Here is a 142,077-nt window from a genome sequence, read left to right as displayed (position 1 = left end):
TCCCCCGAATAGCTCACGGCTGGTCATCTCACCTCCTCCGGTCTTTGCCCAAATCCTGTCTTTTTACAGGCCTGCCCACCCACCCCAGAGAGATCGCAGCCTCCTCTGACCCCACCTGGCTCTTTTCCCCGAGGGTCTCACCGCCTTCTCGTACAACACCGTCCTCCCTTGTCAAGCTCCCCGCCGCCTCCTCCGCTCTAACAAGAGACCCAGGGGCAGGGATGTTTCTTCCAACACAAGGAGCAGACTCTGACGGGAGGCAGGAGCTCAGTCAGTATGAGTGAGCAGGGCTTCCCTGGGCGTCCAGTGGTTACGAATTGCCTGCCATTGCAGGGGGCCGGGCTGATCCCTGGTCGGGAAGGTTCCGCCCACCGAAGGCAGCTAAGCCCGCACACGACTCCAGACGCCTGCAGGCCCTGGAGCCCGGGGCTCATAGCAGAGAAGCCAGAGCACCGCAGCCAGGGGAAGCCCACGCGCAGCAACAGAGACCCCGCCCAGCCCGCAATAAGAAACGAAGGCCATTTCAAAGTATGGAATGAACAAGTCAGTAGAGCTGAGGCTCAGTCTGGGCCATGTGAGTTCTTGGTGCCTGCATGGCCCCTCTGATGCTAACCTAGACTAAACGTGGATCTCCAGTAGCTAACATCGCTGGGTACCACCATCACCCATCCTATGGCTGTCTCTGCTCAGGCACATCACAGCTGACTGCTTACCTGCCCGGGATTGTATGGCTCCTATTAAGACAGTTCTAGGTAGAGAAGATGAGCAGGCAGACATGTGTTTGCTTCATGATAACACGAGCACAGTCAGAGGCTGGAGAGAAGGCAAGAGCCCAGACAGGGACAAGTCATGGGGCAAGCCAGCTGTCCAGAAGCCCCAGGAGATGGCACCTCAAGCGTGGCTTTGGCTTGATTCAGCCACTTCTTTGCTGTTGAAAACTCAGGGATCAGATCTGGGTTTTTTGTATTGGGGCTTCTTCTCTGGTCGCTCAGATGGTAAAGAATCCACCTGCCAATGCAGGAGACACAGGTTCAAGCCCTGCGGTGGGAAGATCTCCTGGAGGAGGGCAGGGCAACCCACTCCAGGATTCTTGGAGCCTGGTGGGCTACAGTCCACGGGGTCGCAGAGAGTCGGACGTGACTGAGAGACTAATATTTTGCGCGATCCAAGTCGTACGAGTGAACATCAGTAACCAGGAGGCCCACACTGAGGATGGAAATAGAAGCGGTAATTTAGAATTCAGGGTTTGCAAGGAGTGCGGAGACTTGCAGGGCGTCAGGGAGTCAGCATCTCCGGCTGCATCTCCAAACAGTGCCTTCAGTGGGCGCTGCAGTACTCAGGTGTGACTCAGGGTGGCGCTGCTGCTCTTCCCAAGAGAGCCAGGCCTTCTGCCGCAGGCCCCGAGGGACCGGCTTCTTAACTCAGCCTGCGGGACAACCGGATGACTCAGCATATAGGAAGCATTCAGTTGCCGTGTACACAAGCTTGCCATCACCACCAGCACAAAAAAATCACTTTTTGAATGTATCCATCCTTAGGTGTTCCATCTCTTTGGCAGGATTTAGAGGGCTCCAAGCAGATAACCAAGGCTCCCCGATTGCTCAGTGGTAAAGAATCTGCCTGCTCAGCAGGAGACACAGGTTCGATCCCTGGGTTTCAGCAAGATTCCAAGGGAATGGCAACCCACTCCAGTATTCCTGCCTGGAGAATCTCATGGACAGTGGAGCCTGGTGGGCTAGTACATGGGGCTGCAAAGAGTGACCTGGAGTCAGTCATGACTTAGGGACTCGGTTCAGTTCAGTTGCTCAGTCATGCCCGGCTCTTTGCGACCCCATGAACCGCAGCACACCAGGCTTCCCTGTTCATCACCAACTCCCGGAATTTACTCAAACTCAAGTCCATCGAGTCGGTGATGCCATCCAACAGTCTCATCCTCTGTCGTCCCCTTCTCCTCCTGCCTTCAATCTTTCCCAGCATCACGGTTTTTCCAAATGAAATCAGTTCTTCACATCAGGTGGCCAAAGTATTGAAGCTTCAGCTTCAGCATCAGTCCTTCCAATGAATACCCAGGACTGATCTCCTTAAGGATGGACTGTTTGGATCTCCTTGCTGTCCAAGGGACTCTCAAGAGTCTTCTCCAGCACCACAGTTCAAAAGCATCAATTCTTCGGCGCTCAGCTTTCTTTATAGTCCACCTGTCACATCCATACATGACTACTGGAAAAACCATAGCTTTGATAGACCTTTGTCAGCAAAGTAATGTCTCTTTTTTTTAATATGCTGTCTAGTTGGTCATACCTTTTCTTCCAAGGAGCAAGTGTCTTAATTTCATGACTGCATTCACCATCTGCAGTGATTTTGGAGCCCCCCAAAATAAAGTCTCTTACTGTCTCCATTGTTTCCCCATCTAGACTTCGGGACTAAACAACAATAAAGCAGATAACCACTTGAGCAGTCCCATTAACCCACCTAAACACAGGAACACCCCTCAGCTAGTAGAAGAGGAGGGGGCCATGCTGGTTGGAGGTTGGCCAACCATCGGGTCGTGCTTCTGCCTACAGCAGGAGAGAGGCCGCCTGCTCACTGTTCTGGTTTTCTTTCTTTTCCAGTCTTCGGGCTGTCTTTTGAGGAAGTCACTGGAGCCCGAGGGCCCAGCAGGCCGGCCTGCCTGATCCTGCACCCAGGGCGTGACTCACTCTGACCCAGGACGTCAGCAGCCTGCAGTTCTAGCCAAACGGACTCTGTCTGTGCCTGGCGGGCAGAGCCCTCAGTTAATCCTGCTGGTGGTCAAGACCATACCCTGTCATTAGCCCATGTAGTTGACCACAGAGCTCAAAACATTTTAACAGCATGGGCTTGTTTAATCCTTGTAATCTTTGGTAAGTCTGCGGTGATCTTACTTTTCAAATTTCTGCTTTGTGTACTGGGAAACAATCGGTTGGGTGGAGAGACCCTGCAGAGGTCATCCAAGGATCCAGAATTAGAGTCCTGGACCCTTGACCTTCAATCAGGGGTGCTGGCTTTTCTAAATCTCTGCCACAAATCCCTCCTTATCCCCCCAACCCGCAGCTCCCAATCATCCTTTCCTTGTGGATATAGTGTTCATTTTTTTCTCTGTTGTGGCTCTTGCTGGTCAGCCCTGTTGCATCCGACTCTCTGCAACCCCATGGACTGCAGCACGCCAGGCTCCTCCGTCCTCCTCTCTCTCCCAGAGTTTGCTCAAATTCATGCCCATTGAGTTGGTGATGCCATCCAACCATCTCATCTTCTGCCCTTCTTTCTACTTTGCCTTCAGTCTTTTCCAGCATCAGGGTCTTTTCTAGCTCTTCGCATCAGGAGGCCAAAGTATTGGAGTTTCAACAACAGTCCTTCCAATGAACATTCAAGGTTGATTTCCTTTAGGATGGACTGGTTGGATCTCCTTGCCATCCAAGGGACTCTCAGGAGTCTTCTCCAGCTCCACAGTTCAAAGGCATCAATTCTTCGGCGCTCAGCTTTCTTTATGATCCAACTCTCATGTCCGTACACGACTACTGGGAAAAACCGTAGCTTTGACTATATGAACTTTTGTTGGCAAAGTGATGTCTCTGCTTTTAATATGCTGTTCAGGTTTGTTGTAGCTTTTCTGCCAAGGAGCAAGCATCTTTTAATTTCAAGGCTGCAGTCACCATGCAGTTATTTTGGAGGCCAGAAAAATAAAATCTGTGGTTGTTTTTTTTTAAAGAGTATACACATTCACACGAGTATACAAATCCATATCTGTTTCTGCAGAGTTAAGCCATATACACACAAGTACACGAATTCATATCTGTTTCTGCAGAGTTAAGCCACATGCCAAAGATGCTCTGTTCCCGGTACAGCCCAAAAGTTACCACAACCATCACATACCTTTACATTGGAACCTGACTTCTGAAATATACACAGGGTCTCCTTTGTTGATATACACAATTCAGGATGACTGATGAGAAATCCTGTAAAAACACAATGGTTTTACTTGTTTAACCACATATTTTCCAAGCTTCCTTAAATACAGGTGACTTTCTCCCACAGTACCTCTCTGTTGACAACACCGTGATCAGGTTCCCTGGAATCCCCCTTTGGAAATGATGCATGAAATCATTATCTCTTTGGAGCCTAGGGTTGGGTGTGCAGGTGATGACCTCCACTCCTAGTCCACCTTGCTACACTGGGGAATTCCAAAGTTCACCCAGTTAGTCTGCTTAGAGACACTGGGATTTCTGCGGTCTCTCATGGCACACTGACGGTTGACGGAAGCCAGGCCCCGTGGCAGTTTCCCCAGCCTGAGATTATGGAGCAGAGCGCAGCTTAGGTGCAGTTCTCTCCTCCTTCAGGATCAGCCCTGGGTGTTCATGGGAAGGACTGAGGCAGAAGCTGAAGCTCCAATACTTTGGCCACCTGATACGAGGAGCCGACTCATTGGAAAAGCCCCTGATGCTGGGAGAGATTGAGGGCAGGAGGAGAAGGGGGCGGCAGAGGATGAGATGGTTGGAGGGCATCGCCGACTCAACAGCATGAGTTTGAGCTCCAGGAGATGGTGAAGGACAGGGAAGCCTGGCATGCCGCGGTCCACAGGGTCACAAAGAGTTGGACACTTCTGAGTGGCTGAACAACAGCAAGCCTCCTTCCAATGGGCCCATCCCACCCACCCTACCAGATCATCGGATGTCTCTGCCCAAGGCCCCTGAACCCCATCAGCTGTCCCACAGTTGGCGTCAGTGAGGACTTCCTATTCCCAGCCCTTTGGAGGCGAACCCATCAGTCCCTTGAAGGTTTGATCACCAGGATAGTTCTACAAACACCTCGGTTCTTCATCTCTCTCCAAACCAAAGTAATAACTCGGAGGCAGTACTTCTCTTTTTTCTACAATAAGAAAAATCTCAACTTGCTCCAGAAACATGTTTCATCCCTTTTATTTGTTCGGAAGAGCAGGTGGCTTTGCCCCAAAGCTGAAGTTCCTCCACCACCCTTGGTAGCCTTTCATAGCCAGAGGAGCTAAGAAGAAACATGGACTTGGCTTGAAGCCTTTGGGGAACAGTAACCTTCCAGCAATGACCCTGCGTGCTGCCATCTGTTACTGAACATAACTGCATGGGTCAGTCTTCCAGCGCCGTGGAAGTGTCCTGGGTCATCTCAGAAAAACGGACTGACTTAGAAGGAAGTAAAATGCTGGGCTAGGTGGTGGTCCCACCATGCTGGGCGCTTCTCTCTGGCCCCTTCCTGAGCTTTGGCACCAGCAACAGACATCTTCACATTGTGACCCCTGCAGACATTGGTCTGAGGATACCATCTTAGTTCTTCCTTAAACAATTACAAGCGCCAAGCCTAGAAGGGCAAGGGGACCTGAGAGAATCAGCCCCTTTTCTGTGGATCAGATATCTTCTTTAAAGAACCAACCAACCCCTCAAACTCACAATCACACACACACACACACGGCCATATTGCTTACAGGACTAGTAACTTCTCCATCTAGAGACATTCAGGAAAACTGCCTGAATGTGACGGCCTACATTAACCAGATCAATTCCCTCAGTATTGCATTGGTGGCTGGTGGGCTGTTCCCCTATGTATTTAGGTCAAACCTTGCAAAGGGTGCATTCTTGTTTTTACAACTATTTTTAAGCTGTGGTTATGTATCACCATCCAACCACACCAGGCACTGACCAGATTCTTTACTGTCTGAGGCACCTGTCCACCTATAGAGAAGGGAAGGGTTTTTAACTGAAATGAATTTGACTTCAGTCTTGAAACAGGTTAGTGATTTTTGTTTGTTTGCAAGAATGTAAGGTGGCCACATCTCCTACGCTGTAAGTCTGCCTTAGAAACCATCACGTAGGACTTCCCTGGTGGCGTAGTGGATAAGACGCTACCTGCCAAAGCAGTGGACACAGGTTCGATCCCTGGTCCGGGAAGACTCCACACGCCTCAGGGTAACTAAGCCCGTGCGCCGCAAGTCCTGAGCCTGTACTCTAGAGCCTGAGAACCACGACAGGGAGGCCACTGCAGTGAGAGGGCCCTGCACCGCGGGAAGAGTAGCCTCGGCTCATTGCAGCCAAAGTTAATTACATAAACAAATAAATTAAAACTCACAGTTCAGGCAGCTCAGCTGGCACACATTTATTGGTTATCAACCGTGGACCAACGACCAGGTGCAGAAATACTAAGTTCTAGTAAGACGTGGATGCTCTCCTTTGGGAACTTAGACTCAAGGACACCAGTGCTGCTGAGGGAGAAATAGACATTGTTCAATGTTCTTTGAGTCCTGTTAGAAGTCAAAGTTCTTAGCTTCGTGGTTAAAGATTACAGCTTCTAGGATCAGAGGGTCTTAACCAAGACCCAGTTCTACTCTCTACTAGCTGTGTCAACAAGAGCAAACTGTGTAATCTCTTTTGGTTTTGGTCTCCTGACCCACAAGGTGGCCGTCATCCTGGCCCCATCTAACTCGCTGCAGGATTAAGTGAGACGGTGCACTCAACACTTTGCGGAGCACCCAGCAGAGAGCTAGGTCTGCACAGAAAGCAGCGCTGGCCTCCGCCTCCCCGCCTCCCGGCGCCGGCGTCCATCTCCCGGCGCTGGCCTCTGCCTCCCCCACCTCCCGGCGCTGGCCTCGGTCTCCCCGCCTCCCGGCGCTGCCCTCCGCCTCCCGGCGCTGCCCTCCGTCTCCCCCACTTCCCGGCGCTGGCCTCTATCTCCCAGGGCTGGCCTCCGTCTCCCCGGCATCCCGGCGCTGGCCTCCGTCTCCTGCGCGCTGGCCTCTGCCTCCCCGCCTCCCGGCTCTGGCCTCCGCCTCCCAGCGCTGGCCTCCATCTCCCGGCGCTGGCCTCCATCTCCCGGCGCTGGCCTCCGCCTCCCCGCCTCCCACCCCAGGAGGGGAAACCGCACAGCTGCTTCCCCAGCTGCTGCTCCGTGTCCAGTCTCCAGCACGAAGCCATTTCCTGGTGCGAGACCTACAGGAGAACCAGGTCCCTTCCTGCTCTGCCGGCCTCCGCGGTCAGCATGACATCGACCCGAAGACAAAAGCCACAGGACTAGGGGCTTCCCAGGTGGTGCTAACGGTGAGGAGGGCATGGCAGCCCACTCCAGGGTTCTTGCCTGGAGCATCCCAGGGACAGAGGGGCCTGGCGGGCTACAGCCCGTGGGGTTGCCAAGACGTGGACACGACTGAAGCGACTTAGCCTGCACAGCACACACACAAAGGACTGACGCAAGGGTGAGATCGAGGTCTGACCCACCCCAGGCTCCTTTAAGAGGCCGGTGTCCACTGACACATCTTTGTATCTTGCACTTTGCTGTCCACGGGAGAGCCGAGCCTCTCCGGGAGGGGCTGGGGGCCTGGACAGCACGGTGTCCCTGCATCGTCAGGCACCCCGCAGCCCTTCTGCAAGGATGTTGCACAGACATCCTGGGAGCCACCGTCTCTGAAGTTCAAGGGCAGATTCTCAGTTATTCCAGGGATGCAGTGAGCGAGCTTTGTTTTCACTGGCTCTGGATGGTCATGCAGTATGCCTGGTGTTCTCACAGCGAGGAAACAGCAAACTGCTTCCTTTTGGGCAAAAGCAGAGAAGACTCTGTAACTCCTTCCTTTAGGGCGTGGGGCCCAGCACACCACCTGGAGAAGCAGAGCTACTTCTGCCAACAGCAGCAAACCCTGCACGGATCTCGTGCCAGGATTCCCAAGTTCATTGTTCATCTTCCTCATTCACCCTCAAGACACCAGCGCTGTCAGATGGTTAATTAGAACATGCTGCAGTGCAGAAGCGATCCTGGTTCAGTGTCTTAACCATGCTCTGTACTCAAGTGCCCTCAAAGTGAAGTAAAAAAAATTAGAAAATAAAATCAAGCCAATGGGACATTTCCAAGATGGTGAAGGGTCCAGGGTCAGAGCATCAGAACTAATTGGTAAAGTTTTCTTAAAAGGAAGCCTCCATAATCGTTCATCATTGAACAAGGCTTTCCTGTGCTCTAGGCGCTATACTCAGCGCCTTACATAGGTTTTTCTCAGCACATCCTCTCGAAAACTCTTTGAGAAGGTGAAATTATCTCCCCCACTTAAACCCGAGACAACACTAACGCTCTAGTCAGGTTTAGCAATTTACACAAGGGCATGCAGTAAGTTTTTGGACCCTCCTCATTTCTAGAGAAAGAAAAAACAAAATCTCAACATTTCTTGGATTGCCTCGGCAGTTGAAGGGCTGGTTGAATGAATCTGATCTCAATGCCTTTAGGTGTTTCTGGTTGAACCATCTTCTTCGAAATGAACTGTTCCTGAAGGCTGGATTGACATAATCAACCAATTCTGAACGTCAACACACAGTCTATGTGGTTTCACGACGGTTCCTCTTCCCGCCTCCTAGGCTGTCGCGATCGTCTGCTAGGAGAGAGGAAGACCAGGAGGTCTGAAGAGCAGAACAGAAAAGCTCGCCATGTTCCCTTCCTCCTAAATGGACTTAAGAAACCATCACGGTGTGATCCCGTTTCCTCGTTTGAAGTGTAGACACAGCTCCTTCTCAGTAACCAGAGCCCTCGAGGTCCTGCTGACTCCAAAACAGAGTCACAGCATCATCACAGGTTACGTTCACACAGGCTTCCCGTCAAGAAAACCCTCTACACTTGTCTTCCTCTGCTGACCATCACGTGCTGGCTTCAGAGTTAAGTCTCCCCAGGAGTGTGTACTGTGTGGGCAAATGAACATGGTGATGGATAACCAGGTTTCCCAGGTGGTGCAGTGGTAAAGAACCCGTCTGCAATGCAGGAGACACAAGAGACATGGGTTCGATCCCTGTGTGGGGAAGATCCCGTGGAGGAGGAAGCGGCAACCCACTCCAGTGTTCTTGCCTGGAAAGCCCATGGACAGAGGAACTTAAGGAGCTACAGTTCATAGGGTCGCAAAAGAGTCAGACACGACTAAAGCGACTGAACACAACACACACCCTTTCTCTTTCTTGGGTGATGCAAGTTTAGGGCTTCTCCGCCACGCAGGCCTGCAGACCTGCTGAAGAAGGCTCAGGTCTCACTGGGTGGCCGCCTCTTCTCCAGGCCTATGTCCTATGTCCATCTGCTCAACTTCACCCGTGAGCCCAACGCACCAAGACCCCGCAGTGTGGGTCTTGTTTGTACAGCCACGGGCACCACCAGGCCAGACGCCACGACTGAGACCTCCTAGGGGTCTAGGGCCACGCTGACGGGCCGCACAGAGGAGATGGCGGAGGGCAGATTGGCCTCCAGCCAGCTCCTTGAGTGTACTGCCACTGCTCACCTACAAGTCCACCCTAAAGGAAATCAGCCCGGATTGTTCATTGGAAGGGATGATGCTGAAACCGAAGCTCCAGGACTCTGGCCGCCTGATGTGAAGAGCCCACTCACTGGAACAGACCCCGATGCTGGGAAGGGTTGAGGGCAAGAGGAGAAGGGGACGACAGAGGATGAGATGGTAGGAGGGCATCATCCCCTCAATGGACATGAGTTTGAGCAGACTCTGGCAGACAGTGAAGGACAGAGGAGCCTGGTGGGATGCAGCCCATGGGGTTGCAAAGACTCGGACACAACTGAGCCACTGAACAACCACCTCGCTCTTGAACCTGCCTCCCACCTCCCACCCCATCTCACCATCTAGGTAACACAACCTCTAGTACCTGGAAATGAATTCCATGGTCTTGGGGACTGGGTAGGGAGATTCGATCTCACTCTCCGTGCCCTCACCCCCCCTCACTTCCAGAAGGGACCCTGATCTTCCAGCTCTTCTTCACCTGCGATCCGTCCCCACCTTAAGGTGTCTATCCCTGAGGCATCTGTTGCTAAGGCATTGACTTCTCTGCTTTGCATCTATAAGCCACCTAGCTTTGCACTTGCCTTGGGAGGACTCAGATCAGTTCAGTTCAGTCGCTCAGTCGTGTCTGACTCTTTGAGACCCCATGAATCGCAGCACGGCAGGCCTCCCTGTCCATCACAAACTCCTGGAGTTTACTCAAAATGGACTCAGATCGGAGTTACTCAATTCATTTTTCTGTAAGGATTAATGCTTTTGAGGAACTGGGGTTGAAAAAGCTCCCACATAGGAGACTGGACTCTTTTCTTTCTTAACAAGCATAGCTTGTTTTAAGCAATGCAGACTTTGGAAATTTTTCATTGTAGATCCAGAAAACTAAGACAATTGTGTTTTTGTTGTTTTCTTTGTGAAACTATTAATATCTCGGTTAGATATATCCTTAGATTTTGTTTAATGTTTTTGATGTCAGCAAAAAAGCACCATTTTTTAAAAGTTTATTATCTAATTGTCTTTTTGTACTACATTGGAAGTCTTCCCAGGTGGCTCAATGGTGAAGAATCCTCCTGCAACGCAGAAGATGCAGGTTCAATCCCTGGGTTGGGAAGATCCCCTGGAGGAGGAAATGGCAACCCACTCCAGTATTCTTGCCTGGGAAATCCCAGGGACAGAGAAGCCTGGCGGGCTACAGTCAGCGGGGTCACAAAGAGTCTGACAGGACTGAGTGATTAAACAACAATAACATTATGGGAATCCAGCTGATTTTCCAAACTGACCCTGTATCCAGCAAACTTGCTTTTTCTTTTCTTCCTAAAGGATGTTTTCCCTGGATGCAGAATTTACAGCTCTTTTCTTTCAGCACCTGAAAAATATTATGCCATTTCCTCCTGGCTCCCGTCGTTCCCAGGAAGAAACCATAGTTAAGGTGTTACATCTGTCCTGCTGTTTTCAAGGGTTTGTTTGTTTGTTTTTTCTCTGTCTTCAGGTTTCTGGAGTTTGGACGTTCTGGGTCTAGGAGTTCCAGTTCCCTGGGTCTTGGCAAAGATTCCTTTGGTGTGAATTTCTTAGGATGGTGCACTGGATTTGGCTCACAGAACAGAGTTTGGCAATTCCCACCTTGATCATATGTTCTAATTTTACAAGAAAAACTAGAAATAATGGAGTGCTTTTTAAATTTTAAATCCCCTGGTTTTTCAAAACTCTTAATAAATTCTAATTTGTTTACGCCAAAGTGCTGGATAAAAAAGAAAGAAAGAAAGAAAACAAAAAGGAAAACAATCTTCCCAGCGCCAGAGACCTCGGGAGCTATTCGTTAGCCCTGAAATGTGGTTCTCTTTAAAACAGCAAAATAGCTTCTTTGTTTCATTTAATGCTCTTCAATTACTTTAACTTTGACGCCGAGATGAAGATTCATACTGTGTTTTCACTTATTTTTTGCCTGCCCTGCCTTTCCCATTCTTTACATTCAACCCCTATGAGTCACTTGGTTTTCCGATGTCTCTTTTCTCCGCTTACAGTTGGGCTCAGCTTTGTGATCCCGTCGTGTTTTAGAAACGATGCCACTTAGCCCACTTACAGTTACTGACACGCTAGATATGATTAATCTTAATTTGCTTCCTCTGTGATGAGTGTCTGGGCTTCTGAAGGCATAGACGCAGCTACAGAACTACATTCCAGCAAAGATTTAGGAAAGCATGTGGTCGCCATGACTACACCGATAGGATTTCATATGTCTAATCCTCCGTGGGATGTCTAACCTCTGATAACTCAGTACTTAAAAGATCATCCTCACTTATTTACAGGGACAAAGATTCCCCTGAGAGAAAACCTTTGAAGAAAAAGGAATTTCCTCTCCCCTTTCTGCCTCCTTTCAGCAGCACGCAGAGGAATGTAACCCAGCGCGGGCGGGTGGGGTTTTCTGTTTCCCGCACACCGCGGGCGCCCCTCACTCCAGAGCCGCCAGCTGTCTGGCAGCTGGCCCTCATTCCAAGAAGCGGACGCTCAGGCATGTGACACGGGACTCACTCGGCTGCCCCCCGAAGCAACTGGAAAAATCTGCTGGCTCTGGCTCTTTTGCAGTCTTGCAACAACTCAAGCTTCCAGAGATCAGAAAGGCATCATGAGAAAATCCCCTCCCTACCGCAGGCCTTCTGCTTCTGCGTCATAAACAGGGATGACAGAAAAGGGAGGGGGTCCTACCTGGGTCCGAGCCCAACGCCTGTATCATGGACCCAGCATCCATCCTTCCTCCCCGCGCTTCCCAAGCCCCACGTTCAGACTGACGGGGGCACGAACAGAGGGCGCGGCGGTCGCCAGGAAACTTTGAGAAGGAAAGAAAAGCAGAGCATCTCTCTGGCAGGCTGGTCACGGGATAATGGACTCTCCAGCTGAACTTCCAGGCACCTGGGATGGAAAGTGCACGTCTCCTTGCATAGAAACTGAAGCGCTCAGAAGGATCAGATCACGCTGGTCCAGCCAACCTGATCTGGCCAGGACCGAGGCTGGGATTTCTCAGCCTTGAGGGCCAGCCGTGTCCCAGACAGCACAGCCCAGGGAGGCAGCCAGTCCAGTGACTTGCGTCTCCAGTGGACTCCTTGTCAGCTTCCGTTAGACTTCACAGACAGGAAGCCAGGGATTCAAGTTTAAGTTTGCCTAAAGCCCTCCCCTGGACCTTAAGCAGTGGCTTTTGCTGAGCAGAGTAAGAGACTTGAAGTCAGGCTTAGATTTGAATATTGTCTCTGCCACTGAGCATCCATGTGACCTTCAGTTACGCTCCTAAGAATGAGATGAGGGACTTCGCTGGTGGTCCAGCAGCTTAGACTGCGCTCTCAATGCAGGGGCCCAGGGTCGATCTCTGGTCCGGAAACTAGACCCCACAGGCCACAAAGAAGATCCCACATGTGGGAACTAAGGCCTGATGCAGCCAAACAATAAAAAGAAAAGGAGTTAGCCAAAAAAAAGAAAGAGAATGAAATGAGATGTGCATAGAATACCTACTGTGTGCGTGCTAAGTCGCTTCAGTCGTGTCCGACTCTTCATGACCCCCTGGATTGTAGCCCGCCAGGCTCCTCTGCCCATGGGGATTCCCCAGGCAAGAATACTGGAATACTGCCATGCCCTTCTCCAGGGGATCTTCCCAACCCAGGGATCAAACCCACGTCTCTTATGTCTCCTGCATTGGCCAGAGGATTCCTTACCACTGAGGCACTGGGAAGCCCCTTAGTTCCCCTACCAGGGATCAAACCCCTGCCCCCTGCATTGGAAACGCAGAGTCCTCACCACTGCACCACCAGGAAAATCCCTTATTGTGGATATTTTAATTCAGTTAATGTTTAGTAACAAATCCACGACATAAATACTCTTACTGTCCCCATTTTATAGATGAGGAAACTGAGGCACAGTGAACCCAGGTCTATGGCCAATAAGTGACAGAGCCGCTTTTTTAACCCAAACTAATTGGCTCCAGAGAAATAGCTGGCACTTAGAAATAATGTCTTCAAAGCCCTAAAAAATGGACATGTTTAATCACATTCGAGAACCCTTCCAGAACTAGTCTATGCATTTGGCGCACAGAAATAGACAAGGTAACGTGCCTGTTTGGATGGCTCAGATGTCTCTGCACTGTACACAGAATGAAGTCAGAACACCCCCGGGTCCTATCGAGAGCCGTCAGGACTCCTGCCAACTTTGCGTAGAACCTGCCAGCCACCTTTCCTTCCCGAACTGGACGACTCAGCGGCCCCTGCACACGTGCGTGGGCCGCCTCCCTCCATTTGCAGCTCTGCGCAGATCTGTTTGCTGCGGGGTGGCCCTGCACCCACAGTTCGCTGTCCTTTCCAGACCCTGCGGTGATCTACCCGCCCAAGCACTCTCTTTCCTCATCAGAATGCATTTCCCTCTCCCCATCCGAGGTGGATCTGTGGGGGCCCTCCCTGCCGGTCCAGCGGTTAAGAATCTGCCTTGCAATGCAGGGGACTTGGTCAGGGAACTAAGATCCCACGGAGCAACTAAGTCAGAGCACCGCAACTACCAAGCCCCCCGCGCCACGGCCAGAGAGTCTGTGCAGCAAAGATGCCACGTGCTGCAGCCAGAAAATAAACGAATCGATCAATGAAGATTTTTAAAACGTCTTAAAAAGAAAGACAGATCTGTGATTCTGTCACCAAGAATGACGTGCATTCAGAGAGGCTTTATCGGTGAGGAGGTCTCCGGGCGGGGGCTGGGAGGCTTCCCGGTGTCACACTGGCGGGAGCTGGGAGGCTGGCTGACACACAGCTTCCTTGGCTTCAGCTGGAATGAAGCGACCACTTCTTATAGGGGCCCTTGGGGGGCGGGCGGGGGGTGGGATGCGGCACATGCATCAGAAGGGAAAACAAAAGTTGAAAACGGCAGCATTTCACACTCACACATAATGCTAGAAAGATGATGAGGGGGGATTATAAAAATAACTCTGAATCCACTCAATTATTTTTAAAAAATAAGTCATCCTCATTTGATACTTTATTATTGGGAAGAAATTGCTGATGACACGTTTCAGGACTAGTGGTGCCCACCGGAGGGTGGAAGGCGGGGGCAAGGCAGGAGAGGCTGCTCCTGGGCCTCCTCTGACTTCAGAGGCTGTGGGCCCGGAGCGCAGCAGGAGCCCCGTCCCCGCGCCTGGCACTGGCCTGAGTGCCTGGATCAGGTGCGATTGAAGGCTTGGTCAGACCAGCTCCCCGGGTAGAGCTCCGGTAAATAAGCACTTCTGCAGCCCCTCCGAGCACGATGCCTCGTGAGCAGACGATTGAATAACAGTCACGCGAGAGGACGCCCATCCCCAGCCTTCACAGAGGGCGCCTGGGAGGCAAGAACCACAAACACGCAGTCAGCATAAACACGGAGAGGAAAGTACAGTCACCCCAGGAGCCTGCCGAGGGGAGAATGAATGGCCAAGGCGGAAGAGATGAACCACAGGGTCCCGGCAAGCAGACGCTGGCCGCGTGCTGATTCACCCGGGCATTTGTAGCCCGAGAAGAAAAGCCCAGACAGCACTCTGATTCGGGTGTCCAAGCGTGTTCTCCGTGGTGGGGAGAAGGGCTGAGACCCCCGGGCCCTCCTCTAGACTTCTCTTCCCAGAGCACATATGGGGGGGCTGTTAGGCTCACCCTGGTGACTCTGCAAGAGTGACCACCTCCCTGGGCACCCAGATTAGGGTCAAACAGGACCAGCGTGCAACATAAGGAGGATTCAAGCTTGAAGAGGTGGTGTGGGTGGTCCAAGAGAATCCAGCTTAACGCCGACTCTCAGAATGAGCCGACAGGCATAAAGCTCCCGGAACGGCACCTGGAACGCCCATAGCAGCTTCCCCACCATCTACCTGGAGTAAGGGGCTTCCCAAGGGGCGCCAGTGGCAAAGGACCCGCCTGCAGAGCAGGAGACATAAGAGACACGGGTTCCATCCTTGGGTCGGGAAGATCCCCTGGAGGAGGAAATGGCAACCCACTCCAGTATCCTTGCCTGGAGAACCCTGTGGACAGAGGAGCCTGGGGGCTACAACCCGTGGGGTCGCAAAGACTCGGACACAACTGAGCGACTTGAGATGCATGCACACACCTGGAGTGAGAGGCCAGTCACAGTCCACGTGATCCTCGGGCCCCACCTTCACCCCAGGGAACTCCGATCCCCTTCAAGGCCCTTCCAGAAAGGTCTGGGGGTCCCCAGGGAGTGTCCCCCCAGCACCCCTCTTAGCACCCACTCGCTGGGCCTCCAGCAAACAGACCCGCCTCGCAGGGCCCCAGCCCTCCCAGATGCCTTTAATACTAGAGCCGGCGTGGTATCACTTGCCGCACTAGGACTTGGCTGGGTTACGGTAGCTCCCCCACGGGAGAGAGCCCTGGCACTTACAGCCAAGCTTTCAGAGCAGCCTGACCCAGAATCGAAGCCAGGCAAAGCCACTCACTCGCTCTGTGACGCTCGGCTGGTTGACCTTTCGGAGCCAGGTGTTCTTTGTAAATAACAGGAGCTATTCAGAGCCCCAAAGGTTTTTCCTTTACCAAACACACAATTTACTAAGTGCTTATCAAGTACAAACCTGTCTAGTTCTCCGAACAAGCCTCTGACGTCGGTGCTGTGATTATCCTCATCTTATAGATGGCATCTTATAGAGAGGTCAGGTAACAGGCTGAAGGTCACACAGCTAGTGGGATGGAACTAGCGGAAGCGGGATTCGAGCTCTGGTGTACTGGCTACTGAATCCTTGTTCTTAAGCACCATCCTACCTAAGCGTTAACAGTTAAACAACTCTTTTTCATACTTCTGTTGAGATGAGAAATTTCAAACACACAAAAGCAATGAGAATCCCCTGTACTCAGCAGTCAACCTAAGCAATCAACAGCGCTGCACTGTTTCAAAGACATTGTTAATTTTCTTAAATTGCAATAATACCTTTTTTGCATTCTTTTTGACCTTGCTTAAATCAACGGTCACGTTTCAGTAATTTCCTTTCGTTTCCTCAAACAATCATAAAATGAAGACATCGGGCTCTTATGTTTATAAAGTACGCTTACAATACCATTATTGTATATCTCTGTGTATAGCTTATGGAGCACCTTTGCTTGATTACTTCACTGGATTTTTCAGCAACCTCTGAAGACGGGCAGTGAGATTGCTAGGATTCCACTTTTTAAAATGGTCAGATGAAGCCCAGAGACCTTAAAGAATTTGCTCAAGTTCACAGTTTGATTTTTTTAAAGTTTTCAGTTGACTAGTTCCCGGAACATCAATATATAGTGGAAAAAATAATGGCTCTGGAATTCAGCAGCATTCAATTAGTACAACATATGATGTAGAATCAAAATAGTAATGTGTGGATAATGTGTGTGATCAAACATAGATGGATGTGGTCCATATGGGGTGGGGTGTGTGTGTCTGTGTGTCTTGACTAACCCACTGAACATACATTCCCTTTCCCCCTTCTAGATGGGATCACTCAGAAAAAACTCCCCCGATTACTCTGGTCGCTTTCAAACCTTCCAAATCTTGTCAGCACCAGGATATTCTCCAGAGTCCTGGACGCTCCTGTTTTCCCCAAAAATCGCTGGCTTCTCTGGTTCTCAGGCGAGGTTGTCTCAATGTTATCAATGACATGCTTCCCCTTTTAGGAAGATCCAGGGAAAACCTCCATTATCTTACATGAACTCTGTTTTCCTTCTGAGGGTCGTGTTGGAGATTTTATGATACACTTTTTATAAGAAGAATCATTTGGGTGTGATCACTAAAAAAAATAGAATGTGCCACCAAGATTGCCCCCCCACTGCCACAAAGCCTTTTCTCAGTAAAATAAACACATCTGTGGCTCCATGTCCTGCTTCCGTGTTTACCAATAAAGTTTAAGAACATCGTAGATAATTCATTTTTAGTTCAAGTCTGTCAGACTTTTAGCCTTCCTGGTGGTTCAGATGGTAAGAATCTCCCTGAAATGCAGAAGACCCAGTTTCAATCCCTGGGTCAGGAACATCCCCAGAGAAGGAAATGGCAACCCACTCCAGTCCTCTTGCTGAGAAATCCCCAGGACAGAGGAGCCTGGCGGGCTATGGTCCATGGGGTCGCAGAGAGTCAGACACAACTGAGTGACCCACACACACACAAGGTCTACGGAGACCTAGTTTTGGAGCTGGCGCACTGGTGATTCCACACTAAGCTTAAACAGCGAAAGAAAGTTTGTCTTTGGCAACTGGGAAAATCATCTGAGCCATGTTTCTGTCCTCATGTGTTTGCATTTTAAGTTTCTATGGTTTCCGTGGAAACGACACAGTGACTTTTAAAGAAGAAATTCAAGAAAAGCAGTTCCTTTCACGTGTCCCATTACATGATGAAAGTCCCTGACTTCAGACCATAAGGCACAACGCCTGGAACAGGGCTGGAATGTGGTACGTTTTGTTGAATAATAAACGAATGAATGGAATCCTCTAAGCACCTGGTGAAGTATGAAGTGTTACATCCTCAAGACATTTGTTAGGACTCTTTTTCCACATGTGTGTGAAGTAATTTCAGTTAGAGATAACAGGTTTTTCAAATAGTAATACCTTGGGAACCTGTTTTAATGAATAAAGAGCAATAACATTGGATGAAATGATTGATCATCTAAGGTTTTTGCTCAGTTGATAAGTCGTGTCTGACTCTTTGTGACCCCATGAACTGCAGCACACCAGGCCTCCCTGTCCATCACCAACTCCCAGAGTTTGCTCAAACTCATGTCCATCGAGTTGGTGATGCCACGCAACCATCTCATCCTCTGTCGTCCCCTTCTCCTCCTGCCTCCAATCCCTCCCAGCATCAGGGTCTTTTCCAATGAGTCAGCTCTTCACATCAGGTGTCCAGAGTATTGGAGTTTCAGCTTCAGCATCAGTCCTCCCAATGAATATTCAGGGTTGATTTCCTTTAGGATGAACTGGTTTGATCTCCTCACAGTCCAAGAGACTGTCAAGAGTCTTCTCCAGCAACACAATTTAAAAGCATCAATTCTTTGGTGCTCAGCCTTTATACAAATAGGTATTTTTCAATAAAAGAAAAGATTTGCTGTTTTACTTTAAGTCTCCCTCTCATTCTCTTTTATCTTTTTTAAAACAGAAGATGAAGGTAACCTCAGCTTTTCTCCATCTACAAAACTGCAACTGCTTTACACAGCTCCTGGTTCTCAATAAGTGTTTATTCCGTAAAAGCATTGTTTCACTGCTTGAGCCTCCATGTATCAGAGGGACACACCCTGACTTTGCTCCTCTCGGAAATACTTGGGTTCCTGACGGGAGGTTTCCTTTCCTCTCCAGTGCTCTCTGCTTCTGACTCCACAGATAACCAGCATCAGCAATATAGCGTCCAAATAGGTTGAACCCTGAGCAATTTACAGCATTTGATTGGCTCACAGAAGCAGACATTTCAGAGAGATTAAAAGTCAATAGAATTATGATGTGGAATGTCTTAAAGTGTGATTTTAACATCCGTCTGTTACAAACTGATCAAGTGATCAAAAAATAACAACGATGTTGGATATTAGAACAGCGTGATTAAGACACTGTATGATATTCACACATTCAGAAATTTATCTCAACTCCTTTAATCTGGATTCTTAACCAGAATTTGAGAACCTCACTAGGCCATAAAGGACATCTCAATAGGTACCAAAGAATTGGTAAAAACATATATACTATATTCTCTGACCACAGTATGATAAAATAAGAACTCCATTTAAAAAATAGTCAAAGTACTCTTGTATATTTAGAAATTAAAAATGGTACCACATCTTGTGTGTTTGGGCCAAAGAGGAAATCATGCTCGAAATTAGAAATAATGCCATGCTCAGCCTGGATGGGAGGGGAGTTTGGGGGAGAAAGGAGCTTGGGGGGCTGCGTCCTTCACTGTCCACCTGAAACCATCACAACACTGTTTATCAACTGTACCCCAGGACAAAATAAAAAGCTCAAATTAAAAAAAGAAATAATGTCAAGTTGCTTTGTCATGGCCTGATTTTTCCCATTTTATTCAGGATGGTTTACCATCTGATGACACTAGGAAAACTAACAGAGCAGGCCTCAGGAACCAAAAAAAAAGCCTGGTTTTTAGCAGGGAAAACTATAAAGTCTTAATGAAATGGCTTATTTTTTAATAGCTTATTCTTTTCACCCATCTGTCCATAGGTTCTGTGTCTAGATTTTTATTCAGACGATAAAGAATCCGCCTGCAATGCAGGAGACACAGATTGAATCGCCGGGTCGGGAAGATCCCCTGAAGAAGGAAATGGCAACCCACTCCGGTATTCTTGCCTGGAGAATTTCATGGACAGAGGAGCCCAGCGGGCTACAATCCACGGGGGTCACAGAGAGTCGGACAGGACTGAGCGACCGAGGCTAACGCTGCCTGCACTTGACTCGCCAGGGCTCAAGTAAGAACAGCCGCTTCCAGCACATGGAAAAGTCAGTCCATTCCCGTGTGGCTCCAAGGCTGCCTCCATCCAAGGCTCTTCTGGAAGAACCTGCAAGCTGTGGACAGCGGAGGGACGCCCCTGGGAATGTGAGAAACAACCAGATGGCGTCTCAAGATACCAGGGCGCTCCATTTACAACAGGGCTCCCGACCACAGCATTGCATCTAGATGAACCTGCTGGGCAGTCCTATTGAAACAGGCATCTCCACTACACACGGATGGGCTTCCCGGGTGGCTCAGTGGTAAAGAAGCCACCTGCCAAGGCAGGAGACTCAGGTTCGATCCCTGGTCTGGGAAGATCCCCTGGAGAAGGGCATGGCCACTCACTCCAGGACTCTTGCCTGGAGAGTCCCATGGACAGAGGAGCCAGGCGGGAGAAAGTCCGTGGGGTTGCAAAGAGCTGTGTGTGACCTGAGCAGATCTGATCACATCTCTTTCCAGTTCCAAGTCAACAAAAACACAGGAATAAGTCATCGTTCAGAATAGCCAATGCGTCCCGGTCAGAGCTACGTGCACCAGAGCAGGGGATGTATTTTGCTTCTTGCTCTTCCCTCAGTCCAAGCAAAACGCTTCCCCACTGTCACATGCTTGAGTGCACAAAGGGGAAAAACCGTGCTGAGGTCAACAGAGCTAAAATCTCTTCTTCAGGACTCCAGTCCCAAACGGCTTAGGAATTCCATTGGCAACATCATAATGTCAACATTCCAAGGAAGTCCAGAGCCCTCGGAATCAAGGACTAGGATGCCAGAGAAAGGATGGAACGTGATCCCCGTGAATCCTAGGATTTGGTGTAAGGGCAAAGGCTAAGAAGCCGGAAGTGAAGAGAGAAATCCCGTCCACACTGCTGAATCTGAGCACCATCCGAAGAATGTTCAGTTTCAGTAACTGGAAGGCCTGCCAGGTCAGCAGACGCTTGATGCCACTTGACAACATCAGGTAATCATCCGTCCCTTTCTTCCTCTATGTCGCTGGAGACCCGCTCTGGGTGTCGGTAGCAGGGCTGTCCTTAAGCAGAGGGTTAAAAAAGCTCACAGCTGCAGCAGCAGTCCTTTCAGTTCAGTTCAGTTCAGTCACTCAGTCGTGTCCAACTCTTTGCCACCCCATGGACTGCAGCACGCCAGGCCTCCTTGTCCATCACCAAGTCCCGGAGTCCACCCACACTCATGTCCATTAAGTCAGTGATGCCATCCAACCTGCTCATCCTCTGTCGTCCCCTTCTCCTCCCGCCTTCAATCTTTCCCAGCATCAGGGTCTTTTCCAACGAGTCAGCTCTTCACATCAGGTGGCCAAAGTATTGGAGCTTCAGCTTCAGCGTCAGTCCTTCCAATGAATATTCAGGACTGATTTCCTTTAGGATGGACTGGTTGGATCTCCTTGCAGTCCAAGGGACTCTTAAGAGTCTTCTCCAACACCACAGTTCAAGCATCAATCCTTCGGCGCTCAGCTTTCTTTTTAGTCCAACCCTCACATCCATACATGAGTACTGGAAAAACCATAGCCTTGACTAGACCGACCTTTGTTGGCAAAGTAATGTCTCTGCGTTTTAATATGCTGTCTAGGTTGGTCATAACTTTGCTTCCAAGGAGTAAGTCTTTTTTAATTTCATGGCTGCAGTCACCATCTGCAGTGATTTTCAAGCCGCAAAAAATAAAGTCTGCCACTGTTTCCACTGTTTCCCCATCTATTTGCCATGAAGTGATGGGACCAGATGCCATGATCTTGGTTTTCTGAATGTTGAGCTTTAAGCCAACTTTTTCACTCTCCTCTTTCACTTTCATCAAGAGGCTCTTTAGTTCTTCTTTACTTTCTGCCATAAGGGTGGTGTCCTTTAACAACATAAATAAGAAAATCGTGTTGTTGTTTTTTTAATTGGATGTCTTTGCGGTACAGTAGAGGGAATGTGGACATTTTTCTTTCTGTATTAATTTCTTTAAAAGTTATTAGAGTAAAAATAACCAGGTAAAAGTCGTTGCAGTAGGTGAAATGCATTCATCACCATTTATCTGACTCAAGGTGGCTCCAAGGCCACAAGTGAAAAGTGAAAGTGAAGTCGCTCAGTCATGTCCAACTCTTTGCAACCCTGTGGACTGTAGCCCGCAGGCTCCTCCTTCCATGGGATTCTCCAGGCAAGAGTACTAGAGTGGGTTGCCATTTCCTTCTCCAGGGGATCTTCCCATCCCAGGGATCGAAACTGGGTCTCCTGCGCTGCAGGCAGACGCTTTACCCTCTGAGCCACCAAGGGTCCCAGGCCAAGGGTCCCGGGCCAAGGGTCCCTCCTAAAGAGTCCCTCTTGAGAGGAAGGCTCCGAGAGGGCTTCGGAACTTACCCAGAGCACAGTCGCGAGGAGAAAATGAAGTCGTTCGCCCCTAGTTTCTTCCTCTGGAGTTCCCGGTCCCCCTGATGACCAAGAAAAATCAAAACTGCCCATGAAGGGGAACCTACTCTGTTCTAGTTTGAAGCAGTTCACCTTGAGATGAGCTCAGCTTCCTTCGGGTGAATGAAGAGTCAACTCGAAGGCTGTTTCTTCCTCCGTCCAGGGGCCACTTCAGCCGCCCCTTCCCAACCAGGAGGCGCGCGCGGGGTGGGCACGCGGCCGGCAGGGGTCCTCCGCCGTGGGCCGCGGTCTCTGGGCGCCTGGGCGGGGGCTCGCTCGGGTGCAGCCGCTCTCCCGTCCTCGTGGCGCCCTGCTGGCCTCTGCCGAAGCCCGAGTCCCCCCGGCCCTCAGATCACCAGGTCCCCGTGCAGGGCGTGCCCCTGGCCACAGGGCTGGGCCGGGACTGAGCGCTCAACACCCCGGCGACCTCTCGGCAGGGCCAGAAGGGCCCCAGCACCCGGGGCTCTGCCTCCTGCAACTCCGGCAGACGCAGGGGGCCCGGGGTGGACCACTGTGTGTGTGCAGACTCTCCCGGGAGTCTGACGCCCCATCACCCCGCCCTGGTTTGGTTAAACCAGGTGGAGTCGGGGAGGAGACGCCTGGCGAGGAGGCGGTGTCTTCTCGGTGACCCAGCTGGTGTTAGCATCCCAGCTCTTCCCTCCCAGGCACGCCCCCCCGGGAGGTGGTCTCCACTTCCTCTTCTGATTGGAGTGGGCACTTCCCCGAAGCCGTTTCCTCCACCTGCTCTGCACTATGGCTTTCTTTAAACTTATTTTTCACTGGAATATAATTGCTTTACAATCCTACCTTTTTACCGTACAACACTGTGAATCAGCCATAAGTATACACACATCCCCTCCCTCTTGACGCTCCCTGATCTCCTCCGGCTCTTTATATGTTAAAGGAAACCCTTAAGCATTTAGAAAACCCCTTCTCTCTTCACAAAACCTGGTTTCTACCTTGCTGTGAATTCTTCGCCAACGGGAGATGAGGACTTTAAAATTGACTTCACTCTCTCTGCTCTCTGCTTCAGTAGCCCTAGTTGTCCCCAGTTCAGTAGAAGCTACATCTGCCGATGACTTACTGGATGTAGGATAAGTCAGAGCAGCTTTACAAAGTTATGGGAGCCCCACGGGGAGCAGGAAGGAACAACACACAGCCAAGGCTGGTGACCGTGTAAGGATCACCACCTGGAGATTTGAGACCCGATAGTCCGAAGCGGGGTTACCAAACCCAGACACAAAGTGTGGAAAGAGAGCAGCTGACCTTCAGTTCAGCTTCAGTTCAGGTGGGTCAGTGGTAAAGAACTCACCTGTCAATGCAGAGGACACAGGAGGTGCAATAAACGGGGGTTTGATCCCCGGGTCAGAAGGATCCCCTGGAGGAGGGCCCAGCAACCCACTCCAGTCTTCTTGCCTGGAGCATCCCACGGACAGAGCAGCCTGGCGGGCGATGGCCCACAGCGTTCCAGAGTCAGATGTGACTGAAGCGACTTCACGCACGCATGCAGCCTTCAGCTGAGATCTCAGTAGGCTCGAGACAGCCTCCCAGGGAGGAGCCAGCCCAAGGAGTAAGTACTGCCATCACTTTCCTCCCTTCTTCTCATCCCCCACTGAGCATCCCATCCGCCTAAACGAACTGGACGCCAGAGGCAAGGGCTCCCCTGATAGAATCCAACTGGCAGCTCCATGGTTGAAGGATGGACAGTGGACAGGCTTAATGAAATTCCGTCTAAAAGCTTTTCCTGAAACAGCATGGGGAAGGGATCAAGTACAAGTGGATGAAGGAGAGAATCCCATCTGTATTTTTCAGAGATATGATCTCCATATAACATATGCCTGTCATATCCATAGTTCCGTTTCTACCAGTGTCTAAGTGGCTGCTTCATCCATCTAAGTATGGATTTCAACCAGATGCCCACTGATCTGTGAAGTGTTCTGGTGGGATAACCGTAGCTGACCCCAAGGGCTTTCCGCATGCCAAGCACTGTGGGAAAACTTGTTAATTCCTCTTCGAAAGAAACTTCAGGGGTAAGACTTTTTATTAGTATCTCCTTTTTACAGATGGGGAAACCAAAACTAAAAGAATTAGAGAATTCATCCAAGGTCCTACGAGCTGGTCCACAGTTCATATGAGATAAAAGGCCAGGCTCTCCAAGATGAGTGGTTCCCAGGTGGCTCAGTGGTAAAGAATTCGCCTATAATGCAGGAGACACGGATTCTCTCCCTGGGCCAGGAAGATCCTCTGGAGAAGGAAATGGCAACCCACTCCAGTATTCTTGGCTGGAGAATCCCATGGACAGAGGAGCCTGGTGGGCTACCGTCCACAGGGTCGCAAAGAGTCGGACGTGACTGAGCAACTGAACAAGAACAACTCCAAGACAGGCAGGGACCTGGGCAGCACACATGGGACCTTGGCATCAGCTTCTAGATCATAGCGCTGGTCGCCAGCTGGAGCGTGGGGCCCCAGGCCACCAGACGGTTTTTCAAGAGAAGCTTGTAATCCACGTTGCATAGGAAAGTTCCCGTTTCTTGTGCAGTTTACATTTGTTGTTCAAAGCGACTTAAAGTATGCAATCAGGAGATCCAGTCTGCAAACCTCTGCTCAATTGTAACAGAGAAAATCCGCCCCAGGACCCCGCACCTCCCCCGCAACACGCACACAACTGCAGCGCTTGTCAACAGCCTTTCAAGAGCTGCAAGCCAGGAATGTTTGTTTCCTGTCCAGCAGACCACCGTTGCGTTTGTAAGTCTGATGATAAAACTGTGATAGTCTGTGGTGACCAGTATGAACTGTCTCATGCTAAGAACTACATGTGTCATTTCATTTTGTCTTCACGACTACTCTGCAGTTTACAGTTATCTCATTATTCACGTCTTCCAGACGTTTTCAGAAATACTGTATGATATCACTTATATGTGGAACCTAAAAAGTACAACAGACTAGTGAGCATAACAAAAAAAGAAAAGCAGACTTGCAGATGTAGAGAGCAAGCTAGGGGTTCCCAGTCGGTGGAGGCGGGGAGAGGTGAGACGGGGTGGGGAACTGAGGGGTACAAACCATTACAGATAAAATAAGCTACGAGGAAAAAAGTAATCAAAGAAGACACAAGGATATACTGCACAGCAAGGAAAATATAGCCAATATTTTGCAAAACTATAAATGGAGCATATCCCTTAAAACTGGGAAGGACTGCATAGTACTCTTGCAATTTGCACAATATTGAACAACACTTACGGGGCTTCCCAGGTGACTCAGAGGCAAAGAATCTGCCTGCCAATGCAGGAGACGTAAATTTGAACCATGGGTCAGGAAGATCCCCTGGAGAATGAAATGTCACTCTTACACTTGAAAACAAAAATGCTTATCACAGTCCTCAAGTCTTAAACTAGATGACCGTAGAGCTTAGGACTTGATTGAGGCTGACTCCCCAAATTAAGCTTTTTCTACCAGAAGTAGAAGACTTTCCCCTGGACGGCTCTGAGATTCTAGGCACACACTCCAGAAATCCGCTGGGACAAGTTTTTCTTCCAAGTGGGTCACCAGTGATAACCGCAAGTGAATGCATTTTGCAGTGCACGCTGCTCACCAATCGTTCAAACATCACACTCCCTAAAAGCACCACGGACACCTTTAGAACCAAACAGAAAGTGAGATAAGCAGAGTAGAGCGTGGAACAGCCTGTTCTCAGACGCCAGCAGGCTGGTGGAAAAACAAACAGAATCTGCTGAAAATTAATAGGAAGGCAGAGACCTATTGAAGAAATGTTAAGAGGAGCCTCTGTGCTTTTTTTCAATCCCTGATGTAGAGAGAAAATGTCATTTTTAGAGTAGCTTTAAAAAATGGGTTCCACTTGCTGGAACTGAAAGGATGACATTAAACAAGTAGCTTGGATCGTACCCACTGGGCTTTCCTGTGGCTCAGATGGTGAAGAATCCGCCTGCAACACAGGAGACCTGGATTCGATCCCTGCGTTGGGAAGGTCCCCTGGAGGAGGAAACGGCTCCCCACTCCAGTATTCTTGCCTGGGAAATCCCATGGACAGAGGAGTCTGGCGGGCTACAGTCCATAGAGTCGCAAAGAGTCAGACACGACTGAGCGACTAGTTTCTCTCTGAATGGCTTGTTCTTGGCCAATTTGTTTTTCAGGAGGCGCACTGCAGCACGCAGGATCGTAGCTCCCCAAGCAGGGATCGAACCTGAGCCCTCCAGAGTGCTAACCACTGGAGTGCCAGAGAAGGGCTTGAGTGTCTCACTCTTATCATGCAGGCCTCAGATCCAAATTCTCTTGCCCGAAGGAGTAGACCACTCAGTTCAGAAGGGTGCTGTTCAGTCGCTCGGTTGTGTCCTTTGCGAGCCCGTGGACGGCAGTACGCCAGGCCTCCCTGTCCCTCACCAGCTCCTGGAATTTGGCCAAGTTTGTGTCCATCGGGTCGGTGATGCCATCCAGTCATCTCATCCTCTGCTGCCCTCTTTTCCTTTGGCCTTTAGTTTCCCCAGCAATTCCAAAGGGGACCCTCACAATGACTTTCTCTCTCCCTCGTTTATTTCCCTTCCAGCACTTTTCACGAAGGACAGCTGCTCTCTCTAGATATTCACTCACCGACTCTCTTGTCCCCCAACAGCCTAGCACCCAACACAGCACCTATAACATCCCAGGGAACAGAAAGCAAGTGTTGGATAAGCAGCCCCAGGCCCCGTCCCGCAGCCTGGACAAAGCATACACCAGACTCACAGCAGAGGAAGCCGTGTCACCGCCGCCTGTGTGAAAGCAAACAGCCAGTTCCACTTATAAAAATATGCTTTCAGTTAGATCACAGGAGATAGTTTCTAACTGATTATGCTGAGCTGGGGAGTGAGATGCAAAGATAATAAACACATTTAATTGAAAACAGATGGAAAGCAGTCCATTCCCCCATGGGTGACTTTCCGGAGGGCCCCTTAAGACCACTCTCCTCGCCAGCATTTTATGAGCATAATTTTACATGCCAGAACACACGTTCTCACGAGGGGACATCTCTGCCCCCCCCACAGTCACTCGACGGTCAATCCTTCTTGACAAGGAGTCCTGAGGGTCCATGCTCATTTGCATTTCTGCCCAGGTCTGGTCACTGGTACTGCCCGGCTCCGACTTCATAAATAAGAATCCGTACAGAGGGACACGGCCTAAGATCCTTGAATAGGGCACCAGAGACACTATAATAGCACCTTTATTGAGTGTCGATTTCCTTCTTGTGCCAAAACACGCCTCCAGGTGATCGGTTCAAAGGATACAACTTGCTAGCAAACCTGGAGGTTTCTGGTGATCGGACACAGAGCAGATGTCCCCTGAGCACAAGAATGTTTTTCTAAACAACTGCCCGGCGACTCACAACGGTGCCGCACACACACCGCTGAAGCTGCCTCTCTGTGGAGGAGCAGTAGAGAAGCCCAAGAAGTCACAGAGGCTTCAGAAACCAAGCTCAAACTCATCAAAGAAAGGCCACACACTTTTTCACAGCACGGAGAAATTCCAGGTGCCCGTCCAACCTCAGGGAGGACCGTTGGATGCCTGGTGGTAACCCAGGGCTCCCAGAGGGACACAGTGTTGCTAAATCTTCACATTCTCTTCTAATTATCACCTCCAGGATGCTGGGCTTCAGATGCTACTTCTCTGGCTCTCAGGGAAGAGCTTAAGCTCGCCAGAGACGTTACCACTTAGTGCTTCTTCAGATGGGCTAGCCACAAAAAGGAAACGCAAAACCATGTCCTGTTTTCTGAGCCTTTAGTGAAGCTGGACACTCTGGATGAATCTCAGATGCAACTTTCATTGGTACAAGCAGCACCCAGACTCTCTGCTCCTGGCTGACTCTGGGTGTCACGGTGGCTCTGGGGCATATTAATCATGCCTCCAATTCTCTCTTCCACATAGTTCATATTTTTAACCTACTGTCTTTTATTCTCAACCATTACCCTATATTTTGCCCTGTGCCCATCCATCTATCCATCCATCCACCCACCCACTCACCCACCCATCCGTCCATCCGCCCATCCATTCACCCGTCCATCCATCCATCCATCCATCCATCCATCCATCCATCCATCCATCCATCCATCCACCCACCCACCCATCCGTCCGTCCATCCGTTCGCCCATCCGTCCATTCATATGAACTGAGCGTCTGTCTCTCACCAGGTACAGTGCTACTTGCTGGGGATGCACTGGTGAACAAGACAGAGTCTAAGGCCTCATGGAACATCATACCTAATAGTGGAGACAGGCGCGAAGATGGACCATTTATCGCACCTGTGGTCATTATTAGAATGGAGATGCTTGAAAGGGGCTGGGGACCAGAGGGAGGGCAGGTCTACACGGATGGGCGGGAGGCGGGAGGTGTCATGGACCCCTTCATGGAGGACGTGACAAGGAGGAGTCCCCAGGAGAATGGGAGCACAAACGAGAAAGGGGAAAAGTGTGACATTCGAGGCGGAGTGAGAAACACAACCCGCAGCCCCGGGATGCTCAGCGCCGGGGTGGGGAGGGGCGGGGAGGAAGTGGGCAGGGCTGAGTCGGGAAGCTCTTGGTGCGTCTTGCCAGGAGGGATGACTTGGAGGTTTGAGGGTGACCGAGAACGGTGTTTGGTACTCCCCCAAAATAACCTTCTTTTCAGTTGGTCTGCCTGCAAAGCAGGAAACGCAAGAGACACGGGTTGGATCCCTGGATCAGAAAGATCCACTAGAGAAGGAAATGGCACTCCGGTGTTCTTGCTGGGAAATCCCATGGACAGAAGAGCCTGGCGGGTACAGCCCATGGGGTCGCAAAGAGTCAGACACAACTGAATAACTAAATAACAGCAAATATTAAGTTTACCCCATAAAAATGAAATGCTAGCACTTAACCGAGTGTTCTGACTTATAAGAACTTTTCTTTCATTCATATACATGAATGTGTATAGTATGTATGTGTACACACGCACACGCACACACGCACGCACACACACACACACACACACACACACACACACGCACCTGCTCTCCGAGCGCCCTGCTCCTTGGGGACAGGACGCGCCCACTCATCTCTCCCTCTAGTATATGCAAGGATAAGGGAACACATCCATCCATTTTCTCTCCAGTTTACATTCTTTTTCCTGAAGTTAGGCTTTCCATTCATCACCTTCCTCTTAAGCCCACAGGCCGGGCCCCACGTTCAGGGGCAGTTGACGCCCTCAGGGCATCGGTGCTAACGGGGGTTTTGTGTTTAGAGCGCCCCATGAGAGGAGGAAGGAGAACAAGAAGGAAGCCCTGTTTGAAGAGCAGCCCCGGCCCCTCGGTCAGAGGCTGCCGAAGGGGGAAGGGGCCCAGATCGCGGGCGACAAGACCAGGGACGCGGGAGCCGACAAGGCTGCGGAGGACGGCGCTCCTCTCGGCAAGAGAGAGTCCCGGAAGGACGCCAGGGGTAAGGCCAGCCATCGGGGGCATCTGCGGGGGTAAGGCCAGCCGTCCTGGGTAACCTGCGGGGGTAAGGCCAGCCGTCCTGGGTAACCTGCGGGGGTAAGGCCAGCCATCCTGGGGCATCTGCAGGCTTTCTTCCATTTCAGGAACTGGGGCTCGGGGGCGAGGGCAGAGCTGATGTGTAGGGATCCAGGGAATGGAGGTGGGGGGATTGAGGTTATAAAGTGCAAGTCTGCAGAGCTACAGTGCTCAGGACATAACATCCGACCCCAAGGCTCTTACTTCTGCCTTTAGGTCAAACCGGGGTTGGGCAAAAGCGAACGGCTCCCAGGGACGCCGACGGCCAGGCAGGGGCTCAGTGGCCAGACCGCAGGTGCCCCACCCTCAGGGAGAGAGTCTGCTTCTGGCCAAGGACACGCGAGCCCTTCCCGACACCCTGCCTTCACGTCTGGGAGCTGGGCTCTTCCCGCAAAGCAGGGACCGAGCTGGGCACACCCCATTCAGGCAGGAAGAGCTCGGCTGCCAACGAAGCATCCTTCAAGACTGGAGGGCAGGGATGTCCCTGGTGGTCCAGCGGAGAGGCAGCCACGTTGCAACGTGAGGGACTCAGGTTCCACTCGCCGTGGGGCTGCCCAGCCCACCCACCGCAGGGAAGATGCCCCAGGACGCAACGGAGAGCCGACACAGCCAAACATTTAAAAACAGAAGAATGGGGATGCGTCCCCTCATGCCAGCAGCAGACACCAGGGTGGGGCGGCGACCGGGAGCTGGAGCTCAGAAGAGAGAGCAAGACAGGCAAGGCCTCTTCACGTTTCCGCCTCCTGCTGTAGCCAGAGAAGCCGCACCTTCTGCAGAATCGTGCACGGGATGGTTCTGCTTGGTGTGCCCCCAGGATGCAGGAGAGAAAAGCAGGGGGTGTTTTTAAGGTGAAATGTTATCTTCAAGCCTCACTTACTAACTGGATGGTGCAATCCTTTCTGATCATTAACTCAGAGCTCTCACTTATTCCGAGTTCCAAACAGAGTGACAAATTCCAGCTGCCAGAGCCAGGGTTACATAAATCCTCCTGACTGCCCCCTGATCCCGCTCACACAGAATCAGGACGGGGTCTTAGGGATGCAGACCCGGCTCACGTTTTGCAAATCGGTTTCTAGTCCCTAAATGTCTTCTTGGTTTCAGCCACGTGGAAGCCAGTGAAAGCTGTGAAGATGTGAACCAGGTAAAACTGAACTTAGAAAGCTTTTGCAAGCTTTGCCAAGTCTGGTCCTGCTCCCCAGCACTGAAACTAGTCCTTAAGAAGCTCCGTGGGGGGGCTTCCCTGTGGCCCAGTGGCTAAGACTCCATGCTCCCAATGCAGGGGGCCCAGGTTCAATCCCTGGTCAGGGAACTAAGATCCCACATGCCACAACTAGGACCTGGAGCCACCAAATAAATAAATAAAAACAAACATTTAAAAAAAAAAAAAAGGAAGACTTGTGGGAAAGGGAAAGAGGAGACAACTTATCTTAGGCTAACAACTTCAACTTTGAAACAAAGCAAGTGCAAACTCTTTGTCGCCAACGGAATTCAGAATGAGTGTCAACTTCAAAGGCACAGGAGACAGACATCTGGCTCCTCTTGTCTCCCAGCTCAGAGGCCTTCTGAGGGTCTGCACACGAGCCCACAGCGTTCCAGACCCCTGCACGCAGCCGTGTTGATTCTCCCCTAGGCTTCCGACCTTTTCATTCACATTCCCCTCCAGCTCTGCTTAGAGATCAAAGGCCTGGCGTCGTGCACCAACCACGCGCACAGTCAGCTAAGTGACAGGCACCGTGGGAGCGTGTAGGGTACAAGAGTGGGCTCATTCCGTCATTCACTATGTGGTGAGCACCCATTCTGCTCCAGTTTCAGATGCTGAAAACACCTCAGTGAATACAAACCAGAGGAGATCGTCCACAACACAAATGCAGAAATCACTCAGCTGAGAGACGAGGGTAGCATGGACCTGCATGGAAACAGTATTAGAAAGGTCCCCCTCTGAAACACGTGGTGCTCAGGGAAGGAGTTCAAATGGAAGCCCATACATGTTGGGCTTCCCGGGCGGCTCAGACGGTAAAGAATCTGTCTGCAGTGCGGGACACCCGGGTTCCATCCCTGGGTCAGGAAGATGCCCTGGAGAAGGGCATGGCAACCTACTCCAGTATTCCTGGCCTTCCCTCGTGGCTCAGACAGTAAAGAATCAGCCAGTAATGTAGGAGACCTGGGTTCGATCCCTGGGTCAGGAAGATCCCCTGGACAAGGGAATGGCAGCCCACTTTAGTATTCTTGCCTGGAGAATCCCGAGGACAGAGGAGCCTGGTGGGCTGCAATCCACTGGGTCACAAAGAGTTGGACATGACTGAATGACTAACACTTACACTTTCACACGTTAAATATTATTGTATGTGCCTAGATGCTCTGTTGATAGACTGACTTTATATGCACGATTAATGACATAAAATATTTAATTTACACTTTATCATTAAAAACAGCTTCCTAGGTGGTTCAGTGGTAAAGACTCCACCTGCCAATGCGGGAGATGCAGGAAACGAGAGTTCAGTCCCTGAGTCAGGAAGATCCCTGGAGGAGGAGATGGCAACCTATTCCAATATTCTTGCTGGGAAAATCTCACGGACAGGGGAGCCTGGGGGGCTACAGTCCATGAGGGCACAAAGAGTTGGACACGACTGGTCAACTGAGCATATCATTAAAATAACACACCAATGCAGAGAATGCAGTTATGGACCATATTCTATTCTCCAACTCATCTCCAGCCTCCCAGAGCAGTGTGGGCAGAGGGAGAATTTGAATGCCACTTTCATCTGCATATGGTCCCATCTGGGCCGAATCAATGATCCCAGGAGGTCAGGGCTTGATCCCTAAGGGGGCGGTGGAAGCTTTGGAAGCCGTCGTGGGAGCCTGCAGTTCAGACTCTGCCATGTGAGCCCGACTGTTTCTTACTGTCCTCCCACTTGAAAGTGATTAGGACTTTCTTCCATTTGGGGTTTTTTTACCCACTTCTGTCCCTGAAAGGCTCCGGAAATTACACAGCAAGTTTTCCGACAGATGCTCCTACAAGCAGCCGACAGTCCCTCGCAGCTGCCCGGCTGCCCTCCCCACATGTCACAGCCCTGACGTGGCACAGAGGAAGGGAGACTCAAGCCCACGGCCCTGCCGCCTCCAGAATGCCCAGCTCCAAAGCCAGGTTGCCTTTCACAGCCTGGGGAGGCGCCTCTAAACCACCAGGGGTTCTGCCAGGCAGGAGATCCCGGCAGGAAATACCCAGGCATGTAAGATGTCAAGTTGGATTGGTGGGGAGGGGGAGACGGAGAAATGTTCCAGAAGAAACAGGCTTGCTTGGAAAAGTGCGGTTGCCAAAGCGATTTTTGGAACCTTAGTGCAGAGAATAGCGGGAGCGACTGCATCTGGGGGACCGGCGGGCACTCCCCAGCCCCGGACTCACACGCGGCATGAAATCTGAACCATGGCCTTTGCGTTCGACCGCCTCTCCTCGGGGATATGTGAGGAGATCGGGAAGACTGCAGATCAAAGGAGCACTTGCTCCAGCGTGTCGGGGTCAGGGAGCACAACTCTCGGGCCAACTCTGCACTTTCCGCCCAAACGTGCTTGAGACTAGATGGCTGAGCAGAGCGTGGCTCGGATTTCTCAGAGAAGAGCAGATGGTTGGATGAGAAAGGAGCACAGAGAGCAAAGGCTCAGAAAGGGTGAAGGTCCACCCCTCGCACATGGCTTTGTTCATCTCAGCCCACATCCTGGTGCCCTGGTTCTACTTGGGCAAAACGGAGTTCATTGCACTCAGCTTTCGAAGTCACTTCAGTCGTGCCCAATTCTTTGCGACCCTATGGGCCTTAGCCCGCCAGGCTCCTCTGTCCATGGGATTCTCCAGGCAAGAATACTGGAGTGGGTTTCCATTCCCTTCTCCAGGGTATCTTCCCCACCCAGGGATCAAACTTGGGTCTCCTGCATTGCAGGCAGATTCTTTACCATCTGAGCCACCAGGATGGGACCAGAGTAGATGATGTAGACGAGAGTGGCGTTCAAATTCTCCCTCTGCCCACACTGCTCTAAGAGGCTGGAGACAAGTTGGAGGACAGAACGTGGTCCATAAATGCATTCTCTGTAGTGGTGGTTTTTTTTAACCAAACCTCACCCAAACCCACCTCCCTGCAGCTTCCTTTGTTGGTTCTAGTTTCGTCCACAGGGTCTGGTCAGACGAGCTTCACCGCTGTTCTTCATGGCAGCCTTCAGATATTTGAGAGTGACTGCATGTCCCCCGCCAGATTAATTCATCTTCCGTCTAACCATTCCCACTCCTTTCAGTCACGCCCCAAAGAACAAAGAGCGTTTTAGGGTTTCCACACCATCGTCACCACACTCCTCTGAAGGAGCCACAGTGGGTCCAGGTGCCCTTAAGAACTGAATTCAAGGATTCACCTGTGATGAGACCAAGAAGAGAAAACTGGGTCCATTCCCTTCTTGTTCCAGAGTGTATGTCTAGTGATGCAGGCAGTGGCCTTGCAGACAGGTTCTCAGTCACTCAGTCATGTCCGACTCTTTGCAACCCATGAACTGTAGCCTGCCAGGCTCCTCTGTCCATGGGACTTTCCAGGCAAGAATCCTGGAGTGGGTAGCCATTTCCTTCTTCAATTCACTCACACAGTTCAGTTCAGTTCAGTCACTCAGTCATGTCTGACTGTTTGCGGACCCATGAATCGCAGCACGCCAGGCCTCCCTGTCCATCACCAACTCCCAGAGCTTACTCAAACTCATGTCCATTGAGTCGGTGACGCCATCCAACCATCTCATCCTCTCTCATCCCTTCTCCTCCTGCCTTCAATCTTTCCCAGCATCAGGGCCTTTTCCAATGAGTCCGTTCTTTGCATCAGGTGGCCAAAGTATTGGAGTTTCAGCTTCAGCACCAGTCCTTCCAATGAATATTCAGGACTGATTTCCTTTAGGATGGACTGGTTGGATCTCCTTGCAGTCCAGAGGACTCTCAAGAGTCTTCTCCAACACCACAGTTCAAAAGCATCAATTCTTTGGCGCTCAACTTTCTTTATGGTCTGCCTCTCACATCCATATATGATTACTGGAAAAAACACAGCTTTGACTATATGGACCTTTGTCGGCAAAGTAATGTCTCTCCTTTTTAATATGCTGCCTAGGTTGGTCATAGCTCTTCTTCCAAGGAGTAAGCGTCTTTTAATTTCATGGCTGCAGTCACCGTCTGCAGTGGTTTTGGAGCCCAAGAAAATAGTCTCTCCCTGTCTCCATTGTTTCCGCATCTATTTGCCGTGAAGTGATGGGACCGGATGCCGCGATCTTAGTCTCCTGAACGTTGAGTTTTAAGGCTCACACAGCAGGCAGCAAATTTGTCCTGCCACCTATTCTCCTAAAGCTTGCAAACTAGGAAGTGTTTTCCTGTATTTAACTGGTTGACGAAGAAATCAAAAGAGGACTATTAGGTGACACAGAAGAACGAAATGAAAGTCAGAATGTAGTGCCCATGAATAAAGTTTCACTGCGACACAGTCAGCCCCACCCACTCATTCGCATATTTGCATACGGTCTGGGGCTGTGATAGATGCGATGGCCCACAAAGGCTGAGATGTCTACTATCAGGCCATCGGCGGAGAAAGTCCTCCGACCTCCACGCTCAAGTCAAAGCATGATCCTGCACAAAGGCAGAAAAATGAGAGGCGTACTTAAGTCATCCTTTAATAAACCAAATTAAATGACTATGTCAGAGCCCCTAAGAACCTTCTCTAACTCAGTGAAACCCCCAGAGCAAGAGTCAACTCAACCTGTGTGGCCTCAACTCACGAACAACGAACGTGGCCTGAGACACGTCCCTCGAGCTGGTCACATTCCAGAAAGGCGAATCGGAGCATCGTGACCAGGCTTCCGTGGGTCTCCCAACAACTGCATTCACTCTGGGCTCTGGGATGAGGGTCTGTTCTTTCTCAGCCGCACAAGCCTCTTCCTTGTCACGCTGGGGTCAAACGGACAGAGCAGCCCCGGTCACGGTGGGGAGGAAGGGGTGAGGTGCCGGGTCCTCCGCAGTGCCCTTTCTCTCCTCACCCCCCAGGAACAGACTGGAAGCTGCCGGTCCCCCTGGGACCTGTTCCACCTTTGGTCTCGAGTCTGAGCTCCGTGAAAGCCCTGGGACGAAGCTTGGAACTGTCTCCTCTGACGACAAACAGGTTCCGGATACACAGCGTGAGACTCCCGAGGGCCCCTTTCCTCCTTCGTCCTTTGCAGGCTGAACAGTGAGAACGGGCCCCGTCTGGGGTGAGCCGAGCGGAGTGCTGAGGCCAGTGCAAACCAGAGGAGCTCAGCAGCGGGTGGTGTCTGCCCTCCCACGTCCCCGTCCTGCCCGGACACCTGGTGAGACCAGGGCAGGGGAGAAAGGGAACCCCGAGTGCAGGTCCTCATGCAGCCAGCATGACCCTCATCGGGGACCCCTGCAGGCAGAAAAGAAAAACCCGCAAAACCGGGCCGTCTCCTGATGGTCCTAATGGTTTCTTCCACGTCAGGCCTGCTCTGTTCCTCCTCCCGCCGAAGCAAACTTGCAGCCACCAAAGCGAAAACCCTGGTTGTGGGGAGATAAATCAGGAGCTGGGAGGAGCACTCGCTGTACGTGAGACAGACGACCAGAGACCCGCTCTGCAGCCAGGGAACTCTGCTCAGTAGCCTGTGATAAACTCTAGGGGAAAGAATCTGAAAAATAAGAAGATGCATGTTTACATACAACTGAGGGCTTCCCCGGTAGCTCAGATGGTAAAGAATCTGCCTGCAATGCAGGAGACCTGGGTTCGATCCCTGGGTCGGGAAGATCCCTTGGAAGAGAATGGCAACCGACTCCGGTGTTCTTATCTGGAGAATCCCACGGACAGAGGAGCCTGGTGGGCTACAGCCCATGGGGTTCAAGAGTCGGACACGACTGAGCGACTGACACTTCCGTATAACTGAATCACCTTGCCGTACACCTGAATCTAAGACAACGTTGTAAATCAACTACGCCCCAAATAAAATTTAAAATAATAACAATCTGCCGCAGCGGCGGGTGGTGAGGGGCGGGGTCATCACTAGAGCTTGTGCCCTGACCCTCCAGCCACTGACCCAGTGACACATGAGGGGTTAGGGTTGGTGTTGGTGGGGAGGGCGGGCTGTGCATCCCTGTGAGCTGCATCTCAGGGATGCAGAAAATTAAGAGAGGTGCCCGGAAGCCCAACTCATGCACGAGAGGCGTGAATGAGAGCTGCCCCTTCTAAAAAGCCCCCGCCTGGTCTCGCCGTGGGCCCATGGCGCTCGGGGACCTTTGTTTCTTGGGCTCCTCGCCAGGTGCATGCGGCCCGCCTGCCCCAGCAGGGCCCCTTCCAGAACTTCATGGAGATGAAGGCGGAGAAGAGGCTGGCCGGCCGCAAGGAGCGTCGCAGCCGCTTTGGAGACATCAACACTCACAAGTGCTATCAGTTTGGACAGATTTTCTGCCCTTTCCAGGCCCTTGCCACCACGGTGAGCAAGCTTTTCTTTCATTTTCTTCCATAACGTCTTTTAGTGAGAACCGGGACAAAGCCCAGGGCTTCCTTTCTTTGGAGGGATACATTAGTCAGTTCTGGCCGCAAAACAAATTACCCTAAAATTCAGTGGCTTACGCTGGCAAGCATCTACGTTTCTCCCTCACTAGCTTAAAGAGAAGTATATTCATTCCACTTTTTCTCACTGCAAGTCCACAGGGTAGGAAGAGTAAGAATTGAGAATAATCCCAACTATCACAAAAGACTAAATCCGGTCTACCTACAGGTCTGCGACCCCAGATTTAGGGAAAGAGCTGAAGGCAGGTGGCCAAGGTTGTGTTCAGAAACACAGCCATTTCCAGAAGAGGAAGAGGTCTGGGGAGAGGGGGATCTTTTGTGATAAAGGATGATGGTTCTGGTTCCTTCTTCTTCACCTGTCACCTTCGGGACCCAGGTCAATTCAAGTCGGACTGTTCTGGGAGGCAGGTCTTTGAAATTCTTACTGTTACATCTTCATGGTACTTTGTAGAGTTGCAGTCACCATTCTAAAATTTGAGTGTGCCTGTGAATCACTTGCGGGACGTCCCTGGTGGTTCAGCGGTAAAGAATCTGCCTGCCAGTCCAGGAGACACAGAGATGTGGGTTCAGTCCCTGGGTCAGGAAGATTCCCTGGAGAAGGAAATGGCAATCCACTCCATTATTTTTGCTTGGATAACTCCATGGATAGAGGAGCGTGGCAGGCTACAGTCCATGGGGTTGCAGAGTCAGACCTGACTTAGGGACTAAAACAACAAGAAAATGAATCACTTGGGAAGCTTGATAAAAATGTAGATCCCCCAGGCTTGTAGCCATTACCATACAGGGGGTCTTGGGTGTCTTGGACGGGTCCTCAGAATTTCCCTTTTTGATGAGTTCTCTATGTCCCATGTTTATGTATCGTCACTCAGCAAGACTTCCCAAACTGGCTCACTCCATCAGTGCCCCTAGGGCTGATGGCCAGTGTGCCAGGCGGCCTGTAACCCGCTCCCAACTCCATCGTGTACACTGGAACCCGGGTCAGAAACTTCTACCCACCCGTAGTTCCCATGCTTCCCAAACTTCACCGTTGCCTGGGCAGTCACGCTCCTCCCAGTCTTCCCTCCGCCAGAGCAGAGGTCAGAAGCTGGGGGCGAGTCCCCAGGAGCAGCATGCTGTAAAGCCCTGCTGGTAGGGTGGCCAGTTCACCCCAGTTTCCCCAGGACTGACTTGCCTGGTTTTCCTGGGACTTTGCATCTTTTAACACTAAGAGTCCTGAGTCCCAGGACCCCGCGGTCCTGGTTTTAAAACTGAATATCTGAAGCCCCTGGAACTCATGCAAACTGCGTGGTCGGTCACCTGTCCACTCGTGATTCCAAGGTGCAGCCACACAGGGAGGTCTGCACTCCGACCTTCCTACGCACCAGCCCCAGCGCCTCCTCTCACAGGTCACTGCTGCCCATCTTCCCAGCCGCTGACCAGTATCCCCTGCGGAGGGGCCACGTGCCCAGAGCCAGGCATGCTGGAGCACCCAGACATGGAGTTTCAACCCCGCCCTCAGGGAGGGCGAGCAAACTGAGCCACGTGCTTCAAACACGAGCAAAATGGACCAGTAATAACAGCAGCGCCATAAACTGAGGGGCCCAGGAGGAGATGAGGGCTATCCAAACTGGAGATGCTTTCTGCTAAATCCAGTACCCGCCGCCCCACATCCCTGAGGCCTTGCTGAAGGACAACGCCTCTAGGTAGGGATGATGTGTCTCGGTAGGGACGGCCTCTCAGCACACAGCATCACCTGGGAAGAGTGGATCCCTGTGAACTGAGGGCAATAGGATCCTTGTGCGGAATCCTTAGTGTGGGGCAGGTATAGTGCCAGAGCCCTCGCAAGGCCTTGGGCTTCATGACCTCCATCATATGAACATCATCCTCGTTTTATCCACGAGGAGACAAAGGGCAAGACATTAAGGGATTGGCCCAAGACGGCTGCCAGTCAGAGCCGGAGCCGGGACGGGAGGCTGCTGGGCCGGAGCAGGTACCCCCGGCCCCCATGCTCTATTCTACCTTTTTTTTTAAATTGAAGTATGTATATACAGTGGAATATTAGTGAACCATAAAAAGAACCAAGTACTGTCAACTGAAGCAGTCTGGATGGACCTAGAGATTATTGTCCTAAGTCAGACGCAGACAAGTAACATATGATACCATTTATATGTGGAATCTAAAATCTGATGCAAACAAACTCATCTGCAAAACAGGAGCAGACTCACAGAGGCAGAGAACAGGCTTGTGGTTCCCAGGGGGCGGGGCTGGGGGCGGACTGGGGGGCGGGGGTCAGCGGGTGCAACCAGTGCGCAGGGGGTGGTAGAGAGCAAGGCCCTCCTGGGCAGCACGGGCAGCTGCTGCTCTCCCGTGTTTTCAGTTTAGACTTCTCATTCGGTGTTGGAGTATAACCGATGAATAATGTTGTCATCGTCTCCGGTGGGCAGCCAAGGGACTCCGCCATACACGTGCACGGATGCATTCTCCCCCAGGCTCCCCTCCCATCCAGGCTGCACGTGAGACTGAGCGGAGTTCCCTGTGTCCAGCAGCAGGTCCTCGTTGGTTCTCCACTTTAAATAGAGCTGGGTGTAGGTCACCGTTCCGAACTTCCTACCCTTCTCCCCATTCTTCCCCCCCCAGCCATGAGCAGGGAGCTCCAGTGTAGCCATTATTCTCTGCCCGACAGGAGATGCGAAGACTGGTTTTCCCTCGAGACCTGCCCATGAGCCCACACAGGCAGGGACTGGCCATCTCCTGCCCCACCGAAGACAGTCTTCAGGACTTACTCTTGTCTTCCGCAGAACTGGGCTTGGGGAAGGACGCCAACAACCACGAAAAGGAGAAACCGAGCCACGTGAAAACACCCCTATTCCCCCCAATAGTTAAGGCAACAAAATCTAATGACAGGAAATAATAAAGATTGCAAAACTGCATTTTGGCCTCTCACTGCAAGACTTTGGATTAAAACAGCTCCCCAGGACTTGAGAATTGCTCATTCTCTAACCCAACGTAAGGCATTCCATCAACATGCCTCTGTGAGCAGTCTGGGAAGGATGACCTACTTAGAAGCTGCAGTGCCCAAAGAGAACCGGATCCTACCCGAGTCCACTTGTCTCAGGTCTCTGAAAACACATGGGAGGAGGTGGGTACAGGTCAATGAACCGAGGGCCCCACTCTTTCCGTCCTTCTGGTCTACCAGCACCAGAGTGCTGTATGGTGACCTTGGGGTTAGCTCCGTGTGGTCACAAAAGACTTGGCACTGCACCAACACCACATCCTCACAGGAGCACATCTAACGCTGAAAGGCTGAAGTTTCTGCCCACGTTACACACACACACACACACACACACACACACACACACGCACACAGCCGGCCAGAAGGAGAACCTCCCCCAGCGACCGCTGAGCAGATTTCCCAGCAGCTCTCCTTGGCAAGGATGTGGCTCGCCCATGCTGTTACCACAAGGGAAGCTGGGAAGACAATACTGGATATTTGCTGGGGCAAGTTCTGCCATGAGGAAAACTGCTGATAAGCGATGAGAGTCTGCAACCTGGGACACTCCCCAGTTTGCAGCTCAGACCCTCAGACATTCCCACTTAGGCGGAGTGAAGACCTGGCTTCTTACGGTTTCTAAGCAGGCGTCCTAAGGTTTCTCCTCCATGTTAAATAGCTTTAATTTTTCATTTTAAAAGTAACATATGTTTATAATAAAAGTTACACAAAAATATAAATAAGAAAGGGCTTCCCTGGTGACTCAGTGGTAAAGAATCCTCCCACAATGCAGGAGACTCAAGCTCAATCCATGGGTCCGGAAGATCCCCTGGAGGAGGCAATGGCAACCTAGTCCAGTATTCTTGCCTGGAGAATCCCATGGACAGAGGAGCCTGGGGGGGCTACAGTCCACAGGGTCACAAAGAGTCGGAGATGACTCAGCCACTGAATGGCAACGATAAAAGAGAAAACAACTACCCAAGTCCCAACACTGAGCGACAACTAGCGTTTGCATCTGGAAACTTTTAGATGGCTTTTCAGTCTTCTGTTTTTATTGTTCTCTGGGCCTGCATCTGTTTTCCAGACTTATTTTCTGGCTGCGCCACAAGGCATGTGAGATGTGAGCTCCCCGACCAGGGATCCAACCCATGACCCTGCCCTAGAAGCCCAGAGTCCTAACCACTGGACAACCGGGCAAGGCCTGCCTCTTCTGCAGTCTCGACCGGGTGGATTTTTGCCACCACCGCCCAGCACCTCTCAGAGGGTTTGCATTGCAGCTTTGTCCCCAGGCACGGGGTCTACCCTTTCCTTCGAACTTTTGACTATACTAAACAACTTCCCCCCAAACTAAAAACAAAATCTATTCCTTCTTTATTTGTAAACTTTAGCCATTTTTGCTGATTCCCAGAGCTTAATTTTTTCACATCAGCAAGCTTATTTCTGAGCCACATGACATGCATGCATGGCTCCATCCCCTCCTCTCCGGCACACGCCTCCTTCAATCCCAGGCAGACAGCTCCCTTTGCAACTATGTTGATTAATTCAATTGTCTACTTGTTTTTCCTCTGACTGCTGTGAATCACGATGACGTAGGCAGAATTTTATATTTCAGCCTTTCCCATCTCTCTTAAGCCAGGGATCCACACACTATGGCTCTCAGGTCAAACCTGAGCTTCCTGGTTTTTTGTATAAAGTTTTACGGGAAAGGTAGACACATGCACTTGTTAGCACATCTTTTACTGTGGCTTTGGGGCCACAGTCGCAGAGCTGACCAGTTACAACTGTGACTGTACAGCTCAGAAAGTCAAAATATTCACTCTCTGGCCCCTTACAGAAAAAGCTGTCTGTTCTTTCTTAAACCAAATTCCCCTTTATGATTTCCAATGAAGGGATTCTACTTCACTTATCTCCATTTCGTAAAAATATTCTTGAAATCTGGAGTCCATGACTACGTCCATCAACCAGCAGAGGAAGTCAGGAAGGTATCCAGGTCTCCTTCTAGGAGGACGTGGGGTCGACAGCTCCCGGATGCTGCCCAGCGCACCCTGCCTGCACACAGGTGAGGCTGCTATCTGGCGAAGAGACCATCCTGTGTGTCTCATGCATGACCTTGCAGTGTGTGGAGAAGCTTCTGTCTTTCTCTCCTATTATTCTAACCATGAGCCACCACTTCACACCAGCTTCCACTCCAGACAGAGAATTCTATACAGAAAGACCGGCTTTGTATGGATGCCAGGGAGGGTTTAACGTCAGCTACCCCACCTGGGCACTCTGCTTTCTTTTATGCAAGGTGCAAACTTCCACCTGGACTCAAGCAAAGATACAGCTCTGGACAATCACAATGGAATGCAGGGAGAGCTTGAGACCCAAGGAGGAGACTGCCCACACTTAGACCACGTGCCCAGGCCTGAAGAGGAAGAACGATGAGTGAAATTCACAACTGACAATGAATCTGCTTTACATACATCTTTGCAGAAACCCATTAATGCACCGAGCAAGATCTACACAGACAGTCCTAGGTCTGGTCTAGGACTTGAGCGAGGCAGGACTCAGATGAAAATAATAAAAACCACACCACCAGCGTATCCTGAGTAATTACTTTGTTCTGCACACTGTATTCAATGATTTTGTGGGGCTTCCCTAAAAAATCAGCATTATTTATCTCCTGATGAATTGGGCTTCCCTAGTGGCTCAGAATCTGCCTGCAATGTGGCAGACCTGGGTTTGATCCCTGGGTCGGGAAGACCCCCTGGAGGAGGGCATGGCAACCCACTCCAGTATTCTTGCCTGGAGAATCCCATGGACAGAGGAGCCTGGCGGGCTACAGTCCACTCACTCAAAGCGTCAGACAGGACTGAGCGACGAAGCAGAGCGCACAGCATATCCCCCGGTAGCTCAGGGGTAAAGAACCTGCCTGCCAACGCAGGAGACACGGGGGTTGATCCCTGGTCTGAGTAGATCCCACAGGCAGCGAGGCAAGTAAGCCCGTGCACTGCAACTATTGAGCCTGCGCTCTGGATCCCGGGAGCTGCAACTCCTGAAGCCTGTCCGCCTCGAGTGTGTGCTCTGCGCAGGAGACGCCTCCGCAGCGAGAGACCCGAGGTGCCGCAACGAGAGAGGAGCCCCCACTCTCTGCAGCCAGAGCCAAACCAGCACAGCAGTGAGGACCCAGCACAGCCAAAAATCAATAATAAAATTACACATAACTTAATCCACACTATTATTCCCCTGAATTAATCCACCATCATTAAGGCTGAGAAAACTGACCTTTAAAGAGATTGTAACAGCATCAGGCAGGCGCTGAGCGGGCAGTCTCGACAGCCCAGCCGCGGCCCCCCCAGGCTTGCCCCGCGCAACAGCCCCATTAGCATGGTGTATCTCACACGCTTGTTTAGAAACCGCTGCACATGTCCCTACCCACTCCTGCCCTGTGGTTTATTTGTTCTCTGCTCTTTCCTGCACTCTCTTGATAAAATAACCCCTGCATACGCGACAAATGTTAATGGAGTCATCTGTCACAGCTGGTAGATAACATCTTGCAGTTTTCCCTGCTGCCTCCTAGAGCTGATGCCTCAACGTGAGTGCTTCCCCTCCTGGCCTTGGAGGGGGTGAGGACCCGGAAGGGAGATGTTGGGCTTTTAATATGCAGGGTCCCCAGGGACAGGGCCCAGGGTGAATGGGCGGAGAGGAGGGGAGCTCTGGGCACTGCCAGCAGCTTCGAGCTGGTTTGGGAGAGCTTGGCCACTCAGGACGGGACAGCCTTGGGCGTGACGCCTGTGCGATGTTGGGGAGTCCAGCTCCTGGTGAACAGCCTCAGTGTGACCGAGGCCTGACCGTCTGCAGTTGCAAGGCTTTCCCTGGCAGGTCCCAGGCCAGGCCTGCTGGCAGTCACGCACCGCTGACTCTGAAGGGTCCCCTGGCTTGCTGGCATTCCACACCCTCGTCTCTCAGTGAATGGGCGGAGGGGATCAGCTCCACGACCCCCTGCGGATGTTAAAATTATGGGATGCTCAAGCCCCTTACTCTCTGCTGTAACCTTCACACACCCTCCTGTACACTTTAATCATCTGCAGATTAATTACAGCACCTAATATACTGTTGACATTATGGGAAGAGTTGCCAGTGGGGGGAAGGTTGCAAATTCAAGTTTGGCTTTTTGGAATTTTCTGGAGCCTTTTCCCACCGTGAGTTGAATGCAAGGATGAGGGATCCGCAGCAACAGAGGGCCCACAGTGCTCGCAGGCCCAGCGCTGGCGCTTCCCTTCCTGGTGTCTCTCTCTGCAGCCTTGGGCAGGAACGGGCTTCTTCGGGGGCTAGGCTTCCTCTCGGGACAGAAGCGGGGAGGACCTTGAGACCCCGTCCCCACCCTGACCCAGGACACCCCGCTCACTCCCCGCCTTCCACCCCCTGGCCGTACCTGAGCCAGACTCAGGGTCCCCTCGCAGAGACACGACCCCTGGCCCGCTCTGATCCAAACTGCAGGGAGGAAGATGGGACGGGGTCAGCCTTTTCTGCGGCGTCTGACTGTTTCTGGGCCCGTCACAGTCGTGTTTGAAGGCTTCACTCCCTCATTCTCGGCTCCTGCCCTGGATCGGCGGCTCAGCGTCCGTGTCCAGCTCCCAGAGCTCCAGGCAGATGCGCCGCGGCCCTTTCTGAGTGAGAAGGAGGGGTGACGGGGAGTCTGGAAGGTATCCAGCGCGTAACGGGTTCAGGACAGTAGCTGCCATCGCTTTCTCCTCACCTTTTCCAAGGCTTGATTCTAAGCCTCACATCCAGACCTCTGTGCACATGTGTGTGCACGCACACATGTGTGTGTGCACGTGTGTGTGTGCGCGCACACGTATGTGAGTGTGTATGCACCATGAATTCAGGGAAAAGCTGACTACAGCCCTCAGTCTGCGACGCCCCCTGCTCCGCCCTCCAGAGAACCCCACCTTCTCTCTGATGCTCACATTTCTCCCCAAAGTGGAGAAACTCTGCTGCCCAAAGGGCGGAGCCCCCGTCTCACAGACAAGGCCGGCCTGGGGAACCATAACCACCGTCTCTCCATAACTGAGCCCCAAGGTCCAGACACAGATCTAGCAACAAACTGCTATCACAGAGCTCTATTTTTCCTACAAAATTAGCAAATGACAGAGATCTACCATATAGCAGAGGGAACTAAACTCAATAAATAACCTGCAGTGGAAAAGAATCTGAAGAAGAACATATATGGATATAATAAGAGTATGTACATACTTGTCTGTAACGGAATCGTTTCGCTATACACCTGAAACTAACACAACATTGTAAATTAACGTGCTGTGCTCTGCTTGCTCACTCAGTCGTGTCCGACTCTTTGGGGCCCCACGGACTGTAGCCCACCAGGCTCCTCTGTCCATGGAATTCTCCAGGCCAGAATACCGGAGTGGGTAGCCTTTTCCTCCTCCAGAGGATCTTCCCAACCCAGGAGTCGAACCCAGGTCTCCCGCATTGCAGGCAGATTCTTTACCAGCTGAGTCACCAGAGAAGCCCAAATTAACTATACTTCAATTTAAAAAGTGAACTGAAGAACAGAAACAGCAAATAGCCTGCCCCATTTCTTTATGATTTTGTTATATCAGGAATTTTCAAAAAAGTCTTGGTCCTCATAAGCAGGCCTGGGTCTCACATTATCCACATCCTTGTGAAGCCAAACAAAGCAGAAAAAATAAAAAAAAAAAAAACAAGATGTGCTCACAGTTTTGTTTTGTTCCTATTTCTTGCTGACTGGGACTAAATGCTGCCATATGCTGAGAAAATATCCAGCGTTTGCATGTTGGGTTTTTTCCCTTGTTTAGTTTTATCTGGTGGAGTCACGGAGCCGTTGGCTAAGGAAGCCTATAATCTGTACTTCGTGAATAACCATGTAATTGAGCGATTGCAGTCACGGCTGCGGCTGCTGTGTGGACAGTAGTCTTTGGGGTTTTTTTCCAATTTTTTTTCTGGAATGCCCAGAAAGGGAGCATGTGAGTTTGTTCTCGGGGCTCCTGTCCTGGAATCTGCAGCCTTCTTCCAGGAGTGATGAAGGTGAGGAAACAGGGCCGTGGAACCCCAGGGAATCCAGCTCGAGAGAGTTTCCCAGGGTGATTTTCTGGGTTGGTTTGTTTGTTTTGGTTGGAAAGTTGGGAAAAGCTAGATCTGTGCAGAACCCACTTCAGTGTTTGGAAGGGTCTTTTCAGAGCTCTGTGTCATGGGAGTAACTGTCTGCAGACAGGCTCCCCACCTCAGTGCATCAACACAAGCCTGCTGCTTGATATCTCAACACATAGATGGTGGATGGATGGATGGCTGGATGGATGGGTGGAGGGATGGGTGGGTGAGTGGATGGGTGGGTGGGTGGATGGGTGGAGGGATGGGTGGGTGGGTAGGTGGGTGAACAGGTGAATGGATGGATGGATGGATGGATAGATGGATGGATGGGTGGTTGGGTGGATGGATAGAGGGATGGAGGGATGGGTAGATGGATGGATGGATGGTTGGGTGGTTGGGTGGATGGATGGAGGCATGGGTAGATGGGTAGATGGATGGACGGATGGATGAATGGGTGGTTGGGTGGATGGATATGGATGGGTATGGATGGATAGGTAGATGGATGGATAGATGGATGGATGGGTGGTTGGTGGATGGATGGGTGGATGGATAGATGGATGGACCGCTGAATATTCTTAGGACCCAGAATTGCTTTAAGTTAATCAGATGAACGAGAAAATTATAATGCTTCAAGATGCCAATCTTTCAACACTCCAAGTAACACAATGATTCAGCCCAAATCCTCAATATTACTTTAAGGAATGGCACTCAGGAGTGAGACGTGAGAGTTTTGAGAAGGTTGCAGGCATTGACATTTTTTGGTCCCAAATGACACCAACTCTGCCTGCATAAAGTACTAGTCCTGGCAGGAAGCACCAGCGGCTCCTCACCACTTAGGAATGAAAATAAGCGGCAAACAGGAAACCGCATTTATTTTTTACTACAAGTCAGCCAAACTCCCACACCTGTGCTGTGCGTTCCCTCTGTTGGGCGTCACAAAGGGCAGCAGGAAAGTGACACTTTCCTCCTCCCTTTCTCCCAAGAAGCTGTCTCCCTGCTGGGTAGCGTCTGTGAGGGGAAGCAGGGGAGCGCAGCCGAGACAGTTCAGGGAAAGTCTCCGTCCCCCAGCCCCGATCCCTCAAGAGAGTCACTCAGCAGCTGGCCCTCCCAGGGATGCTGGGGGCTCCTGGCAGCAGCTCTGGGGACGAGGTAGCATTTGATGAAACACCCCACCCAGGACGCAACTGAGTCCCAAGGCAGAACAAGTTGCTGCTGGAAATTATCCTGTGATGTGATGACTTGGAAGGAAGCAATCTGCCCTGAGAGCCACTGGCCACGTTCCCTGCTTCTCACTCACTGGGATGGATAAGTTCAGTTCAGTTGCTCAGTCGTATCTGACTCTGCAACCCCATGAACCACAGCACGCCAGGCCTCCCTGTCCTTCACTAACTCCCGGAGTCCACCCAAACACATGTCCATTGAGTCGGTGATGCCATCCAACCATCTCATACTCTGTCGTCCCCTTCTCCTGCCCCCAATCCCTCCCAGCATCAGGGTCTTTTCCAATGAGTCAGCTCTTCATATCAGGTGGCCAAAGTATTGGAGTTTCAGCTTCAGCATCAGTCCTTCCAATGAACACCCAGGACTGATTTCCTTTAGGATGGACTGGTTGGATCTCCTTGCAGTCCAAGGGACTCTCAAGAGTCTTCTCCAACACCACAGTCCAAAAGCATCAATTTTTCTGCGCTCAGCTTTCTTTATAGTCCAACTCTCACATCCATACAAGACCACTGGAAAAATCATACGGTTTGCCTTCAAAAGATGAGTTTGCCCACAATTCCTTCAGCGAAGTTTCTTTATCCCGGTGAGCCTCTTCTTGAGAATGGCTGAACTGTGAATACCTGTTCTAAGTTAGACTGCTCTTTCAGCTCCATTTAAATTACTATCATTATGCTCGGCTTCTTTAATGATGCACCTTGGGAGGCCAGAACGTCTCTGAGGTGCAGGTCCTTAATGAGGAGCTTCGTCCGAGAGATATAATTTGAGCCGTCTGCCGTGAAGCGGTCCCGACTGAGCCGGGCCCTGTCCTTCTGGTGCTGAACTTCCCCTGCCCCTGAGAAGCACTCGGCTTGGTTCTCTCCCTTTTCCTCACGGCCCAGGCACTGACGTGTCTTTCTGCTTGGATCTGCCCGTCTGGTCTTCATGTAAGAATAGCATCATAGTTGAACACGAATCGGCAAATTGGAGACACGTCCTTCTTCGTATTCACAGGAGTGAAACTACGACCATCAAGCTTGTCTAGTTGAGGACGAAGTTGCTTTATATTTTAGTCTTTTCATTGTATTGGAGTAGAGTGGATTCACTCTGCTGTGTTCGCACGTGGTGACGGCAAAGTGACTCAGTCAGACACATGCATGTCTATATACTCTTTTTCATTAGGGTTTATCACCGGACAGTGAGTTCCCTGTGCCTTACATCAGGCCCTTGTTTATCTGCTTTGCAGGAAGCGGTGTGAACCGGCGAATCCCAGATTCCAGTTTTATCCTTGCCCTCCCCACGCTTCCCCGTTGCTAACCATGTTTGTTCTGTGTCTGTGAGTCGTTTCTGTTTCATCAGTGAGTTCATTCGCATCATTTTTTAGATTCCACACGTAAGCGGCATCATATGATGCTTGTCTTTCTCTATCTCACTGACTCCCCTTAGCCTGACAGCTTCCAGGTCGATCTATGTGGCCGCCAGTGGCATTATTTCACGCCTTTTACGGCTGAGGGATATTCCATTGTATACATGGGCCGCATCTTCCCTGTCCATTCCTCTGCTGGTGGGCATTTAGGTGGTTGCCACGTCTCAGCTACCGTAAATAGTGCTGCGTGAACATTGGGGTGCACGCATCTTTTCAAATTATAGTTTTCTCCAGATACCTGCTGAGGAACGAGATCGCTGGATCATATGGCAACTCTCCCTTTAGCTTTTTAAGGAACTGCCATGCTGTTCTCCACAGTGGCTGCACCAATTTACATTCCCACCAGCAGTGTAGAAGGATTCCCTTTTCCCAACACCACGCCCAGCGTTTGTTACTTCTGGACTTTTTACTGATGGCCATCCTGACCAGTGTCAGGTGGTAGCTCATTGGACTCGCAGCTGTAGCAAAGCTCAACCCTCTCGTTCCCACCCCACGTCCCCGCCTCCTTCACAAGTGAGCCCCTAAAAGCACACACCAGGGGACCTGGTCACACGCGTCTCCATCTCGGAGACAACCCGGGTGTCACGGCAATCCATCAGCCTTCTAATGCATTCCCCTCCAACCTGGATCCACTCTCAGGTCTGACTTTTCTGAACGTCTCTTTGAAACAGAGAATTTAGCCTTTGGAAAGTGAACAGCCAGGCCTTCAGGAAAGCCTGCCCGCCATTCTTTGCAGTTCGTCAAAATCACATCACCTCCACCCTTCCCCCTGGCCAGTCTTTCTTTACGTCTTCCTGTCCCCACTGAAGCTGCAAACGCCCTGTCTTCACAGTTAAAGGTTTGTTTAGTCAGGACGATGTTCACCCAAAACAAAATCTCTCATGACTGGTTTTCTGCTCGCCTGTCGCTTCCCTGCCTGCTGACCTTGAATCTCAGACCAAAGGAAACGAGGGACAGCAGGTCCCGGGCGAAGCCGCGCGTGGACCTAAGAGGCCGGTCCCTGGGCTGGATGGGTCTGTCTGCACTCCCGCTGTCCTGCTAATTGGTAGGTCTCTGCTCTTGTGGACTCGCTGGCATGTGGGCCTGGCCTGGCCTTGATTTAAGAGGAGGAAATAAGTCACAAATCTTTATGGGCAAAGATAATTGCCATGGGCCACGTTTTTCCTAACCCAAGTCTGCTCCTCATCAGCGCTGGACTCACGCGGACTTCACCCCCCAGAGCGGGGGCCCAGGGCCTGGGCCTCGAGGCTTTCAACGCAGCCGTCAGCTAGACTTTGATTTCCTCCTCCTCCACCCCCTGCTACAGAGATCCCGGGGCTCAAAGAAGCTTCCCTTAACCCCGCTGGGTGTTGTGTGGCAGCCTGCGTGGGACGGGAGTCTGCGGAGGACGGGTGCGTGTGTGGTAGGGCTGAGGAGCTCTGCCGCGCACCTGAAACCATGGCCATGTGAAAGTGGAAGGGTCAGTCGCCCCGTCCTCAACTCCACGGACTGCAGCCTCTGTCCACGGGATTCTCCAGGCAAGGATACTGGAGTGGGTTGTCCTGTCCTTCTCCAGGGGATCCTCCCGACCAGGGGTTGAACCCCCATTGCAGGTGGATCCTTTACCTTCTGAGACACGAGGGAAGCGCAGTTGGCTAGACTCCAATATAAAATAAAAAGTTTGAAAAATAAAGAAATAAAAAACAAAAGAAGTTTCCCTTTAGAGAAACACCTCCCAACTGCCCAGAGAAAGGATTTTGTACTTGTCCACTGTCCATGGACAGAGGAGCCTGGCAGGCTGCAGTCCATATGGTCCCAAAGAGTCAGACACAACTGAGCAACTTAGCCCATGTGCGCTGTCTAATGTTTCAATTCATAAATTGATGCATAAATTGGTCTGTTATTTCTACATCTACTTATGCTGTGAACTGGCCTAGGGCTCATGCAAAACTTGGAAGTTGTTTAGGGAGACCACGACAGCTGCTGAAGAAGTTGAGGATGGGGAAGGTCTAGCTACTCTCTCATAAGCTCCCTGTCAGGGTGTAAGGAAAAAGAACCTCAGACCAAATTCTTCCCATCACGTGGACGTTTATTCGACAAACGTTTCTTGGCAAGCAGACACAAAATAGTTCATGCAATCAGTTCTGTAGACACAAATGAAGCCCCAGCTCCATGTCTCTTGGGCGTGATGAACAGTTCATTTATTAGAAAGGTTTGGTCAAGACAGACACAACTCTAGAAGCAGGATTCAGCTTTCTCTGTTGGACTCAGGCCACTGAAAATGTTCCAGTGTCAGAGGCTGAACACGAAATTACTCACTCTGAGAAGACGGGTGATAGCCTTGCAAGACTTTCATAGCCTGGTCTTGGAAGATAGGGGCATCTTCAAAGCACTTTGTTGTTATTTAGTTGCTCAGTCGTGTCCAGTTCTTTGCGACCACAAGGACTGCAGCTCACCAGGCTCCTCTGTCCATGGGATTTTTCCAGGCAAGAATACTAGAGTGGGTTGCCATTTCCTTCTCCTTGGGATCTCCCTGACTTCAGGGGTCAAACCTTCATCTCCTGTATCTCCTGCATTGCAGGTAGATTCTTTAAGCTGAGCCATCCCGACAAGGGCGCTTATATGCATATACACTGGCATTAAGAAATGGATTCCTTTACATAAAGGAACTAGCTGGTTGCATCTGGATTTGAGTTGTCTGAAGTAAAAGTTCTAAGAAGTCTCTCCTCTTCTCTTGACAAACATGAGCACTTATTTGTCTTTTTTTAGCAAGACTCAAGTAGGCTTGATGTAGGGCTGGGAGGTTGAAACATTATGATTCCATCCATCATGTTCATAATTCATGCATTTGCATCTCTAAGGAACCAGATCAGAATAAACAAACTCCTGGCACTTTCTCAAATTTTGGTCTCTGTCATCTATCTCTTAATAACTTCCAGAAGAGGCAGTGGAAAAAGCAGCGGTGGTTCAGCCGGGGTCAGCTTCCAAGCGACTGACTGATGCTAGCGTCAGAATCTTCAGAAGGGAGAGGCGTGTGGGCGTGTGACGAGCAATCCCCTTATCCCGAAAGGATGCGAGACACTCCACAGGGACGCTTACAATCCAGCGCTTTGGATTTTCCTTTCTCTCTTTATTGGCTTTGCTGTTTACTCTTGTTAGGAAGGTACCCCAGCTTGTTCCACTGAAGTGAATGTCAGCATGGCCTATGGAACAACAGGACTCAGAAGTATATCTGTAGCATCTCTTGTTGGGAAACCAGAAAGAGCATCCTGGAGAATCACTTGCTGCCCCAGATGTTTTCTTCTCACAGGTCTGGTCGCCCAGTTGTTTTACTTACAAATGAGAGATGAGCCAGTAGGAAGAGCAAAGTGAACATGAAAGTGAAAGTCGCTCAGTCGTGTCTGAGTGTTTACGACTCCATGGACTGTAGAGTCCATGTTATCTTCAGGCAAGAATACTGGAGTGGGGAGCCTTCTCCAGCATGGAGTGAAGGTCCTTCTCCAGCGGATCTTCCCAACCCAGGAATCGAACTGGGGTCTCCTGCATTGCAGGCTGATTCTTTACCAGTTGAGCCGCCAGGGAAGTCCAGGAAGAGCGAAACCCTAGCTTTTCAAAGGTGGAGATTCTAGTGCAAAATGGCAAACCAGTCAAGTGCAGGGGTAGAACTAGGAATCTGAATGCAATTCTGGTAATCTAGGACTCCTCCTCACTCCTAAGAGTCCAGGATGTTGTGGTTTCTCCTGGAAGCAAATAAGGTCAAAAGAATAATCCAGAGGCAAAGTCTGCTGAAAGTGGCTAAATGCAGAGCTCCCTAAAAAAAAACCACACAGTGTCAGGGAATATGCAAGAGAAAAAGCTACCAGGACTTCCCAAGTGGTCCAGTGATTAAGACTTTGAAATACCAGTGCGGGGGATTCAGGTTCCATTCCTGGTGGGGAACTAAGATCCCATGTGCTGTGTAGCGAGGCCAAAAAAAAAAAACCTACCAGCCTTGCTACCATTTATTGGGGAAATCAAGTCTGTTCACATGGTGAAATGTTACAGAAAGAACGCAGAGTAACATGGCAACGGGAGAAAGAAAACCAGCCATAAATGCCGAAGTTACAAGTGGTGACAGAGTCCTCAGAACTGAAAGGGGACTGTTTCTTGCCAAAAAAATAAAGTTTGTTTTTATATCAAGGAACCCCCACATCTTCATTAGCAATATTGATTTGGTGACAGTTACATATTAAAAAAAATTACGGCTTCCCCAACAGTTCAGTGGTAAAGAACCCACCTGCCAATGCAAGAGATGCATGCAGGAGATGGGGGTTCCATCCCTGGGTTGGGAAGATCCCCCGGAGAGGGAAATGGCAGCCCACTCCAGTCTTCTTGCCTGGACAATCCCATGGACAGAGGAGTCTGGCAGGCTACAGTCCATGGGTTTGCAAACATACATATATTAAAATTAATTAGTTTCAGCCCAGAAACATAAGCATGAATGTGTGGGCATATAGAATAGGATGTAGCATTGTCAAAGTGAAGGGGAAAGACACAGTATTTAACAATTGTGTTGAGATTTTCCATTTTGTGAAAGGAGTTAGATCTCTCCCACATATACAAAAATGAATCCCAGCTGGAATAAATAATCAGAGACAAACCACAAGCTACAAAAGAATTAGAAAAACTAGACAAAATATTTTTGTAGCTTTAAGGATAAGGAAGACTTCACAAAGAAGACATAAAACTGAGAAGGTCAAAATGAGAGACCCTGACTGAGCTGACAGCACCGCCCTGGGACACCCCGACACGGGCAGCGTCCCAGAGTCAAAGACGCCGTCAGAGTCAGACCCCGACCCGGGACACCCCCGCACGGAGGGTGTCCCAGAAAGACACCATCAGACTCAGACCCCAGCACGGGAAGCCCACACACGGAAGGTGTCCCAGAAAGACACCATCAGACTCAGACCACAACAAACCGATGACAGCCTGAAAAGAAATGTCTCCAGCAAAGAGAAAGAAGCAGCATCCGGAATGCGGTGTTCATTACAAATCGACAAGAAATGGGCGAACATGGCGCAGAAAACCAGCAGACAGCGAGACGGGGGGAGGGCGAGACCCGACGGCAGGAAAGGAGCCCAGATCACGAGCACACGTGAAAATATGCTCAGCTTCGTCTAGGCTCTAGAAGGACGAAAATGGTCACAGCAAGCATTTTTATAACACTGATAATATCCACTGCTAGCAAGAAGGCAAGATCAAAGACACTGCCACACACTGTTGATGTGATTGCAACCCCGTTAATATTAACTCGTTAATGCCCACACCCCTGGAATCAGAATTTCCATTTCTTAGAGTCTGCTGCTGCTGCTAAGTCACTTCAGCCGTGTCCCACTCTGCGCGACCCCATAGACGGCAGCCCACCAGGCTCCGCCGTCCCTGGGATTCTCCAGGCAAGAGCACTGGAGTGAAACATCATACATTTGCCAGCTGCCAAGATATAGAAGCAACCTAAGTGTCCATCAACAGATGAACAAACAAAGAAGATAAGGTATATATACATACATGGGCTCCCCAGGGGGCACTCGTGGTAAAGAACCTGTCTGCCAATGCAGGGATGTAAGAGATGAGGGTTCGAGAGTTGGGCTGGGAAGATCCCATGCAGGAGGACGTGGGCACCCACTCTGATATTCTTGCCTGGAGAATCCCATGGACAGAGGAGCCCGATGGGCTCCAGTTCATGGGGTCACAAAGAGTCAGACACAACTGAAGTGACTTAGTGCACACACATGCATACACACATACGCCGACAATAGAATACTACTCAGCTATAAAAAAGAATTTTTTTTTCCATTTGCAGCAACACGCATGGACGTAAAGGGCATTATGCTAAGTGAAATAAGTCAGGCAGAGAAAGACAAACACTGTATGATATCACTTACATGTGGAATCTAATAAATACAACAAAGTAGTGAAAATAACAAAACAGAAGCAGATTCGCAGATATAGAAAGCAAATTAGTAGTTACCAGTGGATTAGGGGAGGGGCAATGGAGGGATGGGGAGAGGGTACAGACAATCAGGTACGAGATGGGCTCAAGGCTGCATTGTTCAACGTGGGGAATACAATCAATCTTGTGAAATAACTAAATGAAGTATAATCTTTAAAAACTGTATAAAAATTAAAGTTAAAAAAAATTTTTTTTAATTAGAAACATCCAAATTTAGAATTCTTGGTCAAAGTGTAGGAAGATTTTTAAGCCATCTATTTTAAACTGGCTTATTTCAAAAAATACTCTGTACATGTTCTACACAGGACTCAGGATAAAAATAATTAAACTACTGTGTAATCATTCATTCAGTGACATTAGAGTTCCACTCTGTTCGGTAAGCCATGCCCAGCCTGGGCCTGACGGTCATTATGAAATAAATGAAACTTTCCCAGCCTTGATCAAACATCGAACTCTAATGAAAGAAATAGCTTCAGCTATTTATGAGAGTATGAGACTTAACCCTGAGGGAAATCAACTCTGAATATTCACTGGAAGGACTGATGTCAAAGCTGAAACTCCAGTACTTTGGCCACCTGATGGGAAGAGCCAACTCACTGGAAAAGACCCTGATGCTGGGAGAGATTGAGGGCAGGAGGAGAAGGGGCGACAGAGCGTGAGATGATTGGATGGCATCGCTGATTCAATGGACATGCGTTTGAGCAAACTCCGGGAGATAGGAGGACAGGGAAGTCTGGGTGCTGCAGTCCGTGGGGCGGCAAAGAGTCAGATGCAACTTAGCAATGGAACAACAACATGAGACTCCAAGAAAGGCCAAGCTTCGTCTAAAGATGAAATTAAACTAGGAATGGGAGAATTGGATGATTTGAGTCAAGTCCCCTTGTTGTTCTTTAGTCGCTAAGTCATATCCGACTCTTCTGTGACTCCATGGACTGCAGTCCTCCAAGCTGCCCTACACATAGCATTTCCCAGGCAAGAACACTGGAGCGAGCGGGTTGCCATCTCCTCCTCCATTTCCAAGTCACCTTAAGCAAGCTATTTCACCTCCCTGACCTCCAATGAACACGTTTGCAGAATGAGGATAATAACACCTGTCCTTCTGAAGGATTCCTGTGATGATTCATGACACGAACTAGGAGATCAAGCTCTGTGGAGACCTGGAGTATTATTAGGACTGAGTGTCTCGTGCAATAAAGTGAAAACTGAAAGATACGCATGACAGCTAACTGCTTCCTTTCAGGAAACGGTTTCTCCTAATTCTTAGAAACACTGAGGGTTTACCCCGTCCCTGGCATCCGTGTGTCAGCAGCGCCAAGAGCGAGCGGAAAGGACAACCCGCCCTGAGCTCTCAGGAACCAGGATGAAGCGTCAGGAAAAATAGACGACCGCTTGTTGCTTTGTTTAAGTCTCAAGCTGGGGTTCTGACATACATCTAATCTTTGCATCACCTCCTGAGTTTGTGTGGTGGGTACATGAGCAGGGTGGGTCCGGAAACCCAGGACATGTCCCTGTGTCCCTCTGCAAAGCCATGGACGCCTGGGACCCATTCTGGGCATGGTGACCTCAGCCTCTGGTCACAGGCTGAGAAAGGGGAGGCTGCCCAGGCCGGTCCAATCAGAGCATCTCTTCTAGACTCTTGCAAAAGGTCAGCCTCTCTGTTGACCGAGGTTGTTAACTTTAACCCTGAAACGGTACAGCCACCTGGCCCTGCCTCACCTCAGAGGATTTACGGCAGCGGTGAAGCCGGACTCACAACCTGTCCTGCGGCTCTGGCCCTGGCTTTCATCTCTCTGTGTCTCGCCCTGTCCCTCCCTCTCTTCCCCTCTGTCTCTCTGATCAATCTCTTGATAAACACGCACATAAAAGGGGGGCAGAGAAAATCACAAAACGTTCGTACTTGTTATGAACAGCTTTCCCCCACCACTGTGCAAGTTGAAAAAGCGATAACAACAGTAAGCTTTCTCACGCATACCTCCCGCTCTCCACCAGCGGTTGATATTTTATGAGCCAACAAAACAAGCTTGTGGCTGGACAAAACCAGCACACCGAAAACAGACAGACTGCTTCCCAGGTCAGAGTTCACCTGGAAGCAGCAGAGAACGCTGGCTTCTCCCGGGCTCCAGTGCAAATTTTTGCGGCAGCGAACACAAGAGCAGAAGCACATGACCTGGGGCTCATCAGTCAATATGACAAACGACTTCGCAGAAGACCTGTGTCACCAGTATGGAAAGTCCCCAAACAAGTGTTGTAAAATAATGACTTGCAAGTCATACAAGTTCATACAGATATCCTCCCAAAATCCCCTTCCCCACAAAAGCAGCTGAGAAGTGAGTCTGATGGGTGGGGTGAGAGCATGAAAAATTCAACTAGGGAAAAGTAGAAAAGAAAGAAGTTCTTATTCCTGGCTTGCCACTGGTTTTCCTGCTTCTGGTTCTTTTTTTCTCTTAAATTACATGAGATAAACCTGGGGCAGGGGTGTAACCATGAAATTAAAAGACGCTTGCTCCTTGGAAGGAAAGGCATGATGAACCTAGACAGCTTATTTAAAAAGTAGAGACATCACTTTGCTGACAAAGGTCCCTAGAGTCAAAGCTATGGTTTTTCCAGTGGTCATGTACGGATATGAGAGTTGGACCATAAAGAAGGCTGAGCACCAAAAAATGGATGCTTTTGAACTGTGGTGTTGGAAAAGACTCTTGAGAGTCCCTTGGACTGCAAGGAGATCCAACCAGTCCATCCTAAAGGGATCAGTCCTGAGTGCTCATTGGAAGGATTGATCTTGAAGCTGAAACTCCAATACTTTGGCCGCCTGATGCGAACAGCTGACTCGTTTGAAAAGACCCTGATGGTGGAAAAGATTGAGGGCAGGAGAAGGGGATGACAGAGGATGAGATGGTTGGAGGGCATCACCAACTCAATGGACATGAGTTTGAGCAGACTCCAGAAGACAGTGAAGGACAGAGAAGCGTGACGTGCTGCAATCCCTGGGGTCACAAAGAGTCAGACATGGCTCACGGACGGAACAACAGCATGAGACACAGATGCAGACTTAAGATAGATTGCTGAGGTTGTCTCGAGTGAGGTTCCAACGTTTATAACATAGGAAGTCTAAATACTTCCGATAGATGTTACGAGCCCCCTTTCTTAATGAGGAAACAGAGGGTTAATGAGGAGAAGGGACTTGGTCAAGGTCAAATGGTTCCCCACCTCTCCCCCCACCACCAGGCGTATCTAACGCCAAGCCTGTGGCCTTTCCAGGGAGCTGAGGAGCACGGGATGTGTCCAGGCCCTTAGGGTCTGAACTATCTGGGTCTGTGGTCTCATTGATTTCCTTCTTGGCTCCAGGCAACAAGTTATCCAATGAGAGAATCTCATTCCTTCCTTGCTCCTCTGCTTCCCATTCTCCTGGTCAGGACTGGAATTCCATTCCCAGCCGCAGCCCTTGAAATCTCTAGGTCACAGCAGCTCAGGGAGAGAGGAACCTGGGAAAGGAAGCTTTGTGTATCTCTCCTCTCGGACTCCAGGCTGGAAGCTGTTTACCCCTGTAGGATTTGACTGTGCTCTTAAGGACTAAACAGCAAGAGAGAAACTTAAGTCCTTCCAAAGGTCAGCTCACTCAGTGTCACCTCCCACCTTGCCTCACTGAGAGGCATTTCTGAAATCAAGGATGTGGGCCCTGCTGTTGAACAGAATTAATGAATTATCCTTATCTGAACTATCTTTATTTCAGCAAAAATTAGAGGAGGGCTTCCCTGCGGGCTCAGTAGTAAAGAGTCTGCCTGCCAACGCAGCAGACACGGGTTCGACTCCTGCTCCGGGGAGATCCCACATGCTTTGGGGCAACTAAACCTGGGCATCCCAACTATTGAGCCTGTGCTCGAGAGCCCGGGAGACACGACTGCTGAGCCCACTGCAGCCTGCGTGGCCGGCGGCTGTGGCCCTCAGCAAAGGCAGCCCCGGCAAGGACAGACCCTCACGGGCAACTAGGGGACCGCCGCACACTGAAGACCCAGGACGACCAAATAACTAAACAACGTGTGTTTAAAAGCTGGAGGGACAAAAAGGTGTATCACACAGAATCCTACCGTTCTTGCACTACCCTGTTAGGAATCTGGTACATTTCTTCCCATCCTTTTTCTTAAGCATCTGTTTCAAATAGAGTTGTTATGAAGAGGTCTAATTTTGTGACATATTTTCTTTAATAAGCATTTTCCATGTTGCTGTATGTGCTTTACAACCATAAATTTAAGGATAGACCAATCGCAAGGATATAGGATCATCACGATCGACACTTACAGGGGTTCTCTGCAGGGAACTGAGTCACTTTCCTGTCCACCTGAATCACTGTAAATCAACTTTTAATGTGTAAAAAAGGTAAATAATCACTAGGGAAGTTATGCACAACAAGATGACTATAGTCACTATTGTGTGATACATAGGGAAGTTAAGAGAGTAGATTCTAAAAATTTTCATCACAAGGAGAACATTTGCTTTCTTTTTTTTTTTTATTGTATCTATAAGTGAAAAAAGTGAAAGTTGCTCAGTCGTGTCCGACTCCTTGTGACCCCATGGAGTGTAGCCCAGCAGACTCCTCTGTCCATGGGGTTCTCCAGGCAAGAATACTGGAGTGGTTGCCATTTCCTCCCCAGAGGATCTTCCCAACCCAGGGATCGGACCCGTGTCGTACCTCCTGCATTAGCAGGTGGGTTCCTTTACCACTAGAGCCAGCTTGGAAGCCCCTTATTTCTCAGTAATACTGGGAAAATACATGTGCAGTTAGTGGGTTTTGAAAACCACGCACATCTGAGCAACTCCCACCACAATTAAGGTGCAGAACTTTGTCTTCCCTCCAGAAAGCCCCCATCTCCACCCTCAGCCCCAGACAAGCACTAACCGTCACTGTGGACCAGCTTTCTCTGCTGCAGAATTTCCCATGAATAGGCTCAGACATTTATTCCACTTTCATGCATCATAACATTTTTGAAATACAGCCTGTTGTTGCATATATAAGTCATTTTTGTTTCTTTTTATTGCTGAGGTATTCCACTGAATGGATGCATCACAGTCTCTTTACTCATTCACTATCCAAACATCTGGGCTGCTTCCAGTTTTTTGAGTGATTTTTTTTTGTTGTTATTATAAATAAAACTGCAATAAGCATTTCTGCATTTCTTTTTGTGGATGTATGTTTTCATTTCTTTTATGTACATACCTAACAATGAAATTTCTGAATTGTATGGTAAATGTATAAACTTTAGAAGAAGCTCTCTGTAAAGTGCTTCTACAATTCTACATTCCTTGCAGTAATAAGTTAGGTTCTCGTTTCTCCACATCCCCACCAACACTTTTTGTTGTTAGCCATTTCAATTTGAGATGGATGGAGGCAGGATCAAATTTCAAATTTTTTTTTTTTTTGGAAAGAGGTAAAGTATTATTCTACTATATAAAGATATAACTTGTGCCATGCCAAATGATATTGGTTAATTTCTGTGATGTTCATTTCACTGGAAAGCAGACTAGAAAGAAAAAAGCAAAGGTGGAGGTAGAGATGTGGGAATATTAAAAAAGTGAAGTAGAGTCAATTGGTGGGAATAGGGGCTCTATGGAGACGCTCCAGGAGGATTAGCTGGGTGACATAAGAGCAACCAGTGTGAGCTGGAATTCAGAGGTTGGCAGATGTTTACCATTCCCAAGCTTAGGTTCCTGGATATAAAATCTGTAAAAGGAGTTGCTTCTATGTGGAATCTAGAAAAATGTACAGGTGCAGATCAACCTGTTTGTAAAGCAGAAATAGAGACACAGATGTAGAGAAAGGACGTGTGGTCACAGGGGTGGGGGGTGAGCAGGAGATGGGGAGGACGCGTGCACACTGCTGATCCCGTGTGTAAAGCACGCGACTGATGGGCTCACACTGCACGGTGCAGGGGACTCTGCTCCGTGCTCTGTGATGACCGGAGCAGGAAGGGAGTCTGAAAAAGAGGAGACACGTGTGCATGTGGGTCTCATCCACTTTGCCCTGCAGCAGAAACTAACACAGTATAAAGCAACTAGACTCCAAATGAAAATTTAAAAATAAATACATGTCACCTTTTATAAGTTAAAAAGGGGGAGGAGTCCATGCAATTTGAGCAGAAACCCGGAAATCACACTTATGACAGCAGACAGAGACTCCTCCATATTTATAAACTTCCCAATGAGGAGACTCAGCTTAGAGTTCTGTGAATTTTATCAGTCCTCACTCATGGACTCGTGAACCCCTGTCTAGAGTTCTGCAACTTGTGAATCAGTCAGTTCAGTCGCTCAGTCCTGTCCGACTCTTCGACCCCATGGACCGCAGCACACCAGGCCTCTCTGCCCATCACCAACTCCCAGAGCCTACCCAAACTCAAGTCCATTGAGTCAGTGATGCCATCCAACCGTCTCACCCTCTGTTGTCCCTTTCTCCTCCCGCCTTCAATCTTCCCCAGCATCAGGAACATCTAGCCTCAATTACTGAAATAAGCTGTGTGTTTAGGGTGAAAATACCATTTCCCTTGCCAACTCCAAACCATGTGTCTTGCTTTTTGGCCACAACCAGTCATGAGGTCAGCAGGTTCAGCCTAACCTAACCTATCTAACAGAAGTATTAGGGAGTATTTTGCAAGTGGCCGTGCTTCGGATCTTGTATGTTAAACCCAGGGTCTGAGGTTTGTTAAATCAACACAGTCACAATAAAATATGTGAGAGCTGTAATTCCCATGGGGAAAGAAACAATGGTTAGTGTACATCAGAGGCTCTGCCTGCTTTCAGAACCTCACACACAGTTAAATAATGTCTTTGTGCCTCTGGGGTTTTTTCCATCTTCATAAACAAGGACCAAACAAAGGACCTCCTTGATGATAACTGAAGGGGGGAAATTTTCAGAAAACCAGCGCTACTTGTACAACGATCATCCTAAATTAACATTTATTCTGTGCTGGCCAAAGTCCAGGCACTTGTTTGAGCTCTTATCAGGCAATAAGCAGCCCATTCAGTCCTCAGACAGTCCTGCCCCACGCGCCCTTCCCTTGGCACCCATGGGGGATGGGCCCCGGGGGCCCTGTTGATGCTAAGATTCAGTGATGCTGAAGCCTCTCGCATGAACACCTCCTAAGTGAACAAGTGTGCTTCCCAGATTGCTCAGTGGTAAGGAATCTACCTGCAATACAGGAGACCTGGGTTCAATGTCTGGCTCAGGAAGACCCCCGGGAGGAGGAAATGGCAACCCACTCCAGTATTCTTACCTGGGAAATCCCATGGACAGAGGAGTCTGATGGGCTACAGTCCATGGGGTCGCAAAGATTCAGACATGACTGAGCAACTCAACAACAATAGCAAAGTGGATAAGCAGACCCTCCACATCTGCAGATTCAACCAAAGCGAAAGTCGCAGTTGCTCAGTCGTGTCCGACTCTCTGCAGCCCCCTGGACTGCAGCCGCCAGGCTCCTCTGTCCGTGGGATTCTCCGGGGAAGAATCCTGGAGTGGGGGCCACGCCTTCCTCCAGGGGACTTTCCAGACCCAGGGATCAAACCATGGTCTCCTGCATTGGGGACAGACCGTTTACCATCTGAGCCAGCAGGGATTCAACCAAGCACAGATCTAAATACCACGACTGGAAATCCTCAGCGGGCTGAATTCCCGGAAATGAAGCGCTGGGACACAGGGCAGGTGCTGTGCTCCTAGTAGCTCGTCCGCGGTCAGCCACACGAGACGCGCCAGAGCCAGGGGCCCAGCACAGGCTTTCTGCCCAAAGCTGGTGTCGTGGCCACCCCCAGTTAGAGCAGGCGCTAGCATGAGCTTGCCGGCAGTACTGTCCTGATGAACTGGATTGAATTAGCTTATCTCACATCGCTCCAAACGCACCGAGGTTGGGGCCTCGGTGTAAGTCACAGTTTTTGAAACTGTAATCCAGCGAAGTTCCTGGGCGAGTTCTTTTATTCTCCTTCCTTCTCCAGCCCTGAATTTCTCACCTCTTGGGAATTGGTACTATTTTAGCAGACATGGGGTGAAACTGAAGGAAAAAAAGACAAATGTAAAGAGTACCTTCCAGGAGAATCATAGCATCATTAAAATGCCTACAAGGTGGAAAAGGAGTCGAAACACATTTATTACACACAAATTACACGGCAACTCATCCGAGGCATTAGATTTTGCAGCAACGTTAGCATGTTTCAAATACTCTCCACTTTGGGCCTCTCCTTTTCAGCCCTTTTTCTGTTTTTAACAGCAAAGGTATTTTATGCTTTTGTTTCAGGGGATGATATAAAGAAGGAAGCAAGGGGGAAAAAACATAGTATTTTCCTGGCTCTACTGTTTTAAAAGCTTTGGATGGCAGGAGCCTGGAAGGGCCTCAGCTTTGACACAATACTTCTTGGAAAATGTCCTGAATCAGGGGAAAGCTAGGTAGGAACTGCACAGACAGAAAAAAGGAAGGCCCTCAGAGACAAGTGCGGGCCAACAAAGGACGACCCAGTTGGACGGCAGAGCTCTTACCCAGGACCCCGTAACCAGATTAAAGAGGAGACACGCCCACGGGACGTTTATCTCCCCAAATTTAAATACAATCCCGGAGCAGAGAAAGAAAAAAAATTAACTGAGGTTAAATGCTTTCCACTATGGTGCAATGAGGGCTGGAAACTGAAGTTAGACTGCATTTCAAACATCGATTGCAAGTTGTTTCTCCTGTATACTCGGGCTTCTGGGCTGAGATTCGACTCACACCTACAGCAGCTCACAGAACTGAGTGCAAACCAGCACACACTCCTGGCAGGCTGCTGTCCCCAAGGGCTTCTCAGGGAAGGAGCGAAAGGAAGAGGCTACAGGCCAGAAGTCGGGGAAATTTCTGGACAGCCGAAGGGACGGGCCACAGTGCCCTGCCAAGTCAGCTCGGGTGAAAGGACAACTTGTCTCTTTATAGATGTCCCACAGCAGGAAAGGCAAGCGGTTTCGAAACACTTCTTCACAGGGAAAGGGCCAAGATGTTACATAAAGTTAAAAACCAGTGTGCAGCCCAAACCCCAAGACGAGCGAGCGCTGAACCCTCACTGAAGGCGTGGGGAGCTGTGCTGCCCTGCACGGGTAACCTCCACCTCGGTGCTCTGCAGACGCCCGGCCACCGCTCGCTCTCCTCCTTAAGAGGAGCTCGACAGGCTTCGTTTTTAGCCCAGAAAATGATGGGAGAAATCCATAGAAACGCAGGTGCTAAATCTAGCTCCCCTCTGATTGCCAAACATCCCACAAGTGTATCCAATTTCCTACACGCTTTTGACTCAATCGATGGCTTGGAGATGGCGCAAAGACAGAAGGGACAACAGAGGTGCCTCCTGCAGTAACAGAAGATTCTGGGTCCTGACATGCCAACTGTGTTCCAAGGATCCACAGGAACCTCGTCACCCAGCAGCTTGTTAGAAATGGATGGTGGACCACACCCCAGGGCGGAGCACAGAGGATTTTTATAGCAGTGAAAATATTCCGTCTGATATTATAATGATAGGTACATGCCATTATATCTGCCTGCAATGTGGGAGACCTGGGTTGAATCCCTGGGTCAGGAAGGTCTCCTGAAGGAGGACGCGGCAATCCACTCCAGTATTCTTGCCTGGAGAATCCCGCGGATCCTCCATGGGATTGCAGCTACACGTAGTCCATGGGGTTCACAAAGAGTTGGACACGACTGAGCAACTAACACACACACAAACATGTCACTGTAAATTTGTCCAAACCTATAGGATGTTCAACATCAAGAGTGAACCCGGGGACTTCCGCAGTGGTCCAGTGGAGAAGACCCCCTGCTTCCACTGCAGGGGTTACAGGTTCAGTCCCTGGTCGGGGACACAAGATCCTGCATAGCAAGTGGCATGGCCAAAAGATTTTTTCTGAAAAAGACAGTGAACACAACGGTGAACGAGGGATTTGGAGCGATGGTGATGTTAATGTAGGTGCGTCCATTGTACCAAACGTCCTGCTCTGGTGACTGATACGGATCTCGGCGGGCGGGGGTAGGGGCAGGCTGTGTATGGAGAGGTGGGGGAGGGGAGGAGGGGGCGGGGGATACGAGAAAACCCTCTGCCTTCCTCTCAACTTTGCTTTAAACCTAAACTTCTCTAAAAATACTGTTGCTAGTGTTGTTTAGTCACTAAGTTGTGACTGACTTTATTTTTCTGGGCTCCAAAATCACTTCAGATGGTGATTGAAGTCATGAAATTAAAAGACACTTACTCCTTGGAAGGAAAGTTATGACCAATCTGGACAGCATATTAAAATGCAGAGACATTACTTTGCCAACAAAGGTCCATCTAGTCAAGGCTATGGTTTCTCCAGTGGTCATGTATGGATGTGAGAGTTGAACTATAAAGAGAGCTGAGCACCAAAGAATTGATGCTTTTGGACTGCGGTGTTGGAGAAGACTTTTGAGAGTCCCTTGGACTGCAAGGAGATCCAACCAGTCCATCCTAAAGGAGATCAGTCCTGGGTGTTCATTGGGAGGACTGATGCTGAAGCTGAAACTCCAATACTTTGGCCAACTGATGGGAAGAGCTGATTCATTTGAAAGACCCTGATGCTGGGAAAGATTGAAGGCAGGAGGAAAAGGGGACGACAGAAGATGAGATGGTTGGATGGCATCACCAACTCAATGGACATGGGTTTGGGTGGACTCCGGGAGTTGGTGATGGACAGGGAGGCCTGGCGTGCTGCAGTTCATGGGGTCCCAAAGAGTCAGACACAACCGAGCAACTGAACTGAATGGAACTGTGTCTGATTCTTTGCGACCCCATGGACTGTAGCCCTCCAGGGTCCTCTGTCCCTGAGATTCTCCAGGCAAGAACACTGGAGTGGGCTGCCATTCCCTCCTCCAGGGGATCTTCCTGTTTCATCTCCAGCTTTGGCAGGCGGTTTCCTTACACTGAGCCACAGGATCCACTCTAAACGGCGGGGAGCTCAGTCAGTTCTATGAAGGAAAGGTTCACATCGCTGTTTCTCAAACTTCATTCATTCTAGAAACATTCACTCTTTTTTAAAAAAACCATTTCCATATACAACCCTTATACATTATTTTAATTAGTCAATTTACAATGAATTTGGTTTCTTCGGAAGCCACCTTCTAGTCAATAAGTACGACCGATGAAATCGGAAATCTGATGCTCTAACTTGTGGTTTTTTTCCTAATCCACTTTAACGGGAAACTATAACTATGGAAATTAAAAAGTCACACCTGCATAAAAATGTGACTTAGAACTCCAGAAAGTCCCTTCATTCCTACATTTGCATCTCATTAGCTCTCAGTGGCAGTTCTGTTTTGACATTAAATCTCTTCACCCAAGCTTGGGGCGGGAGCAAAACTTCTTGGCTCCTAGCTCGTGCAGGTCAGCCAGGGACCAGAACTGACGATCGGCTGGCCCGAAGTGATGCGCCTGCTGCAAGGCGGGAGGACTGGAGTGCGGCTCCTCACCGCAGCAGGGCTGGGCGTCCACACCCCACTGCAAGCCCCCGCCGCTCCGGGACTTGGGTCTCGTTCCTGCAGCTGTATGGAACCCCTCCCTTCAAGTCAGGAGTCGGCGGGTCTGTACTGCAGAGCGAGGAGTCACTGTTGCTAAGTGTCAAGGCTTTCATTTTGCAGCTTTCTGACATCCGAGGGGCCCGATTTCTTTCAGAGCCGCTCATCAGAGTTTCTTTCCACGGAACCAAAGCCACGTCTTGCTCTTCCTGCCATGCTGCCTGTCACAGGGCAGATTTCAAAGGCTGAGCTTTCCAGGCCAAATTCCACCCTCCTTAAACATGTTTTTTTAAAAACAGCTCCTACAAAAGGAATGTGTGAGCAAGCTCCGTGAGTGACAGCCTCTGGCCCAGTTATTTCTTCTCATAGTTCTTTCTCTGTGACTTTCCTAGAGATATTCTAGTGATTCTTGGCAATAATAATTCACGTCTGAGGAACAAGGGTAAATTAGCAGTGTCTTTCTGCTCTGCTCTATGGCAAGCGTGAGAACATCCTTGCACACTATATTATCAATTCTTAGTTCAACTCTGGAAATATGTTTTGAGGGTCCCAGACAAGCCAAGGGTGTTACATGCTTCCAGGTCACAAGACTTCCATGTGACATATTGCAGTCCTCACAAAAGAGGGATGTGTCTTTCCCACCCAACAAAAAAGTTGTCAACTTGTATTTTCTAAATCATGTGTCCTCATTGGGGGCAAAGTTGGTTCTTGGAGGTGAAGATATCTTGGCTCTGAGAGTGGTATGTGGCCCTTCTTAGCTCACCTCAACCCAACAAAATCTTCTTCCCCTTAGAATTTAATTTCTCTGATCAGAGTGAAATTTAATTTTAATCAGTTTAAGTAGTTCATTGAATTTAAAATTCAAGTTTAATTTTTTTTTCTTAGGGGCAGTGATAATGGCAGGGATGGGGGGTGGGGAGGTTGAGAAACACTGAAAATGCAGTGAAATTGTATTTCAATTGTACTTCTCCTCTGACCTAGGAATTCTTCTGTTTCCCTCCTAGAGAAAAGTGTCCCAAAAGAAGCATTTACACGGTACTGCTGACAGCACCATCTTTTTTAATAGTGGAAAAACCTGAATGTCCATCAGTTGAAAATGGTTAAAAAAAAAAAAGAAGTACATCTGTATTTTGAGATACTATGGACGAGTGCTCCTTGGAAGGAAAGCTAGGACAAACCTACACAGAGGATTAAAAAGCAGAGACATCACTTTGCCAACAAAGGTCCATCTAGTCAAAGCTATGCTTTTTCCAGTGGTCATGTACAGATGTGAGAGTTGGACCCTAGAGAAGGCCAAGCGCTAAAGAATTGATGCTTCTGAACTGTGGTGTTGGAGAAGACTCTTGAAAGTCCTTTGGACTGCAAGGATATCAAACCAGTCCATCCTAAAGGGATCAGTCCTGAGTGCTCATTGGAAGGATTGATCTTGAAGCTGAAACTCCAATACTTTGGCCACCTGATGCGAACAGTTGACTCGTTTGAAAAGACCCTGATGGTGGAAAAGATTGAAGGCAGGAGGAGAGGGGACGACAGAGGATGAGATGGTTGGATGGCGTCACTGACTCAAAGGACCTGAATTTGAGTAAACTCCTGGAGGCAGTGAAGGACAGGAATCTTGGCGTGCTTCCAGTTCCTGGGCTCACAAAGAGTCGGACACAACTTAGCGACTGAACAACAGCAAAGGACACGCTGGCATTTTCTGTTCCTCCTAAAAGTAAATAAAACGCTCCCAGTAAAATTATGGCACAAAGTTTACTTATCACTTTGAATTTTTTGTCTGCTTATGGAAAAAGCTGCTTTAGACATCAGCGATTATTTATCACAGATTCCTCATGTGTCTTAATGAGAAAGAAAATATAAGATATATAAAATGTTCAGAGTCTGAATGAGCTAAATCGTTTTTCAGTTCAAGTCAGCAACCATCACATTTCTCCAAAATCACCCTTCAAGCAACCAATGATTCTCCTCCAGGATTTTCTTTTAATGCTGATACCCGTTCTGCAGCTTTTGACGTTGGCGCTTTCTTGATCAGCAACAATCCATCACAACAACATTTCATGGCTTTGAAATTTTCTTCATCCAGTCTGTGGAACTTCACAATTTCTCCTGCCTCCAATCATATAGCTTAGCATGGGATAAAAAAAGAAAAAAAGCCCCCTTGTGTGCATTTCCAAAATAAATAAATAAATAACAGCTTTATCGACTTAGGAATCCCTTCCTTAGGTTTCATGAAGCAGCCATCGTCTGGCAAGAAAAAAAAACCAAAAACACATGGAACTGTGATCATTTCTCTAATGATTAAAACTTGCTTCACAAATATCCAGTTTATGCACCAACTGGCAATAATTGCAAGATGCATCCTTGATTTCAGAGATGTTAAAATATGGACAGTATACATCCTAGAATTGATGACATAAAGTGCCCTACTTGGGGCTTCCTAGGTGGCGCATTTGTAAAGAATCCACCTGCCAATGCAGAAGACAGAAGAGACTCGGGTTCGATTCCTGGGTCAGGAGTATCTCCTGGAGTAGGAATGGCAACCCACTCCAGTATTCTCACCTGGAGAATTCCATGGACAGAGGAGTCTGGATATGTTAAGTGTCCTATTTGAGCTTCCCAGCAGCCCTGTGAAGCAATTACTGTGTTTACAGGCAAAGAGGCTGAAATGGAGTGAAAAGAACTCTCCCAAGGTCACAGAGCCATTGAGCTAACTCAGATACTCAACTTCAGAATCTTCTGACGCTATACCCAGAGCACGTGACCTCCACACTCTGGCTTCTCAAGTCGGTAGAGTCAGGGTCACCCCTGACACCATTATCAACAGGACGGTCACTGTCACCTCATCAGTCATCCTAGGCGTGCTCCTCCCCATCAGTGTCACGGTGAGGCAGACGGGACCTGGGCCTCTTTGCTGCACTACTTGCACCTGGACGAACGTCTCTCTCAGCAACAAAATGCAGAGTAACTATGAGAGCGTTACTTAGCTCACTCATGTCCAACTCTTTGTGACCCCATGGATTGTAGCCCACCAGGCTCCTCTGTCCGTGGAGTTCTCCAGGCAAGAAGTTGGAGTGGGTTGTCATTGCCTTCTTCAGGGGAACTTCCTGACCCAGGGATCAAACCCTGGTCTGCATTGCAGGCAGATTCTCTACCATCTGAGCCACCAAGGGACTGAAAATATTAATGCATGCATGCATGTGTAGTTGGGGCAAATGCTGGACAATGAGATACAAGGAGACCAAGAAGTCCAGCTGCCACTTCTGAAGAGCCAGGAGCGAAAGCAGCGTGCCCCCTGCAGACAACAGCAGGTCAGGGGTGGGCAGCCCCCTGAGCCTCCCCTCCGTCCCAATTCCTGGACACCTCTCTACCCTCTCCCCAGGTAAGAACCAGCTCAGCCCGCCTGAGTGGGCAAGGAAACCTGTTACTTGTTCTCGCTCCTTCCTACGGCAGCAAGGGTCCCGTAAAGCCTTGCCTGAATCTCCTGTCCAGCCTCTTATCAATTTCTATTGATTAGGGAGGCCAAGAACCCCGGTCGGGAAGGACAGTAATCAGCAGCAATGTCGTCATCATCGTAGCTAATATTTACTGAGCACCTATTTGCCAGGTGCTAGGTTCTATGCTAAAGTTAGCGTGTTATAACTACCCCATAGATACGTGCATTATAACCTCATTCTACAAGCACTGAGAGTAAGACTCAACAGGATCAAGTAACTTGTTTACCATTATTCATCTGAGGCCCAAATTCACACCCTGACCCTCTGACTGTAGATACCACACTCATAACCACTAAGGATTAAGTACAGAGCACGGCAAACTGTAGGCACTCAATAAGAGACACGTATATTTGTGCCTTAGCCCAGTGACTGGTAGGTGGAAAATAAACGATTATGACAACAGTAGGGGCTTTCCTGGTGGCCCAGTGGTAAAGAATTGGCCTGCAGTGCAGGAGACCCGGCTTCAATCCCTGGGCTGGGAAGATCCCCTGGAGGAGGACATGGCAACCCACTCCAGCGTTCCTGCCTGGAAAACCCCACGGAGCCTGCGGGCTAGTCCACGGGGTCACACAGAGGTGGACACGACCGAGGAACTAACACCGAGAGCCTGCACTCCCAGACGGCGAGATTTGGGGCCAGCCGTCAGCAGGACGCAGATGAGAGTGATGCCTACCGTGTTTACCCTGCGTCCCTCGTCCCCAGGGCGGGCTCACCGCAGCATTGTTCTCCCCACGTGGGAGCCTCTGCTCGCTTCTAACTCCCTGTTACAAATGCACAGCCCGTGCCACCTATCAAACCCGACGCAAACACACCCAGACGCAAGGCCTTCTCCTCACTTGCCCCTCCGTTTTCTTAGAAGGCCCTTTAGCTGCCTCGTGCTCTTCAGTAGCCCAGGGGCACCCTCCACTCTGGTTTCCAGCTCTGACCACTCTCCTGAATTCTGCCCGAGTCAGCCTCTTCCCCAGGCCTCCCTTCATCCTGGCCCATCCTACACTCTGCTTCCCGGAAATGTGCAGAGCTGGAAAAGTCTGACTCCGTACGGATCTGCTTCTCTTACTTTCGCCTTTGTGCTCCGTTGCCTGGGCTGCGTCACGCTGACTCGGCATCTTCTGTAGAAGGATGCTGCCCGTGGCCTGAGATATACAGGACAGTCCGTTCCCAAGGCTCTGACCTTTAAGGGCGTAACACGTTTCCATTCACACAGAGATAAAGAGTCGCAGAACAGAAAATAACATTTGTCTTGCTGGAGGTTGATGGGAAGATCTAGACCTGACCGAGGTGGACAGCTCCAAGAACAAAGGACTCCAGCGCCAAGAAGTCTGCCCCAACCAAACCCACGCCCCTTCTCACCTAGCCTTTAGAAATGCCTTCCTGAGACCCTGGGGGAGTCTGGGCTTGGGGGCAGGAGCCTGTCTCCTTGCAGGGCCCTGCTCTAAACCTTCCTCTGCTTCCAGCTCTGATGTTCCGTTTGGTTTGACCTCTTGTGTCGGGCACATAAATTTGTGTTCAGTAACAAAACCCAACTATTCACTCCGCTGCTTAAAAACTCCCCATGGCTCCTTACGTCCCATCTAATAAAGATCAAATGCCTTAACGAAGCTTGTGAAGGCCCCTTCCAGCCCCTTCCAACCTCAGGTTCTCCCGTCTGTCACCCTGTGCCGAACAGCACCTGCCCTGCGCTCTTGCGTCCGTGGGTCTGTCCACGCCCCACGCTGCTTCTGTCTCACGTGAGGTCACGAGTCGCTCAAACCCCAGCATACGTGTTATTTATCTTTACACCTGCCTGGGCCGCCGCCCGCAATACGAGTGCCTGGTTTGGGGAGGGTACTTAACACAGAGCCCACAGGAAGGACATCTACTAGATTCATACTCAGGGCTCTCTCTCTCCCCACCTCGTGACTCCGCCCCAGGGAAGGAGAAGCTGACCTGGTTGACTCATGAGTTTGGCAAAAGGACCTGAATTTGCTCGGCTCACATCCCTTCCTCCATCCTCCCTTTGAGGAACCAGCCGCTTATACGTAACCTGTATTCAAGCTGAATTCTCTTTTCTTCTTGGCCATCCAGAAAGTTTATTCAGGCAGGATCATCCCAGCAGAGGAGACTTCTACTTTGGGGGAAGGATGTAAGTGTGAACCGGGGGTGTGTAAACAAACCTACCGGCCAAATTAACTCCTGCCCTCTGACAGAGGGCTCTGTGAGTAAGAAAGGTGATATTTTTATCTCCATCTGTCTGCTTCTTACATCAATTTTTCAACTCTTTCCAATTAAGGCAGGTTAGAGGGATGTTATATTTTAGGTTGTCTTAAGACCTAGTGTCTCGTACAGACAATGTGTATCTCATGTGTCCTTGATTTAACTGACTTGAATTCTATCCCAAAGACTTATTTTCAGCTTTCTTATCCTGAGTGAGATTGGGCAAACAAAGCCTTACTTTAAATAGTACAACAGCAACATGGCATCTTTCAGCTGAGGAAACTGAAACATTTGGGGTTTGAGAAACATCATTTGTTACTTCACAAAATAGCAGGTGGTTGGGAAAAGCCAAAAATGGATTTTCCATGTCAAATTTCACTTCATCTATAAATCCTTCCCTTCTTGGAGAAATTTATGGGTTTCTGGCTTCCTTTTCCCTTTGGCCATCAAATTTAATTTCCCAGGAGTTTTGTCTTTTTTTTCTCTCTCTCTTTTTAGTTTCTACTAGAAACTTGTAAAATTTTCCTGATTCTTCATGTTCCATATCTCCTAGTTTATTCCTTCCTTCCACCTCCACTCTCCTCTTTTATTCCTCTATAAATTCTAGAGATGACCAGACCTCCTGCTTCTCTAAGATCCATGCTGAGCCTTTGGATCTAACATCTCAAAACATCTGTCAACATTTTTCATCCTTCACTGCAGCCTCTGATTACACACACGCCTCTCTCTCTCCAAAGTGAGCTTTTGACCTCTACCTTCCATTGACCCCAGGAGACCCCCTTTCCTCCATTCCTCTTACATCCTTTCTGTTTCTTTCTCTCCCCTGGCTCCTTCCCACCTGCCTTTAAACATACCCAGATCCCATCATTTGGAAACACCTCTCATTTTTCACTGCTCCTTGCCCACCTCTGGCTGCTTCCCTCTGTTCCATTCACTATCGAGGCTCTAAAAACATCATCACACAGGTTCTACCTGTATTTCCACATCACTGTAATGCTCCACGATTCCACGACCTTTCGCTTCCAACCCAAGCGTTCAATGGAAAGAATTATTCTTAAAGTTCACCAACAGTTTCTTTATTGACACATTCTTCGGTCTTCACTGCGTCCTTATTCTTCTTGGTTTCTTCGCTCCTTTCAGCACTGATGGCCACTTTCTACCCCACCAGCACCACCAGCTTATCTACCTGTCCCTTCGTCTTAGTCTCATGCGCTCTCAAACGGTGATCCAGCCCTGAGTCCTGATAAGCTCGACAGCAAGCATTCCCGGTGGCATCGTCACTTGACCTAACAGAACAAGCTGTTCAACCCAGTCATGGAGAACTCTTCCCATCTGACAGTGAGTGGTGGCGGGATGAGCAGGTGGGCCACCTCTGACCCATGATAAAGGGAAGACCTCTCAGGAGCTCAGGGAAACATTCTCCTTCCTGTTAGAGAGAGGCCCAAGGAGAAAAGCACTTTTTCCTGCCCGTGCCCTTTTTCTTGGGATGTTGTCACAGAAGAACATGAAATCCTGAGCTGTGCCACCTTGTCACCCAGAAGGAAGGTCAAGCCAAGACTGTGTCTGACATCAAGGAAAGCTTCCAAGTCAACGCTCTAACTTCTGACATGTTTGAGTAAAAATAGGTCTAGATGTAAGTAATAAGTATTGGCTGTATATCTATTACTTGCAGCCAAATAAATTGAAACATTCTTCCAAAACACTCTGCCTCATCCATTCTCAGAGAACACATTGTGATGTCTATGCTGACATCATCAAAATCCTTATTTTCAAATGTCTCTCCCACCCCCGATGCCCCAGGTCCTAGATGTTTCCCCTCGGATTCTCACACCATCAGCTTAAAGCGGCATGTTCAAATCCAGACTGGTCAGTTTTCCCCTAAAGTCAGCCCATCTTTAGTCACCTTCATAAAGACTAAGAAGCCCCTTGAACTTCAATAGAAGAATGTGCAGTTCAAACTAGCTAGTTGCGGTGGGGGACGAGGTCAATGTGCAGACATGACAGACAGAATTTAATGTTCCTGTCTTAATGAGGTTTATCTCTGTCTGGGTGTGCTTGGAATTTCATGATGGATAAGAGTATAAAGGCATGTATGACGCACAGGATACCCAGCAGGAGGTGGCCAAACATAAAGCTGAAATGAAGACCATCAGGAGACCACGAGAGATGCCTTCCTAAAGAGCTAGGCTTCAGTAGCATAGATTGTGTCCGATTTTAAGCTGTGGAACAGCATGATCAGATTTACATTTTGCAGAAATAGCTTCAGTGACAGCATGCAGAATGGATCAGAAGATGAGAGCCTGAGATACCGGAGCTCTCAGGGTGGTTAAGTGAGCCAAGCCGCAGTTGCCAAGATCCCTTCTTAGCTAAGGTAGCCCTGCCAACGAGGGAGCAAAGTGTGGTGAGAATCCCCCCGACACAGGACGCCTCCATCAGGCACTCCTGGCTCTGGAGCGCTCTGATGGACCCGGACTATTAGAGCTGCCTTGCGGTCAGATGGCCCCCTCTGCCCAGGAAATCTTGTGCACTTAGCCTCTGCATCCCAGAGAACCCAGCTGACACCATGTACATGAGTTAACACCTATTATTTGATTTGGTTAAATAAGCATTTAATAAGCATTAAAGAGGTGAGAGGCTGGTAATTTCCTCAACGAACCAAAACTACCCAATACAGCGATTCTTACTCAAAGCAATTCACTTTCTATTAATTAATGTGCTTAGCCCTCCCTGGGCTTTTACTTCTCTTAACTTAGAATATAACCATATTCCATCAATATTCCCTCCAAAATAGCATCCATTTCTGTTGTCCTACTTTGTTCTTAAAATTTACCTTGCAATATTACACAGGAGAAATAAACAGGGATGAATGAACAAATCATGGCGAAAAGAATTCATTCAAGCCCCTCTGTGTATGTCATTATTGATTATTTTCCAGATTCGACTATATTTGACATAAACCACAATCATTCAACACATAACTCCACATGGCAAAAGCTCTGTATAGTGAGATGAACATACAAAGCTTGTATTATGTCTGTTCCCAGGACATCATGGTCAGAAGCACTGCCAATAGAAGTAATTGAAAAGATTCTTGTTTCTGAGAATCAAACCGTTTAGTTAACAAAGACAGAGATTCATTTTCTCTTTCTTCCTTTTACGCCAGTCATCACTGATCCCAGATTAATCTTCCAAGAAAAGCACATAGAACTACGAATATATTGGCATTTCCTTCTTACAAGAAAAACAACAAAGTAGATAAAAATCTGCCTTCTCAGATTCTAGAGAGCCAGTACTATACTACTGGTATCCTATTCAACTTTCAGTGGTCAGCAAACTACCAACCATGGACCTAATCTGGCCCACCACTTGCTTTTATAAATAAAGTTTTATTGAAACACAGAGATGTATTTAGTTTATGTATTGTCCCTGGTTGCTTTCCTACTTCAATGACAGTGTTGAATCACTGCAATGAAGACCATCGAGACAGAAAGCCTAAAATAGTTATTATCTGGCCCTTAACAACAACAATAAAAATCGCCCTAGTTAAAACAGCATGGTATTTTCTCATATATTGGGTATTTATTCACTCATTATCTTTCATACATAACATTTTAACTGACATCTTAACATCATTGCTAATGTGTCAACCTGAAATTAGCAATGATTTTTAAAGATCACAATGAATGCTCTCCTTTACTTTTGATTAATAGGTGATTATTATTTTTCAATGAACCTAATTTTTAAAAAATCTACCACCCAGAAGCCATTTAGAATTTTGAGTATTGCACTCAATATTTATTCATGTTTTAGTCTAGCTTTAAACTTTAAGCTTTAAAACAAAAAAGATTAATCTCCAAATGAGGCTGGAAATATAACCACAGCCTTAAGAAAAATTAAAAGATAATTATCCCCTAGCTACCATGTTTTCCTTTCTTTCCTTTTGGAAAGATCGCCTCTCTAGATAAAAGATGCCAGCCTTTTAAAATGCCTGGATCTTTTGACATCACAGACCTTCTTATTTTAATGGAGCAACATCTTCCTAGGAACTTATCAATGAATCATAGCCTGAGAATGAAGAGGAAAAGGAGGACGTCTGCCCTGAAAGAAAGTGATAGAGGGAGGTTCCAGCCTTGATTCCGGGATCTAGGCAGTGAGGCCTGTGCAGGCCACAAGTCTGTTCAATAAAGACTTACAGAACAAGAACTGTGAGCTGGATCTTATACCAAGGAATTGTCTTCAAGACACCAAACCTTTCAGTCTTTTTCTACTTCTACATACCAATATATGCAAAAATATATTTTAGTGGATAATAATGTATAAGCTGCAATTATTACATCTTTTTACCTAATAATATAGCCACATTTTCATGAAAATAAATAAATAGAGGAGCTTCCCTGATGGCTCAGTGGTAACAATTCTGCCTGGGGATGCAGGAGACACGGGTTCAATTCCTGATCCCGGAAGATCCCACATACTGCGGAGCAACGAAGTCTGAGCAACACAACTGCGTGAGCCCGCGCTCTAGAGCCTGGGAGCCTCAGCTGCTGAAGCCCTGGAGCCAGAGCTCCTCAACAGGAGACGTCCACACGGTGAGAAGCCCGCGTACCGCAGGAGAGGGCAGCCCCCGCTTGCTACAACCAGAGAAAAGCCTGCATAGCAACAAAGGCCCAGCACAGCCAGAAATAAATAAAATTATTAAAAAATAAATAAAATTATTTAAAAATAAATAAAAATAGAGCTTCATCTTATAGATGAACCATCATTTTGCTTAACCAGTTCTCAATTTTGGAACACTGAGTTTATTTCCTTTTTTCTTCCCTACATAGCAATGACCATTCTCTATCTAAATGCTCATGTGCACCTTTGATGATTTCCTTAAATTTTTTTAAATGGAATGTAAAGGCCAAAGTCTGTGCCGATTGTCAATTTCTTATCTCCGTTCCAGATCTATTCCTCTTCCCCCTGCTTTGTAAAACCAGAGCCGGACCCTGTACACGTTTCTCCTCCACCAGCTGACAGCATGTGGGGCTTTATCAATAGAGGCTGTTGGAGAAACCCCGCCAGGCAGTGGTGGTAGGAAGACCACGGGTCCCTGCGCACGGTGGCTGGAGACACACGGGTGTGAAGTGAGGGGCCACAGGTGAGGCTGGCGAGGAAGCCCGGGCCGAGACGCGGAGAGCTGGAGCAGGAGCAGAAGGGAACGCGTATTTCCAGGAGGGAGAAGGAGCGACTTGGACAGACCCTGAGGATGGTGAGACCCAGTGCCCCATCCTTCCCCTGGGACTTCTCTCTGCCCACAGCCTCTGCCACACTTAATATCTGACTTCCACAGGCAGTTTGCCCTTGACCTTTATGCAGCAGAGGAAAACGTGTTTAGACAGTTTCTACTTGAGTTAGGAATATTGCTTCCTGAATGGAGCTCAGACAAAACGGGTGTGGAAGAAGGGAAGTCATAAGACTGGCGATGGCTCTGCGCCCACACCCTTGCCGGCCCGGAAACACAAACCACGCTTCCTCCTCGTTGTTACCAACGCAACGCCGACGGGTGCCCAACTCCTTCATCCCTAGCCGGGAGGCCTAGTTAGACACATCCAAAGCGTCTTAGAAACTGGAGACCTGCTCAAATTTGATTGCAAAAAAGAAGGTGGTTCCAAAAACCCCAAAACCCCGCCAGCATCCTCAGCTGAGCAGAGCAGCTGGCGATGGGATCTTCCGGGCACCCCTCGCGTGGACGCGGCACCGTAGGCCACCAGTGGCATTGCTGACCACGGCCCTTTTCTGGCGTCTTCCTTCTCAGTACTTTCCTGCCTTCGTGCCTCTCATGAACAGTCTCCAACCTTCCCCAGTGTATGACAGGAACCAAGAAGCAACTGTATTTCTGGCAAACACACCGCTCACACTCACCACGTGCTGGGGGCTGTTCAAAGCGGGTTATATACTTAAAGTCCCTGAGTGAAAGTGAAAGCCGCTCAGTCGTGTCCGACTCTTTGCGATCCCATGGGGTATACAGTCCACGGGATTCTCCAGGCCAGAATACTGGACTGGGTAGCCTTTCCCTTCTCCAGGGGATCTTCCTGACCCAGGGATCGAACCCAGGTCTCCCACACTGCAGGCAGATTCTTTACCAGCTGAGCCGTGTGTGTCTGTGTGTTCATCACTTAGTTGTGTCCAACTAAGGGGGTCTTTGCCACCCCCTGGACTGCATCCTGCCAGGCTCCTCTGTTCATGGGACTCTCCAGGCAAGAATACTGGAGGGGGTTGCCATTTCCTTCCCCAGGGCATCTTCCCGACCCAGGGATCTTACCCCGGTCTCCTGCATTGCAGACTGATTTTTTACGCCTGAGTCACCAGGAAAGCCCAACCCTATGGGATAAGCTCTATTATTAGGTTCATTTACAGATGATGGGGCTGGCAGAGGCCACAGGGATCTCCCACCAAGCCACAGCGGGAGGAAATCGAGTCTGAACCCACAAGCCCAACTGCGGCTGAGAGTTCTGACTCCAGGAGGGCAGGAGGGGGTTAAAGAGCCAAGTTCACAGAAGGGGGACATTCTGTGCCTGGGCGGGCAGCTCCTGGCAAAGATGCCTCTTCATACCCAGGACGGGGTTGAGGTGGGGGATGCTGCCTCCGCCGTCAGACCAGCACGTCTCCATCCCACCAGCTCATTAAACGGAAGAGCCAGGAGTTCAGGGCCGGGCAACCACCTCTTCCCTCCTTCTTCCTCAAAGGAAAAACGGGGTGGGAAGGAGTGTGAATGACCTCACAGGATACCAGGGGAAACCTAACACAGTCCTCAGTGATTCATCTGGGCGGGCCCGCTTTCGCACCCAGCTGAGCACGAAGTTCGGAGTGGGGTCAGCGGCAGGGCCCGCTCCTTCGCGGGAGGACACGTTCCCCCTCGGTAGACGCGGGCACGCCGGGAGCCGCGCTCCATCCAGACAGGAAGTCGGAAAGAGTCTAGGTAGAACCGGCGCCTTCCTTTCAAAGGTCGAGCTTTTCCCCTAGCCGAGCGCGGCTGTTCCCTGAGCGCCTGCTACGCGCCAAGCGCCGGACGCGCGGTCCTTCCGGATCTGGACGGGGCTCTGCGGGAAGACGCAGAGAGCGAAAGGGCCACACACGCGCACACACACGCGCGCACACCTGGCAGGTCCTAAGGGGAAAGGCTTTCAGGGAGCTGTCTTCTTTCTAGGAAATAAATACGAAAATCGAAGGTCTCGCGCGCAGCTTCGGAACCCCTCGAGCGCCCGGCTGAGTCCCGAGCGGGACCCGCGCGCGCCCCGGGCGAGAGGTCGGCGCGCGGCGGCCGGGCGACCAGGTGGCCGGGCAGGGCCGGAAGAGGGCCCGGAGTCGGCGGGCGGGCGGCGCCGGGGGCAGGTGCCAGCGGCAGTGGGCGGGGGCGGCGGCGTCACCCCTCCCCCGGGGGCCGGGCGCGCACACCAGCTCGGCCCGAGGAGCCGGGGGCACGGGCGTCCCCGCCGCCCGCCGGAGGAGCCGGAGCGACCGCATCCTCCGGAGAGACGCCCCGCGCTCCGCGGCCGCCCGCCGCCGCCGCCGCCGGGAGGCGAGCGCCGCCGGTCCCCGCGCCCCGGAGCCCCGATCCTCCACCTGCCGCGGCTCCCGGGGCGCAGAGGGTGTGAGAAGCAGGGGCCCGGGGACACCGGCCCCCGGGGGCCACTGGGCGCGGAAAGGGACCGCCGCCCCCGGCCGCGCGCTCTGCGCCTCGGCCGCGAGTTCAAGGGCGACCCCCTCGGAGGGGGCTCCGCGCGCGCGGCGCCTCCGACCCCGGGACTCGGGCGCCTGCGCGCGCACCCGGCGGGGCCATGCCCGGGCTGCGCCGGGACCGCCTGCTGACCCTGCTGCTGCTGGGCGCGCTGCTGGCCGCCGACCTCTACTTCCACCTCGGGCCCCGCGTGCGGCGCCGCCTGCAGCCCCGGGAGCGCCCGCTCGGCTGCCCGTGCGCCCGCCGCGCCGCCTCCCCGGCCCCCGCCCCGGCCCCCTCGGCCCCGCGGCGGGTCGAGCCGGGCGGCGGCGGCGACCCCGGCTCCAAGCTGCAGGCCCTCTTCGCGCACCCGCTGTACAACGACCCGGAGGAGCCGCCGCTCCTGGGGCCCGAAGACTCGCTGCTGGCCGGCCCGGAGGCGCTGCGCTATTACCGGAGGAAGGTGGCCCGCTGGAACAGGTGAGCCCCGCCCGGCCCCCGGCCGCGCCGCGCGCCCGGCGCTGCGCCCGCGCCCACCTCGGGGCGAGGAGAAGTTTGCAGGCAGTAGCGCGCCCGGAGATGCTCCAGACCCGCCCCCTGCGTCCCGGGGTTCACCCCGGGCCCCTTCCGTTCCTGAGCCATCTCCTCGCTCTTTCTCCCTCTCCTGATGTGGAGAGCCTCTGTGGGATCTCGGTTTTCCAGAATGAGGTTTCCAAACAGAGCAACTCAGCGCTTCTCCGCACCCAGCACTTAGCTCTAGACCTGGGCGCCTTCCAGAAACCAGGGCTTCTCCCCGAAACCCCGCTCTCCCCTCTTGTTTATTCCCCTGCCCAGGGTCAGAGATCAAGAGAGGTCAGTAGGCCAGAAAAGTCAGTTTCCCCAAGTGGTCGCCACTCTGTTCATTTTAAAGCGTGACTTGTCCCTTTCTCCTGAGTGTTATAATCTGCAAGCAGTTTTATTTCTGTGGGGGTTTGGCTAACTTAGAGCTGAGGCTCCATGCTTTCATAGACTACCTGGGAATTTTTTACATTCAAGGCTAAATATAGAGGGGGAAATGCCAAACATATATGTAGGATAATATCAAGAAGGATTTTTGTGTGTGTGAGTGAAGGGGTGGGGAAGGAGGGTGTTGGAGAAGCTGGGATGGTCAGTTCTGAGACCCCCAGCTGATGACAGAGGCCTCAGAGGAGTTAGGACTCTGGTTGAATAAGGACTGGTCTGAGGATAACTCAGCTCACTTTTGGACACATTCATCACTTTTCTCGATACAAGAGATTTCCAAATGAGCCCTCCTTGCTGGTTTTATGGTCCCCCCAGAGGATGGTCAAACATAAGTCTCTGGAAAGTCAGTGCTTGTCCAAGTTAAAACTGTTTGCTCATCGTTCTATAGCGCTGAGAGTGGCCTAGGGTGCAAGGGGCCTTTGGAAAGTAAAAAGAGGAAAAAATGAGAGTTATCGGCTGAAGTCGCTACGGTGCGTTTCAATTGCAACTCTGTGGCTGATAATTTTATATTAGAAAGTGGTTCCCAAGTCTCTTGCTAATTGAATGCAATAAAAAGACAGTTTGAGATTGCTTCTCAGACACTGTCATTTTCAATATTACCTTTATTTCATCAACCTTTATTTCGATATTACCTTTATTTCATCAACCTGTGAGGATCGGTGAAGGAGGAAATTACGCCCTTGGAAAATGATCGACACGTCAGTTGAGGATTTGAGGGGATACGCGGGAGACATCGCTGTGTAATTGTTGATCAGTATCCACTTATTCACACGGCTGTGGCCTTAAATTCTGTATGTTACTCTGGTCCTTAAGGAGAGTCGGAGGGGTATTTTGGCAGAAAAGCAAGACTCTTTCTCACCAATCTGTCCTACAGACGATTTTGAGCTTGCCTTCTGTGTCATTACGTGTCAGAAAACCTCGTTTACTGCTGAGGAATGACCTTGGCCGTTTAACCGGGATGGGTGGGGGCTGGGGCCCTTACTGTACACGCAGGTAGCATGGTTTTGCGTGGTCGGTTGAATGTGACAGTTGTGATATTGACTCATTAGTGAAGTGAAAGTCGCTGAGTGTTGTCCGACTCTTTGTGACTGTAGAGTCCATGGAATTCTCCAGGCCAGAATACTGCAGGGGGTAGCCTATCCCTTCCCCAAGGGATCTTCCCAAGCGAGGAATCGAACTGGGATCTCCTGCATTGCAGGCAGACTGTTTACCAGCTGAGCTACCAGGGAAGCCCATCACTTCCTGTTAATGGATGGGATCTCAGATGAGGTTTGTGGGCTCTAACAGGAGGGGGAGCTATTCCAGCAAGTGCTGAAACTGGACCCTAAAGGCAGAGAAGCTTCACCCAGGGTGCACGGCAAGCGTCCAGGCAGGGATGTTCATAAGCAGATTCCGGCTCATGTGGTGTGATCAGGGCTTCCCTGGAGGCTCAGCTGGTAATGAATCCACCTGCAATGCAGAGACCCTCGTTCGATCCCTGCGTCGGGAAGATCCCCTGGAGAAGGGAACAGCAACCCACTCCAGTATACTGGTCTGGAGAATCCCATGGACAGAGGAGCCTGGCAGGCTACAGTCCATGGGGTCGCAAAGAGTCAGACACGACTGAATAACTAGCACTTCATCAGGCTAGAAATGGAATGTGGGGGACTTCCCTGGTGGTCCAGTGGTTAAGACTCTGAACTTCCAATGCAGGGGGCCCAGGTTCAATCCTCGATCAGGGAGCTAAGATCCCACATGCCGCACAGCGTGGCCAAAAAATAAATAAGTAAAATAAAATAAAACCATGGTGTAGAAGAATTTTTAACAAGAAATAGTAATCATAAATGGAACGTGGAAGACTCCCCAGCCAGGGTGCATCTGCATCGCACTCAGGGTTCTGTTCTGAGAGACAGTCACCCGTCACCTTAAGTGAGTCGGGGCCCCATCGACGTGAGCACTCGTGAAAGCATCTGCTACGATGTGCAGGGCCAGAGAGAGCTGCAGGCTTCAGTGCTGCCAGCGAGAACAAACAGCAGAGGAGAGAAGCAGGGAGGGACCATGCCGATTGCTTCTCTCTTGCACATACAAGCCTGCGCCCCTACCCTTGTCTGCAGCCGCTATCCAGCCAGTATTAAAAACCCAGGGCTTTGCACACATATGTGGATGCCATCATGCCAATAATTACTTAACGTGAACTGCTTTCCAAAATAACTTTAGCAGCAAACCACCTGCCTTACCTGGAGAAGTGCAGCAGCCAAATCAGCCTCCCTCCCACGTGCTCCGATGAGCCCGCTGGTCTGCCTGACTGATCCTTCCTAACCACCACCCTAGCAAGTAATGCGTGAAGTCAGAAGTACATTCCTATAACTTGGGCTTATGACCAGAGTTAGGACATGGCCCATCTTACCCACCACCTCCCAGCACATCCCTTTTTTATTTCAGTGGAAGATGGAGCTTACACACTGTTTTGCATATTTCAGGTCCTCGATCAATATTCATTCATGGGATGTCAGTATCTAGTTAAGTTGAAATGATGCGAAAGTCACCTCGTGGGTCAAGTGGGCGATCCCCGTGCTCACCCGAAGCCTCCTGCAGACCTCCTTAACTGCCGTTCTTCCTTCCCTTCCTCTTTTTCCCCTCGAAATGTAGCTAAGTGACACACAGTTCAGTTCAGTTCAGTCGCTCAGTCATGTCCGACGCTTTGCGACCCCATGAACTGCAGCACGCCAGGCTTCCCTGTCCATCACCAACTCCCGGAGTTTACCCAAACCCATGTCCATTGAGTCGGTGATGCCATCCAGCCATCTCATCCTCTGTCGTCTCCTGACCTCAATCTTTTCCAGCATCAATGTCTTTTCAGATGAGTCAACTCTTCTCATGAGGTGGCCAAAGTATTGGAGTTTCACTTTCAGCATCAGCCCTTCCAATGAACACCCAGGACTGATCTCCTTTAGGATGGACTGGTTGGATCTCCTTGCAGTCCAAGGGACTCTCAAGAGTCTTCTCCAACACCACAGTGAGGCACAATCCAAGTTAATAAAGTAATCGGGGAAAATGTTCCTGTCGCATCGTCAGCCGCTGATCCCCACAAGTGGTCCAGCACCAGCCCTCGACGGGCGTGAGGACGCAGAGGACACCAGGAGCCGGGGCAGGGGCACGGGGAGCCAGGGGAATGGGGTCGTCACTATTTCAGGCCTTAAACCAACAAGCTAGCTGAGGCCTTTTCCTGTCAAAGCGGTGATGGAGGGCAGCGCATACCTGGAGCCCAGGGTCACGCTGCCACTACCCTCACAGCTTAGAGGCTAAGCTCCGGGCTTCATCCCCTCCCAGAAGCTGCCCGAGCCAGACCACAGCTGTCCTTTGACTTGTCACAGCCGGTCAGCTCGGCTTGGCCCTGCGCCCACATATCTTTGGTCGGTTCCTCTGAAACCCTCTGGTTGTTTCAGTCAAGGTCAAATGGGGTCATGCCTCCCTGGTGTAAAAACCCCAGCAGCTACGACACAGACCCAAATTCTCTTCTCTCTGCTTTTCTCTCTGGACCTCCTCCTCCAGGATCAAGAAGGTTCTGTTTTCCTGTAATTCCCGATCCAGCGTTTCTGTGAATCTGTGTGTGTGTATCTGTGTGTGTGTGTGTATCTGTGTGTGTGTGTGTGTATCTGTGTGCGTGTGTGTATCTGTGCTCTCCCCTCATCAGATGCCCCGTCTCCCTCCTCCCGAGTACTTGCTCTCACTGGAGAAAGTCTGGCCCAAGACTGTCTTTGAAAATCACAGCAGAGAGACGCTGCAGCTCTGAGAAAATGACAGGTGTTCAAGGGGAGTAAACTGGCTCCAGTGTCTCTGGGAGAAGCTTTGAGAAACTCCAGAAGCCAAAGCAGTGATAGGAGAGCAGGCAGAGAGCCGGACGAGATGAGAAAGAATTCAGCCAGGCACAAGAACGCTCTGGTCTTGGAATCGGCAGAGGGAAAGCTGCTTCCCACCGTGGCATCTGGGGAAGGAAAAGTAAAGTCTCTCCTCACCTCCTCCTTTTTGCTTCTTTCTACTGATCTCACACTCACCCAGATCACTTGGAGAGCAGGATTATTGGGAATGGGCGGCTCCCCTACAGAGCTTTGGCTAGAAGCCCAGGGCCCAGCTCAGAGACGCTGCGGTCTGCCTTTCGCCCAGAGTCAGCGAGGCCAGGGCCCCCTGCTGGTTCTTCCACCAGTGATGCCAGGCTGAGAACGGGCCTGAAAAGGGCCCTCGGCCCCAACCCGCGTGTGGTTAGCAGAGGGGGTGGGAGTCCGGACGTCCATTTCTCTAATCTCCCAATTAAAGCCTTGCTGGGCTGGTTGGGGGAAAGCTATGACTTCAGTGGTTTCTGAGTCCCTGGACTTGCAGCCAGAGGAAACCTCCCCATTCTTGTCAGAGCCAAGAGCTCCAAGCAGATGGTTTCGGAGAGGGCTAGGCCAGCTTCCTGTTCCCTCATCCCAAAGCCCAGTCCTCACTGCAGTCAGCGCAGCAAAGACCCAAACTGGGGAGGGTACCACGCAAGAAGACCCGCACCTCCTGCCTCCGGTGACATCAGAATGAAGCCCTTTGGCCGAGAACTGGGAGGTGCTCATGAACTGCTCCTTTGCTCCCAGCACCCGCCACCCGACCTCCTTTACCCCAGGCAAGTCCCCAACCATCTGCGAGACGGGCTGGCCGGTTCTCTGCATGCAAATCCCGCCCGAGACAGGCGTGGTACCTGACAAACACCTGCTAACTCAGGCCTCACAATTTCTCAGAAAGAATATGCATGATTCCAAGACGTGTCCCTAGAGGCCGGGCCCTGCTGTCGACATGCCTCCTCATTCAGTCCAGTGCAACCAGGCCCTGCAGGAAAGGGAGTTTACAGGTGTAACTAAACCTCTCTCCCAGAGAGGGTCACCTTGGGATAGGGAGATTACCCAGGTATTTGTTGTTCTTATTGTTCAGTTGCTACATCATATCCGTCTCTTCAAGACCCCATGGACGGCTGCATGCCAGGCTCCCCTGACCTTCACCATTTCCAGAGTTTGCTCAAATTCAGGTCCACTGAGTCAGTGATGCCATCCAACCATCTCATCCTCTGTCATCCCCTTCTCCTCCTGCCTTTAATCTTTCCTAGCATCAGGGTCTTTTTCATGAGACAGCTGTTTGCATCAGGTGGCCAAAGTACTGGAGTTTCGGCTTCAGCATCAGTCCTTCCAATGAACACCCAGGACTGACCTCCTTTAGGATGGACTGGTTGGATCTCGTTGCAGTCCAAGGGACTCTCAAGAGTCTTCTCCAACACACAGTTCAGAAGCATCAGTTCTTCAGCTCTCAGCCTTCTTTATGGTCCAGCTCTCACATCCATGCACGACTATGCTTTGACTATACAGACTTTTGTGGGCAAAGTGATATCTTTGCTTTTTAATACACTGTCTAGGTTTGTTACAACTTGCCTTCCAAGGAGCAAGTGTCTTAATTTCGTGGCTGCAGTCACCGTCCACAGTGATTTTGGATCCCAAGAAAATAAAACCTGTCACTGTTTCCCCTTTTCCCCCGTCTATTTGCCATGAAGTAATGGGACTGGATGCCATGACCTTAGTGTTTTGAATCTTGAATTTTAAGTCAGCTTTTTCACTCTCTTCTTTCACCCTCATGAAGAGGCTCTTTAGTTCCTCTTTGCTTTCTGCCATAAGGGTGGTGTCATCTGCATATCTGAGGTTATTGATATTTCTCCCAGCAGTCTTGATTCCAGCTTCTGCTTCATCCAGCCTGGCATTTTCACATGATGTACTCTGCATGTACGTTAAATAAGCAGGGTGACAATATACAGCCTTGACGTACTCTTTTTCCGATTTGGAACCAGTCTGTTGTTCCATGTCTGGTTCTAACTGTTGCTTCTTGACCCGCATACAGATTTCTCAGGAGGCAGGTCAGGTGGTCTGGTATTCCTATCTCTTGAAGAATTTCCCACAGTGTGTTGGGATCCACACAAAGACTTTAGTGTAGTCAGTGAAGCAGCAGTAGATGTTTTTCTGGAACTCCCTTGCTTTCTCTATAATCCAGTGAATGCTGACAGTGTTGACCTGGCTATGTTGGATCTGATCACGTGAGCCCTTTGAAGGCAGAGAGTTTTCTCCAGTTAATCAAAGAAGAGGAAGTCGAATAAGGGCTGGAAGTGCCTCTGTGACTTGCAGATGGGGCGGGGGCGCTGTGGCAAGAGAGACAGTAACCTTCAGGACGTGAGCTGGGCCCCAGCTGACAGCCAGCCAGGAAACAAGGCCCTCGGTTGCACAACCACAAGGAGATGAATTCTTCCAACAACAGGAACAAACATGGCAGCAGAGCCTTCTGCTGGATCTCCGGATGAGCCCTCAGCCTGGCAGACGACTTGACCTCAGCCTTGTGAAGCCTGCGCTGGGAGCTCAGGCACGCTGAGCTGGAACCCTGACCCGCAGCTCGGAGAGCGGATCAGTGGGTGTTGCTTAAGGCCACCAGGGTGGTGGTAATTTGCTCCTTGGCAGAGAAAACAAAGGTGGCGCTGCTGCTGACTTTGTTTTCTGGAGGAAACTGGGGAAGGCAAGGAGGTTGCTGGTCGCCTTCTCATGTCAGGCGGCTGGCAAACTTCCGATGGGCCAGGATCCACATGGTCTCACCGTCAGCTCTAGCCCTCTGCATCCTGGGAAGCCTCTAGGTCCTCATTTCTCCTCCCTGGGAAAGGCTTTTCCGACCACCTCCCCCCACGCTGGTCCCTCCCCGACGGGACGCATCCTCCCCTACAGCATCACGGGAACGGTCATGACTCTGCAGCTTCACGGCAGCTGTCACGTGAGCGTGAATGGCCACTCGCTCCTGGCATGAGAAGCCCCCAGCCTGCACGTGGTCACACGAATACATCTGTTCCGTGGTTTCCCCTACGGGAGAGCCAGAGTGAATATCTGTGGAACAAATAATTGGGAACAGAGGACCTCAGGACTTGGGGGCTGTTACTCAACATCCTCTTAGCCCCTGTGGGGGATGAAAGCCTTGAACAAAAACAATCTTGAACAAAAACAAGTCATCCCACCTATAACCTGCCGCCTCCTCCTCCTTCGAAACTCTCAGGCGAAACCCTCCTACTGAGACATCCTGGCATTTAGACCTGGGGTGCTGTCTCTATTGCAGTAGCGTAAATAAAATCAACTTCCAAATTTTTTTTTTTAAAAGCCCTGGAAGAAAGTTGAGAAGGTGCTGTTTGCCAAGAAGAGAGAATTTCCTCAGCTTCCTGCATTTTCTGAGGAAAGAGCAGCCAAGAACTCATGCATTTAAAAAAGCGGGAGCCACAGAGAGACCCTGACTTAGCCAAAAGCACTCCCTGCTCACCCCTCCGTAGGCGCTGACCTGTGTCTTCCCGGTGATCATCTGTTAAACCAGACACTGCTGAGGACCAGAGGGTTCTGCTGAAGTCGGCTTTCCCGTGGCTCAAAGCCGAAGGGGGATGCCATTCCAAACAGCTGCAGCCTGGACGGAGCAGAAGTTCTAGGAGTGAGAGCATCTGAGTACCTGTTGTTATAGGCAGGCACACACACAGGCCTAATGAAAACCACAGTATGGAAAAAAAGGTCTAATTCTTTTTATGGCCTGTCACTTGGCAGGATGCCTACTGTGGAAATGCGAAATCAACACAACCCTGAGTCTGAGCGCCTTGGCAATGCCGGGGTCCGGGAGTGCGGGTCCCTGGAGGCCGACCTTGGAAATCAAGACCTGGATCCTGCCAGCGTCTTTCGTCTTGAGCCAGAGGCGAAGCTAAGACCCAGAGAAGGGCCTATTTTATTGGATTCTCTCGTAACAAACCCAATAGATTTGGACAACCACAGGGGATAGAAAATGGTGGAGGACTGTGATCGCTAAGAAGCCAAGAGCCTGTAAGAAAATTCAGCGAAATGTGGAGAGCAGAGCGAAACTGAAGGAGCTGCTGGCACGGGGGCAGGTGAATGAAGAGCTGGGCGACGGAAATGAGATGACCTGGGAGGAGACGGGGTTTTAGGAAACTTGGGAGAGGCGGGTGGGTGAGAAGAACGTTCTGCTGGCAGAAGAAAACACAAAGCTGCTCCGCCCCGGGAAGCCGAGTCCAGCTCTCAGGTGGCACCCCGGCCTTCAGCTGTCTCTACCTGGATCACGCGCGTGGGTCGTGTGCAAGCTCGTTTTTCGTGATGCTCACCACAGCAGAGTCTGCGTGGGGGGACAGAGTGTCATCCGAGTTTCATGCATGTAAGTGGGGTTTTTATTTTATGCTGGAGTGTAGCCGGTTGACGATGTTGTGACGGTTTCAGGTGGAGCAAAGGGACTCAGCCGCACAAACACATATACCCACTCTCCCCCAAACGCCCCTCGCGTCCAGGCTGCCCAGAACCTGAGCAGAGTGCCCTGCGCTCTAGCTCTGGTCCATCTTCCTCAGTGGCTGAGAGTGACTTTGTGGGGAAAGTGTATTTATCGGCACTCACGGTCCGGCCTGTGTTTTGTTTTGTTTTAACGCTGAGTTAGGAATCCTGCTCCACCAGCAGCTGCTTATTTCTGCCTCCTGTGCTCCTCGGGGCACTCAGAGAGATTCTGGAGGGAGTCAGATTGACCAGCTACAATTCCATCATCAAGTCAAGCCCCGATTCACCACCATTTCATTGCAGCGTTGTTTTTTTAAACCGGGATCATTGGATCCTACCCAGCTCAACTGATGAGGTCTACATTTCCCTTACATTTTACACATACTTTGCATTCTGTGGCTACGTGTATTTTCTTAGAAAATAGTACATGCTATTTGCAAAGTGCTGCCCACTCTCTTTAGGATACTTTGATGTTGAGCGACAGAAACCCAGTTAAAACGTGGAGAATCAAGTAACCAAAGCTCAGGGACCTCAGCTCTCTCTACTCTCTGTCGCTTAGACCTTCTGCCTGCCGTAACGCCCTCTGCAGGTTCCGATCCCCAAGAGCCCTGCGACCAGAGAGAGAAAAGGGCTTCTCAGATTTCCACAAAGAAAGATCCTGGGCAAAGTCGCTGATTGGCCAGACCGGGTGTACAGTCAGGCTCTAGAGGGTTGTGATTGGTCCAGTTCTGAGGAGGATGCAGGCACTTCAACCAATCACTGGCTCTGGGGAGGCGGAGCCATTGGAAACTATTGATGCTGCATTCGAGCCACGTGGCTCAGTGTGGGAAGAAGAGGTCCCCCAAACCAGGCTGGCTGCCCAGACCTCGAGTGACCTGGAAGAACTCCTGTGACCAGCGTGAGGCTAGAAATTTTCTCAGCTTGTGCCTGCTGCAGTTTCTGACTCTGATAGCCACTGTTCTGGAGTTTCAGTAAGACCTTTTAAATTTTTGCTTATTTTTGGCCGTGCTGCGTGTCTGTTGCTGCTGGCTTTTCGCTAGCTGTGGCGAACGGGAGCTGCTCCCTAGTTGCAGCGTGCGGGCTTCTCCTCGCGGTGGCTTTTGTTGCGGAGGCCTCTCTTGTTGCCGCGGAGCACAGGGGCGGCGGTGCGAGGGCTTCCCTAGTTGCAGCTCCCGGGGCCCAGAGCACAAGCTTAGTTTTTCCGCAGCATGTGGGATCTTCCCGGATCAGGGATAGAGCCCAGGTCGCCTGCGTTCGCAGGCAGATTCTTTACCACTGAGCCGTTAGGGAAGCCTCATAAGACATTTTTAAAGCAAATTCATTTGCGAACAAGTTCCTATTGTGCAGATCTTTTACACCAGCCGTTAGAATTCCTGCAAGAGGAGAGGAATCTTTATTAATTTGGGCTTTCCCTTAAATCAACCGTGCTCTCTATAGGAGCTCAAAGAAGGAGCAGACGTGAACTCATGTCTCTTTCTCCCAAAACTCCACTGGGACCCCTGACGCCTTCTGTCAATCCCTAGGGAAGCACTTACGTCTTTTTGACGTGAAGAGGGTGAGTCTGTGGTTCTTCTTGAAGCTCCAGCAGTCCTGTTGGACTGCACACCTTCAACCAGGGTTTCTTCTGAGTGAAAACACTGGACAAGCACTTTCCAAGTGTGTTTCATGAACTTCCAGGGTTTCTGGAGGTGCTTCTCGGGTTCTGAGAATGATTGCTTCAGTTTGCATTTTGGAAACCTGTGCCTCAAGGTAATTTTGACAGAATATGAGGAAACGCACACCCAGTTGTGTTACGCCCACCGAGCCATCGGATCTCTTGGCGTTTCCTGAGAAAGGTCTGGAAAGGGAATTCAGTCACTGTTCGTCTCCCAGGGCTACCATGGCAAACTGCCCCTGTTTAAGTCACTGTTGGTTGCCTGGAACAATGTAAACTTACTCTTTCACAATTCTGGAGTCTGTGTTCTGAAACCAAGGTGTGGGCAGGGTAGCAGGCTCCCCGGAGGGTCTGTGGGAGAATCCATTCTGCGCTTCTTCCAGCTTCAGTGGCTGCCGGCATCACTCCAGCCCCTGCGTCCCTGGTCACCTCGCCTCCTCTTCCACCTCTGTGTCTGTCTCTGCTTCTGTGTCGCTCTCTTAAGGACACAGGTTGTGAACTCGGGCTGCTGTGGTTTAGTCACCCACTCATATCCCCCCGGTGACCCCGTGGACTGCGGCACGCCAGGCTTCCCTGTCCTTCACCATCTTCCAGAGTTTGGTCAAACTCATGTCCACCGAGTCGGTGATGCCATCCCACCATCTCACCCTCTGTCATCCCTTTTTCCTCCTGCTCTCAATCTTTCCTAGCATCAAAGTCTTTTCCAGTGAGTCATCTCTTCACATCAGGTGGCCAAAGTACTGGAGCTTCAGCTTCAGAATCAGTCCTTCTGATGAATATTCCGGGTCGATTTCCTTTGGGGTTGACTGGTTTGACCTCCTTGCAGTCCAAATGACTCTCCGTTCTATCTGTGTCTCTCTCCTACAAGGACCCAGGTCATGGACACAGGACTCACCTGGATAATCCAAGACAGTCTCATCTCAAGAACTTTACTTACCTCTTGCTGGAGTCCAGCCACAGCGGATCCCGGTGGCTCCCGACAACCTCTGTCATAGCAGATCCAAAAGAATTGGCTGGGGAGAGTCCACGCTGCTCCCAGCCCTTATTTTCCAAATAAGGTCACTGTCACAGGTTTCAGAGGTTAGGGAGAGGATAGGTATGAGTGTTCAATCGTGTCTGACTCTTTATGACCCCATAGACTGTAGCCCGCAAGCTCCTCAATCCTTGGGATTCTCCAGGCAAGAATCCTGGAGGGGGATGCCATTTCCTTCTCCAGGAGATCTTCCTGTGTCTCCTGTGAGTCCTGCATTGGCAGGCAGACTCTTTCCCACTAGCCCCACCTGGAGGTTAGGTCACGGACATGTGTTTAGGGGGAGCCCCATGCAGCCTGCTGAGGTCACGTCTCATCAATGCCTAGCAAGGCCGAGCCGTTGCCATTTTACTTTCATTTTAAAAAAGGATTGTTCTTCTGTTCACACAGAAGCGCGCTTTACGGGTTACACAGCAGATCTTGCTCCCTCTGCCAGAGCTTCTGATGGGCGTTGAGCAGCAGCGCATTGAGGATGAGACCCCTGGCGGTGTCTGGAGTGTGGTCGTCAGGGTTCTCATTCGGGACAGAGAAATAGATCTGCTAATTAACTGAACGTGGATGTGGGAACAAAGGCTCTTTATGAAGGTCTCGGAGTCAAACGGGACTGACAAGGGAACTCAAGCCACGGCCTCAAGCCACGGAGCCCAGACAGGGGCCAGACACAGAGTCCAGGCAGGGGCCCAAGGACCAGGAGCCTCCTCGGCTAGTTCTCCGGATCTGCGGTGACGGGCGAGCCAACGGAAGGTCCACACGTGAAACCTGTGTGATGCAGAATAGGACTACACAATGTTTGGCTGGAAAAATACAGAATAGATGATAAGCCAGTGCTCACCTTAGGTATTAAAAAGCCATCAATAAAGCGACCATCGGATGCTGAATTTGAGCAGTGTAACTTACAGGGGCCCCTCCAGGTTAAACTCTTTGCAAAGTGTGCACCCCAGGTAACTGGATGAGGTGGCGTTCTGTTCTGCCGTGAGCTGTAAATCCGTTGAAAGGTCAGGGGAGGTCGGCCACAAACGATGGGCTTGGATTTATAGCAATTGATCTGCAGACCTTCTTTTTCGCAGGAACCAAGCTAGCGCTCTATTTAGGCTACTTGTGATTTGTGATGTTTAAAATCACTTTATGTATGACAAAACCCACTGGAAAAAAAAATAACTAAATAAAATTTAAAATTTAAAAAACAAAACAAAACAAAAAAACAAACAAAAAAATAAAATCACTTTATCTGCATCTGTGACAATGCTTCGTCCTCACTCTCTGGGTAGGGGTGGGTGCTGTGCCTAACACACCCCATACTGTGATTACTCTTTAAGGTGTAAATAAACAAGCAGGTGAACAAGGCTGGAACCCTGGGTACCACTGGATGGTCAGCTCACTCCTGTCCTTCAGGACCGCCTGCAAAGCTGCCCACTCGGAGAATCTGTCCTGTCCCTCCAACCCAAAGAGAGGCCCGGCCTCCTTCACCAACTCCTGCTTGACTTTCATCAGGGCTTTTGTCACGACTTACTGCCTTCTCGTCTGCTGGCATGCTTCGGGTACACCCTCACAGGATTGTCAGCTTTTCAAGGACGTGTTGAACCGAGTGGATGTAGCCACATCCCGATCCCCAGAACACCGTTATCTTCTTTGGAAAAAATCTTTGCAGATGTGCTTAAGCGTCTTGACAGGAGGAGACCTGGCTAGAGTAGGTGGGCCCTGAATCCCACGGCAGGTGTCCTTGCAAGGGGAAAGCAGAGCGAGCTTAGACACAGACAGGAAGGGGGAGATGTTGTGCCCAAGAAGGCAGAGCCTGGAGGGACGTGGCCACGAGCCAAGGGACATCTGCAGCCACCGGAGCTGGAAGAAGCAGAGAGTGGGCTCTCCCGGAAGGAATGCAGCCCTGCCGACACGTAATGTCAGACTCTTGGCTGCAGACCTCCGAGAATACATTTCCGTAAAGCCCCCAAGGCTGAGTTGTTTGTTAGGGCTGCCGCGGGAAACAGGCAGAAGGCTGGATGTTTGCTTGCTTCTTGGCCGTGTGACCCCACTGTCTAAAATGCTGCCTGTGTACAGCAGGTGCCTAATAAGTGTTTGCAAATGAGTGAAGAAAGCGGAGCCGTGAAGAATTGATGCTTTCGAACTGTGGTGCTGGAGAAGACTCTTGAGAATCCCTTAGACTGCAAAAAGACCCAACCAGTCCATCCTAAAGGAGATCAACCCTGAATATTCATTGAAAGGACTGATGCTGAAGCTGAAACTCCAGTATTTTGGCCTCCTAATGGGAAGAGCTGACTCACTGGAAAAGACCCTGATGCTGGGAAAACTTGAGGGCAGGAGGAGAAGGGGGCCACAGAGGATGAGATGGTTGGATGGCATCACCGACTCAGTGGGCATGAACTTGGACAAACTCTGGAGGATGGTGAGGGACAGGGAAGCCTGGCGTGCTGCAGTCCATGGGGTCGCAAAGAGTCTGTCACGACTTAGTGACTGAACAACAAAAACTGAGTGAATACATGAGAACCCCAGAGGCTTTGTGGTTGGGCAGCTCTGGGTTAAATCCTGACTCTGCTACATAAACACTGGGAGACCCGAGGCTCATTTTCTCAGTTTCCTGCTCCGTGACATGGGCCGCAGACCTACCCCAGTGGGTGCTGGGGGCAGAGTGAGGTCTACAGGGTAACGCCCAGGGCAGAGGGCCTGGCCCCCGCCGCCCTGAGTCAGCAGCAGGTAAAGCAGCACTCGTTGCTTATCCCTCTGCGTTCCGTATGGGTGATTTGATATCCATCAACAGCCAACCGTATTGATTAATATTTAATGCCTGCTTAGGTGCACGAGATGCAGGAAGCAGGATCTGCGTTCCCCAGATGCCAGGGAAAAACCCCGGAGCTTCCAGCCTGGCCCTGGCCTGCCTCAGCCTCCGCTGCTGACAGACCCGGGGCATCTGCAATTAGTCTGCCTACCCCAGAAATTACAGGGCTTCCCTGGTGCTCAGCGGTGAAGAACCGCCTGTAGTGCAGGAGACTCGGGTTCGATCCCTGGGTCAGGAAGATCACCTGGAGAAGGAAATGGCAGCCCACTCCAGTATTCTTGCCTGGAGAGTGCCATGGACAGAGGAGCCTGGTGGGCTACAGTCTATAGAGTTGCAAGAGTCTGACACGACTGAGTGACTAAAACAACTCCAGAAATCATATGCCCCACATACACACACACACGTGCACACACACACGTGCACACACACGCACATGCACACACGTGTGCGCACACACACCTGGGGGAAAGCCATCAGCTGATGTTTCTCACTGACTTGGCAGGAGTCCTCCTTTTCCTATTCTTTCCTCTTCTCTTTTCTTCACAAAGCGCTTATCAAGCCAGTTCATAGGCTGGTCTTGCCTCCCTGGGGACCTTTCCCTCCGACCTTGAGCTGGTGGCATTGACAATGGGTGACAGCCATTCTGCGTGGGTGCAGGGCTGGCCCCACCCCACGAACCGTCACCTTTAACCCTCAGAACCGCTCGCTACGAGAGGCACTGGTATCCCCACCTTCACACGAGGATGGCCGCTCAGACAAGCTGGGTCTCACCAGAACCCGGACGTCAAAGGCGGAGGCAAACCCAGGACATCAACAGTGATGCTAACTTTGCGTCGCGTCTCAGGTCGGGTCCTGGAGACAAAGCTGAGATGCCTCCCGAGTGCAGTGGTGGGCAGCGATCAGGGTCCCAGAGGCAGGAAGGGCAGCTCCGCGTCCGGCTCTCTGCTCTGGATGCAGAGAGCCTGTGCGGTCCTTCCAGAGAGGAGGTTGTCAGTAAGCAGCAAAGCTTTGTAAAGAGCCGAACTCATCCGTCCTTATACACCGTAGATCTGCTTCATGTGGTTATACTGTAACTTCTTTGTCTTTATAATCGAGGGTGAAAGCGTTACTGGTAGAATCTCTCGCCCACATTCCGATTCCAGGCCTGAGTTTGATCACAGGTCAGCTGCTTCTCAGCAGGGCGACCTTGGAGAGTTCGCCTGTGCTGCCTTCATCCGGGTCCCATTTCTTTAGGGTGGATGTAGTAACAGTCACACTGACCTTATAAGGAGTTCCGGGAGGAGTCCATGAGTAAAAGTTGCAAAGTGCTTCAGAAAGTGCTTGACAAAAGGACTGATGCTGAAGCTGAAACTCCAACAATTTGGCCATCTGATGTGAAGAGCCGACTCACTGGACAAGACCCTGATGCTGGGAAAGATTGAGGGCAGGAGGGGAAGGGGGCGACAGAGGGTGAGATGATTGGATGGCATCGCTGATTCAATGGACATGAGTTTGAGCAAACTCTGGGAGCTGGTGAAGGACTGGGAGGCCTGGCGTGCTGCATGCAGTCCGTGGGGTCACAAAGAGTCGGACATGACAGAGTGACTGAGCAACAACCTTGAGTAAAACCTGCAGAGCGCTTCAGGCAGCACTGGGCGCTACCTAAGAGCGAAGTGAAGGTGAGCGATCTCCTTTCTTTTACTCAGGCCTCTTGGCCCAGTCGGGGTCGCTGCTCCTCTTCCTTCTGATTTCTGTTCTCGTGACCGAGGTCCTCGTGGTTCCCCCGCCTGGGCTGACCTCTGAGCGCCCCTTCCCGCGCTGGTCCTCTGCACTCCGTTCCCTCCGGCTCGAGCCCTGACCTGTCACTGTGCCCCAGGCCTGAGCCGTGACTCCGGGAGGTCAGGCCGGGCCGGGCCAGTGAAGCCCGAGTGGAAACACAGGGTCTATTGCGACACCGCTTCTAGGGAGGAAGTGATCATATTTCAACCAGGAAGGAAGGGGTTTGTGTCGGGAAATCAGCCCAGTTAGCAAAATCTCACTGAAATCTTGGTACAGTTATTACTTTCTCAACAGAAAACAGATCAGCCGATTCAGTGTTCCCACCACCATCCTGATGTTTAAGAAGTTTCCGTCAACAATCTCAGTGTGTGTGTGTGTGTGTGTGTGTGTGTGTGTGTGTGCGTGTGCATGCGTGCGCTCAGTCCTGTCCAAGTCTTTGCGACCCCATGGACTGTAGCCCACCAGGCTCCTCTGTCCACGGCATTTCCCAGGTAAGAATACTGAGTGGGCTGCCATTTTCTCCTCCAGGGGATCTTCCCGACCCAGGGAGCGAACCCAGAACTCTTATCTATCCGGCACTGGCAGACGGCTTCCTTACCAGTGCGCCACCTGGGAAGCCCTAACAGTCTCAGTACTCCTTGCACAGACTCCCGGTCTGCACGGCCTCCGTGGAAAAGCAGAGGTCTCGACTCAGAACTGTCAGTCTCTCCCTTTTCACTGAGTCGTCCGCTCACCCACGTGGACCTTCATCTCCTCCTGTGTAGTTTGGAGAAGTGTCGTTTGGTCCCAGGACTTCGGGGAACTAGAGTAAGACAATGCAGGGGGAAAACCCAAAATCCATTTATAATAAGCTCTTCACAAATGCAGGTATAGGAGTGTTAAATAAAGTGATGCCTCCGATGCTAAACAAGCACCCGAGGCTGGGGGCAGAAGCACCAGAATCCACGCGCCCCCGAGTGGGTCCCAGCCTCCTCGCGGCTGGGAGAGGGAAGGGCTGTGGGCCAACTTCCAGCGCAGCCTGTGGGCGGAAATGAGCTATGTCACTTCCTGGCCAGAGCCTTTAAAAGCTGGGGCTTCCCAGGCAGCCCTAGTGGTAAAGAACCCGCCTGCCAATGCAGGAGACATAAGAGACTGAGGTTCGATCCCTGGGTCGGGAAGATCCCCTGGAGAAAGGTTACAGCAACCCACTCCAGTATCCTCGCCTGGAGAATCCCACGGACAGAGGAGCCGGTAGGCTGAGGTCGCAAAGAATGGGACACCACTTGGGACCGAGCAACAAGAAGACAAGGAAACAGATCCGCCACCTTCTTGGAACAGGGGCGGGAGAAATTCCACCAGAACAGAAATCACATTCATTTCTCAGCAGGTCATCCTCCCCCACAGGTCACTTCTCGTGCTGAGGAGGAAAAGAGACCAATTATCCTCTCCGTGGGGAAATCAGACGGAAAAATAATACATGCAAATCCGCACAGTGCTCAGGCCAAGGGCTGGGGAGATTTTAACCTGCAGGGAAGCCGCAGGGAAACCCGCCGGCCGACATGGAAATGTGCGACCCCCTGCCACAACCCCTCATTCAGACCCTTCTCTACTGGGGCAGCCCAGGCCTGGTGACAGGCAGTAAGGCCAAGTTCAAACACTTTTGAAAACAAGTATATTTGGGTCACCGTTTGTTTATTGAAGGATCCAGCGTTTGGGTTTTTAAGGCTCTTCTTTTTCCTTAATTCGCTCTGAGCACTGCCTTTAGACTTAAAGTTCTGTTTTCTGCCCTTGGGAAAACGGTGAACTAGCCATCCAATGTCAGTGTCGTGTGTTTACTCTGTGAGAGAGAGAGAGAGAGAGAGAAACATTTATTTGTTTATTTTAGGTCTCACAGTCAGAGGATGAAAAAAGCCAAAATTCAACACTGCATCGTTTGCAAGTACCACGTGTGTTGCTATTTTATCCATATGCTTGTTGGGTTGGTACAAGCCTGACAGCCAAACAACTGCTGACTCACATTTGTCTTTTTTTAAACAATTAAATAATAGTTAAGTTTTTGCCATGCAGAGTGTACAGGGGGAGGGTAGCAGAGCCTGAGGGAGGCTTTTAGGCTGTGTATGGAAAATCTTGAGTTTCTCAGAGTCCAGAACCCATCATAGCAATTCTCAGGTCGTTATCAGAGGATTAAGTGCTTCATTTGCTCATGATTCTGTGGCTCGAGGCCAGGGCTTCTCAACCTCAGCACTGCTGACATTTGGGGAAGATGATTTTCTGTCTTGCTGGGCTCAAGAGAAAGTTAAATAAAATAGGAGAATGCATTGCAGGATGTTTGGTAGCGTCCGTTAGCACCGCCCCCACCAGCTGTGATGCCAAGATGCCTCTCAATGGTGCCATCCACGAGGGGGGCGGTTGCCCCTGGTCGAGAACCTCGGTCTACCCCACGGAGGCGGGACCCTACGGGAGCGTGTCATTCTCAGCCGCGGGCCTTCCGCCCTGTAAACGGTCACACTGGGGTGAGAGTGAGGGCTCCGTGTTGGGGTCTGATGTTTCTCAAAGTCCATCGTGCCCACACGGAGACCAGGGCATGCCCTCCTGTGCTAGGCAGCGGAAGGGTTTAGGACATGCCCCTGCCCGGGGGCCTGACCGCAGCCCTTCTCAGATCCTTGGCTGTCCTTGTGTGACTGAGAGTCTCCCTGAGAGGTTACACTTTGCAGCTCTTTCCAGTTTCATTTGTATAGAGAGAGTGATGTCTGCTGGTCACTTCGGTGCTTAGCTCTGGGCCCAGGACCAGAATCTGGGAAGCTTGGCCCAGCTGGAAGTTACCTGCTAGTTCCCTGCCTCGACTCCGGGGGATTCCTCAGACCAGAGATCATCCTGCCACCTTCTCCAGGGTGTCCGATCTACTGTCACCTTCGGCGACAGGTCTGGAAGTTGTTGCTAGGGTAGAGATAGAGGTTTCTCACTGAGGCCAGAATCCCAGCTCCAAGAATGTCCCTCCGGGCTTGCCAGGGGCATCCAGCTCATTGTGACGGGCCATCCAAGGTCAGCAAGGTCTGTTGACAGCAGCCAGGATGTGGTAACAACCTAGGTGCCCATCCATGGATGAATGGAGAGAGAAGACGTGGTTTGTACAGTGGGATGTCAGCCTTTAAAAAGAACGAGGCTTTGCCATTTGCAGCAACACGGGTAGACTTGGAAGGTGTCACGCGAAGTGAAATAAGTCAGACCAAGAAGTAGAAATACGGTGTGTCATTTATATGTGGGATCTTAAAAAATACAACAAACTGGTGACTATAGCATAAAACAAGCACAGCATACAGCGTTAGAGCAAATAGACTCTCAGATGTACAGAACGGACTAGGGTTATCAGTTGAGGCGGGAATATAAAGCGGTAGGGTGGCAGGTAGAAGCTATTGAGTGTAAGATGGGCTCAAGGAAGCGCAAGGCTTCCGTGGACTTGCCTTGGCCTCAAAGACACTGGGATAAACGCAGCGGGAGGCAGGGGAACAGAAAGGGATGAAGTGGGGCCGTGCTGCTCGTTGGAGTCGAGGACGCGGCAGCGGGGAGACGTCCCGGCCTGTTTGTGAAAAGTCACAGGAGTCATTTTACTTAAACTGTATTGGAGCATAGTTAATTTATGACATTGGGTTAATTTCTACTCTATAGCAAAGTGACTCAGTATATATATATACACACACATCAGTTCAGTTCAGTCACTCAGTCATGTCCAACTCTTTGCAACCCTATGGACTGCAGCACGCCAGGCTTCCCTGTCCATCACCAATTTTCGGAGTTTGTTCAAACTCATGTCTATCGAGTTGGTGATGCCATCCAACCATCTCATCCTCTGTCGTCCCCTTCTCCTCCCGCCTTCAATCTTTTCCAGCATCTGGGTCTTTTCCAGTGAGTCAGTTCTTTGCATTAGGTGGCCAAAATACTGGAGTTTCAGCTTCATCATCAGTCTTTCCAATGAATATTCAGGAGTGATTTCCTTTAGGATGGACTGGTTGGATCTAAGTGACTCTGTTTATATATATACACACACATATATATGCTGTGCCGAGTCGCTCAGTCGTGTCTGGCTCTTTGCGACCCCGTGGACTGCAGCCCGCCAGGCTCCTCTGTCCGTGGGACTCTCCAGACCAGAACACTGGAGTGGGTTGCCGTGCCCTCCTCCAGGGGATCTTCCCAACCCAGGGATCGAACCCAGGTCTTCCACATCGCAGGCGGATTCTTTACCAGCTGAGCCGCCAGGGAAGCCCATAGATACATACTCTTCTTCATATTCTCTTCCCTGATGGTTTATCCCAGGATATTAACTATACTTCCCTGACGTCAGGGATTTCGGTGGTGAGCCCACCAGACTGCTGAGGGGCATTTGGAGAGAATCCTGTTCCAGATAATTCTGTCATGGGGACATGCAGCCTGCATGGGCCCAGTGGTCTCAGAGATAAAGTGCATTTCTGAGGCAGGTTGCAGTCAAGATGTATTTCTACATTATCTATGAAATCTTAGGTGTGTATGAAGACAAGGTTCTAGTAATTTGTTGCCATCTTTTCTCATTCCAAAGAAATAGTCACTCTCATGCCTGATTTTGTGATCACAGTTTTGTACTCTTTTTCTTAGAAATTGTCTTCCAAATATATAAAGCATCAGGTCCCATTAAACCTGGATCATTCTTATGCACAAGAGAAATAGGATAAGAAAGAAGAAGGTATTTCCAAACTTGTCACCACCCAAACAAAGTAACTCTGGGAAAAATGTTCTTCCTATGTCCATTGTCAAGGATGAGAATACTGAAACAGACATATGGATCAAACAGATGCACAGATTTAGATAGAAAGCCAAGTCTCTCAGAGGCTCACTGTAATGCTTGTATCATTTTCTTCATGGCAGAGTGCTTTCGGAAGCTCAGGAAATGACTAAGATGATAAATGAGTCAGAAAGTAGCCTTGTGCGTCCCGTCCAGCAGAGACAGAACTCGAGGGTGGCGGTGAGACCCCTGCATTCCAAACACTTTCCCCTTGCGTTTTGATGCGAGTGTTTTGGAGTCTGGTGTAGTTTTTGCAGCAGGAAAATTGTTCGGGCATCCAAGGATCAGTTATTTATAGAGCATTTCCTGCATGCAGAGCCCTTCGTCAAATACTAAGGAAGATACAAAAATCTTGGGCAGGTTCCTGCCCTCAAGAGATGTAGCGTTTAGTTGGGAAGAAAATACACGATGTGGCTCTGAAATCTTTCCCTGGTGCCCCCATCTCCCTCCCCATGCGGCTGCACAAGGACCACAGAACTGAGTTTCCAGCAGAGGGAATTTTGCCTGAGCGCCTGCCAGTCATTCCTGCCTCCCTCCTGGTGTTGAGGATCCTACGTGCGGATGGTCTGGGCTCTGTGAACCTCCACAGGCCATCTGTCCTGAGCCCGGTGCTGGGGTTCAGGAGCCCCACCGTACTTCTGCACCTGGCTCAGCGTCTCCCAGACATGCTGGGGAAGGAACAGAGCGGGGAGGGGGGTCAATTAATTAGAAAATAATTCATGGATAATCACCAGATTCCTCCCCAGGAGACCTCAGCGTGAGCCCGTAAAGCAGGGAGGATGTCACTTCTCATCACTGCCTCGTAACCAGTGAATGTAGCAAAATATAAATTCTAAGGCATGCAGTTGAAATAGCTCTGCCTGAGAGGGCTTGGCACCCTTGCTTTTGGCAGGGAACATGTGCCCAGATGCCAAAGAGAGACTTGTTATTTCAGAGGAAAGGACAGAAATTAATCCTCAAGATCAGTTCAGGCTGTCCTGACTCAAGAGAACCAAGAAATTTATGAGATGATACAGTTAGAAAGAGGGAAGAGTGACAGGATTTCAGGGAACTTTAGCATCAGAGCAAACACACGCTATCCGAAAAGCATGCAGGTCAGCTTCCCCTGAGTAAGCCTGTGATTCCCGTTAACTGTGTTTCCAGAAAAATACAGAGGGTAGTTCTCACAGAGCTCATCTCAGCCACTGTGGGTGAGAAGGAGCACATTCCTATTCCCCAGGGATTTATCAGGGACCTGTTACATATGGCAAGGACAGCAGAAGAGACGGGCAGTGTGTACAGATTTGCAAGCTCCAGAGAGAAAGCTCACATTCAGTTGTAGAATTGGAAACGCTTCAAAGAGGACGTTCCTAGGGAGTTTGGCCCTGGAAGCTGGAGAAGAAAATGTGGAGGAGGGCATTCCCACGGGAGAAACAGCATGAGGCGGGGAGGAACCATTGCAAAGGCAGTGTCTGTGTGCGTCGGTTGTTTAATTGCAAAATTACAGAAATAGATAAAGTAAAAAGTGAAAGTCACTCATCATCACCCCTAAGGCACACTATCCTTAATGGTTTGTGTAGTTTTCATGCACAGCAAATTGTTTGTGTTTATTTGTGTATGTAAATGATATTTTTAACAACAACAAAAACATGAGATCCACTCCACAAACTGTGCTGAAATTAGAAATTCTTCTATGTCACTAAATACAGAGCCATCCCTGTAACACCCTCTCATAGACGCTGGTGTTTTCTCCATTTGTATAGTTATAAACAACACTGTCTGCCTAGTCACTCAGTCATGTCCAGCTGTTTGCGACGACATGGACGGTAGCCCGCCAGCCTCCTCTGTCCACAGGATTTCCCAGGCAAGAACACTGGAGCGGGTTGCCATCCCCTCCTCCAGGGGATCTTCCCAACTCTGGGATCGAACCCAAGTCTCCCGCATTGCAGGTGGATTCTTTACTGCCTGGGCCGCCAGCGACGCCCAAACAACACTGTAGCGAAGATCTTTGAACATATTTTCTTGCACGCTTGTGCAGGTTAGATAAGCTGCAGAAATGCAACTGCTGAGTCAAAGGGTGTGTATGTGTGTGCTCAGTCGTTCAGTTGTGTCTGGCTCTTGGCTTGCCAGGCTCCTCTGCCCAAGGAATTTTTCAAGCAAGAATACTGGAGGGTTGCCATTTCCCACTCCCATGGATCTTCCCGATCCAGGGACTGGACCTTAGGTCTCTTGCGAGTCTCCTACGTTGACAGGCAGATTCTTTGCCACTGAGCTACCTAGGAAGCCCCACTCAATATAAACTCTGAAATGGAAAATTGCCCTCTATAAATATGTGCCAATTACACTTTCATCAATAATGCAAGACAGCACTATAATAATGCTATTCAATACGCCCGTTTAAACCCTGTTCAGGTTCCATTTTAAGAGGGTTTTGTCATTGTAAAATCTGCGTAGATAACTACACAAGTTGGGGCTGTATAGGAAAACTATCGACAAGACAGTAAAGCAAGTTTCAGGACTGTGTGGATGTTATGTTATCAAATCCATAAGAATAAAAGTGGAGAGAGACAAGGGAAAAACACTGGCCACATCAGTTACCTCTGGGGAGGGGAGGTTGGTGAACGAGCAGACATGAATGAAAGAGAGGTTTCCGAAATTAAACATGTTGAACCATGCAAATATTTCCTATTCAAAACTAAAGAATGTTATATATATATATATATATATATATTTTAAATCTAAAAGAGGTGCTGCTCCTTCCAGGAAGCAGTTTTCGTGGAAAATTCCAGTTCTGCAGAGAAAAAGGAGCGGACTGGTGTTTCCTCCTTCCCTCAAGGTCACAGGACTTGTAACCCAGGTTTTTTCTTTTTATCGATGAAAGCAACATCCGTCAGTACTTCGTGCTTTGTTTTTTGGTATCTACTTTAGCTCTTCCTTTAAAGGTAAGGCTAGCTTAGAGACCAGGAATATCTTGGCTGATATTATACATAGCAATCCTCCATATATATAATATTTTTTCATACAGCAACATTTACTGTTGCCACATTAAGTTGCATTTTTAGAAATCTATTTTTTTTCACTGGGTATAGCAAACAGGGGTTAAAAAGCAGGTAATTTCTGTGTTCACCATTTTTTAAAAGTCCTTATTTTATATTGAAGTTCAGTTGATTAGGGTGTCCCTGGAGGCTCAGTGGTAAAGAATCTACTTGCCAATGCAGGAGACATGGGTTCGATCCCTGAGTGAGGAAGATCCCCCTGGAGAAGGAAATGGCAACCCACTCCCGTTTTCTTGTCTGGGAAGTCCCATGGACAGAAGAGCCTAGTGGGTTAGAGACCATGGGGTCGCAGAGTCAGACCCAACTGAGCGACTGAGCAACAACAACGTAGTCGATTAACGATGTTGTGTTAATTTCAAGTGGACGGCAAAGCGATTCAGGTGTACATATACATGCATCTGCTCTTTCCCAAGTTCTTTCCCCATTTAGGTTATTACAGACTACTGAGCAGAGTTCCCTGTGCCATATAGTAGGTCCTAGTGGTCACCTATTTTATCACTTTTATCTTTGCAAGCACACAACCCTAATCAGAGCACAGGTCAGTGGGCTGCAAAACGGGCTCTCCTTTAGGGAAAAAAAGCCCCGATGTGTACCATCTGCCGATTTCCGTGGTGCACATTCCCCCACGACGGCATCTGTCAAGCTCCCTGTCCACGTCAGCTCAGGCAGTCCTCTGCTGGTTGTCCTCAGGGAACAAAGGGCACAAACATTTCTAAAAGAAAAAGAAAAAGATGACTCTCAGCAGCTCCACCGTAACCATTAAAAAACAAACAAAAGGGCCAGTGAGAAGGATCCCGACACCCTCTCTCCCTCTCCCCCTGCTCTGCCCAGGTTGTGACTCGGGCTCTGTCAGGGGCTGAACAGCTCCCCAGAGAGCCATGGGCCCCACCCAAAGGTAAACATGGAGATTTAAAGAGCAGCTTGTCCGCTGTCAGAAGTTACACTCAATTTGCCACGTTTGTTTTTCTGTTTGGAGCCTGGAACCCTGACTGTTGTTGTAAGTAGAACCCGTCAGCTCTCAGCTTCACTTAAGAAAACGCGACTCCGCCCCTCTGCCCAGCCCAGTCCGGCCGCGGTCCTTGTCCCTCTTTCTCTGAACGTCTCTGCGCTGCCCGACCTCAGGGGGCTGACGCAGTTCAGGACTGGGCAGCCTTCCCACCAGGCTCCCGGCGGAGCTGAGCCATCCCGGAGTTTCAGCCTCAGAGCAGCCTTGGGAGCTGGAATAAAATACGGAGGAATGTGAATAAAGTAAGGGGAAGCTGGCAGGTGCGGCCCGCAGGTAAACATCTGGGGCTGCCTCAGTTTAACAGGTCACATCTTGGACCACGGCAGGAGGAGCTCAGGGACCCCCGGGACCAGCTCACAGTCGGACGCGCACTGTGGCCTGGAGGGAAGGTGACCGGATGCAGAAACTGAACCTGGAGGCCAGCACGTGTGGTGCATCATCCAATATTCACAAGCCTGCAGCGTGAGGAAGGAAGCTGTTCTGCATCAAGAGCCAAGACTCCGCGGTGGAAGCTCTGGAAAGATCTTGGCTCAGTTTTGGAAAGTGCTTTCTCACAGGGCTGGCCCGACGGGCCGGGCTACTCCTGGGTGTAGCCCAGGAGGAGAAGCGGGTGACAGAGGAGGAGATGGTTGAATGGCATCACCAATTCAATAGACATGAATTTGAGCAAGCTCCGAGAGCCCGTGAAGGACAGGGAGACCTGGGGGGCTGCAGTCCGTGGGGCCGCAAAGAGTCAGACACGACGGAGCGGCTGAACAACAACTTCGGGTGTGGTACACCCCCTTCACAGGAGCTGACCAAGTACAAGAAAGAACACCTTGGAAGGAATGTTGTAAGTGGAACAGGGCATTAGGTTCAGGGTCTTTCAGATCACTCCCGAGAGAAATACAGATGTAGAGGGACACCCGAATCCTGCCCCATCAACCCACATGACCCTCACCATCACTTAACTCGCCAGATGACCGGTGCACCTTGCCTTGCCTTCCAGTCTGAAGGGCTCCATCTTTTCACTCACCCATCTATCTATCCGTCTCTCCTCTCTGATCCTCAGGTACACCTGTCCCTTGCCTGCCTCTTGAGGTCGTGTGTACCTTGTCCCCAGTCCCTGAGCACGTCTCCCCTTCAGTCCAAACACCACCCCTGTGAACCCCCTGAAGTCCACTTTCTCCCATCTGAGTCTTCCTCTGACTACTTGACCCCACAACCGTCTGTCCCTTTCCTAGCAGGTCAAGATGTTTTAGTCTGAACACGTGTCTAGCAGTTGATCTACAACTGCCTCACATTGGCTCTGAATATTTCACAGACACGCAGCTTCCCTCCCAGACTAGACTCTGAGCCTCTGCACTGCAGTGGTGGTGATTTTCACTTTGCTTTTTGTCCTGGCAGAAAAGTTTCCTGAGCAGAAATCGGTACATGGCTAATTAATTCTTATCTTATAGGACATACTAATTAATCTAACTCAGCTTCCAGCTCTCCTTACTGACCCTGACCCTCATCCTTTTTGTTGTCACCAATTACCTTCTCTCTCCTATCTCCTGCCTCCTAAGGTCAAGAAATTACTGGGAAATATAGACTTTTTCATGGGAAAGTCCAGGAAGAGGCCCAGGATCACTCCCGGAGATACCCGATTATATGAGGCCCTGAGTTTGCTCCCAACCATGCCCCTTTCCCTCACAGCATTTGTCACTGTCTGTGGCTAGGTGTTTGTGTGTGGGGGTGTGGCACTGTGGACCTGTTGGGCTGTTTCACTCACTGGATTGTAAGCGCTCTGAGGGCAGGGAGTCCGGTGGTTGCTGTGCCCCCCACAGTATCCTCAGCTCACATCAAGCCTCGTGAATATTAGGTGCTTCATGGTGTTGATGAAGGAACGAAAGAACAGATGGAGCGTCCAGATGTGGCGCTCCTGCAGGTCTTTGCGTTCTCTTCCCCCAACTGAAGAAACACTCTTCATGCCTTTAGACGACGAAGGATGTACAAAGAGCAGCTGAACCTCACGTCCCCGGAACCCCCAGTGCAGCTCCACCAGGAGGCCAGCTGGGTCCAGTTCCACCTGGGGATCAACCGCCACAGCCTGTACCCCCGGTCCAGCCCCATCGTCAGCAAACTCCTCCGGGACATGAGGGACTTTCCCACCATCAGTGCTGGTAAGTGTCACAGACCAGTAGGGAGACTTTCTCCTGGAAAGGCTGGGAAACCATCTCAGGCTGGGCTCTGGGGTAAAATAGTAGAGGGCTGATTCTACCACTCAACAGAGTAAGAAGAAGGAAAACACAAACATTGATCTCTTTCCCTTTGAAAGAGATCTTATGACCATAATCTCATAAAGGGGGCGTAGGAAGTGTCTGTACCGTACAGAAAGGTGATGTCACTGTTGCTCCTGTTCCAATCTGGTGACTGTCTCTTATACAGTGATCTTCTGATGTAGACCAGGGGTCCCCAACCTCCCGGCCGCTAATCGGTACCTCCTGTCTAAGCAGCAGCGGCATTCAATTAGAAATAAAGTGCACAATAAGTGTAACATGCTTGAATTATCCTGAAACCATCCCCCACCTCCACCCCCAGGTGGGTAGAAATATTGTCTTCCACGAAATTGGTCCCTGGTGCCAAAAAGTTGGAGACCGCAGAGTGTAGACATCCTCGCCATTTTACAGATGGGAACACGAAGACTCAGAAAGCTTCAGCAACCTGGTCGAGGACCCAGAGGTGGCCTGCTGTCTCAGGTCACAAGCAGTACGCCAGTCTGAGGGACACACAGAGGGACTATTAATAGCAAAGGTTTCCCAAACAGGCGTGGCTGGAGTGTCCGTTGAAGGACCAGGGAGCATGAGGTCAGGATCGAGCAGGATGGGAGACCGCGGCCACAAGTGGGGCTCGGGAAGACTCCCTATGAAACAGTCAAGGGCCCCAGGCCGCCTCCCACTCTCCCCCTCTGATGCCTGAACAAGAACTGATGTCTTCACTGGCCTGCTCATCCGTTGCAGATTACAGTCAGGACGAGAAAGCCCTGCTTGGAGCCTGCGACTGCTCCCAGAGTAAGTGGCCTGGCCCCGCCTCGTTTCTGGTTCCACCCTAGACTTGGCCCCGCCCCACCCCTGGCCCCAGGCCCCGCCTCACCTCTGGTTCCACCCCAGCCTTGGCCCCGCCCCGCCCCTGGCCCTGGCCCCACCCCGCTCCTGGCCATGGCCCCGCCTCATTTCTGGTTCCACCCTAGCCTTGGCCCCGCCCCGACCTTGGCCCCACCCCTGGCCCTGGCCCCAGCCCCACCCCGCCCCTGGCCCTGGCCCCACCCCGCTCCTGGCCATGGCCCCACCTCATCTCTGGTTCCACCCTAGCCTTGTCCCCGCCCCCAGTCTTGGCCCCACCCCGCCCCTGGCCCCGCCTCATCTTAGGTTCCTCCCTAGCTTTGGCCCCGCCCCACCCGTGGCCCTGGCCCCGCCTCGTCTCTGGTTCCACCCTAGCCTTGGCCCCGCCCCGACCTTGGCCCCGCCCCACCCGTGGCCCTGGCCCTGCCTCATCTCTGTTCCACCCTAGCCTTGGCCCCGCCCCGACCTTGGCCCCGCCCCACCCCGGCCCTGGCCCCGCCTCGTCTCTGGTTCCTCCCTAGCCGTGGCCCCGCCCCCTTACCGCCCTGCCCTGGGAACCCGGTACCTGGGGGCAGCCTGGAGGTCCCACAGGCCTCCCCGGGGGACTGGGTCGCGAGCCTCCTCTCCGCACCCGCGCAGAAGGGAAGGCCTTCAAGAGGAGCTCGCAGGTGGGCCGGGCCGGGCGGCCTGCGGCCCCTGCCAGCGTCGTCGCGGGGTCGAGGGGCTGGTTAGGAAAGCGGAGTCTCGGTCCCCACTCCGATTTTCTGAATCAGAATCTGGGTTCTCACAAAGTCCTCGAGGGGCTGGAGTACATTTTCAGGGTTAGGAAGCCGTGGGGCAGGGCGGCGGCGCTCAGCCTGGCGACAGGTGTCGGTGACGCGGGGGCGGGGTGGGGGCGGGTGGTCAGTGGCCTGGGGAGGCGGCCCAGGCGTCAGCATGGCGGAAACCCTCAGGGTCTCAGGCAGCCAGGCTGGCTCCCTGGGGCGAAGATTCACGCAGGCGAAAGAGGGGCCTGGGTGCAGCCCGGTCCTTGGGGGGTGCTCTGTACTGGGGTTCAGGCGCTCACGGACACGGAGCCCACAGCAGGTCATTGCCGGGCCAGGAGCCTCCTCCGTTGGCCTCGGTGAACCGAACACACGTCAGACGCGTCCGTGTGTCCTGACTTGTCAAAGGCTAAAAGACAGGAGACGGTAGGGCCTGGCGCTTCCCTCTTCCTTAGTTTCGCCCCTGCCATTTGCCGTTCATTGGAAGGCAAAGGTGAGGGGCATCGTCCCGGCCCTCTGGGGGCTGACAGCAGGGCAGGGTGGGGCCGGGGACTCAGGTGCCCAGGACACGTGTCAGGAGGCAGCTCCCGCCGGCAGGGTCTCACAGGCGCCCCTCAGGCGTCACGAGGCCCCGTCACCGCCTGGGTGTCCAGTCTTACTAGGAAGAGATGTTGGTCACAAGTCCAGTGCGACGTGACAGGTGGCGGGTTCAGAGTCTATAAGGCAAGGCTGAAGCAGAGAGGAAGAGGTCAGCTCTTCTCAGGAAAATGTCCTTTTGGGGTTTTCAGAGAGTGTCCCTCTGGGGAAACCTGCGTTGTTTGCCCCTTTCCAATAACATCAGAAAAAGTCTTATCTTGAGTCCCTGGACACACTCTCCATGATCTGACCCGACTCCGCAGGCTTTGAGAGCAAATTCTAGTCTTTAGAGTCTCAAGTGAGAGCAAAGACAAGAAACAGGGCTGAGTTTGTGGAATGAATAAAAGGCCACAGCCCCGGGCCTGGGCCCAGAAGCACTGTTAACCCCCCATTCTTCCCATGCAGTCGTGAAACCCAGTGGCGTCCACCTCAAACTGGTTCTGAGGTTCTCGGACTTCGGGAAGGCCATGTTCAAACCGATGAGGTAAATGACTGCTTCCCGCACCCCCATGCCCAGCTGTGGTAGCCATAATAAAAGTTTAATCTTCATTTTATAAAGTTTAGTCCCAAGTCAGAGTATCATTTTAAAATGTACTTCCTGAATAAGCATGCATTTTTTTCTGTTAAGTAATGTTAAGAATTTGTCCCTTTTTATAAAAGCAAAGTAGAAATTTATCTTTGGGTAATATAAATGATGACCACAAAGATTATATTTTTAATGTAATATAATACAGTACAGAAGTGAAAGTCTTATTCACTTAGTCATGTCAGACTCTTTGCAACCCCATGGTCTGTATCCCGCCAGGCTCCTCTGTCCATGGGATTCTCCAGGTAAGAATACTGGAGAGGGTTGCCATTTCCTTCTCCAGGGGATTTTCCCAACCCAAGGATCAAGCCCACATCTCCTGCATTGCAGGCAGATTCTTTACCATCTGAGCCACCTGGGAAGCCCACAATATAGGACATACAATAAGAAACCTGAATGTTCATTGGAAGGACTGATGCTACAGCTGAAACTCCAATACTTGGGCCACCTGATGTGAAGAGACAACTCACTGGAAGAGACCCTGATGCTGGGAAAGATTGAGGGCAAGAGGAGAAGGGGGTGACAGAGGGTGCGATGGTTGGATGACATCACTGAGTCAATGCACATGAGTTTGAGCAAACTCAGGGAGATAGTGAAGGACAGGGAAGCCTGATGGGCTGCAATCCATGGGGTCGCAGAGTCAGGCACGACTTATCAACGGAACAACAACAGTAAGAAATACATCCATGCTAGTCAGGCTTTGGGAAGTAAATGATTTTCAGATTTAAAATCATGCCTAAATATGCCATGCAAAGATGAAATGATGATTCAGAAAATTCGGAAGGGCCTCCAAAGGATTGTATATTCTCTCTTTTTTCAATTTTTATTTTTTCTTTACTTTTTTTTTTTTTTTTTTTAGCCGCCCCACTTGGCTTGTGGGATCTTAGTTCCCTGACCAGGGACTGAACCCGCAGGTCATGGCAATGAAAGAGTTCAGTCCTAACCACTGGACCATCAGGGAACTCCCAGAGTGTGTATTCCTACAGACAGAATTCAGGAATTAAAGCAAGCTCAGGACACACGGATGGTCCTCACTGACCTGGACATCAGGAGATGCTAACGCATAGCCCGGGGTCAGGCCTGCCCGTGGGGGCCTGTGCTTCAAAAGTGGCTGGGCCTTTGAAAGGAGAGTCCCCACTTTGGGCAGCCCCTCGCTATGGTTTCCAGGACTGGCTGGTGATTTTCTTATGTTTTGTTTTTTGAAGGTTTTCTTTTATTTGGACCATTTCTAAGGTTGCTATTGAATTTGTTACAATGTTGCTTCTGTTTCTGTTTTGGTTTTTTGACCACAAGGCCTGTGGGATCCTAGCTCTGACCAGGGACTGAGCCCACACCCCCACCTTGGAAGGCGAAGTCTTAACCACTGGAGCGCGGGGGCAAGTTCCAAGGCTGCTGTTTTTCAGCAAAGCGCACGTCACTGTTCCCCTGGCAGGTGCTGCTGACTTAACGGCTTTCCACAGAATTACGGCTTTCCACAGAATGAGATTCGTTTACATTGACATCACTCTTGCAGCCACCGTGCAGCCCCATGCGGTGGACTATAAAATTATTCCAAGATCGTCCTTCTTCAAATGATTATCAGCGTCCAGGCCAGTCACCGCGGGGCCAGCAGGCAGGGTGCCCTTCATTAGTGGGAGACGCCTTTCTGAACATATACACCCAGCAGCCGGCTCCTCACGACCAGGCAGGGGATGCTTTTCAGCGATGCAGTAGAGATTTCTTAATGTTTATAAACAAATATTCTCAACGCCAGCCTCCCTCCCATCTCTGGCAGGGCCGCTCTCATGACCCAGCGGAGGTGCCTCTGCGCGGACGGTGGGTCCACGCACCCGGGACTTTCCTGCTCTTCAGATGTCCATGCTGCTAAATCACATCTCTGGGGCACTTTTCCTTTTATAAGGTTCTGTCTCGGACCTGGCCTCTCAGTCCTCGGCTTCCGGGTCTGCCCCACCTCTGGTCTGTTAGCCAGCGCCCCGTCCTCCGCGTGGCTGCAGAGAAGTACATTTCTTCACTCTCAACGACTGGGCTTTTCAGAGAATCAGCCACTGTCATCAAAGCGGCTTGAGTGGGCGGCCTGGTGTGGAGGGCGCAGGGGGCAGGGGGCTGCAGGATAGTCAGCGTCGGGCACGCAGCCCGGCTCCTCCCACCCGCAGGTCCCGCCGGCAGAGGGGCCTCCAGCCGCTCCACGTGTGGTCCCTCCCGTGTGAGCTCTGAGAGCACAGAGGCGCGTCTTCTTTCCCGCCGGTCGCCTGAATCAGCTCTGCTACCAGGCTCCTGCCTGAGGTCTGAGTCCAGGGCCTGACTCCTCTCTTCCTTCCAGACAGCAACGAGATGAAGAGACGCCTGAGGACTTCTTCTATTTCATCGACTTTCAGAGACACAACGCGGAGATCGCCGCTTTCCACCTGGACAGGTAGCCCTGGCCCCATGGAAGTGGGGCTCGCTGCAGAGGCCAGCCCGGAGAGGCGGCCCCACCTGCCCACCCCTGCCTCCTCCCTCCGTTCCTCCTGCTGGATTTTCTTGGTGGATCCCAGTGATGCCTTCAAACCCAACACAACCCATCAGCCCCAGGGATCGCAAAACACAAGGCCTTTTAATGTAACAAGGAGTGCTTGGTAAGGAAAGGAGCCCTGCCAGGCTGCCTGTGGCTCAGTCTCCGGACCTGAGAGTGGGGAGCGTGCGCCCCCTGCCTCTTCCCCATAGTGCCTCCCGGCTGCTGGGTGTGAAAAGGTGAAGGCACATTCCTGAACGTCCCGGCCCCCTGCCTGCCCGTCATTCCTAGCCAGGTGTGGTCTGGGGACTGGCAGCCCGGCCCCCCACGCCCCTCCCTGGAACTTTCCAGAAACGCAGAATCCCAGCCTCAGCCTGGCCCCGCTGACTCAGAGGCGCATCTGAACAGATTCGGGGTGACTCATGTGCACACGAGCGTGAGGAGCTCTGAGCCAAGCACTGGGTCATGGTGGGGGTGTGCCCGGAAGGGCTGATGGGATAGAGTCCTTCCCCACCTCCCAGCCCCTGGGGTGCATGCTTGTCCTGGACACTGAGACCCCCACCCTTGACTGAGGGCAGTCAGGAAGACCTGTCCATTCCTTTCTCTCTCTTTTTTTTTTTGCCATGCCTGGGAGCTGGTGGGATCTTAGTTCCCCAACCAGGGATTGAACCTGAGCCCCCTGCAGTGGAAGCGCAGAGTCCTAACCACTGCTCCGCCGGGGAATCCTCAGCAGGTCCGTTTCTAGTGGCGGCCACTTCTTTCAGGCGGTCATCCCTCGGACCTCAGCAGGCCTCCGTCTCTTTCAGGATTCTGGACTTCCGGCGGGTGCCGCCGACTGTGGGCAGGCTGGTCAACATCACCAAGGAGATCCTGGAGGTGACCAGGAACGAGATCCTGCAGAGCGTGTTCTTCGTCTCTCCAGGTGGGTGACCTCCTGCCGGCGACCCCCGTTCCCGGGTGGCTGCCTGCCGCCTGCAGATGCTGCCCCGGCGTCCTGACGGTCGCATGCGGTGACCTGTGGACTGAGGCGGCTGGGTGCCAGGCACCCCCTGGCCCATGTGGGCCCTGAACTCTGATGCCCGCAGCCCCGGAGGCAGATGTCACCCGTCCAGGCAGAAAGGGCAAAGAGACTGCAAGTGTCAGTCGCTCAGCTGCGTCTGACTCTGTGCAGCCCCATGGACTGTAGCCCGCCAGGCTCCTCTGTCCATGGGATTCTCCAGGCAAGAACACTGGAGTGGGCTGCCATGCCCTTCTCCAGAGGATCTTCCTGACCCAGGGATCGAACCCAGGTCTCCTGCATGGCGGGAGACTCTACCAACTGAGCCACCAGGGAAGCCCCCTGCTGGTGTGGGCACGATGCTGTGGGCTGAGCCCACAAGTCTCGACTCCAAGACAGCTGAGAGGTGGTTTCCAGGATGCTCGATTCCGTAGTATCCTCCACAGACGGAAGAGGCCACGTTTTCTCCTCCCGCCTTTTCCCGAGCCATGAGCTCGGGGAGCCCTTGGGGCGGGAGGACGGGTGCCCGCTGCTCCTCTGACCGCCCTCCTTCTCTGCCCTCCAGCCAGCAACGTGTGCTTCTTCGCCAAGTGTCCGTACATGTGCAAGACGGAATACGCCGTGTGCGGCAACCCGCACCTGCTGGAGGGCTCCCTGTCCGCCTTCCTGCCGTCCCTCAACCTGGCCCCACGGCTGTCTGTACCCAACCCCTGGATCCGCTCCTACTCCCTGGCAGGCAGAGAGGAGTGAGTTGGTCCTGGGACTGAGGGCGGCCTCCGCCCCTCCACCTCACCCCATGTGGAAGCTGGGTGTTGCTGCCATCCCTTTAGTTCACGGGTTGTTACAAAAAGCCCCCTGTCTACCCCGCACTGGATGCCGGGGGAGGCAGAAAGGACAGACCCAGGTTCTTCCTTCGAGAGGCCCCTCGGTCCAGCCTGGGGGCAGACAGCAGCCAGGCTGTGAGAAGGCGGAGATGCCCGCGGGGGACCCGGGCTCCCCGAGGTGGTCGTTCCCCGGGCCTGGCACACGCCCGGCACAGGGCAGGTGCTCAGTGAACAAGCCAGCTGGATGAACGGGTTCATCCCTCCAGACCCCCAGCCGTGGTGGGAAGAGGAGGGGACAGGCAGGACTTCCGGGGGACCTGGCAGGTCCCGAGGGACTCGTGAAGGCCGAGGAGAAGCTCCCCAGGCGAAAAGGGACCTGGGGGCTTCTGGTGGGCAGAGAGGCGGCAGAGGGCGGCTGGCAGGGGGCTGCAGACGGCTCGGGAGACGAGAGAGCAGCGCCCAAGAGGCCGTTGGGGGGGGGGGCCGGCACATCAGTGCAGCACCCCGCTGGGCGGGTCACTGTGAAAGGTCTGGAACCTTCTCACGCAGGGAGTCTGCTGCTTCCGGGGGCCCCCGCCCAGGTCCTCCTGGGGGTTCACACGGCCCCCAGCCCGGGGCAGGGATGCGGGTGAGGTGAGGGCGGACTCTTCCACCCCCAGGTGGGAGGTCAACCCCCTCTACTGCGCCACGGTGAAGCAGCTGTACCCCCACGGCAGCAGCGACCGCCTTCTCAACATCATCGACATGGCCATCTTCGACTTCCTGACCGGTGGGTGCGGCGCCGGGCCCGTGACCCAGGCGCGGGAGTGCGCCGCTGTCCCTTCTGGAGGGGCAGGCCCCCGGCCCCGAGGCCGGGCAGGGATGGAAGTTGCCCCCTTCATGGTGGGGGCGTGGGGCGCAGGAAGGGCAGGGGTGGGAGGAGCCAGGGACGGGACCCTCATCTGCCATGGAGGCCCCCGGGGACGGGCAGGCTCAGGAGAAGGGCAGGGGTGGAGGCCACCGCGCCGGGGCCGGTGAGCTTCTGGAAAGGCGGGGAGCCGGGCCCAATGCGGGCGCCAGGCAAGGAGGCCCAACCTTCCAGGCGAGTGTTAGGACGCCGGCGGGCTGGGGGGGCAGGAAAATCCTCAGGTTTGAGGGGGGCCTGCCTGCTCCTGCGACCTCACCAGGGGCCCCAGGAGACAGGCTCGGGCGGGTGCAGACTCCCGCGGCCTCCGGAGGGCTGCAGCCTCGGCCCCAGAGGGAGCTCGAGGCGGGCGCCGGGTCCACAGGCCCTGGCCCGCCGCAGCGCCTCGCCTCCTCCACAGGGAACATGGACCGGCACCACTACGAGATGTTCACCAGGTTCGGGGACGACGGGTTCCTGATCCACCTGGACAACGCTCGGGGGTGAGCGCCCCCCACGCCCCAGCCCGCAGGGCCTCCATGGTCGCGTCCCCGCCTCCCCCGCCCCTGGCTCGGTGGCCTTTGCTCTTTATTCTTTTTTTGGCTGCTGGGTCTCTGTTGCTGTGCGGGCTTTTCTCTAGGCTTAGCTCAGCAGCCGTGGCACCTGCCTTAGTTGCTCCCCGGCTCGTGGATCTTCCCAGGCCAGGCATGGGCCCCGCGCCCTGTGCCTTGGCCAGGCGGAGGCTTACCCGCTGCACCCGCAGGGAAGCCTTCCCTTCGCTCCGTCTTTGCTGAGGCGGCGGCCTGCGGGCCCTGGTGCAGCGGATGCGCACGCTCCCCCCCTCCCCCTCTCCCTCCGCGGTCACCGCTGGACGCAGAGCGCCCGCCTCCTCCTGTCAGCCTCCACCCTCGGGCTGGTGGATACAGGGACGAGTGGACGCTTTTTTTGCCCTCCCTGGTGGAGGCTTGTGTGTCCCGAGGAGGAGAGGGCCGGGAGGGGCAGCAGCTGTGGGCCTGGCGTGCATGCGGAGCCGTGTCTGGGCGCAGCAGAGGAGGACGCGGGAGAGGGGTTGGGGTCGGGGTCGGCCCCCTGAGCGCCCTCTGTCTGTCTCTCCCGCAGGTTCGGCCGGCACTCCCACGACGAGGTCTCCATCCTGGCGCCGCTCTTCCAGTGCTGCCGGTGAGCGTCCCCTTCCAGGGGGCTCTGAACCGCTCCTTTCCGCTGCTCTGGGAGGTGGGCGGGCGATCTCCTGTCTCGTGACTGCAGAACTGTCCCCGCAGAGGGAGACTTAGGGCCTGAGCTTTCAGACGTCTCGGCCGCCTGCCTTCATCCTCCAGCCACGTAGATAAGCACGCGCTCACTCTTGCAGGGCCTGGTGGCCTCTGCTGTGCCCGCGCTCACGTAACTCATAAATACCGCTATCCTGTCACCATCTAAGCAGAATCCTGACTCAAGTCCCATAACCTCTTGTCGGAGGAGAGGAAGCCCCCGGGCCTCCGCCTGGCCAGCACGTCTCCGCAGCGTCTCTGACCGCCTCCAGTCTGGCTGGCGTCTCAGCCCAGCCGGCCAGGACCGCGCACCTGCTCACGGTGGTGTCCGAGGCTGGATAGAAACGTGTGGTTCACGCAGAGCAAAACTGTCTCCATTCCCTGCTGGGAAGTTCGGGGCCTGGACTTTCTTCCTCCACTTCCTGGGGTAACTTACACGTGCCCCCCTACCTGCCATCCCCTCCTCCTGAGCAGGAAAGGCAGGGGTTGTGTGTGATCGAGGCTGGACACTTAAGCTGCTTACACATGAGTCCAAGTCACAGTCCCACATAAGAAAAATCGGAACCCTAAAGGTGAACCCGACCCCATTTCAGAGTCTGATGCAGAGAAATCAGAACCACAGAGTTGAGCAGAAACAAGGTGGAGCCAACAGTACCCACGGCCTTTGAGATGGCAGGCACCAGCATCGTCTCAGCTACTGGGGGCTTCTCTCCTTAGCTTTAAATTCCCTGGAAAAGCTCTCACTCCGCACTTGTTTGGATTCCCCAAGAAGCGCCGGATGCGTGGGGCACCACAGTTCAGAGCACGGACGGCTCGGCAGACCGCTGGGCAAGGACTGCAGGGTGCTGGCCGCCACCCCATCCAGTCCCTTCTTACCGGCGTGTCATTAGAGTGCCCGAGAAGGCACTGGGGGAGCAGAAGGCTCTGCAGCATGAGCCCCCCAGAGCGGGCAGTGGGGCGAGAAGTCAGCTCAGGAAGCTTCTCCCTTCACCTTGGCTAACTGGGTTTTGACTCTGTCCTCCAGGATAAAGAGGAAGACGCTCCTGCACCTGCAGCTGCTGGCCCAGGCCGAGTACAGGCTCAGCGACGTGATGCGCGAGTCGCTGCTGGAGGACCCGCTCAGCCCCGTGCTCACGGAGCCCCACCTCCTCGCCCTGGACCGCAGGCTGCAGACCGTCCTCAGGACCGTACAGGACTGCATCGAGGCCCACGGGGAGCAGAGCGTGGTGGCCGACGGCCCCGTGGGACAGTGGGCCCCAGACTCCAGCAGGGCTAATGCGACGAGCTAGGGGCCGGAGGAGGCACACCCTGGAAACTGGACCGGAGCTGCGGTGGACTCCGAGTGTGGGCCACCGCTTCCCCAGGGTCCCCATCCAGGCTGAGGCCTGGGTCAGGAGCTCGCGAGGCAGGCAGGGCGAGGGGATGATTCTGCAAGAGCGGAAGTGCGACCCAGTGAGCCTCCCGCCTTGGACCACTGGCCTGGGTCCCCTCCCCGGGGCAGCTCTGCTCCATCAAGGCCACAGACACCTGCTGAGCCCACCGGGAACCTGGACGTGGGTCTGGCCTGGAACAGCATTAACTGTCTGTCACAAATAAAATGGCAGGACATCAGATGGACACCTCCAGGTGTTTATTATAGCCACAAGGACGACTCCTGATCCAGACAGACAAACTGCACATGGTGACTCTCCACCGGGTCTAAAGTACACTTGACACTCTCCTCACATTCCAGTCTCTGTGGCCCAGTCAACACAGCCACCCACTCTGACTGGTTCTGATTTCTCAGACGTGTTACCACAAGAGGTAAAGTAACAGAGGGACCTGCTCAGGGTATCAGGAAAGGATGTTTCCATCTCAAAGAGTAAAAATCGACTGAACTGGCATCAGGGATGTCAGGACTGGCATCGGTAACCATAAAAGGCAAAGCGAGGGGGGTCCTGCAGCGGGACAAGACGGGTCCGGCAGGGACACCAGGCTGGCCTGGAGCAGGGCAGCCCGGGCCCGCCCGCCAGCCACAGTGCTGGCTCCCGTGAGACCCAGCAGTGGCCCCGCCGGTCCCCAAGGGCAGCAGGCTGCTCGGAGCAGTCTGACGCTCTAGATGCCCTCCCCTCCACTGCCTGCTCAGACAGGGCTCAGTCCACTTTACTTCCTAAGCCTCCGGGCGTTTGGGGGACTTCCTGTCTCACGAGCCCTGTCTCTGCTGACCTGCTCACGTCTGAACCGGAGGTTTTGTTTCTCACTCCACAGCCCGTGACAACACACATGACGGGTATATTCGTATTAATCAGTAGGCAGGCGACAAGGGCTGATGTCGTCAGATCGGCTTTTCGGGTAAAGGCCAGAGGCTCAGATGCTGGTGATGAGGGGGTGGGAAGACACTGAGGCTGAGGAGGGTCCCAGGGCAACACCTCTGGACTTCATCCAGGACCTCGGCCGTGCGCCCAGAGACAGCCCCAGGGGACACACTCTAGATGGGCTTCTGGCCCCCCAGGGCCCCCACTGCCACACCCCAAGGTGCGGACACCAAGACCGCCCCCCCGAGCTCCCGCCGCATGCCGCCTCCGACCCGCCCATAGACAGAATCCCCACCTCATCGGGACTGCCAAGGAAACGGGCTCAGGAAGGTTAACTAAAACCACAGAACCTAGGGGGTCACAGCTATGCCAAAGTGTTCCTTCCACTGAACCCGGAAATACACCCGGCTTGTGAAGCTGTTTGTTGACTTTACAACAGAAACCAGTCTTTGGTAGAGGGACCTTAACCCCAGAGGCCTGCAGCACAGAGGAGTCTCCCTGCCCCTGGGGCTCCCCCCTCACGAACGGTTTCTCCTGCTTCGAGCCAGAGTGGGGGGAACGGAGGGACGGCAGGGAAAACACGCCGGCAGAAGCGGCCAAAGGACAGAACAAACGGTCCCCAAATCCAGACGGCAGAGCCCCAGGCAGGCCGAGCCCAGCTCCACATCAAGCCAGGTGTGGTCTGCTCTCGTGTTCAGGTGGCCCGCACTAATAAAGACGCTGGTCTCCTTCACAAACCGAGTGACAGAACCGAGTGTGACCAGTGTATCCGGCACCTACCTCCCGCCTGACTCACCTGTCTTACACACCATTGTTCTTTCACTTTCACTAACACCAAAATTAAGACTCCACTATTTGTCAAAAACACCATAACACAGAAGACCCCAGTCTTGGAACTATCAGCTTCTTCCAACATGTCCAAGACTGAAAATTCTTGTCTTCTGTGTAAGAATTTTTTGTGTTCCTGTCGTTACTACTGATAGCAAAGTAAAAAAATGAAAGGGAACAGATGGATCGTGAGCTGGTGGAGAGGTCTGGAGGAACTCGGCCTCCCCCAAACCTAGAGGGCATCTGGGTCTGAAGACTGTAAGAAGTGTAGTTGCCTCTCTTATTGATGGTGGTTTAGACAGAGGACGAGATGGTTGGATGGCATCGCCAACTCAATGAGCATGAGTTTGAGCAAGCTCTGGGAGATGATGATGGACAGGGAGGCCTGGTGTGCTGCAGTGCATGGGGTCAGAGAGTCAGACACGACTTGGCAACTGAAGAGCCACCACCAGGAAAGGGTAGACAAAGTCACCAGAGCCAGTGGGGGAGACAGCTGTCTGCTCCTATTAGAAACAGGCGTGTAGGCTCCCATGAGCCTCTCGTTGCACCTTGGCCCGCCAACCGACCCGTGATCGTCTGCTGTCTGTGTTGGGTGTGAGAAGATACCCCAGCTACTACTGCTGCATGAATGCTGAACCCGTGGCCAACAGCACTGCAGCTCACGCCTGAGAGAAGTGAGTTACACTCGCGAACACTAGCCAGAAGCTGAGAACCCCTCTGGGGCCATCTTAAACAGCGAAATCACCAACAGAGCTGCTCAAAAATGCAGGGGAAAAAAAAATGGCATTAAACAGACCAACAGAAAGGGAACCGGCTCACAGGCCTAAATCTGAAAGAAGGCAGGGTACCGCCTCGTCTGACCCAGGCCGGGCGCGTGTGTCAGGCAGGAGAGCACCTCCTCCGCCCCGCTCCGGCCTGGGCATGACCCTGACGGTGCTGCAAGGGCTGACCTGGGGGTACAAACACATTCCAGCGAGCAGACAGGTTTGCAAAATGCGCAAACACAGCTTCCGTGAAGAACGAGGATCAACTGTGTGATGACAAGCTCTCCATCTAGTGGTGACCGGGGAAACCACAGGGCTGCTTTTCTACACTGGCAGAGCTTCCACAGAAGGAAGAAACCCGCCTCATCTGGGGTTTGGGTTTTAGGCTGCGTCAGGATGAAGTCACAGCTCTGCACCTAGGGCCACTGACTCTGAACCACAGACTCTGTGAAGAGTCTGCACTTCACAAATTTGTCCTTCAACAACGCTGGCTTCTGTGTAAAATTCCACAGGGTAAGAAGGGAGAGATTTCAGCTTCTCCTCTCCAGTCTCACCCGGCACTCACTACTGGGACAGCTACTTGGGGGTCCCATTAAATGGTGATCTAGACGCTGCTTCTCAGTGCTGTTTCGGCCCATCTAGACGTACACTTGCCAGCGCCTAACGGGCTCAGCCCTCAGTTTACGGTTGGAAAGAAGGCGATGCTAAGAAAACTAACATCATACAACTTCAATTTTATGACATCAATACACACATCATTAAAAAAGGATTTCATATGAGCCAGTGTTTGAGAGGGAAAATTAATCTACAACCAGTATAGTCAGCCCAGGAAAATGCTCTTCAATTATATTCTGTTAAATGTTCCAACTCTTGCGGGCCGCGGGAGGAGGTGAATGCCTCTGGACAAAGCGCATGTGCTACGAAGCAGCACACAGCTCCAGCAGGGTGTGGAGAAATGAAGCCCACCATTCTAACAGACTCAATCATCCCATGCCTCAGAAACTTGAGGGATAAATATTAGAAATGGCTTTGTATGTGTGCGAAACACAGACACACACCTAAATATACAGATGCACTTGGTTAAATTTAAACCAAGGAGCACGCTGACCTAGGAGTATTTTCCATTCAGTCTGGGAAAGTTTCAAGGCCAGAGAGCCAGTCTACCCTTAACAAAAAGGAATTCTTTGCCTTGATTTAATCTTTTCCTTCCATCACTCAGAAAACAGATCTGGTACATCTCAATGACCCTGAAAGTAAGGAATTTAGATTCACTGACAGACTGAACTGGAAATCACTGAAAACACACATACTCTTTCAGTGATCCCTCATCTCCTAATTTACAATCAATTTTCATCCTTGCACGCCGGATTTGGATTTGGAGTTTCTGGGGAGTGGGGATGGAGAAGAGAAGAAAAGAAGAAAGGGAAGAAAAACTGATTCATTAAAGAATTAAATTATTTAATGTTTTTATTACTTGACCTACCATTGAGACAATCTATAACAAAAAGAAGAGAGTATATTAGCACAGAGTATAATCGGACTCGTAACCAAGAAGCAATACAAAATGGTCCTTTGGCGGTCCACACTGTCTAGAGCAGGAGATCTCATAAACTCCCTTACCAAGCCCAGAAACGACGACGGCTAAAGCTCAGGCTATCCGAGACAAATGATGCCAACTGTGGTTTCTCACATACACCCAGACTGCACAAAGATAAAGCTTAAAATGTGATCGTTTTTAAATTCAGACTTCAATCTTTTTAGATTACAAACTACAAAAAGGGGTAAACAGCAAAGCCAAATGACTTAAGAGCAAAATTCATTTAGGAAGCATTATAGGTATCTAAATATACATGGAACATGATTATATACATATAGGAAACTGTGCAAACATATGACATTCTAAATAATTTAGTTAAGTACAGTTTTGGCATTTAAACAAAGATCAAATTAAGCTTTAAGCTAATTAACATAAGTTTTAATCTTTTAAATATAAAAAGGCAGCTAAACAGAAAATACAGATCAAAAATCCTCATTTAGTATAATTTTGAAAAATAAAAAATTTGTAATAAGGTGGCTTTCTATTCCACACTAAAATGTAAATAAAATGTTTCCCAGATTTATACTCCAAACTAGTAACAACCTAAAAACTGTTCAAATTTGTGAAAAACATGTACCATGACCAATTTAACGACCCAGGAAAGGGTAAGGAGAAGGGATTAATAATCAGAGTCAGTTGCACACAGATGGAAAAAGAAACGCTTGCAGTCACTCCCAAGTATACCCCTACATGTTATGCTATAAAGATCACAATGCAAATAAAAGTGCCTACATTACGCAACTGTGAGATGCTGTTTAAAAAAACAATAAAGATGAACAGTGGGGTTATCATTGGTGCACATGGAATAGTGTAACACAAGGTTGATAAAGCTGGAAAACACTGAAATACAGTTAAGACTCAAAACACAGGTTTACACAGAAAAGTTTCCCAGGGAATAGAACAGTGGATAGGGAAGCAGAACTTCTCAGCAGGATGGCCTTTCTGACAGGTGTGAAACACACACACTTCCGACCCCGCCCCCAACCCCCCATAAAGTCTAGTTGACTCAAAGCGGGGCGAGGAGCGGTGCGGGTGCAGAAGCAGAGCAAAGAACGTCTTCCAAGTCCACTGCCCAGTGAACTCAGGGGGCAGCGTCCCAGCACTGAGCTCTGCCTGCCTGCCACCGCCCCCTTTAGCAGCCCCTCTTCCCTTCCTCTGTCACGACATCGACACTGAGTATGTCTGTCCTGGAGGCGGGGCTTGCAGAACGTAAGAGATGACCATCCTGGGGTCACCTGAAGGACACACGCTAACCAGAAGCTCCCAGTTAACCACCAAGAATGCAGACCTCGAATTCTCCTTGTCAATTCAGCATCTGCTGATGAGTATTTGGCACTAGCTGGAAAGAGGAAGGTCTAATCAGAATCTGTGAGCTGAGGCAGATGTCATTAAATCAGAACCGGTATTTGTAGCTTATGCTTCAGTGTGAAATGCAGAAAGCAGGAGCAGATAGCCACAACTCCACATGCTGCTGAGCTGAAGAAGAAACCTTAGCAACCAGAGATAAACGACCTGGCAAATCTGCCTGACCAACACAAACTCTCATTAAAAAAACAACTGGTCATATCACAGCAACACTGGGCATTCCCACCCTCAAGCTACTTTAACTACAGGCAGATGTCCCACTACGTGAAGTCTGCTACACCTGCTCCTAATCCTCAGAGCGTCATGAGAAATCACTTATTCTATGAAGACAGACAGCACACACAGCCACAGTCTGAAGAATGCTCATGGTAACAGGAGGCGCGTGCCACTTAGAGGAGACCTCGCGCTGCCGCTCAGGCTCCACGTAACTCGGTGGCGCGGGGTCAGCCCTCGGCAGACAGCGAGCCGGGGTGCGGGTGTGAACACTAACACTGCACAGAGAAGCAGGGACAGCAGAGTCTCCAGAGAATCCTTCTATTTATTTAACTGTGTGAGCACTCAGTAATGCTCCAAAATAAAAACGGTGCCACAAAAGCAACTGGAACAGAAGCCAACAAGAAGCTGCGGCGCCCGCGGCCCCGGGGCGCCGCGCGGGCAGAGCGTCGGCGTGGCGGCCAGGGCGCGGCGCCGCCTCAGACAGACAGGGACACGAAGCTGTTGTACTGCTGAATGTTGCGCTTGAGGATGTCGGAGCACGGGCCGAGGACACGCTCGAACCGCGGCCGGTCCAGCTTGACGCACTTCAGCGGGCCACGGGCCACCACGGTGGCTGCACGGGGCCGGTTCATCAGCAGAGCGATCTCGCCTGGAGGGGAGAGAGGGCTGAGCGCGGGCGCACTCCCGGAACGCTTTCCCGGAGGCGCCCTCAGAGCAGAGAGAGACCCGCACAGGCCACACGACATCCGCAATTCAGAAAAAAACAGTCCAACGACAGACGTGAGACAGTAACGTATTAACTGAGTAAAGGCCAAACTCTCCGAGAGCCAAACACTAAAGTAAAAACTGAAATGCAGGAGAAGGAAAACAAGACCAGGCAGGGCTGGGAAGCTTGCCGAGAAGGGACTTCACCCTGAGGGACCCGCTTACCGAAGTAGTCCGAGGGCCCCAACCTTCCCACTTCCACGAACTCCTCGTTCTCTGAACGCCGCTGCAGCACAGCGGCCGAGCCCTGTGATGGGAGACCAGAGAGCAACGCGTGTTAATACGGCCGACTCCTGGGGACATGTCGAACGCCCTGTGCAACTTTATAGAGCTCTGCAAAGAAAAAAAATTCAGCAGCTATTTCAAATCCTCTGCGTTCATGTCATGAAGAGGACTGAAGAGTCAGCACAGGCTTGACCTCCAGCGCCCCGCTGGGGGGCTTCGCATCAGGCTGAGGGGCTTCCAGGGTTGGGACTGAGGTGAGAAACTGCAGGAGGAGCGCCAGGTCCAGGCACACCGCCTCTTTATAGACACAGCTATACATGAGCGACACACCAACTCCTCTAGGTGCTGTCCCTGCCTGCTGTCTCACTGTGAGAAGAGTTCTGTCTGCAAAAGAAACACCAGGGCTCAGAAAGCCTGGACTAGTTACTGCCTGGCCCTCCTCACGAAGACTTCCTCAACCCCTGGCTCGAGAAACACCGGCAGTGTCTCCTGATCACACTCACAGCACACCAGCTGTGCAGATCTCCATGTCGGCGGTCATGAGCATATAAAACACAGGAAAACAGAGAATTTAAAGACCTGAGCTGGGCCCTTTATTGCCAAACAGCCCAAAGGCATGCTTTTAACAGAAATGTACATCACTTCATAGTCTGTGAGTTGAGTGGCCGAGTTCTGTCTGGCCTGTATAAGCAGAAGTAATTTGAGTAGATCAGAATCTGGCTAATACTTCCCACAATTCTGACTTAAACTCATTTAAAATGTGGTGGCCTAGCAGAAAAGCATGGAGAAGGAAATGGCAACCCACTCCAGTGTTCTTGCCTTGAGAGTCCCAGGGACAGGGAGTTTGGTGGGCTGCCGTCTATGGGGTCGCACAGAGTCGGACACGACTGAAGCGACTTAGCAGCAGCAGAAAAGCAAACGTCTGCATTTGAAAGGGAATGATAACCTGTAACTAAAACTGTCAGGTAACCCCAAAACAGCAGCTGTGACTGAGGACCAGTGACTGCCCCGTCCCCCTCCGGGGCTGCCCCGTCTTTACCTCTAAAATAATGAAGAACTCATCACCCGGCTCCCCCTGAACCACAATCTTCTGCCCGTCTTCAAACTGGACTGGCTCCAATGCATCAGCTACTGTGAGACGCTCCCACTTGTCCAGAGATTCTAAAAAGCAGATATCAAAAGAGTTTTCTCTATGTTACTTGGTATTGCTAAAAATTTCAAAACAAAAAGTATAAAAAAGTCAACTAAAGCACTCTAGTGTGGCTCAGATTCAACTCAGCACCTGTCTTCAACTACCTCTCTCTTAGCAACAACCCCCCGTCACTCACAGGTGGCCCAAGTGCCCTCCTGAATTCAGGGGCCCAGGAGCCAGTTAAGTCCACACCAACTGCATCCAGTGGGAGAGGAATGGAGAGTGTGGTCATTAAGTATTGCCAAAGGCCGCCATCAATGCAAATCAAGCCCGCAATGACAGGACCCAGAAAGAGTCTGCTCCAGAAATGCAGAGAAATACCTCATTTATTTACAAAACAAGAATAACTAAAAAATAACTTATGTTCCCAAAGGCCAAACTGACACTTGAGACACTAGAAAGTAATCATTTCCAAGAAAGGAAAAGTAAGGGCACAAAAGTTAAGTCACTGTAAAAAGCAATGATTAAGACTGTGTGACCTTATGAAACTCACCATTCCTTCCCAATGAAGAGCAGCTTGTAATAATGTCTCCAAGTCCACAAAACAGATCACATAGAAGCACCTCTGATTACGCTGCTCTACATTTCCTCAAACTTCTAGCATTTTTTCAGAGAAAGCTAGCAAGTGACACCAAACCTTTCCACAGAAGACACACATTCTTGGCAACACTCACTTTCCTGAACTGAAAAAACTCACGGAGCAGTGGAGACCACGTCCCGGGGATAACCAGCCATCCACCGTCTAGAGGACACGTCCAGCCTTTCTATCCTTCCAGGAGGAAATCAGTAGCACTTATTTCTAACTAAGAGGTCAGCCACCCACTAGCAAACTAAACACACACTGAAATTACTTCGTAGCCAAACTTCAGCTCCACATTCCTGTGTTTTTTGTTACTATGAAAAAATACTGATAACTCAAGCAATCTTTATGAAACAGAATCCATTTCCTTAAGCATTACTAACACTTCAATTTAGCGATTCTCCATGCAACTTTCCAACTTACCTAAAATAGACACTTTGCTAAGAAACTTCTCATACATCTTTCGCTTTCTCAGTGTGCTTCCCTGTAAATGAAAAAAAGAAAGTCATATCTCTAAAATGTGTAATCCACACAACGCTGTGGAGTAAGAAATGTTTCAGGCAAACTAACAACAGCAGTCGGTCAGAGCTTGCTTGTTTTCTCCTGCTGAAGATGCTAAGGTCTGTGTTCAATAAAAAGTTCTCAGTAACCTGCTCCTAAAAAGAACACCAGGTATATAGATAAAGAATTCATCAAATACTGAAATGTCAAAAAAACAAATAACCAGTTCTCCCAAAAAAAAAACAAAAAAGAAGAAAACCCCGAAGTAAAGCTGAGTATACTTCCAGCTCAGGGTCCTTCTCCACAACCCTAAACCTCCATAAAAAGAAGGAACTCAAACTGCTACCATAGAAGCGTCAGAGCAGCATCCATCAAGCCGTCTGTCTGTGTGAAGACTGGCTAAAGGAAGATGTGCTGACCAGTGGAGACAGTTCCAAACATCAGCTGACCACTGCATACACACCCCGTGTTTGTCTCCTGTATTGTTTCAGCCAAAGTTCTGTTCTAAAAGATCTCTGTCGCAAACGGTGTAGTGGGTAATGCGAAGGTCAAGCGTTCAGTCATTACAAGGAGAAGTATTCCCATCTTCCCGCGGTGGTACTGTCGAACACGAGTCACACAGCCTGGACAGTGGTCTGCACCCACCCCCACGGGCCTCACCATGAGGATCCTTCGGTAGCTGTCCCGGTCAATGCCCCACAGTTTCACGTTCGTCTTGGCCTTGACAGTGGCCGCTCGAGGAGTCCCATAAATCAGAGCGAGCTCCCCGAAGCTCCCTCCTTCCCCGACACTGGTTGCCCATTCATTGTTGACATAGACCTAAAATACAAAAGAACTGGTTATCTCTACAGACACAAATACATACGAATTAAAAACCTGCACACTCTTTTTTAAGAGATCAGAATCCTGAACTTTGCAGAAAATTAAATGTTATCTCTCCGGTACACAGCAGAGCAAGACACCTGACTTCTGACAAATCAAGTATGTTCAGAGTGTCTATAATTTACCTGGTTTAATTATCTGGTAAGAAAAAGGCCCTCAGAAGGGATGATGAGAGCAAAAAAGTGAACCAGGCATTAACAGTACTTGTTACGTATTTACTAGCCAAAAGGAGAAAGGGGCAGCAGAGGATGAGATGGTTAGAGAACATCACCGACTCAATGGACATGACTATAAGCAACCTCCAGGAGAGAGTGGAGGACAGAAGAGCCTGGCGTGCTGCAGTCCATGGGGTTGCAAAGAGTTGGACACAACTTAGCCACTGAACAAGTGTATTTATAAAAGCCTGGGCCAGGCACTGTGCTGGTTAGCATTTTACTTGCTATGCCACCGACTTTTCTAACACTCTTATGGGAGGGACAAGATGTACAGTACAGAAGGCTCTACCAAGTCTCCCAGCTGATGACCTGCCGAGCCTCCCCCGACCTTATCCTACTCAAAAGCAGGCACACATGCCCTTAACTGCTAACCTAGCAGAAGTTCTGAACTGTACATTCAGTCAAAGAAATTCTATTTAAAAGGTTTAATGTCAGTAAAACATTTGGCAAAAGGAATCTAACATACAAGGATGTAATAGTCCTTCAGACACTCTAAAAAGCAGTAAATAAAAAATAAATAAAAAGCAGTAAATAACAAGCTGACTTTTAAGATTCTCGACATATTTTTGCTATTATTAAATCTTACATCCATCTCTCCTTGGTCAATCACGTAGAAGTTATCCCCTTCATCACCTAAAAGTGAGGAGAGTAAAAAAGTCAGAAGCAAATTATAAATTAAAGAACAAATCAAACCAAAAAGTCGAGCAATATATTTTACAAGTCATAAAACTGACCAGGTCATCAGTCATCTCATGGTGAAGATGCCTCTGAAAAATAACTTAAGCAAGCCACTTATATGTATAGAAATGTTAACTGCCATGTCATCCAAAACAACAAAACAAGATACAATAGTAACAACATATCACCTTGTCACTAAAGAAGAAAATATACGGATTATGAAAACCCATGGAAATACTGAGAGTAAATAGATAGGAAAAATGAGGGAACACCCAAAACATGAGCTCCATGTCAGGGTGTGTGGGCAAAATAGAGTCAGCAGAAGGTACAGAGCCTTGTACAGAGATGGGCTAGATGATGAAGAATCTGAGTGTGAGGCTTATTCTTACTTTATTTTCCTCTGACTGGTTAATAATCCATAAAAAGGATATATAAAATATATGTGGCTCTGGAATTCCTTATAAAGTAGAAATGCACGAATTTTCTTTAACAGTTACTATAAACAAAACTATACTGACATTAGGGAAATATCAGTCCCTTACTCAAAGCGTGCCTTTTACTTTTAGTTCAGAAGATTTTAATTAAAGAAATAAGAAAATCCAACAGTATACCAAAAGGAAGATGGTAGGCTTAAAGAGGAAAAAAACTTGACAGCTTTAATAACAGCACTTGCATAAAAGCAGCCACCCTTACCCTGCTGAATAACAGTCTCTCCAGCAATAAAGGAAACAGGGAACATGGCGTCAAAAATGTCACTGCAGAGAGAGAAGGCTTCGTGTTACAAAACATTAACCTTAGAACTAACAGACCTTAGTCTGTTAGTTAACCTTAGAGCTTCCAGATTTTCAGCCTGGAGTGGCACCAGGTGAACAATTATGAAGACCCTTTAAAACCTGCAACAACGAGGCAGCTAGTTTGGGATCCCAACTGTACCAGAAAAATAGCATCACCTACCTTCTCTCGTTATCGTCCAGATGTGAGAACAGCACGTTCTTTTCAATGGCTTTAGCTAAAGCAGCCATTGTCTTATAATCTTTGGGTATAACCTAGAAAGAGCAGAAAGCCAATGACCACTCCATACATTCCAAAAACCAAAACGACTTCATGACTGCCACCGACACTTCAATTAGATGTCAAGCTACCTTAGGTATTTGAACAAGGCTGCTTTGAGTTAAGTATTTTCAACACAACACTCTCACACTATCTTTGACCCACAAATACTGACTTTGAGAGAACAAATACTAATTAATCCCCTTTGTCTACAACTAGGCCTGTACTGAAAGGCTGGTATTTGGTTCCTAGTCAACAACCACCTTACCCAAGGTCATTACTGAGGCACACCTAAGCATTTTACGGTAACTGGTCATCTTCTAAAGTATGATCATTTACTGTTAGTCTCACACCCTCTTGCCAGCTCAATTATCTTCCCCCTTCAGGCTAATCTCTTAACTGGAAATGGCAGACTGGCTCTGAGAAAGAGCCAATGGAGATGAATGACGCTTACAGAGCAAAATGTTAAAGCCACCACGTGAGTGAGAAGACGTCAAAAAACTGACACCACGATTCAAGACAAAAAGGAGTACTGCCTGGTCTTTCACTGCAAAACAACACCACGGAAAAGAAAATCCCCCAAACTCAAGTACTCACTGTTTTATAATCACTATAGATACCTCCTCTGATGGCCTATTATTGCAGAAACCTGCTCCCCAGTGCGCAGGATGGAGTACGACCCACCCTGTCTCGTTTACTACTGGGAACAGCGCGTGTTCATCAGCGGAGACATTCCCGCGTGCAGGTACCTTCCGAACATAGGACGCAGCATCCTCCTCCGTGTAGACCTCGGCGCTGATGGCCCCACGTCGCCGCCGGCCCTTCACCACGGGGTTGGGGGGCGGGGGGGAGATTTCATCCTCCCGAGAGTCGGCACGGCTGCCTGCTTTCTGCAGGTTCTGGATCTGCTTTGCCTCCTCCTGAAAAATTACAAGTTTATAAAACGAGACCCCCATCAAGCGCTCTTCACTGGCGCTCTCATACTCTAATGACAGTCCTTCTCGGTCACTGCAGACCTCTCCTTACCGACGCGAAAGTTAAGGGGCAAAGGCCGACCACGAACGGGAGAAAACGGAGAGTCGAGTTTGAAGAGAGATGCCCTGAAAGGGTTATACTGCTCCTCAGATGGTGATAGACCTATACCAACTAACAAACAAAAAGCCACTGGTACAAGGGCACATAACGTGCAAATAAAAAGTTATACACTCATTGTAGTAATAAACTGGCAATGATCTATAATGCACTCAACAGTAATAAACTGCAAAACAAAACTCTGGGAAATGAGTGTGAGATCCCTGCCTTGCCCATGCATGCCATCTAGGAATATCACCCAGGCACAGCAAAGTGACATAAGAAAGTCTAGACTACCAGGTTACTCCATTAACTCAATACACACTCTGCGGACCTGCCATGCCACATCTACATTAGGCAGGGGGAATACAAAAAACAATACGAGAGAGTGCTGAGCCTGCAGGATTCATATTCAACAAAATAATGAAATGTGATGGGAACCTGGACTTCAACTAAGATCAGACATAACAATACTTATCCTAACAGAGCTGGAAGCATTCTTTACAGGCAGGGCTGACATTTGGTTTACCTGTTTTTTAACAACTTATTAAGCCAATCCATATGAAACCAAGATCAACTATTTAACAATCTTATTTTTCAGATCTAGGGACTTAAAAAGAAATCCCTCTCAGGTCTGCAGTAGAGAATGAGTTATGACTGACGTAAAACCCGAATGAAAAAAGCCAAGAATGGTGAGCTATCACCTTCTCTTCATGACTCATTCTCCATTCTTTTCCTAAAACAGCCTTCAAATTCTAAATGACAGCATTTACTAATTATTTCTGAAAAATTCTGATAAAAAAGAATTTAAGGAGGGGCGGCTTTTTCTCCCGCCTGATACTCAGTTCTGCGTCTGGCATCAAGACAAATCAAAGAACACACAAGTGCAGCAAGAACCATCTAGAACAACCACCACTGAGGCAAGAACAGTGCTTATTTCTATCAGCAGACTTGTGCCTGATCTTTTTATTTTTTGGAGGGAGGAACCAGCTTTATTTTTCTCATCTCTTTAGATTTTTCAATTAAAAACACAGTAACAAAGGCCTATAACAAAACTAACGTGAATGTATTTGCATATTTAGTTACAAATGCACTTACCTGTTGATCAAATAATCCAGTGTGCCTATGTTAGGAATTTATTTTAAAACATGCATGTATGTGGAATTACAAGATACACAGAGTTATTCATTATACCAAAGCTTTTAACAGCAAAATACCGGAAACCACCAAAACGGTCATCAATGTGGTGATTAAGTACCACGCATTAATGTACATCCATACAATGGGATACCATGCACACTGGACACAATCGTATAAATGCCCGTATATGATGCAACTCAGGCAGCATTCCAGGGAGACAAAGAAGTAGGAAAAAGACTTTTGATTGTCATGCTGAACCACGGGCAAATATGTAACCAAATTGTTTTTTAAAAAATTTTCAAAGAAAATCCACTTCACTGTCATTCTGGTAATTACAGTAACAGGTAAGGTTTTTCTCATTCCATATTAACAGAGAACTTTAAAACTCAAGTCTCCCCAAAGTTTAAAGTTCAAGAGCACAAATGAAAACAGATTCTACCCAAGATTTGTCATTGATATTTCAAAAAAAATTCATGAAAAGTCTCACAAGCAACCCTTCATTTGGAAGTAACTTCTAAGTGCATTTTTGTTGTCTTAGACAATTCTGAAGTGCCGAGAGCACTGCGGTTGTAACAGTGCTCTCTGGGTTCCATCGTCAACAGCACTTGGATGTAGCCTGGTCCTGATGACAGAGCCACTGCTGAGGGCACCCATCTCTACTGTGCATTGTGACACGTTTTTATGCATTTCCTTGCAGCTGTCATGGTTCAGTCCCCTCACTCCTCAAAAGAACCCCTCCCAGTCCACTTACTGTCAATGCATCCCAGCACATTAAGTTCTGATTCCGTGCCCGTGGCTAACCCAACGTGTTTGCACCATCCTCCCTGCCCTGACACCCATTCTTCCCAGAGGGTGAAGTCGACGTCCCAGCCCACTGGCTCGGGGTTTGGTACGTGGCTTGTTCTTGTAAGAGTGCAGTCTGGCCCCTGGAGCGTCTGACCCGCTCTGCCTTGAGAACAGTGCGCCTTATCTATGGTTGCTCCTTCAACTGGACCCCAGAACAAGACATGTGCAGCCAAGAAAGATGGGCTGAGCACAGATGGCTGCACGTGGCCAAGTATCAGGACATGTGGAGTAACCACCGAGACCCAGGGGTCATGAAGCGCTGCAACAAAAGCTGGTCCCTGTGTGACCACGGCCAAGTCCCCTGGCCCCTCTTAGCTTTACTGCTTCCTCTGTAAAACGGTGACAATCACCAACCGCACACGCTTGAAGTAATGAGTATTCATAAAAGGTCAAGGGCTCGCACCGCACCTGGCACTCGGGAGGCACTCCACGGTCAGCGCCATCACAAATCCTCTCATCTAATAGTTGGCAGGGTTCAAATGAACACACACAGAAGAGGACTCGGATTACAAACAGCCGTCTGAAGCAAAACGCAGACGCTGTCAAAGGACCAACTGAGATAGGTTTCTGGGGCATTTCTTACTGAGCAGTTGAGGGAACCAGAAACATGAGCCCTGGTTAGCACGGCAAAGAGGTGACAAGAGTGTGACTGTATTTTCAGACACATAACTCAACACCTAATGTACAGAAAAATGACCTGTTGAACAGCTGAAACTCTAGTTTCTCCAATGTCTGGATATCTGTATTCAACCTTGGCTAAAGGAATGAATGCAAATGAACAAAAATTCATGAATTACAGAAAAAGCGGTAAGCTGTGACTCTATTAAAAGGTAGAGAGGCCAACACACATCACATCTAAAAATCCCAGGTGCAAAGAAACTACTTGCATGATCCTCTCCTGTTTTCCCTGCAGTCAGTGCTCCAACAGGGCCATGAAAAAACAAGCCCTGAAATGAGCACCCCACTCCACTCTCCCTATAAAAAGACACACACTTCACGTCTCACCCACCTCGGCCGCTCAGCGGGTGGCTCTATTGATGTCCAGGGAGCAGAGGGATCACCTTACAGTGACCGACTTCAGAACCAGACCTCCAGGAACGCACCTCACTTCCAAACGGGGAGGGAAGGCGCACAGCAGCCTGGCGCGACAACGCTCCACTACCAGCAACTGCTTCAGTGAGAGGAAAACCAGACCTTCCACCACAATCCAGAACACCAAGGCTACAGTCACTGGGGCTGGTTAGGCTTTCCTGTTTTAAATTCTAACCATGGTACTAAAAACCAATTTCAACAGCTTTCCAAGAAAACGCGAAGAAGAGTCCAATCACTGAGCCACCCAAACATTTTCTGAACATTAGTAAAACAGATTCTTTTACTAATAAATTATGCTGTTTGAGAAGTTGTCCAAACCAGTGGAATACAGTATAAACCTTTCTGCAATACAACTAGATAATTAACAATCATACACCTAAGAAAACGCCTCCCAAGTGATTCACAGTCATTATGAACCACATCAAAACTTCAATATGAGTTAAGAAAATCTGTAACTTTATCCTGCTCAAATTTCAGGAGCAAATCAAACAAACTACTCAAAACTCTTAACAATCCAAACTTTCTCATTCATCATTTCTTCGAAGGGATTGAACTAAAGCACTGACCTTGATGAAAAATGACCACTTTGCTTAGAAAAGCACATACCCCATGCTTAGGTCCGACTGACACACACACAATAAGGATGAACAACAATGAGTAAAAACTGAATCTCTTTTTTTCAAGAGGAAACAAGTCCTGACCAGAATTGTAAATAAAGTAAAATTCTGACAGCCATCAATCTTACTCTCTCTGCTCCAGAGTCAACTTACGTTGGGACACATCCTACAGTCAAACACACTTGGACAACTCAGAGCTTCTGATACACAAGTCACAAGCCAGACTTGTATGCTCCAGAACAGTGATTTCAAACGCAGGATAAAGCCTACAAGTTTACTTGTTTTGCTGAAGAAAACAACATTAAATGCTTTCAAGTACTGCAAAAGTTCTCAACTCACACCACTGATGTACCATTTTTATTTTTTAATTTTTACTGGAATATAATCGGTTTACAAACTTGCAATAGTTTCTGCTGACCAGTGTTGTACTACTTCCAATCAACTGAACCAACTCAGTTATTTCATTTGGTCCATTTTATGTATCAATTAAAACAGTTACAAGGAACTATGGTTGGAAAACCTGTTAGTCAAGTAAATTGAGCATTCAGAGTAGTTCCGATAAATTCTGATTACAAAGTTACAAATTACTACAAATGCATTAACTGTATTCTTTTCTGAAATTCTATTTTAAATGATGATGATGATTATAAATTATTTGGTCAGCACTCCTTTTCTTCCCAAAGATAAGAGATCAGTGACATTATCCAGCCTTGCATTTAACAACCATAAGGGTCAGCTCTCCCATTTATTTTTACCTTCTCCAGCTTCTCGAAGTACTCCCTGAGGAAGGCCATGGGCCTCTCGGGCCGGGCGGTGCACAGCTGCACGATGGAGTCCTTGAGCAGCGCTTGGATGTTGTGCTTCTGGACATAGAGCTCGCATTCCCGGAGGCTGCGCTCCTCCTCGCTGGCGGTGGTGCCGGATGCCATGGTTCACTACGGAGAAGACACAGAAGCTTGGGAAAACTATTCACAAACAGCAAACGTCAAGCTGGCCTTCGTCTTAGCAAATTCACCAGGCAACTGATTCACAAAGACTTCATTCTCACTAGGTAGGTTTTTTTAATTTTAAAACAGGGAGGTGAGGGCCAGGGAGTGAAGTATGAGGAGAAGGCACACGCGGGCTAGGAAGTGCTGCACCCAGGCCCCGAGAGGCACGCACGCAGCCGGCCCCCGGGCCAAGAGAGGAAGTGTCAGCAGCTCTCCTGGCGGGGCTGGTGCTGAGGAGTCAGGCAGGCCCCAAGGGAATTTCATTCAGTTCTCTTCTGCAAAAGAAATCATGACGACGCGGGAAGCGTGCAAAGGGTAAACAGGACAGAGAATTAGAAGGTATGCCAGTCAGCGCTTGGTGAAAGCAAGGAAGCACCATGAGGAACATCTGACGTCCCCTTCACATAACCTGGATCCCAGGGGAGCAGGCCGATCTCACCCAGCAAACCACTGGAGCACAGGCTCTCATCAGCCAACACAACCAAAATGGTTTAAGACACAAAAGAAAATCCAGATGAGTTAAAAAACCAATTTTTAATCCCAGACTCTTTGTACCAGATTCCAGTCTTAAACGATAACACAATTATCCACTAGTAAAAGGGAAAATCTTTAACGCTACTAATAGAAAGAAAAACAAAAACAAAAACACCATATAAACATCTTAACAAGTAAACTATAAAAGATTTGAATAGGGAAATGTTAAAACATCAAGTTTTTAACTCACATGAAGACTCAATAGATAAACTACATTTAGTGAATTTTAGAGGGTTTAAACTACTTCGATGTGAAGTAAAATAAATGCAATATTGGGCGGCTAATCTTAGCCTGGAATTCAAAGCTCACTAACTTAACAAGAGAGTCACAAACCCGTTTTCCTTCCAACTCCTAATTATCATGTAATTAAGATCAGAAGATAAAGGTGAAGTGCTCTCCACTCCACAAGAGATTTCAGTACTAACTCATGTTTCCCAAATTCAATGCGCACAAAACCAATGAGATCAAACTAAATTTCAAAGGACAAAGAAACAGCACAGGGAAGAGCCACAGCCACAGTACAAAATGCTGTTACTCCTTTTGTTTTGACAGCTTTCATGGTAAAGGTCAATAACAATAGACTAATTAACAGACCATGAGAAAGTTTGTAGACACCTGACAGGCACATAAATTAAAGAGGAGAGAGAGAAAGAGAGACCTGCTGGTCCTTCAGAAATAAACTCACTCTCTCACACACACACACACACACACACACACACAGATTACTTTAAGATAGATTTACACCTGCCTCTTCCACAAGTCAGACAACCATACCAACTTAAAATCCACTTCAGGATTTTCTGCTTTAGAAAATACATTGTACTGAAAGACACCAAAAACGGTCAATGAGATCTTTCTCTGTTTCGAAACATTGAGATACATTTCGGGATTATCAATACATGTTTTCAACTGACCAGAGAAAATCATTCAAAGGTCAGGTCTGTGGTAGAAATGAGAGAAATGGGTCCAAGAGGTGAAACTGGCTTTTTGTTTGCAACCCAGAAAGAGGACACTGGTAATTTGGCGGCATATTAATAGAAATGCCCCAGGATTGATGCGTTCATCGTGTGAACCCCGGAAAATCCGTATTTCACGGTCTTAATTTCTTAATGGAATAGATTCACTCTGCACTTGTACTCAGTTCTAACAGCCTACAATTTAGCTCTCCCTCGTCCCCAGTTATTTAACTGCTAAAAAACGGACACTGCATTGTGTCTCCTAAAAAAACACTGGGATTCGTTCTTCTGGAAAGTCAGCTGTGATATTAACACAACGCCGTATCCAAGGGGTTAGACGCGAGGAATTATGTCAGACCCTTTGAGAAGGTCGCTCATTCAGGCCGCGGCCAGTCCTTCCTGGGGGTCATCCTCGGGGACCACGGAGAAGGCCACTCCCGCGGGCTCCTCCCGGCGCGGACGCGCGTGCCCCGGACTGGGGGGGCGGGGGGGCGGGGGCTCCCGGGTACCCCGGACGTGTCGGAGGAGGGCAGGGACGTGCCCTTCGCGGCACTTGGGCCCGGGCCGCGGGAGGGAGGCCCCCATCTCACTCCGGTCGGAAAGCCGCGGGGAGACCCCAGGGGGGTCAGCGAGGCGGGGAAGGCGAGAGGGGGGCCGACGAGAGAAGGCCGACGAGACGGGGCTGACGAAAGGGGAATGACGGGGTAGGCCGGCGAGAGGGGGCTGACGAGAGGAGACTGACGGGGGAGGCCGGCGGCCGCCGCCGCGGGGGCGGGGCGGGGCGGGCGGCTGGCCGGGACGGTCGGGGATCGCCGCGAGCGGACGCGGAGGCGGCCGCGGGGGAAAAGCACGGCCCCCGCCCCCCAGGCGGCCGGAAGGGCTGGGGGCTCCGCAGGCCCCGCGCCGCCGCCCTTGTGGGGGGAGGGCGAGCGCGGCGGCAGGGGCGGGCCCGCACTGGGAGCCGGGAGCCTCCGGGACGGCCCGGGGCGCGGACGCCGGTCAGCGCGGGGCCCGCGGCAGTCGTGAGGAGAGGCCGCGCGGGCGGGCGGCCATCCCCCCGCAGGGCTCGCCCCGCGACGCCATCTTGGGTCGGCCCGGCGCCCCCGGGCGGGCGGCGGGAGGCGAGGCGAGGAGCGCCGGGGCCCGCGAGCCCCCTCACCTGCGGATGGGCGGCGGCGGGCTGGGCTGCGGGCTCGGAGACGGCCGGCGGGACTCCCTCAGCGACGCCCTCCCGGCTCCGCTCCACTCGGCGATAGCGGCTCCGCAACGGCGCCACCGGAAACGGCCGCGCCGCAGCCAATCAGCGCCCGGCTGCTGACGTCAATGAGCCTCGCTCTGGCCAGAGCCGTCGCCCCGGCAACCTTAAAGGGACAGCGGCCCCGCAGGCGGACCCTCGCCCTTCACCGCCCGGAGTGGTCCTCCCTCTGCCCTTGTTTCGGTCCCAACGCGTCCCTGGTCCGCGGCCTCCGACCGGGGACTCCCGTCGCCCGTCACCTGCCGCCCCTCACCTGTCCCCGTTCGGACGCCGCGAGCACCCGGCTGCTCCGCGGGCTCCCGGCCCCTGTGCGCGCAGCGCGGCAGCTCGCGTGCCCGTCCCGCGCTCGCGGGGCGCCCTCACTCCTGCCGCGCGCGCCGCCCGCGCCTTTTCTCCGGCCCTCCGCGCCCGCCCCCGCTCGGCCCCCATGGGGCGTCCCGGGAGACAGGTGGGCGGCTCCTCCCAGGGCCCCGCCGAGGGGGCGCGGAGCCGGGGAGGGGGCTTCCCACCGCCTCCGGCCCGGGGGAGGCGGCAGCTGCGCCGGGGGCCGCGCGCGGGCGGATCCGAGCATCCCGAGCTCGCGGCCTCCGGGCTGTGGCCGGCCATCCGGCCCAGGAAACCCGAGCCCGGCCAAGAGTCCGCTCGGCAGGTCCGACTGCCCGCCCCGCGCCCCCCGCCCGGGGTGCTGTGCCGGCGGAAGCCGCTCTGCCCCTTTGGGCACCAAGTGCTGGGAAGGACTTTCGGGGGTCCAGGAGAGGCCCGAATCCCCCTAGAACTTGAAGCGCCCCCATCCTCACCCCTGGCCCAGTGGGGTGAAAAGTGCAAACTTTGCAGATGGGCGCAGACCCTCTTACCGCAGGAGAAATCTCAGCCGCCTGCAAAACGGCCCTCAGCGGGGACGATGCGGGGGCGGGGGATGGGGGGTTACTTCACCGCTTCAGCCATTTTTTTTTCATCCCAGACTCTGCCCCTGGAAGAAGAAAAGGGATGCAGAGAGACATAGAATGAATGAAGGCTCTTGGAACAAGCGCATCCTTGTGTCTAGCTGATACCTGTTGGACTCCTAGGGCTGCATGTGTGAGATACACAATGGATTTCACACTTGCATCCCTGGACTTAAAGGACATGAACTTGAGCAAATTCTTGGGAGACAGTAGAGGGCAGGCAGGCCTGGCGGGCTACAGTCCATGGGGTCACAAAGAGTGACACGCTTTAGCAACTGAACTATATATATATATAAATATATATATAATGAGATACATATTATGAGATGTGTATGTATTATAAGATATATATATATCTTATGAATAATTTTATATTGGTTCCAGGTCAAAACAGTATATTTTGGATATATTCGGTTATTAAGATTAATTTTGCCTTTGTTTTTTACCTTTTTGATACAGCTATTAGAAAAATTTCAAATACCTTTAAAGTTTGTGTTTATACTATTTCTGTTGCTCATCACTGTCCTAACAGGCCAATTGCTCCCCTAGATCCAGCAGTCTGATAGGGCTCCTGCTTCTCAGAGTATTTCTTTTATCTAGTTGTTATCCTCTGCTTTCTGAAAGTCAGAGGAAGCAGAGACAATTATCAGAAGGGCCAGATTAGGTCTATAAGAGGAGGGTGTATGGGGAAGTGACCACACCCCCATGAATGTTGGATTAAAGGCAGAGCCTCTGTCATATAGGATTTCACCCTTGTCGGTAGGAAGAGAATAAACTGAGCCTTAAACTGGCAAACAGGAGAGGGAATTAAATAGCAGTGAGCAGGCCCAGTCATGTTCCGAGAAGAAAACACTGCTGTCAGATAAATCTGGGTTTGGTTTCAGGCTCTGCCATCTCCGGTAATTGACTTAATCCTGATGAGCCTCAGTTTCCTCAGTGGGAAAAGATGAGCAGGGTGCGGCTCAAATGATTACTTAAGTACAGATAGTAAAGCACACATGTCTGTAGCGCTTAGTGTGTTCCTGGCTGTTCTGAGTACTTCGTGCATCATAACTGAGTCTTCATAATAGCTCTAGCATCAGTATTGTTGGTACCAAAGGAAAAGCAGGCATGGAGCAGTTAAATGGCCAGGATGGCTCATACCCAGGCAGCGAGCTTCATCTCTCCTCTGCAGCCAGGATGCAATGAATACAAATTAGTTTGCTTGCCATTTGTCCTCCCCTCTCATCAGCTCCGTGCACCACTAGGTTAAGACGGCCTTGGACGGTGTTCCGTAGAGTAAGGAGACCAGCAGGCCGCCGACGTGGGGCGGGCGGCTCTGAGGCGCGGCTGAGCCGAGCTGGGTGGCCTGGAGTGGCCCCGCTCACCTGCACGCAGGCTCCAGTCTAGCCGCGGCCGTTCCCTGTGTCTGCCACGCTCAACCTTGTAGTTGCCAAACTGTCCCGAGCCGGGGCTCTGAGAGACAAAACAGAAAAGGCCGCAGATTGTTGAGCCTGGGACCCAAAAACCAAACAGCCCTGGGGGTTTCCAAGAGGGGTGCATGCTCTTTCAGTTCCACGCTGCCCTGGGGAGAATTTCAACTCCTCAGTTTCATTTCAGAAGCGACCATTGTTCCACCCTAGTTTCTCTGTGCTTTTCCCCTCTCCAGAGGCCTGCTGCCCTGGATTCCAAGGTCTGCCAGCTTTTTTTTTTTTTTTTTTTGGTCTGTGTCCTTATAAAGGCTCAACAAGGGACTTCCCTGGTGGTCCAGTGGCTAAAAAGAACTTGGCCATCCCAACGCAGGGGGCCGAGGTTCCCTGGATCCCTGACCAGGGAACGAGATCCCATATGCTGCAGCTAAAGATCCCACGTGCCACAACTCAGAGCCAGTGCCACCAATTAAATAAATATTTGTTAAAAGAGAAAAGGCTCAATGAAATGAGTTTCTACCGTAGTGGGGTTGTAAGTCATTTTTTCTCTTTAAAACAAAATTCCTTAATTGCTGTTACAATGTTTGTGAAACAATAGCAAGCAATTTTAGAAGCAAAATAAACATCAGTTGTGCATTTAGCTAAAGTGGAACCAAGCAAGCCAGTTGTATAGATGGAAGGGAGGTTTTGGAGGACCATTTTTGGCATTATGTCTAAAGTTTCCACTGGCTAAAGACAGCTGCACCTACTTCAGATTTCCAAGGAGTACTTTTCAGACTATCGCCACCTATTTGTGCTGAGTGTATACGCTTCCTGTGGAACCCAAGATTGTGGTTTCAAAGATAACCTAGTTCCAGCAAGCTTTCCAATGCCAGAAATCTTTCTACTTTCCCCACTGGCAAATGCTCATCTAAACTGAGGGTTGGTGGTCCCGTGGTTAAGACCCCGGGCTTCCACCGTAGGGGACAGGAGCACAGAAACTACGTCTGGTGAAGGAACTCAGATCCCGTGTGCCTTGCAGCAAGGCCACGCCGCCTCCCCTCCTCAGAACAACACAAAGTAAAACCTGAAGGTTGGTGTTTCCCTGAAGTATTCATTGCAACTATTAACCCCAAAACCAGAGGAGTGGCACTTTTCACTCTAATACTAAAGAGAGTTTTCCAAGTAAAAATATCTTCATCCCAAACATATCTTCACCCAGACTAGCATATTTAAATCCACAATGCTCAACAAGAGAGAGAAAGTTATATTAGTAAGCCAAATTCTCTGGAGAAATAGAAGCAATAGGAGGAAGAGAGACAGAGGAATTTATTTGAAGAAATTGACTCGCACAGTTGTGGGCCCGGGCGAGTCCCAGCCTGCAGGACGTGCCAGCAGGCTCGGGATGGGAAAGAG

General features: G+C 50.7%; 3 protein-coding genes across 5 annotated transcripts; 2 read left to right on the top strand and 1 right to left on the bottom strand.

Moving 5' to 3' along the window:
- The first annotated feature begins 20,606 nt into the window (after window positions 1–20,606).
- Window positions 20,607–37,510, top strand: LOC136149767 (uncharacterized). Its single transcript, XM_065910305.1, has 5 exons — window positions 20,607–20,674; window positions 29,352–29,545; window positions 35,669–35,799; window positions 36,925–37,105; window positions 37,398–37,510. The coding sequence occupies exons 1-5, from the start codon at window positions 20,607–20,609 to the stop codon at window positions 37,508–37,510; spliced, it is 687 nt and encodes a 228-aa protein (XP_065766377.1).
- A 42,221-nt stretch (window positions 37,511–79,731) lies between these two features.
- Window positions 79,732–121,978, top strand: FAM20A (FAM20A golgi associated secretory pathway pseudokinase). 3 transcript variants are annotated; one of them, XM_065910274.1, is made up of 11 exons: window positions 79,732–80,227; window positions 107,105–107,289; window positions 108,127–108,177; window positions 110,034–110,112; window positions 112,535–112,627; window positions 113,512–113,627; window positions 114,268–114,448; window positions 115,186–115,295; window positions 115,831–115,912; window positions 116,529–116,588; window positions 117,702–121,978. In XM_065910274.1, exons 1-11 carry the CDS (start codon window positions 79,869–79,871, stop codon window positions 117,964–117,966), a joined length of 1,581 nt encoding a protein of 526 aa, XP_065766346.1. In that variant the 5' UTR covers window positions 79,732–79,868; the 3' UTR covers window positions 117,967–121,978. The 3 variants fall into 3 exon arrangements, with proteins under 3 accessions (XP_065766346.1, XP_065766349.1, XP_065766347.1); XM_065910277.1 differs by lacking the exon at window positions 79,732–80,227 and adding an exon at window positions 88,817–88,969; XM_065910275.1 differs by lacking the exon at window positions 79,732–80,227 and adding an exon at window positions 105,667–105,977.
- A 34-nt stretch (window positions 121,979–122,012) lies between these two features.
- PRKAR1A (protein kinase cAMP-dependent type I regulatory subunit alpha) lies at window positions 122,013–138,391 on the bottom strand. Its single transcript, XM_065910278.1, has 11 exons — window positions 138,234–138,391; window positions 135,351–135,530; window positions 130,579–130,749; window positions 129,734–129,825; window positions 129,473–129,534; window positions 128,688–128,734; window positions 127,665–127,823; window positions 126,927–126,987; window positions 125,771–125,892; window positions 124,672–124,753; window positions 122,013–124,390 (listed from the first exon to the last, which is right to left on the bottom strand). Exons 2-11 carry the CDS (start codon window positions 135,522–135,524, stop codon window positions 124,218–124,220), a joined length of 1,143 nt encoding a protein of 380 aa, XP_065766350.1. The 5' UTR covers window positions 135,525–135,530; window positions 138,234–138,391; the 3' UTR covers window positions 122,013–124,217.
- Between the last annotated feature and the right edge of the window lie 3,686 nt (window positions 138,392–142,077).

This window comes from Muntiacus reevesi, chromosome 18 (assembly GCF_963930625.1).
Source record: "Muntiacus reevesi chromosome 18, mMunRee1.1, whole genome shotgun sequence".
Lineage (NCBI taxonomy): Eukaryota > Metazoa > Chordata > Mammalia > Artiodactyla > Cervidae > Muntiacus > Muntiacus reevesi.
This window is presented reverse-complemented; position numbering and strand designations above follow the sequence as displayed.

Coding starts and splice junctions, on each gene's coding strand:
- LOC136149767 (XM_065910305.1), top strand. CDS start 20,607: ATGTTCAGTTTCAGTAACTGGAAGGCCTGCCAGGTCAGCAGACGCTTG. Junction 35,800..36,924: donor ACAGGTTCCGGATACACAGC/GTGAGACTCCCG, acceptor GCTCCTCGCCAG/GTGCATGCGGCCCGCCTGCC. Junction 37,106..37,397: donor CCTTGCCACCACGGTGAGCA/AGCTTTTCTTTC, acceptor GGTCTGCGACCC/CAGATTTAGGGAAAGAGCTG.
- FAM20A (XM_065910274.1), top strand. CDS start 79,869: ATGCCCGGGCTGCGCCGGGACCGCCTGCTGACCCTGCTGCTGCTGGGC. Junction 115,296..115,830: donor CATCTTCGACTTCCTGACCG/GTGGGTGCGGCG, acceptor CCTCCTCCACAG/GGAACATGGACCGGCACCAC. Junction 116,589..117,701: donor CCGCTCTTCCAGTGCTGCCG/GTGAGCGTCCCC, acceptor TCTGTCCTCCAG/GATAAAGAGGAAGACGCTCC.
- PRKAR1A (XM_065910278.1), bottom strand. CDS start 135,524: ATGGCATCCGGCACCACCGCCAGCGAGGAGGAGCGCAGCCTCCGGGAA. Junction 129,826..130,578: donor CTGCGTCCTATGTTCGGAAG/GTACCTGCACGC, acceptor TGCTCTTTCTAG/GTTATACCCAAAGATTATAA. Junction 124,391..124,671: donor GGGGCCCTCGGACTACTTCG/GTAAGCGGGTCC, acceptor TCTCCCCTCCAG/GCGAGATCGCTCTGCTGATG.